The sequence below is a fragment of the Sus scrofa genome, chromosome 10 (genome assembly GCF_054392235.1).
Source record: "Sus scrofa isolate SSC_HxYL_T2T_F1_AM1 chromosome 10, Sscrofa_HxYL_maternal_Yorkshire_Landrace_v2.0, whole genome shotgun sequence".
Lineage (NCBI taxonomy): Eukaryota > Metazoa > Chordata > Mammalia > Artiodactyla > Suidae > Sus > Sus scrofa.
Genome location: NC_139392.1, coordinates 90798122 through 90942300, shown reverse-complemented (window position 1 = coordinate 90942300; position 144179 = coordinate 90798122). Strand labels below are relative to the sequence as shown.

Below are 144179 nucleotides of genomic sequence, written 5' to 3'. Positions count from 1 at the left end.
GCATTGGCACACTGCTATTTACCAACCTCCAGCAGCTGAAGCTGTACAGCCACGGCCACAGACACAGCAACACAGGGTCTGAGCTGCATCTGTGACCCATGCCCCAGCTTATGGCAACACCAGATCCTTGACCCACTGAGTGAGGCCGGGAATTGAACCTGCATCTTCATGGACACTGTGTCAGGCTCTTAACCCACTGAGCCACAACAGGAACTCCCAGGTTGTCTGCTTGGATATTGAGTAGTATGAGCACACTTTTTTGATTCAGTAAGTCCAGGGTGGCACCTAACTTTTCTGTTGAGTTCCCAAGTACTGCTGGTCTGCAGTCTACACTTAGAGAACCACTGCTATAAATCACCAAATGAGTCCGAGCACAGTTCATAATTTAAAGCTATTTTCCTGATGCAGGTCACCAGCACACTCATTATTTGAAAACTCAGCCACAGAGATGCAACATCAATTTTCCTTTTGACAATCAAACTAAAAGTTTATGGCTTTTAGTTACCCTCAAATTGAGGTGAATGCCATTTGGAGAGGATCTAAATTGGGGTAACACTGGAAAGTATTGTGATATATTTTTCTCTCTTTTCCCAAAATCTAAGAATTAGAATGATGTATTTTCTATTCTAACAGAACCAACCCTTGCATCACCATTTTCCTATCGAAAATGTTCTCGCTTTTCCTGAAAGACTCCACTGGAATTGGAAACGTGAACTACACAGCCTCAAGCCATCTATTTCCATGGGAACCCTGAATCCAGAGACGTCTTTTGTACCAAACTGTATTAAGGGCAGTGAGTAGGTAGCATAACCCAGTCAAGCGATGACATTGGCCTTATGAGCCCAAGACTTCAACAATCATCATTTATAAAACCTACAGAACAACAGAAAACACTTTGCTTTCAGTAGGCTCCTTATACCCAGGATGAATCGTGTGCTATTATGACTTTTGTTAGTTATAGAATTTAATGCTTAGGGTGGTTCTGCATATCTCATAAAAGCATTCTTCACACAACATTTCTACAGGAAATCTATCTTCTCAGTAGATACAACATTACATTACTCTAAATCTGATAGATTCAAATCAAAGCTGATTTTTTTTTTTTGATACTAGAACAGGGGGTGGGGCTTGGCACTTACTCCTCCCTCTGGAGTAAAATCATCCTGGGATTTTTCCCACTGAGGATGAAGTTCAATGGTGCACAGGAGAGCATTTTGTAAAGAGTGGAGAATGATATAAATATTAAGTACGCCAAGTACCCCTCACTTAAAACTAGATGGTCAACGAATAGAAGCCAATGGCCTATCAAGGGACCATTGTTCTTTTCTGATATTCCAAATCAATGGTGTGTTTGGTTGTTTCATTTTGTTTTTAACATCCATCTGTGAAGGATACACACAAAGATAAAACAGTCACATTATATTCTTTCTCGTCCTCAGAAAATAGATACTGTAGAGTCGAGGAAATGCAGGTGGACATTTTTATTGCTCTTCGATTTTGCTGTTGTGTTTTTCTACTTCTTTAAAATTCTCAGATATCACAAACATAATAAAAACGTGCTGCAATGAGAAGACCGAAACAGGGCTTTATACCAAATCACAGACATAGAGAATGGACTTGCTGGGGAGGGGGAGGGGAGGAGTGGGCTGGGAATTTGGGCTTAGCCGATGCCAACTATTATACACAGAGTGGATAAATAACAGGTCCTACTGTACAGCACAGGAGAATATATTCGACCACAGATAAGAATGGAAAAGAATATAAAAAATAATACACGTATAAATAAATCACTTGGCTGTACAGCAGAAATTACTACATTGTAAATCAACTCTACTTCAAGTTTTAAAAATGCAACCAGTAAAAACAAAACAAAACAAAATTCAGAGGTTTATAAAGAAATGGTTGGTTAATTCTTCCCACTCCTAAAATTCCATATCGAGGAAGATGCTAGCTTTTACTCAGTGCACCCCTGTATTTATTCGTCTATTCTTAGGTCTGTGCTCATGGGATCGGAGAGGTTACCCTTCTCTCTCCGCCTTCTTTCCCTCCTTCCTTCCCTTCTTCCCTCTGTCGTTCCTCTTCCCTTCCCTCTTGCCATTCTTTTTTCTTTCCTTCTTTCTTTTTTCTTCACTGTCAACAAAAATGGCATATACCGGGAGTTCCTGTGTGGCTTGGCAGGTTAAGGATCCAGCGTTGTCACTGCTGCGGTGTGATGCCATCCCTGGCCCAGGAGCTTCCATATGTCTCAGGTGCAGACAAAAAAAGGGGGGGATATATACCCCTCACCACTTACCGCGAAACTTGCTTATGATTTTCCTTATTAATACATTATCCTTTGCAGTAAATACATAGAGAGCTTATGCTTTTTAAAATTTCTTTTAAAAATAGATACACTTTGTAAAATAGGTTTATACCTCACCTCATGTCATTTATTCAACCTGTACTCTATTGATGAACATTTGTGTGTGCTTTCTTCTTCTTTTCTTTCCTTCATCATTCTTTTTCTTTCTTCTTTTCTACTGTAATTCAGTTCCAGTAAATTCCCCTGTATATGCATCTATATGAGTTAGGCACCCCAAATGAGATGTTACTTATTATTTTGAAAACAGGAAAATGTGCTTAGAATTTTGATAGAAGACAGAGCTAGAATCTTCATAGTCGACTATCTCTTGATTGGAGAAAATGGTGCATTACATGTTAATTGCATGAGGTGACTATTATTTGAGCAGCAGGCTATCCACTCCGTGGCATAATGACATCCTTTGAGGATTTTACTGTATTATTATCACTATTACTTGCCTCTTGAAGTCTAATCTTATCATATTTTATATTAGGTGTAAATGTGCGATGGGCAGTGATAAAACCAATTTAGTTATAATGGTAATTATTAATGGTAACTATTATTCATTGTGCATTAGAGTCACATATTATTTTATTATTCAGATAAATCTAACATCGTGCAGATTTTAGTGCCGTGCATTTTATATTGATATTAAAAAGATGTCTTTTAAATTCCAGGTGACTGGGCGTTCTGCTTTGAGACCTGTCACTGAACTCTGGCAGTTACTTGGTCAATTTCACTATGGGGACGTGCCCCCAGCAAGTCTGGAAATGGAGGTCACGTACTTTTTAGGATGCAGGAGACTCGGCCTTATTCGCAGGATGTGTGAAAGGTGGGTACTTCTCGCCTTTTCCCTGAGTGCGTTCTGTGGAATTTGGAAATGCAGGGAGTGAATTCATGTTTGTAAATCAAAGGCTATACTGAAAGCCCTGGTTTTGGGAAAGCAAATCCAGCGTGTTTTTGTGAAGCAAGCTTTTGAAACAAGGAGGCCCACTTGTAAAAAGACATGTCTTAAGAACGTGGAGGTAAACCAACTATAAAGGAAAAAATAAAAATCATTTAAAGTGCGAAAGAAGAAAAAAAAAAAAGAACTTGGAGTGTTTGTAAGATCATATTTCCTTAGAGGACCGAAAACACAGTAGGAAATCTTACCCCGCTTTATTTTACACTGGAAGCCTCATCCTGCAAGAAGAAGGCTGCTGCCCTCCCGCCAACAGACCTCCTCTCCTCACGTGAGCAGCTGAGCACCTGCCCAGCCTCACTTCCTGTCCTCTCATTCCTCACTTCCGGAGTGAGAGCTTTCTGGTCTACGGATTCCCTTTCGATGGATGCTGGGGTCAGACAGTCGGTCCACGGGGCTGTCCTACCAGGGTCCTCTAGAGCTGATGGAGCAGAGGCCTCCCACCAGCCCCCACGCTCCGAGGAAAGGGAAACGGGTCATGCCTGGGGTCTGCATCCTCTTTGGTTCCTGTTCTTACCAAAACTACAAATGGCACCAGGGCATCTTTGAGGGTGTTTAATGATGGGGTGAAATCTTAGAGTTCAAAGGGAGCACAGATAAAAGTGTCTGTTTTCATGGGATTCTGTGACTTGAGACAGGCCCCACGTGATGGGATTTGGTAATTGTCAGTCTTGTCAAAATGGCATTTCTTTTTCCTTTGCCCATTAGTACTGCATCTCTGAAATTTGTCACACCAGCTATCAAACAGAGCATCAGAGAGAGTGAGGAGACCAACAAAAGCATATGCACACTCTTCGTGTCGACACCTCTCTCACCCGTTATTAAATCAATTACTCGGGCTGGGCTTAGCGTGGGCTCCTCTGGGTGGAATCGTTCTTTTATCATCTGGCAACTATCCTCTGAGGCTTTAACTCTTTACTGGTGAAAACTTTTTAGCTTCCTGAAAAGAGACTGTAGCTATCAATGAAATAAAATGAAGTAAAATAGAATAAAATCAGTCCCCCAAATGAGGGAAGGTTGATGCCTGATGCAGAGGCAGCATTTGGTGATTTGTTTTGGAGTCAACAGCGAAAACACGGAAGGCCTGGGACAGAGGCTGCCTCAACGAGCACAAAGAAAGGAGGAGGCCACATTAAAAATGGTGCTAATTTACCTTCTTTACATTCCAGGCCAAATTCCTCCCCGGGAAAGTTGTTTGTGTCTAGTGAAAACGCTTTCCTGGAGTTCCCAATGTGGCTTGGGGGTTAAGAACCTGACTAGTATCCATTAGGATGCTGGTTTGATTCCTGGCCTCACTTAGAGGGGTAAGGATCCAGCATTGCCATGAACTGTGGTGTAGGTCGCAGATGCGGCTTGGATCCCTAGTTGCTATAGCTGTGGCGTAGACCAATGGCTACAGCTCTGATTTGATCTCTAGCCTGAGAACTTCCATATGCTGCCTTGAAGCCCTAAAAAGAAAAAAAGAAAAGAAAAAAGTAAATGCTTTCCTCCCTAGGATGTTCAGTAACACTTATTCAACATAAATTTCTTTAAAGGAGAATCAGTCAGGGGGCAATTCACATATTATCTTGGAAAATGGGTTGTGATATCAAATTGTTTGAGTCAAAACTACATTCTATTTTTTTTTTTTTTAATTTGAGTAGACAAGGTATGTAAACCTCTCCGCCCTTCAGTTTTCACTTTGTAACCTGGGGATGCTAATTCTATTTCTCTGGAAGGGTTTTATTTTTAATTTTTTTATTGACATGTAGTTGAGTGACAGGGTTGTGTTGGTTTCAGGTGTACAGCAAAAGGAAAAAAGAATATATATCCATTCTTTTTCAGATGCTCTTCCATCATAGGTTATTACAAAAATATTGAGTTTAGTTGCCTGTGCTATATAGTAGATTCTTATTGTTTATCTATTTTAAATACAGTAGTGTCTGTATATCTGTTAATCTCAAACTCTTAATTTATCCTCCCCCGCTCTGGTAACCATAAGTCTGTATTGTATATGAATCTGTTGGTATCATTTTGTAAGATTTCACACGCAAGTGATATCACGTGATCTTTGTCTCTGACTTACTTCACTTAGTATGATCGGCTCTAGGTCCATCCACGTTGCTGCAAGTGGCATTATTTTTTATGGCTGAGTAATAGTCCATTGTACATCTATGTACTCTTTAAGGGTTTGAGTGAAGACTGAACGTGTTAATATATGCAGGGGGCCCAGAACAACACCCAGTACATGAGAAAAACGTGGGAAATATTAACTGACATCATCACAGGCCAGAAACAGGGCAAGGCGCTGGCAGCATGGGGACAGAATGGACTGTATTCTCAGTTCTAAGAAAACCGGAATTAGCAGTGAAAATATAAACACACAAATAACACGAGGTAGAATATGCTCGGTCAGAAAAAGAAACAACTCTGCGGCAAGAGATTTTACCTAAAGAAGGCTGTCAGGATCTTCCTTGACACAGCGAGTTCAGTTGGAAATGTTTCAGGTGCGATTTTGAGTCATTATGCTGGAGAGATTTGTACCTCAGCATGTTGGCGGGAAGATTATTGCAGGCTTGTGCTTTCTGGAGCCACAGGAGTCGAAGCAATTAGGAATTGAGCACTACTGTTGCCAAAACTTGGCCTCTGTCCACTGGTGCCAAATAGAAATGCGGAGTTTGGGGCGAAGGAGGAAAAAAAAAAAAATCTTTATCGCTTTGCCAGGCAGAGGAGTTCCCAGCAGGCTGAGGCCCTGAAGACTGTGCCCCCACTTGGGAAAGATTAGGAAGTGGTTTTATAGTTTCCGAGGAGGAAATAGGGCCACAGAAAAGGATCGGGGTCACTCTTCTTCCAAGTTGGTGTTTAGTGGCCCCAGGACTGGTTCTGGGGTCCTCCTCTCTGGCTTTCATTTGTTGGGGGTTTTAGTTCTGCAGATAACATGTATAGTCCTTGAACAGGAATCCGGACCCTGCCCCAAGGCTGTCTTTTTGTTTCTTGATGGTTCCTCTCTGGTTTCTCTCTTTCTTTTTTTTTTTTTTTTTTTTTTTTTTTTGTCTTTTTGCTGTTTCTTGGGCCACTCCCGCGGGATATGGAGGTTCCCAGGCTAGGGGTCCAATCGGAGCTGTAGCCGCTGGCCTACACCACAGCCACAGCAACGCTGGATCCGAGCCGTGCCCGCGACCTAGACCACAGCTCACAGCAACACCAGATCCTTAACCCACTGAGCAAGGCCAGGGATCGAACACACAACCTCATAGTCCCTAGTCGGATTCGTTAACCACTGAACCACGACGGGAACTCTTCTTTCTTTTTTTTAATGATTTTTTTTTTTTTTTTCATCCTAGCTGGTTTATAGTTCCTCGCTGGGCTCTGCATCCCCTTCCTTCCCAATGAGCGACTGTTTGACCTTGCCCTTTGGAAGTCCGGGGAAGGCCTAGAGGCTGAAGCTCATTCCCTAACAATGAGAAATGGGGGACACAGAAAGTCCAGGGCCCTGGAGCCCCACAGCATCCTGCTCGCTTTCAGTGTTACTGCTAGGATATGGGAAATGTAATCAATAGGTCCTTAAAACCAGTGATCGTTTATCCATACATTTATTCAATGTATCAGTTAACCACTGATCAACAAGTTTATACTGAGAACCTGCTGTGTGCCATCACCAGGTATAAAATGGTGAATCCAAACATAGCATTTTTCCCCTAAAAGTTAAACATTTAGGCAGATGTCACATCTGTTTACAAGATGCTCATTCAATTATAATTTATCCTTATTCTAATGACTTTAAACAAAGTTAAATGGATGGGATTTATAATTAATCGAGGCTCAGAAAGATCATCTCAGCTGAGGCCACAAGTCACCTTGACACTGAAGCCTTGAAAGCTGGGCTGGGGCTGACTCTTCTTGAACGACCCTGGCCACCTACAGCAGCCCAGCGACAGGACAGAGCCCTGCAGAGCACCTGCCAAACCGTTCTAGGATGCTCTTAGCACTTCGAACTGCACTTCCTGTCATCTTCTTTAGCTCTTCCGCATAATACACTGTGTGGTGTTTGGCAACGTTACCAGCATTTTGAGATTAGACAAAAGCAAATCTTGGTACAAAAAAAGGATAAGGTGGGAATCAAATGAGAGAATTTCTTAAGTGACCCAAGGTCATATAAGCTCTCACAGCAGAGCTAAGATCAGAAGTCAAAATCATATAATCGAATTAAATTATGCTTTGTTAGGGCTCTTACAGTTGAACGGATAAGAAAAAGTTGTCAACCCTCTAAAAATAAAAAATAAAATAAATTGCTTTGTATAAGTAAAAGTCCAGAGTGGGGGTGGCTTTAAGCAGGGTGGACTCCAGAGCTTTTACTGTCCCCTGTTCTTGAAAAGATGGACACCAAGCCCTTTAGGTCATCTGTGCTGGCACTTAGCAATAGGAGAGGAATATTAGTCCGGCTCAGATCCTGTTTGCCTTCTCTTGAACCAATCATGAAAGTCAGGATCCAAGCCACATCTGCGACCTACACCGCAGCTCACGGCAATGCCAGATCCTTAGCCCACTGAGCGAGGCCAGGGATCAAAACTGCATCCTCATGGAGACAACAGGTTCTTAACCCGCTGAGCCACCACAGGAACTCCTGCTTCCCATTTTTATATTTAGTCTCTACTCTGTTGGCTCTCTGGAACCTACTTTGGGAAGCTCTTCTGTAAGATATCTTCTTGTCTGGCTTCCATGAAAAGGAAGGAAACTGATCACGAAGATGCTTTGGAGGAGGCTGTGATCGGTCTCATGTGGAGAGTGGGCTCTGCTTCCTGCTTCAAAGATGTTGCAAAGTGTAGGATGGTGGAGCAAGAGGCACCTGGGGATTCTTCCTGGACAGCAAACCGCTCTTACAAAACAACAATTTGATGAGCTCAGTGCAAATGAATCGGAAACATATGGATTCAATTTCCCTTGGAACCCACGCGGCTTTAACAATTAAACACCATGGCAATTGGTAGGGAAACGAATACACAACAGGGATTTGCTGGAGTCCAAGCATTGGAAAACGTGTCTGAGGTCTTTCCTGCGCCCCAAAGGGGTCATCCCCAAACAACACGCCAAGTTGCAGCTGCACTGGCAACGAAGACTCAAACATCCTTTTCCCACCGCATCCTTTTCCCACTGCAACCTGTTGGGGACCTGAAAAGTGGCTCCCCCAGCAGCTCAGTGGAAGGAAAATGGCTTTTTTTCTCAACGATAATGGGTGGAATAGATTTATGATTTCCTGCTTATTAGACTGATCATGTACATGAAGAGATAAAATGTATCAGTTTGTGTGTGCCTGTTTCACGGTCATGCTCTCCAAGGAACTCCACTCTCTCCAAACACATTATCTCATTTGTTTGCATTATTTGTGCCCAAGAGGCATCTGTCCAATTATTCTGGTTCCACAGTTAGGGACAGAAATCTGGACTAAGGTGTGACAAAGATCACACAGCTGGCCTGTGGACTGGCCAGGCAAGAGGGAACCTCTCCAGCCAGCAGTCTGCTGATTTCCGCCTCCATCCACCTGCCCCTGGATTAATAAAGCCATGTACAGCATGACTATATATTAACTTGAAATTGGGTCTCCTAAGGGGCATTCTGGCTTTTGCCAATGAAGCTGTAGCACTGAGCAACTGGCTGAGGAAGATGCAATTAATTTTTCCCTCGTGAGTAAAATCATTTTATAAACGATCTCAGCAGCCTCCGGGGCCAGATACAAGACACTGAATTATATATCACTGAAGCTGATCTTTCCATCAGACAGCTCGAGACCACAATGAAAACCCATGAGGTCATATTATTGCATGCCACCACCCTAACTTAATGGGCATGGCCGTTTCCTAATTGGTGCAGATACGGGGAAAAACTTGGCCCCCTTCCACTTCCTTTCAAAAGCAGAGCAAATGTATTCTTTTTGCACCCCAGGGGGCGAGTCATATGATCTCATATTTGGAGCTTTCTATCTCTAATTCATCTTCCTTGAACGGCTTCCCCCACAAGATGATCCTTCAGTATTTATTTCATACTGTAGTTTAAAGCTTGAGAAGAATTCACAGGTGGCCCCCACCAGCAGTTCTGAGTCCTGGCTGAGCCTTAAATTCAGGGGAGGGGGCTTTAATTTAAAAAGAAAGAAAATCCACACCAAGAGGTGCTGCTGTGTCTGCCCTAAGAAGGGGCACTTCCTCAACGCGCTCGTGTGGCTGTGATGGGCGGAGAGAGAGCAAGCGCTGACTTACAGTTGCTCCAAGCCAATTTCCCAGAAAGGTGAAGCATCGCCCAAACTCATAGCCGTGGTCCTTTCTGTCCTCTGGGTTTGTTCCTTTCCAAAAGTATCTGCGTGGGCCCCTGTTTTAAAAAGTGCCTGGGATTTGTTTGAGCCAATGGATTCAAACACACAGACATGGAACTGACGGTCATGAAGGAAGAAGTTCAGAGTCACAGACCCCTAGAAACGGGCACAGAGGCCAGGCAGGGCCAGGCAGGGCACCAGGGCCAGCCGGGAGGCAGGGAGGTGGGTGTGAGGGGGACACCTAGGCAAAAGCTTTTATCTCACAGGGAGGGATGACTGAGGCAAAGTAAGCAAGCTGCACAGGTCATAGGATTGGGTCATTTCCTAACTGCAACAACCTCTGGGGTATAGACGGGTGCTACTACCCCCGCCTGGCCCTGGGGTGATTTAAGGGGAATAAGGTCTTGCCTGCAGGAGTCTGATGAAAGCAGGTAGTCGGGGGTATGGACTGATGGCTGGCTGGTTTGCAAATCAAAGGCAGACATACAATGAGTCTCTTACTCTCTCCAGGAATTGGCTACAAGAGGGAGCAGGGAGGGGCAGCGCTTCCTCTGGTCCATGAGGCCCCAAGAAGCCACAGCCTCAAAAAAATACAGAAAAACTTAAACACATGATTGATACAGTATGACAGCAGCCATCATGACCCTGAGGATAAAATTGTCATAAAAAGATTTTGACGAGATGCTTTTAGTTTTCACATCCTTTTCAGACTGTCCTACTCTTCCTGGAAAGTCTTTTAGGTACATAATGATATCATCTCTAGATTTGGACACCACGGCAGAAAGGGAAAGTGGCATCATTTCCCTGTAGGGGAAGTTGCAGAAATGCCAGATCCTTTACCCACTGATCAAGGCCAGGGATCAAACCCACATCCTCAAAGAGACAACATCAGGTTCTTCACCCAAGAAGCCACGGTGGGAACTCCTGAAACCAGATCTTTTGACTCCGGGCACCCAGCTCTGCCTATGCCCATCACAGCTGATGCTTCCTCTAATAACTGCGCAGCACACTGGCTGTCAACTATTTACAAAAGCATGGCAATTTGTCTCCCACACCGAGGCAGGCGATGCTGGCCTGAATATGATCTGCTGGAAAACCAGAGCAAGCTTGCGCTCTCTCTGCTTTTCAGAGCAAGAGGAGAACATTTCTTCAGCAGTCAGACGTGTGAGTTTTTCTTGGAAGAACATCATTAAAATGGCATCTGTGAATCACATACAAATACCAATGGGCCGGCCACAGAGAACGTTGCAGGTGTTGACAGGCGAGACCGACCAGCAAGTGAGCACCGCGTCACGTCATCCCTAATGAAATGCACGCACTTCGATGAGAAGAAAACGTATCTTTGGCTGAGAGTCCTTTCTTACTGTCCTTCTAGAGCTATAAGGACATCAAACAAACACTGAGACAGGGAGCCCTTTAACGAGCTTCTCAGTGGCACTGAATCAAGTCAGAAACGTAATTCAACCCTCACTCCCCAGGTTCAGGGGAAGGGAAGGAAACTGTTTCTTTAGATTCCATCGTCCCCACGGAGCCATGTGTCAGCTTGCTCCCAGAGGCTGCATCAATCCCATCTGGACCACTTGCTAAAACGAACTCCAGGGGGAATGGAAGCGGCTGCTCGCTCTGCTTTTCTGTGCATCTTCCTTTCTTGGTGTAGCCGGGAGGTGACTATAGAGGCGTGACGTACAACAAACAGCCACCCGAGCACCTCCTGGCCCTTCTGTGCTGCTGGATGGGGCCTGAGCCCTCCCCTGCCTGGGCTACTTTTCTATCAGCCTGTAATACTCCTTCAAGAACTTGTTTACAGGTGTTAGCAGCTGTGGGATTCGTTTGGGGTCCTCGCTAAACGTGTAACAAGCTCACGTGGAAGCTTTGCTGAGCACACCAAAGAACTATATCTGAAATATGCAGATAATCCCTGCTTCCAAACGCAAAGGGCGAGGTGCTTGATGCTGAAGCTGGGCAGACCTCAGGAACTTCCCAGGAAGATGCAAATATTTTCCCTTGATAGTTCAAAAATAAAATAAAATAAGGCTGAGAGAGATGAAGTAACTCACCCAGGTTAAACCGTTGGGGAGAAAATCTACAGATCGTGAGTCAGGATGTGTCAGGGTTGGTTCAGAACAAGGACCCAGGACCCCTGACCTCCAGCCAGCGCCCTCCTCTCTGTACCACACACGGCAAGTCTGTGTTTTTCCACCAGCGAGGGATTTTTAGACAGTGTGTGTTTTGTGGGGTTTACTCATTTTAATCCAAGAAAGAAAGAAAGATCCCTTCCACGTTGTAAAGCCAGTCATGGAAGGGCTACACAGCAGATGTCTTATTATGAACCAGTATTCCCTGCAGAAAAGACTCCTTCTGATTCATCTCAGCTCTCACAGCTTCCGTTCTGACAATGAAGTTGTATCAGGCACAGCGTCCTGACCAGACCAGACCCACTCGTGTATGGAACACTGGACCATTTGAGGGATGCGTAGCAGGGCTTTCCTCTTCCCGTTCATGCTCCCAGGATGGACAGCGTCTTGGGACCACTGGGATGCAGGTTCGATCTCCAGCCCAGAACAATGGGTTAAGGATCTGGTGATGCCACAGCTGTGGCTGAGGTCACAACTACAGCTCTGATCTGATTCCTGGCCTGCGAACTCTGAATGTGAACTTCATGTGCTGAGGGGTGGCCAAACAAGGGGGAAAAAATTTTTTTTAAACCCAAAGATACCTTCGAGGAATCCTACATTCCTTAGAGTAGAATGACTCTCTCTTTAAAATTGCCACTCATGGGAGTTCCTGTCATGGCTCAGTGGTAATGAACCTAACTAGTATCTGTGAGAATGTGAGTTCAATCCCTGGCCTTGCTCAGTAGGTTAAGGATCTGGCATTGCAGTGAGCTGTGGTGTAGGTTGCAGACACGGCTCAGATCTGGCATGGCTGCGGCTATCACTGTGGCTGGCAGCTATAGCTCAGATTCGACCCCCAGCCTGAGAACTTCCATATGCCTAAAAAAAAGATAAAATAAAAATAAGCCACAGCCTTAGTGGCTTAAACAACAGACGTGGTTTTTTTTTTTTTTTTTTTTTTTTTTTAATTGTAGAAAAAGAAAAAGAAAAATGCCAAGTTTCCTTTCTTGTGAATAATTTGTTAATTAGGACAACAACCACAACAAAAAGGTGTTGATAGGTCACAGCCCGCCCAGAGAGGTCCACAAAACTTGAAAGACGTTATCGACAGGCAGGTACGAGGGAACGTTGCTGTCTTTCGCTACAGGGAGGGGAGTCGTGGGTTTGTTTTTTAACAAGAGCTGTATCCACTGGCCAGCCTATCTTGGTGGACAGCGCCCAGCAGTCTACCCCGCCTCCAAATTCACGATGAGTCCAGATTGTGATTTCTCGGGACTCCGTGGTCTGAGTCTTTTTTCCCTTTCCACACGTTGTCCTCTCCTTACACACACACGTGAAAAACAAACATGGCTTGCGGTGATGCAGTGAACAATCTTATATGGGTAACCGCACCCTTTTGCTGTGTGAAGGGAACAGAACACCCATATTCCTTTCTCTACTGCTGCTCCTTTGCAGCCTTGCATCGCCAAGTGGGATTCTGCAGTTGGGAATAGCACTTCTGGGAAAGGCTCACAAGTCGTGGTACAGGAGAGGCCGTAGATCAGTTCCTTTGTGCCATATGTTAGATTCCACATATAAGTGATATCATGTGGTATTCGTCTCTCTCTTTCTGACTTATTTCACTCAGTATGAGAATCTCTAGTTCTTTTTTCCCTTTCTTAAAGGAGGCAATCACTTCACTGTGAAAACTCATGCAGTATAAATAAATGCTGATATTGAGGCTGGTGTGTGAATATCTTGCTCATTTTTCTTCTAAAACCATCAGCTACAATGTTAGGCTTTGTCTCCTTTCCTCGTATTCTTTCGTTCCTTCGACAGATGATCTGAGCATCTCCTAGGCGCCTGACTAAACTTGGCTCCAGGATTACCAGACTGAACACTCTGGATCTCATCTGTGAATTGCCCTCAGGAAGCTGTGCTTGGAAAATGAATTTATCACAGTACCAGCAGAATTCACCACCCCCCACACCCTCACGGCAGCGTCATCATTAACATAATGTTAGCATTCGTATGTTCATATTTTATTGGTTCATTAGAAGCATAATTAGCAAAATCATCTTAGATAAAAATACTCTTACAAGTCCCATTACTGAACTGTTGAAAGGACACACAGATGTCTGGAAGTAAGTAGAGGTTTGGGAAAATGCAGGAAGATTGTGTCAAATGCCTGGCCCTGAAACTTGACAATTACTCAAAAGACAGATTTCTCTTTAGCGAACTGTTTTCTTTTGAAAAAGGGGGAAAATTGTATCAGCTGGAACGTGAAGTGTGCACAATATGAGAATAATACCGAATTTTATAGCCAGTCACAGCTGTGACTTAGATGTTTATCGGTCCCTGTTCCATTTTGATTACCGTTGGTCGATGGGTCATTCCTGGAGCATCTGAGGGATTTGCTCTGATGTCCAATCATTGTTCTTTCTTCCGCATCCTCCACTCATCCTCAGCACAGTGTCTCATTTTGGTCTAGTAATCTGTGTGATCTTTGCTCTAAGATTTCATTAGCATTTCTTCTGTAATTCCTCAGAGGTCTCACATCAGCTGTTTCTCACACCTCTGAAAACTTGAATAAGAAAATAAATGCACAGGGAGTTCCTGTTGTGGCTCAGCAGGTGCAGAAGCCGACTAGTATCTAACGTTTGATCCCTGGCTTTGCTCAGTGGGTTAAGGATCCAGCACTGACATGAGCTGTGGTGTAGGTCGGATCCCATCTTGCCATGGCTGTGGTGTAGGTTGGCAGCTGCAGGTTCTCATACTAGCCAGGGAACCTCCATACGCCACAAGTGTGCCCCCCACCAAAAAAAAAAAAAAAAAAAAAAGAAAGAAAGAAAGAAAAGAAAATAAATGCACAGAGACGGAAAGACTTGTAAACACTTCCCACCAACCTGTCATCTGCTCATACCAGCAATTTGCAAGGAACTTGGGGTGATTCTTCCATACTCGCTGCATGCTTGCTCTCACTGGACACATGGAATCATATAATCACATGAAAATTATACATAGCTCGACCTGAGCCAAACACATATTGCTGTTTCATAGGGAGAGATAGTAGCAAACCCAGAATCATGTCCAAGGAAGGACTCTATAGAATATTAGCAAGATTAGCATTTTCTGTTAAAAGTGTATCATTTCTGGACTTGCAAATTCTATAGTCAACTGAAACAGTATTTGCATGAGTTATAAAGAGAAGAAGAGAAGGCACTATGCTGAGGTGGGAAGGGGTGGGTTTTACAGACAGATAGGTGTGGATTGAAATTTCTGTTTTACTTCCTTTTAATATTAAGACCAGGCTCACTCAGCTTCACTTTTTAACCTGTAAAATGAGGCTGAGAAAACAAATATCATAAGACACCACGTGAATGCATGCTAGTTTCTATCCTTTTTCTTCCTTCGAGGAAAAAAAAAAATGTGTCTAAAATATGCACCACGCAACACCACCAGACAGGAATAATTTGCGGTACAAAGTTTGAGATCCACGTCCGGGGAGATGCAGATTGGTACATTTCCTTGTTGGGAAGAAATATAATTAACAGGATGAGTTTGGAATCTTTTTCATGCCAAATTCGCTTGCTCGCCCTGAAACAATGTTGGGCAAATTCTTGGCAAGTTGTTTCGTGTTCATGCTTAATAAAACGAGAAAAATCTTTTTTTCTTTCTTTTTTCTTTCTTTTTTTTTTTTTTTTTTTTTTTGTACTTTAATGCCTCTTTAATTCCCTGTGGGCCATTTCCTTTGAACTGAATGCGAATGAGCGAGGGTTACAGCTACGCTACCCACTGGCTGCCGGCTGATATACATCATCTTAACTTAATTCTGTGTTTCATTAAAGGATTTAGTATTTTCATGAACCAGAATATCTGGGTCGGTGCCATAGAAACTTGGATGAAATGGCAGGGCTCCTGGATTGAATGATCATTGCCTGGGATAAAGAGGGCACTCCTACCCAGCCCTCATGCTGGCCTCGTTAGTACACAGTTACCTTTCCAGAGTTCCAGGGTTTAGAAGAGGCGGGTGGGTCCCGGGCCCCGAACAAATCTCGATCTCATACGATGTCCTGGACATTCGAAGAGCATCCCGTCTGCTTTCTTTTTAGCCCCCACACCATTGAAATACTTCTATGATTCTTCTATTTGCCCTTTTTTTTCTCAACCATCCTAAAAGACAAAATTGGCAGTTAAAGAAAAGCACACTTAAGAATGCTTCCTGAGAGTTCCCGTCGTGACTCAGTGGGTTAAGAACCTGACTAGTATCCAAGAGGATGCTGGTTTGATCCCTGGCCTCACTCAGTGGGTTAAGGATTGGGAGTTGCTGTGCACCCTGGTGTAGGTCTCAGATGCAGCTTGGATACGTTGTTGCTGCGGCTGTGGTGCAGGCTGACAGACGCAGCTCTGATTCAACCCCTGGCCTGGGAACTTCCTTATGTGGAGGGTATAGCCCTAAAAAGAAAAATAAAGAACTATGTAACTAACTAACTAAATTTTTTTTTAAAAAAAGAATACTTTCTAGGAGTTTCCATCGTGGCTCAGTGGTTAATGAATCCGACTAGGAACCATGAGGTGGCAGGTTCGATCCCTGGCTTTGCTCAGTGGGTTAAGGATCCAGTGTTGCCGTGAGCTGTGGTGTAGGTTGCAGTGCGGCTCGGATCCCGCGTTGCTGTGGCTGTGGTGTAGGCCACCAGCTACAGCTCCGCTTCGACCCCTAGCCTGGGAACCTCCATACGCCTCGGGAACGGCCCAAGAAATGGCAAAAAGACAAAAAAAGAAAGAATACTTTCTAAAGGTCCCTTTTCACTTAATACCGTATACCCCAGGAGAATATTTTTTTCTTTTTAATTCCTATGAGACGAATAACCTAGGACAAGCCCAGCCTGAAAATGTCGCTATACTTCCACGCCCCAAGCACTTCTGTATCTCACCTGAATATTTTTATTTCCTTTTCAAACGGCAGGTCCAAGAAAGTTTCTGTAATGTTCATGAGAACATAGCGATCGTTGAGAGAAGACGCCTGGCCTCCCCAAGAAGGAAAGTGAGGAAATCTGGAAAGAGGATGGAGCGCAAAGCTAACGAAGGTGTCAAATTTCAGCTGGTGATGGTCCTGGGAGATTTTCCACTGGATTGTGTGCCGTTTATAAGAGCTTGGGCCCGGCAGTAATTTGTGGGGGTCACTTTTTGTTCTTTCTTGCTCTGTGTGGTTTGGAAATTCTAGATTTTTTTTCTTTGTCAATTTCTGCTCTTTTTTTCCTAAAGTTGATTTCATCGACTTATTAAACCATAGAGCCCTGGAGTGGGAAGTCATGGGAACTCTGGAGAGACTTTAGTTCAACTCCACATGTGGTTGTGGAAATACTGACGCCCTGAGTGGCGAGAAGACTAGCCCAGGCTCACGCCGCAGAGCTGGGACTGAAACAGGAAAATAGCAATGTCCACAGCTTCTCTCGAGAGTGAACCTTTCGCGTTCAAGTTAGCAAAGGCGCCTTCAGGTCCTTTCTGCTCATGCTCTTGTTGGCATCAGTATTAAGGCAAGTATCTGTTTAAATGTTAAGCCAAAACTAAGAATAGGACCGATTTAGGGTTCCCACTGTGGCACACATCTCTGGAGCCCTAGGACGCAAGTTTGAGCCCCAGCCTGGCACAGTGGGTTAAGGATCCAGCGTTGCTGCAGGTGGGGGATAGGTTGCAATTGTAACTTGGATCTGAAACTCCATATGCCATGTGGCAGCCAAGAAAGAAAGAAAGAAAGAAAGAAAGAAAGAAAGGAAGGAAGGAAGGAAGGAAGGAAGGAAAGAGGACCAGTTTTTGCTTTGGTTCATGTTGGCTCAACTTAATTTCAATCACCCACTAACATTTTAACTTTTATATTTTCTTTTTTTCTTCTTTATGTGAATTTTTTAAATTGACATTTTTGTGATAGGTGTAATTATTCACTGTTTTGCTCTCTTCCCCTTTCAATGACACCCTCTCAAAGTCAAAACATCATTTGGGGCTATGCCAGCTGTTTTCCTCCCAGGTCAGAAAAAGAAGCGTATGTAGGGCTTCTGGATTAACTGTAAAGAAGCTAATTTTACACACATATATAATTTAGTCTTAAAATATATGATCAACCATGATAACATCTGAATGCAGGGATAATAAGGGTTTGTAAGATTCATCAGCCGAGTGGTACTTAAAAGCTGCATCATTTGTAACCCAATATTTTTACACTAAGTGAATCAGTTCAATTCTTAGTAAATGCTCAAATTGGTGACTGGAATTTTTTAATCCAGATACCCAATGTTTTTTTTTTTTTTGTTTGTTTGTTTTTTTTTTTTTTGTCTTTTGTCTTTTTTTTTTTTGTCTTTGTTGTTGTTGTCATTGTTGCTATTTCTTGGGCCGCTCCCGCGGCATATGGAGGTTCCCAGGCTAGGGGTTGAATCAGAGCTGTAGCCACCGGCCTACGCCAGAGCCACAGCAACGCGGGATCCGAGCCGCGTCTGCAACCTACACCACAGCTCACGGCAACGCCGGATCGTTAACCCACTGAGCAAGGGCAGGGATCGAACCCGCAACCTCATGGTTCCTAGTTGGATTCGTTAACCACTGCGCCACGACGGGAACTCCCAGATACCCAATGTTAAGTGTTCGCTCCACTCCTTTCTAGCGCTCTGACTTAAGAAAAGTCATTCAGCAATACTGAGTCTCAGTTTCCTCAACTGTAAAATAACAGCAGTAATATAACACTCATCATCTTCTTGGGAGTTCCCTGGTGGCTCCGCAGGTTAGGGAGCCAGAGTTGTTACTGCTGTGGCTCGGGTCACAGCTGTGGCATGGGATCGACACCTGGTCTGGGAATTTCTGCTTGCCGAGGGCACAGCCAAAATAATAATAATAGTAATAATAACAACCTTCTCACATATTTCCCAGGGTTTCAGTATCACTCCTCTTTTAATCTATAAGGATAAGGTTGTTCCCTGGGGTACCCTGTCCACCTCCACTGCCCCACGGCCCAAAGAGGCATCAATTAACTAAAATACAGCAAAAGGTTCCCAGGACCTAAGCAAGTCATATACGGGTTTGAATTAAAACTCTTTTGCCACTTTCTCTATACCATTGCTCATACTTCTGTTTCCTCCTGGCTCAGCCGGTTAGGGATCCGGCACTACCACTGCAGCAGCTCAAGTTGATGCTGTGGTGTGGGTTCAATCCCTGGTCTGGGAACTTCATATGCCAGGGGTGTGCCCCACCCCCCCCAAAAAAAACAAGCAAACACAACAAAGCAAAAAAACAGAAGCAAAGGTGACAGGATACCAACAGTCTGGCTAAGGGCTGGAGACATGATATGAGAGTATGTGTGGGGGCCACGGACCTGCTGGTGAAGGAGATAGGTACTCGGCGGTAACCCCTGTCGAGGCAGAAAACCATGGCTCAAAAACAAATGAGAAAGAATGAGACTAAGGGAGAAAAAATCTGACCTGAAAAGATGATCAACCTGGAAATCCAGAAACGAGAAGACCCCAGGGAAGGGTTAAGGCTGCCACCCAGTCTCTTCTTCTTTTGGTTAATCAGACATTTGTCAGAACAGAACACTTTTTTGCAAATGTTGGGGAAAAAATCAGAGATTTCGAGTAGGGCCTGGGACACATCTGATTACTTTCATTATCACTGGGGAGCCATTTCTCAAGCTGACCCCCTAAAAGGCATTTGGGCTTCTGTCTCCTGTACAAAGATAATTATTTCTGTCATGATGAACAATTTAACCACTGTTCCCAACTGCCACCATCAGACCACTCAGGGCTTTCAGTGAAGGGGATTCGCCGCTTTGCAGCATAACAGCTTCTCTAGTTTATGGACCCAGCAGGAAACGGAATGAAAGCCAGCGTGTTCCCAAACCTTCATCCCCAAAGGGCTGGTTGGTGTCACCTGGTTTTTTCCAACGTAGAATCACAGAAGGTTAGCACTGAATGTTCCCTTAGACGGCTGCAGAAGCCTGATGAATTCTGTGCTGCCATCAGGGCCTGGAGAGTGGCGCTTTAGACCTGAATTTCTCTCCCGATGAAATAATTGGCTTTCATCTCCCAGCCCTCTAATTCCAGTGAAAGTGTTGCATAATCAAAGTCTGTGAAGCAAGGATCTTGGCCCACAGCCATCCCACACTGGCTGGGGAACCTCATGCCCTGCAGGACACTGTTTGATCACCTGTAAAATGGGTCTCATAACAAGAAACTCTTTTAATCTGAAACAGTCTCAAACTTGGGGAAAAAATGGCACCTCCCGTACAAAGAACTTTCTCTCCCTGAAACTTCTGAGAGAAGGTTGCCAACATGGCACCAACATGGCGCTCCATGGACCCAAACGCTTGACTTGGATGACAAAATCACCACCCAAATCAAAACACATTCCCGTTTCAGGAGTTCTTCCAAGAAGCTCCTTTCTAGCGCGGGGAATCTCTCCCTCACGGTACCTTGCTTTTGTTGTGTTGTTTTCATCATTGCGTCCATCATTTCCTTCAACCCAGAAGTTTCTAAGTCCTCCCTTGGGCTTCATGGCCTGGACAAGTTCCGTAATTTCAGGCCACTTACCTTCCAGGATACCCCGAGTTTGGGTTTTTCTGATGTTTCCTCGTGGTTAGACTCGGGTCTCTGATGGCAACGTGACACCACACCAGCGATGCTCTTCCCTGCTGACTGTGTCATCCCCTCACCTGTGTCATTACTGTAGCCACCTGATTAAGGGGACCCCTCCACAGACTCTTCACTCTAGGGATGTTTGCCTTTCGTAATTGTTAGGCGCCTTGTGAGGAGACACGTGGAGACAACCCAAATGTCCTCTTCCTTAAGAAGCTTCCAATTTATTCGTTTACTCATATCAATATGAACTCATGGAGTTCTCACTATGGCACAACGGGATCAGTGTTAGCTCTGCAGCATCAGGACACAGGTTTGATCCCCGGACCGCCACAGTGGATTAAAAGACCTGGTGTAGGTCACAACTGCAGCTCAGATCTGATCCCTGGCTCTGGGCAAAAGAGAAAAAAAAAAAATGAACTCATAGTAGCTTTTTTTTTTTTTTTTTTTTTTTTGCTTTTTAGGGCCTCACTTGCAGTTTATGGAAGTTCCCAGGCTAGGGGTCAAATCAGAGCTGCAGCTGCCGGCCTACAGCACAGCCACAGCAATGCCAGATCTGAACCACATCTGCGACCTACACCACAGCTCACAGCAATGCTGCTTCCTTAACCCACTGAGCAAAGCCAGGGATTGAACCTGCAACCTCATGAACACTAGTCAGCTTCATTCTCTGCTGAGCCACAACAGGGAACTCCATAGTAACCTATTTTTTTTATTGAATTATTAATTATTCACAATGTTGTGTTACTTTCAATTGTGCAACACAGTGATTCGGTTATGACACATACATGCGTCTGTCTATACGCATGTAGAGTCTTCAGATCTGAGCTCAGAGCCACAGGCCTGAGTCCTGGCACCCGTCCCCTCTCACGCCCAAGTCCCTCCCTCTGCCTCAAGCTCCCTTTTCGCCTTGTCTTCAGGAAGGTCCCCAGGGGGCTTAGGTGGGCTTTCTGGGAAGATCAAGGTGTCAGCTGAGTACATGATGCTGAGAGTGAGCGTCGGTGTCATCTCATCCCTTAGTGAGGACAAGGCTGACTCCTGTCACAAACGACCCAAAGTCGAACACTTACTTCTCACTTGTGTGACGTCCACCGTGAGTGCTCTTGTTAGGTGAGTGCTCCAAGTGAGCCGCTGTGGGCTACTTAAGCAAGCACCGCAAAGCGAGTGGCTTAAACAGAAATGCGGAGATGGCTTGTCTTCCAGTTCTGGATGTTAGAGACCAAAATGGAGGTGCCGGCGGGGTTGGTCCCCAGAGGGCACGGGGTGGGGGGCAGGGCAGGGCGGGGGGCTCTGTTGTCCCTTTTCGCCCTGTGTCTTCACCTCGTCTTCCCCTGTGCACGTGTCCAGCTTCTGCACTGGTAGACCCCAGTCGTGCTGCATTAGGCCCAACCCCAATGGCCTCTCTTTAACTTGATTATCCCCATAAAGACTCTGTCCCCAGGTGAAGTGACATTCTGAGCTACCAGGGGACTTCAGCATATAGATTTGGGGGGAACACAATTCATCCTCGAACAGTGGCTGTCGTCCTCCATGTACTGATTCAGAGACCGAAATTCGCTCAGTCTTATGGCTGGATCACACTGAACACAGGCTTCCGAGATCTCTGCATGGGGGGGCAGAGCTGGTGAGAGGACGAAGAGCAGAGACCATCGGACATTGGCAGGTTGGATGGGTCCAGGCTGGAAACAGCCTATCACTTGCTTTCCTTTGGCCAGAACTCAGTTTCATGAGGATAGGTTCCCAGGAGGATGGAGACAGACCCCCGCCCCCACCAAATGTGGCTCTTCGCCTTAGACACCTGCTGTGGACATGGGTACCACCCAGCTCGTGATTTACATCTTTTCCCAGAATGTGGATGCTCAAGACGGGCTGCAAGAAACCATGGCCTGTGGCAAACTACCTACAAGGATGAACTGCCCTCTGTCAAGGGGAACCCTCTCCCCAGACCTCCCCCTCCTCCTCTTCACTGTTCCCACCACAAGTCCACTCTATAAACTCCCACCCCAGATTCCTACCACAGATCCTCTATAAGCCTAAGGTCTCCCATCAGGTGGGGCTGGCATCATCTTGAGCTCAGCCCGAGCGCTGCAGATGCCGTCGTAAATCTCTCCTGCGTTACCAACTTGGCCTTGTGTATTCCTCCCCTGCACACCTGACCCATAGCAGACAGATGCGGAGGGGGGACACGATCTGTGCCTAGAGAGGAGAGGACTTGGCCTTGGTGGTCAGCTTCCACTTTCTTCTCTGGTCCAAATAACCCTTGTTACCCAGGAAAGACATCGTGATCAGGAAATTAGAATGCGTGTGCTGGTGCAAGATCTCCAAAGAGAAAACCAAAGAAAAGCTACCATTTCTCTGTACTTCTTAGGACACCCTCATTGGTTTAATTATCAGCGTGCGCTCAGCTGAAAAATGGTTGAAGAAATGGGAGGTCAGTGGTGGTTCCATACAGCCTGCACATTTTGAGCAGGTCAGAGATCCTGCTCGGGGTGAAAAATCACCTTAGGACCCTGGCACACTTGCTGCTCTTTTTTGTTTGGCTGAACAGATTAGTCAGACCTGGGTGAGAAAGTCTAGCCTTCTCTTGGGAGGTCATTCTTCTTTCCCTTGGGCTCCCGTTATCTTTATTTTATAACGCTAATGATAACAGTGGTTGCCACCAGCTGGGTCGTGCTAAAAAAGAGCCTTAGCTCGCAAAACTGAAATTCACTGCTGGGAATTTTTTCTAAACACCCGTATCCAGAACACTATTGTTCATGGGGGTGAGTCTTATCAAGTGGTTCACAAAAACTCTTGCCCCCACCCTTTGTTTTTTAAAGCAGAATTAAATAATGCCAGGCTGCAGAGTGTGGAAAGCATACATTACAGATGGCAGGAGGGCAAAGACATTGTTGGGCGAATAAATTAAAGTCCTCAATTGGGAGGCCAGTAAGAAACTATGAGGAGGGAAAAGGGAGGCCACTACAGAGAAATGTTTGCAGAGGACATTGAAATTGGGTCATGAGACCATGACTGCTAAGGCCCAAGGGCTAACAGTGCCCCTAAAAGAGATCTCTACTACAGAAAAGAAGGATTTTCCCAGGCATGAAAAATCACTAAAAAATGGAAGCCTTTCAGAAGAAAATCTTCCACTCGGTTGTAAAGATCTAAAAGTTTGGGTCATGTTTATGAGATGAGCTCAGAGCTCAAATATCTCAGGGGCGGTAATGAAATGTATAAAGGGTCAAACACTTTGGTCCCAAGAAGGTCTGAGCTTTACTGAAACCTCAAATTAAAATGAGGTCCTTTTGGAAGTCCAGAGACCAGATGGATGGATGGATGGATGGATGGATGGATGGATGGATGATAAGGGGAAATATTTGATTTCTTTGCAGCCCTCCCCTTTGTAGGGATTTAAGTATTGCCTCGTGAGCCTCAGAAATCTCTCCCAAAACTCTGCCTTTCTCCTGACGTGGATGGATTTGAATCCTCAGTATCACAGGCCCTGGCTCCTTACCACCTCTTCCAAATCCCACTGCCTCTGGTCTTGGGCTCTTGTCCCAGCCTCTTCCTGATGCCCTCCTCCTCCATGCTGCTGCCAGGGTCATGTTTTCCGAGGCAAAACTGATCGTGCAGATTCAGTTATAATTTTCTAGCATGAAAAGTTCATCTTACAGGATAGACTCCAAAATCTCTAACGTGCCCCGAGAGATTCTGATACCATCTCCCCAAGCACAGTTCTCTACGTCATCTGAGCTTAAGCTTCACTGGACAGCTCAGCCCTCCTCAAATAGGTCACAATCCTTCCCAGATTCTTGATTTACACAGACTCTTCTAGGGTGACTGACAACACATACCAAGCATCTGTGCAAATCAGAAAAAGGCCCCTTCCTCCAGCGTAGGGCATCCTGGTGCCCAGGGCACTCTGCTCATTGAGAAGCACTTGAGAATGTTTCAGCCCCTACTTGCCCATCTCCCTACCCCCACAATCGCTTTCCAAGCCCTGAGCTGTTGCCGTAACAACTCCGCAACTCCGAGCTTCCCCTTTTTCCTTTCTGAGTCAGAGCAAATGTCACTTACAAACCCTCCCGGGCAGGGGGCCATGTCTTCATCTTTGATCGTGCAGCATTTTGTTCATACAACTCTTACTTGCCCCCAGCTTTCTGAAAGACAGTAAACTCAGAGTTCCTGCTGTGGTGCAGTGGGTTAAGAATCCCGCTGCAGTGGCTTGGGACACAGAAGAGGCTCAGGTTTGATCCCCAACACAGTGGGCTAAAGGACCCAGCATGGCCTCAGCTGTGGCTCAGATTCAGTCGGTGGCCAAGGAACTTCCATATGCCACAGGTACAGGTACAGCCATAAAATAAAATAAAATGAAATAAAATGAAATGAAATGAAATGAAATAAAATAAAATAAAATAAAATAAAATAAAATAGCAAGACCTTAAGCTCAAAGACCATGTATGTGGTTTTTTCCCCAATCCCCAGTGTCAAGCAGACGACCTGGTGTGTAATAGCTGTCTAGTGTTTGATGGAAAAGGCCAGCAGGAGAAAGGAAAGTCATTATATATACGTCTGTCAAGAGAACTGGAAAGGAAGGTCCTTTGCGGTGCAGTGGGTTAAGGATCCAGTGTTGCTCCAGCTGTGGTGAAGGCTGAGACTGCAGTGTGGGTTTGGTCCTTGGCCCAGGAACTTCCACATGCTGCGGGTAGAGCCAAAGAAGAAGGGGGATGAGGACAGGGAAGGGGACGAGAGGGAGGGGGAGGAGAAGGAGGAAAGGAGAAGGAGAAAAGAAAGAAAAAAAAAAAAAAAAAACTGGGAAAAGACAGATTTCCGGCAATGCTGGAAAAATTAATGCTTAGTAAAAAGGGAAGTTAGATTATAATCACAAGCTATGTTCTGGGAGTTCCCATTGTGACTCAGCAGTATGGAACCCGACTAGGATCCTTGAGGACACAGGTTTGATCCCTGGCCCCTCTCGGTGGGTTAAGGATCTGGCATTGCTGTGAGTTGCCCTGTAGGTCGAAGATGCAGCTTGGATCCCATGTGGCTGTGGCTGTGGTGTAGGCCGGCAGGTGCAGCTCCAATTAGACTCCTAGCCTGGGATCTTCCATATGCTGCTGGTTTGGAAGACAAAATAAATAAAGACAAAAGACAAAATAAATAGTGAAATAAATAACCTATGTTCTGAAGGAGAAATTCCAAAAATCATTAAATATTTAAAAGTAAAAATTACATGGAGTTAAGAAGTATTTAAATTTCAAAAAGCTTAAATATTTAAAAGGAAAAAGTAAATGGAATTAAAAGATCTCTAGAGGAAAACACTACCCGTGATGGTAATTACATCGACGTTAGCAGGATAAGAAATTTTGTTCTCAGCACGATACCAAAACCAACAATCACAAAGGAAAGACCAACAATGATGACAAACACGCAAAGTGAAGCACGTAAAAAACTGGAACTATTTATGATATATGTGTACGAGTTAAATTGTTTTAACTTCCTTACAAAATCATAAGCATAAAGCTCTTATAAATCAGGCTAGGAAAAAAGATGAACAGTAAAGAGAAAAAAGTGATTCACCTATCTTTACTTTCTGTATAATCAGTATTTGCTTCATAGATTTGAAACATTTTTAAGGGCATGCCAAGTTATATTATTATATCTTGCTGATTGACTGACTGACTGGTCATGATAAAATATACCTCTTTCTTGCCAGTAAGCTTCTTTGTCTTTGAGTATATGTTGTCTGATGCTGATGGAGCAACTCCAGCTTTCTCAAGATCACTCTTTGTAACACATATCTTTTCTACACATTAAATTTTCACCGACAGGTATCTTTATGTGATGTGTATGGCCATGCCTTCAGCACTAACCTATAGATATCTTTATATTTAAAAGTGTATTTTTCACAGATAACCTATGTTGGATCTTGTTGTTTTATCTAATTTGAAAAATCTCTGCCTTTTAATTGAGGTGTTTAGACCATTTACCCTTAGGATGATTTTTTTCCTTCCCTTCTTTTAGTTTATCTGCATTGTCTCACTAATTTCTTTTCTTTTCTTTTCTTTCTTTTCTAGGGCCACACCTGCTGTATATGGAGGTTCCCAGGCTAGGGGTCTAATTGGAGCTGTAGCCACCAGCCTACGCCAGAGCCATAGCAACTCCAGATCCAAGCTGCATCTGCAACCTACACCACAACTCATGGCAATGCCAGATCCTTAACCCTCTGAGCGAGGCCAGGGATCGAACCTGCAACCTCATGGTTCCTGGTCGGATTCATTAACCACTGCGCCATGAGTGTGTCTCACTAATTTCAAATGCACACATAATGTGTGTATAATGATGAAAATAAAAGTTTATGGTGCTATTGCCATTGCTATGTTGTTCTCAAAAAGTCAGATAAAGAGGAGCCTGGAGTGGTCATGTGCTTTGTGGAACATTATCAAGCTAAGCATCATTGAGGTAGGTGACAGAGGCCCCATGTTTTTAGTCTGGGTTTGTGGACAGACACTAAACGCAGATGCTATGACCCCTTCCTACTTCAAGTTTTTCCTGGGTGAATTATTTTGTGGATTCCATCAACCAATGGATGCTTCTTGACAAATCGGTTTGGAGAGAGAGCTGCTTTCGGAAGAGCAAGCGGTGTTAATGAAGAGAGTATGGGGAGTTCCCGTTGTGGCTCAGCCGGGTATGAACCCAACTAATGCATAACTGTTGCCGTGAACTGCGGTGTAGGTCGCAGACACGGCTTGGATCGGGTGTTGCAGTGGCTGTGGTGTAGGCTGGCAGCTGCAGCTCCAAGTCGACCCCGAGTCTGGGAGCTTCTGTATGCCGCAGGTGCAGCCCTAAAAAACAAACAAATTTTAAAAACCCCCCAAAAGATGACAGTAGAGCGAGTGTAGGCTCAAATGACCTTATCGGCTGAGAATGTGAAGTCCTCCATTATATTCAGTCTATCAAGAGAAGTCCTGTCTCCAGGAAACAGAAGGTCCTGACCTCTTAACCTGACGCAGGAACACGTACAGATCTTGGCCCCGGGTTGCTAACATGGATGCGTTAAGCGACCACATTGGAGTACCCTTCGCTGGAATTCCTCGAGGCCCTCTGCATCATCTCATGGCCAAACACTTACCAAGTATCTCTGAAATAATTTGAGCCCTGGAACTGAAGAGCTGTCTAAATGAGACTTGGGGGCTCTGTGAAGTCCTACAAGGAAAGGTTCAAAGAACTGGGTTAATTAGCTTGGTGGGAAGAAAGCTGAAGACAAATGTCATAACTACCCCTAAGATTCTGAGAGATTATTATAAATAGGCAGCTTCCCCGCTGCTCTCAGGGTCCACAGGAAGCAAAGCTTTGGGTGAAGGAAGAGGAATTTGAATAAGAAATGGCTAAGAACGTCTGGATTTGACACTGAAAACAGGTGACCGACACATGAAATATTTGTCCCTGGAAACCTTTCAAAATAGGTCAGCCAACCCGCTGTTCAATTACCTGGATCGAGTTCTGGATCAAAGAATTAAACAAATACCCCCTGTATTTCCTCCACGAGGGATTTGTAATTCTGTTTTAACAAGCGAGCCCGTCTATCAGAAGAGGGTGGAGGACACTCATTGAAGTGGCCATTAAAGTGCTTAGTGTTAAGTTTTCTAAAGACTACATGTAAGAATGGTCATGATTACATGGGGAGCTCTGTATTTTGCAGAGGTTGTGCAATTTTTAGGATTTAAAAAAATGCAGCCCATCAAAACACTTCCAGTTGCAAAAAAAATAAAATAAAATAAAATAAAGCTAACATATACACTTTGCACCCTGGACAAATGTCTTTTTTTTTATTTTTTATTTTTTTTGGAAAAAAGTCTTGAGGCATGCCATGCCCAGACCACCATGCAAATATCTACACTTTTGTCCACTGTCGAGCAAGAAATCAGGTGAGTTTGTGTGCCCGTCAGTAAAATGCAGTCTTCAGTTCTGGTTACAAACAACAAAAAAGCGATGGAGGTTCATTTATTTCCCTGAACCATTTGCAAACATCGACTCTTTTTTGGAACTGTTCCAAGACCTACGGTGCCATTAGGTCCCAGTAGTCAAAATATTCAACAGCAGCAAAACCAGCAAATGGGGTATTAACCACACCCTGGTGAAATTCTTTGAAACAGACTGGTGGTGCATTCAATTAAAAAAACGACGTCAGTTTATTTAAGCCTCAGCCCATGAAAACATTCCCCAAAGCTTTAGCTCTGAATAGTTTTCTTGTGCATTTTTCCTGCAGCTTTCCAAAGCCTGCCCTCAGGGGCCCGAACATTCTACATAAAGCACAAGATCTTGGAAGTGAGACTCAAGGGTCTGTTTTGTTTTTTGGGTTTTTTTTTTTTTCCCCCTGCAAAGCCTTTAAGAATGCAAGCTGCTCGCCCACTTTTGTGCCCAGTCGGTTTCCAGGGTACCAGAGCAGTAATTAACAATTAGCATTGGCATCCAAATAAAACACCCATATCTTTTGGCAAAGAGGCAAACACAATACGTGCGTCATTAGGCATTAGTTAATGAACAACGATTAATTAATCACCTCCGAGATAAATAGCCATCTTCAGTTTGGCCAGAGATAATTTACTTCCAAATTATTCCCTCATTACCAGTAACAACCAATTTAGGGGCTATGCTACGGCCTCAGTTGTATTAATGCCACATTGGTGAGGCTATCCTAAGGGTAAAATGCTATACAGATGTTAAAAGAGTTTTTCCTTATGTATTTATAATGTATCTTGGTAGATTTGAATATTCTGTCTTAAGCTACAGTGCTTTCCATGTTCTATTGTTCTTACCTATTCTCACAAGAAAGACTAAAATAACATTGCCCAGCATTTCAAAAGACATTTATGTTTACAAACCATTGTTACCAAAATCTACTTCTTAAGGGATGTTTTTGCAGCAATCCCTCGGTATCCCCAGGACCTCAGCAGATGCCCAAAGGACGTTCAAATTCCTTGTATAAAAGGGCATTGGTATTTCATATAATCTATGCAATGCTCCCGTATATTTTAAATCATCTCTACATTAGTTATAATACCTCATACAATGTAAAGTCTATGTAAATAGTTGCATGGCACATTTAAGCTTTGCTTTTTAGAACTTTCTGGAATTTTCTTCCCCAGTATTTTTGATCTGTAGTCATGTGTGTCAGCAAATGCAGAACCCTCTGGTACAGAGATCTGATTGTTAATACAATTTGCAAAACCCCTCAGTTAAGAAGCTTCGTAGGCGTTCCCGTGTGACTCAGCAGGTTAAGGATCTGGCCTTGTCACTGCAGTCTCAAGTTGTTCCTGCGACTCCGGTTTGATCCCGGGCCGGGAACTTATGCATGCTTCTTCAGGTGCAGGAAAGAAAAGAAAAAAAAAAAGGAAGTTTTGGAATCGATTTCTGCCTGATTAATGGGTCTCTTTGAAAATGAGAGAGAACAGTACTTTTCTGCTTTTCCCCAGCTTGCTTCTGGGTAAAAGTGAGCAGTAAGCTCTTTCAACAGTGACTATGTCAGCTAATTAAGGATGATATAGGGCAGAAGCTTATTATTTTTGTTTTACTGGCCATAGGAGAAGACTTTAGGAAATAAGTGTCCAGCTAGAAAAAAAAATCAGAACAGAGAAAGCCACAAAGAGATTGGTTGCACATCTGTAAAATCACCATGGGAAAAGCTAGACGTATGTTAAAGATAAATTGAAAAAACAATGTTTTCTCAAAAAAAGAACTCTGCCAGAAATCCTTAAAATAACAGCTCCTCTTGGTGTTGTTAATTGTGCATCTGAAAGCTGATATACAATGCGCTTGGCAAGAATACACATTTTATAGAAGGAAGTGAGGAAAGAGACAGCAGAAAGTCTTTGCAACGGAAATGGACCTACATTGAATTCCAGTTCGGAGTGTAGGAAATTCATTTCTGGGAACCTCATTGCTCATCTATAAAATGGGTTCATACATTATCTTTGCAAAGCGATCATGAGGACAAAATCCCACAAGGTATGTGAAATGCAAGGTTTACCACAGGTACTCAGCTTCGGAGTACATTCCAGGAAGTGACAATAGGGGGAACTCCAGAAGAAAATCCTTCATCGAGCCACCCACTGGGCCAATTCTAATTTATTAAGAATCTTGCACTAAGTGTTCTACAGGGCTCTGCTGGGTGGGGACAAGGTTGCCATTGTCTTATGAATTAAAATAAAGAAAGAAGTAAGGAATAGTCTTTTTTCTTTTTCTTTTTTACACCTGCACCTGCATTATGCGGAAATTCCTAGGCTAGGGGTCGAATCGGAGCTGCAGCTGCCAACCTACACCACAGCCATGGCAACACTAGATCTGAGCCACATCTAGTGACCTATGCCACAGCTTGCAGCAATGCCAGATCCTTTACACCCTGAGTGAGGCCAGGGCTCGAATCCATATCCACATGGACACTATGTCAGGTTCTTAACCTGCTAAGCCACAATGGGAACTCCAGGTTGTTGGCTTTATTTCTTTTTTAAGGAAAAAGGATGAAGTTATTTTAAGCTAACAATGATGGGAGTTTCCTGGTGGCATGGTGGGTTAAGGATCTGGCACTGTCACTGCACCACTCTGGATGCTGCTGTGATGCAGGTTCACTCCCTGGCCTGGGGACATTCACATGCTGAAGGTGTGACCCAACAAACAAACAAATGAAAATTTCCTTTACTGAATCAAGTGCTGGGTCAGATTTGATCCCATCCAGGGTTTTGTTCATTTCAGTCATCCTGACAGATCAGCTCACCCCAAACCCTTAATACATTACAATCTTCTGACAGTGATTTGAAATATTTAAAAAAATCAATCTCAGTTACTGTTTTAGTTTTGTTTTTTTTTTCTGAATTACAAGTGACTTTGAATCATTTTTTTGAAATAAGAAACGTGTAAGCTCTTTCAAAGCACAACATAATTGGAGTTCCCATCGTGGCTCAGTGGTAACAAACCCCACTAGTATCCATGAGGACGCAGGTTCGATCCCTGGCCTCGCTCAGTGGGTTAAGGATTCGGCATTGCCGTGAGCTGTAGTGTGGGTTGCAGATGTGGCTGGGATCTGGTGTTGCTGTGGCTGTGGTGTAGGCTGGCAGCTGTAGCTCTTCCAGCTGCCCGGAGTGGGGCCCTAAAAAGCAAAAAAAAAAAAAAAAAAAAAAAAAAGAGAGAGAGAGAGAGAATTGGGGCAAAGGTCGAGAGTCCAAGCAGATTGAAGTTGGGAAGGTCAACATCATCCCTTCGTCCTTCTGTCCTCCACCTGGATGGGGGCCTTCGTTCCTGCAAAGCCCAGCCTGCAACAGATGGTGACCTTGGGGGAGGAACTAGGACTCTGTTTTATTGCTGAACTATTGTTCCTTGACGGCTCTTCCTTTGTTCCTGCTTTCCCTTACTGTTGCCAAAACTTGGCCTCTGTCTGCCAGCGCCAAATAGAAACACTGGAGGGAGCATTTGGGGTGAAGGAGAAAGGAGTAGCTCTTACTGCCCTGCCAGGCAAAGGAGGCCACAGCCGGCTAATGCCCTAGACACTGTGCCCTCCTTTGGGACAGACTCGCAGGGGGTCTTGCAATTTAGGAGTGGAAAAATAGGGCCACAGATAAGGATCAGGATAGATGCAAGGCTTGCATTCTTTTTCTTTTGCTTTTTTGTCTTTTTAGGGCCACACCCACAGCACATGGAGGTTCCCAGGCTAGGGGCTGAAATCAGAGCTACAGCTGCCATCCTATGCCACAGCCACAGCCACAGCCACGCCAGATCCAAGCCTTGTCTGTGACTTACACCACAGCTCAGGGCACCACTGGATCCTTAACCTGCCAAGCAAGGCCAGGCATCGAACCTGCATCCTCATGGATGCTAGTCACATTCATTTCTGCTGAGCCACGTGGGGAACTCGGCATTCTTTTTCAAAGCTGGTGTTTAGCAGCCCCAGGACTGGTTCTGGTGGTTCTTGAGATTATTTTACCCACGCCCTTCTTTCTGGAATGAAGAAGGCTTCATCAAGTGGTTAACATTTTCCATTTGTTGGAGGGTTTAGTTCTGCAGAAGAGCTCAAAGATATTGTTCCCTTGAGGAAGAACCAGGACCTGCCCCAAGCCTGTGCTATTGTCCCTTGACCGCTCCTCCCTGGCCTCTGCCTCCCATCCCTTCCTTGATTAGCAAAGGTTTGAACTTGCCCTCAGGGAAGGGAATGGAGGCTGCCGCTTATTCACCTACAGGCAAGAAATGGGAGACCCAGAAAAGCTTCTGTGCCCAGGGGTCCCACGGGGTCCTGCTCGGTTTCATTTCTTCCTTTAAAATCATTGATTATTGGAGACTTGCTCAAGGGCGAAGCCTTGTAGCCAGGCTTGGACCAAAGGACATCTCTTATGTCAAGAAAGCCATTCCTGGAGTTCCCGTCGTGGCGCAGTGGTTAACAAATCCGACTAGGAACCATGAGGTTGCGGGTTCGGTCCCTGCCCTTGCTCAGTGGATTGATGATCCGGCGTTGCCGTGAGCTGTGGTGTAGGTTGCAGACACGGCTCGGATCCCGAGTTGCTGTGGCTCTGGCGTAGGCCGGTGGCTACAGCTCTGATTCAACCCCTAGCCTGGGAACCTCCATATGCCGCGGGAGCGGCCCAAGAAATAGCAACAACAACAACAACAACAAAAGACAAAAGACAAAAAAAAAAAAAAAAAAAAGAAAGCCATTCCTGGTTCTCTTTCTCCGGGAGACCCCCTAACCTACACAAAGACCTTACAAAGATGGTCCTCAGTATTTTCAGAGCAACACCGACCCTTTAGTGTAATACGGTGATTCTGCTTTTGTCCAAGCGCCGTGAGAGCTGGGTGATTGGGATGCTTGGGTTGACCTCCAGGTGGTGAAGAGGGAGCCACAGGTGTCACTCTTCCTGACAGTGACCCATCCAACCCTTCGCCCTAAGCATCGTCCACCTGTTCGTCCACACCCAAAGGGAAGAACCCGTTCAATGTATTGCTGAAAAGATGGATGAGTCATAGCTGGTGACCTCTTGTCAAAGGCGTCCTCGAAATCACCAGGCAGGAAGGTCCCAGCGTATGTTAGAGAGAGCAATAATTCTTTGCAGAAAGGAGGTGAAATGATTAAAAAGACAGGTCAAGGGATAAAGCAGAGTAAGTAGAGGAGTGATGATTGGCGATTGGCGGGTGAAAAGTCGTGCTCAGGCTTCCCTTTTCCCACCACTGCTAACAGGAAACAACTGCTCCTTTTATCATTTAAATGACAGGCTTTTAAGAAGCGACCTCAGCCATTAATTTTAAACAAAAGCCCCTCTTTAGTTCTGTCCCTGGGGGACCAAACTGCTTCCATGAAATAGCAATGAATTGATGTGCTTTCCTTGGAGAAGAGATGGCCTCTCCCCTCCCACTTGGGCTTGGGAGGTAAAGGTGTTGGCTTTTTTTAAGAAAAAAAGTTGATGAATCTCATTTATACAGTCTTCAAAAAGTATAATAAGGAATGATATGGAATCTACGGTATCTATTTTCGGTTCCTTATTTTGCTCTTTTCTCCAGAATCCATCAACCTCCCCAGCTCTTCAGCCCTCTCCTGGACACACACTCCCAGCTTTTTCAACCTCCAGTTCCATTTATACCCAACATCATTTGCTGGCACATCTGAGTCCCCCAGGTGTTTGGTTCTGTTGCAGGAAGGGGGACGCTTTCCAGGGCCCGAGCGTGGGCTCTTGTCTAACACTTGGAAATGAATTGTCTGAGGAGACACACGAGGTGACAACGCAAGAGACTTTATTGGGAAGGGTTCTTCAGGCAGAGAGCAGCAGGTGAGGGAACCCAGGAGAACAGCTCTGCCACGGGGCTCCCAGTCTCGGGCTTTATGGGAAGGGGGTTAGTTCCTGGGTTGTTTCTGGCCAGTCATCTTGCTCGCCCTGTAGGTGGTCTGGCTCAGGATCCTTTCGGGTGGCACATGCATCTCTGAGCCAAGATGGAGTCCAGCACCAGGGTTCCTGGGAAATTGGTCTTCTCCCTCCTTATGGCCCCTCCTGAATTTTCCCCGTTAGTCTTCAGGGCAACGCCATGTTCCTTAGTGTGGGACTTCAAGGCCTGTCCAAGGACATAAAACTCAACAAGCCTCTGGCTAAGATTAGAATTACCAGACCCTCATCATGCCACCTGTCTCACTGCAATTGTTACAATGTTACAACGTTCCAAGGACCTCCCCCCACCCCTAGCCACTTGTCCCCCTCCTTCCTGCCATCTACTAGGAAAGGCGTGTGGCCCACTCCTTACTCTGGCCCTATAGGGGTATATATGCCCCCAACAAACCAACAAGTGTATCCTAAGACCCCATCCTTTCCCCAGCAATTGGCAGGTCCGCAGGGATGTGGCAAGACCTCGTTTCTCTCTCCTTGGTCTCCGGGCTCTAAAAACAGACCTAACCCTGTACCGGGGGTCAGCTCTCCCTGATGATCAGGGAGTTGGCCCCTGTGTTAACAGTGTCTCTTGCCTCCATAAACTAGTCTTTTCTTCACCTTGCTTTGAATCTGGAAAATTCTTTTTCCATTTGCGTGCAGAGACCACAGCGCTCATCAGGGCCTCCTGTTGGGAGACCACTCATGCAAGTGGCTCATATGGTGCCTGGCCAAGGTGGACGGTTCCCCTCAATGGTCCCCTAACTGTTCCTGGGGTCATTCTCTCTGCTTCAAAGTCACAGTGTGATGATTTTCAGTGGTCCCCAGGGGACAAACTAAGGCCAATGACTATTATTTAATTAATATGTGCCTCTGTCTTCTGACCTGGCGTTTCCCATATCTGGACTTCACATCCTTCTATACAGGTACCCAGGTCTCAGATCACGGTCCTCAGCAGGGACCTACCTGAGCCAGGAAAGCTCAGCTTGATTTTGGGCCGGCAGCAGAAGGGGAGCCTGGGCCTTGTTTTCCACATTTGTAAAAAAGGAAGATGACACACATCCAATGTGCCAGGAAAGGCCCTCAGGACCAACTGCCACGCAGAGCAAACCGGCAACAATAGCAAAGGTGCTCCATTCTACAAGGAGAAATGGTTCCCAGAGGTGGCTCTGAAATCCTCAAATGGCTAAGAGCAACTCTCCTTTAGCTTACAGGTGATCCAATAAAGCATCCTTAGAAAGTCAGCCTCTTGGACAAGATGCTCACACTTGGAGTCTTCAGAAGATCTAATAAATGACAGGGTGGTGCTCTTAAATATTTATACGAGAAGGTGAGAACCTGCCAGTTTCCTCAGCTAGAGGCAGTGCATTTTATGCCAAATATGAATCATCCTACAGTATTCTTTCTCAAAAGGACTATGCTACTGGTCATAAATCAGTAAGCTGGAGTTATCTGGACACTTTTATTTGTTTATAATCTCTCCTCCCCCCACCCAGTTGCTGCAAAATCATTTTCATTTTACTTGCGAGAAGCTCTGCTTGGCTCAGCAGAGCTGCGACTCCCCCTTCAGCCACATGCCTTCTTAAAAAAAAAAAAAAAAAAAAGTGTTTATCAGACCAATATGATGAAAAAAAAACTGCAACGAAACTAGAACCTTAAAGAGCAATATAGGAAGTCCTTTTTTGGCTCAGTGCATTAAAAACCCAATGCTGTCTGTCTGAGGATGCAGGTTTGATCCCTGGGCCTGCTCAGTGGGTTAAAGAGCCAGCACTGCTATGGCCATGGTATAGCTGCAGCTCCAACTGGACCCCTGGACTAGGAACTTCCATATGCTACAGGTGTGGCCCTTACAAAAAAGAAAAGAAGAGAAGAGAAGAGAAGAGAAGAGAAGAGAAGAGAAGAGAAGAGAAAAGAAAAGAAAAGAAAAGAAAAGAAAAGAAAAGAAAAGAAAAGAAAAGAAAAGAAAAGAAAAGAAAAGAAAAAAGACCAACATGACATGATGGTTAAGAATCGAGACCCGGATGTTAAACTGGCTTACGTTTCCGCTCTGTCATTTACTAAATGTGTCCGTTGAGTAAATCAAACCACAAGCCTCAGTTTCGTCCACGGTAAGATGGGGATGGTAATAAGGGAGTGGTCCCCTCTCACACAGCTGCTGGGAGGAGTACACACAGAAACCCATCCATTTACCCAAATTTTACATGTGGGGCGATCGGGGTTTCTCAATCTTGGTAGGATATTGATATTTTGGACCAGATCATTCTTTCCCGTGGTGACTGTTCTGTGCATTTGCAGCATTCCCGGCCTCAGATGCCAGCAGCACCGTCCTCCACGTGAAAAGTTGTGATAACCATGCCTCCAGATTGCTACGGCCAAATATTTCTGGGGGACAAAATTGCCCCCAGCTGAAAACATTTTTAGATAGATAGATAGATAGATAGATAGACAGACAGACAGATAGATATAAATACAGATAGGGATCTACCTACCTATCGCCTTGGTGGGAGTTTCAAAAATTAAACAAATAACCCATATAAAACACTTCACATGGTACACACCATGATTAGGACTCAATCAACAGATGCCATGATTATTATTACGATTTATGATTTGCTTGGTCTCATGTGAATGAAGCTTGCCTAGGGCTTTGACTAGCCCTGTCCTGATAAAGGATCCTTCAGCTCAAACCCATGGCCTGTGCTGACTGTAGTTACGGAGTCCTTTGATCAGTTGAGAGAGAAAGAGAGAGAGAGAAACTGGGGCGTCACTGCTCCCCTCCCCATAGCCAAGTGCCCTCCAGAAGCTGTGGCCACAGGAAATGGGTCTCCCGACCTGGAGGCTCAGTGAGTCGAGACGTGGTTTCTTCTGATGAGGCTGGAGGCAGTGGGCAGTGACACAGGCTTGGGTGCAGGGTGGAGGAGACACGGTCAAGGCGCAGAAGAACCTGGGAGGCCTGTGGCTGCTGAGGCTGAGCAGCACCTTCCCCTTTGCTCTCCAGAAAATGGGCCTGGTCATCGCAGTCCTGCCTCCATGGGCGGCATTTAAGAGGCTCCCTCCAGGTACAGTAGAAGTGCTTTTTAAGCCCTGCAGGATTAGAGAAGTTTGAATTGTCGTGTCTGGCATATTGTGCATTCTAAATAAATATTTAAGAGTAAATACAAAATTATTCAGCATTTCAATGCTGTGCGCTTTCGCAGAATGTAGTTTCTCTCCTATAAATAAAAATGTAGATCGGGTTTGAGAGCAGAAGGAAGACACTGTCCCTGCATTTTAATACCTGAAGCCTTATTTACCATAACAAAGCTTCAACAGAGTAGAGCTGGAAAGACCTGCAAGATGAATTCACCCAAGATCCTAATTTTCAAGGTGAAGATGCTACGCCTGGTCAAGGTCAGCCCCAGGCACAAGGCCTCCTGGCCCAGCGAGATATCAGCCACACCACAGGGTCATGTTTCCAGATGTCCTATTTTAGGTAAAAGAAAACAAGAACACACCACTTCCCTTTGGTCTTTACGGATTCCCCAGTGCATTTCCATGCGGTATTATTTCCGTAGGTCCTTTACAAGGTGGAGATGTCACGACCCAGGCTTTTCCGTCAGCCAGGAAAGTCAAGTTCAGGTGTGCAAGATCACCTGTTCAGGAAATGACGAACTGCACGTAAGGCTCCTCTCCCAGGGCTCACCCTGTACAGAAAATGTCTGCAATTTCTGCAGCGGGAGAAGAAGACAAGCGCTGTGTCACGGACACATCCAACAAGGCATCCCACCACGGCATCCCAACAAGGCAATTCAGCAAGATTTCTGGGTCCGAAAAAAAAAAGTGAGACTTTCTTGGGTTTGGGGGGAACAGATCTGAAGGGGATTAAAGCCCCAAGGAGGTGCTGACTTCAGTTTAGAGGCACTGATGCTCTGTAGGTTCATTTAGAGAATGTATAGGACTCGGGTCGCCAACAAACCAAATCGTGTGACTAGATTTGGTCTTTATTGTCCCTTGGAGTGAAATGATACTAAACGGACTGTGTGAGGCGATTTCACCCTAATTTAACAGGAAGGGCTGATTTGTACCTTTGGAAAGCAAATTTCTCTCTTTCATCCTAGGATGGACAGAAACCTAAATGAAAGGACGATCCACGGCCCTGGAAAGATGACAGGCATCGGAGGAGCTTGGCGAGAGGTGGAGTTCACGGTACACGGTTCCAGATTTTCCTTCTTTCGTTACCAGTTTCTAGGAACATGGAAAAGGAGTGTTTCCATATTTTTCAATCACTGTTGAGAGGGAGTCTTTTATTACCCATTCAGTGAATTTGTTGAGCATGTATTTTGTTTTATGAACTAATCGGAAACAAGATGAGCTTAGATTCTAGTGGAGCGGCAGGTGCTAGTAAATAAGGAAAGACAAAAGTGAAGGAAATACATCAGCCGATTTGATTGACACTGACAAGGAGCTTGGAAGGGCTTCTCTCTGGAATAACAACGAAAGTGAACCTGAAGTGTGAGAAGCAGCCTCGGGGCGCGCTGAGACCAGAACCTTCTAAGTAGAGGGCTCAGAAGGTAAAGACCTCGAGGCAGAAACACTGAGTGAGCCGGAAGAACACCAAGACGCCAGTGTGGCCAGCGCGTGACGAGGAGGCAGCAAGGGTTCAAAACGAATTTGGAAAGATGGGCGGGGCTGTGATCATGAAGAGACACCTTCAGGACACAGACTTTATCTCAGATCTAACGAGAAAGGACTGGAACAGGGCAGGAGGGCTGGTGGATCAAAGGAGAAGCGAGATCTGCTTTAGAGGGAGGATACTTTATGTTCCCAGGTGGCTGTGTTGAGGTTGGATTGTGGAGTGGATGTGGCCAGCCGAGGAACCACGTAGGAGGCTCCCCGTTCATGTGGGAGACGAGAGGCGCTCAGCACAAGGCCGGTGCAGGGTTTATGGAGAGACTTCTGTGCCGGGGGACTTACTCTGAAGATGAGAGAGAGGAGAAACGGGGATGGCACAGGACATTTCAGCGTAAGCTAAGAGGACGAGGACTGTGGTTCCAGGTTGAGAGAGGGAACACTGGAGATGGAGCCGACTGGAGGTGGAAGGCGGGAGTCCAGAGCGCCCTTTCAAACGTGTTAAAGTTGCTTAACCACTGACAAGGCAGGAGACAGACTTAATATAGGACTCTGGAGCATGGGGTGCGTCTAGGGTCAGAAATAAAATCTGGGAGTCAAACATATGGAAGGTATTTCCAGCCGAGAGATGCTAACGCTTAGGTGCAAGTGCACAGGGCGAAAGGGAGGGGGCGAAACCTGGTGTCTACTCGCCAGTGTGTGTCTCACCTGCATGAGAAAGATCCCCTAGAGAACAGAGAGGGCAGTTAATGTGGGAGGGAGAGAAACAGCAGGCACAACGTCTTAGAAGACAGGGCTGTATTGTGTCTGGTTGAAATTTTGAGTATGATCAGCTTGCAGTGGAGGCCATTGCAAAATATTTCTCTCAAGTACAATGTTCAAGAACCTAAAATAATGGTGGTTCAGTGAGTGGCTGAATTAAAAGATGGACAGGTGTCTACAAAGGAAGCAAAAATTCTGAGTCCAGCCTGGGTTCTGCCGGGGAATTGCTTGATCTGGGTTTCATGTAGGATGTGAGCTCACATGGAATGTGAGTTCTTGCAGGTCCCAAGATCTGCAGGGTGAGTTAGCAAGTTGGAGACCCAGGAAGGCTAATGGTGTAGTTTCTGTTCAACACCCAGCAGTCTAGAGACCCAGCAAGAACGGATGTTTTCGTTTGTGACTCAAGCAGGGGAAAAAGCTGGTGGTCCAGTTTGGAGGCCATTAAGGCAGGAAGACTACTCTCGGACTCGGGATAGGGTCAGCCTTCACCTGATTGGATGAGGCCCACCCATACTTGGGAGGGCAGTCTGCTTTAGTTGGTCTGCCAATTCACATGTGACTGTCATCCAGAAACGCCTGGAATAATTTTGGACCAAACACCTGGACACCCCATGACCCAGGCAAGTTGACCGATAAAATTAACCATAGCACAAAACTTGATAACTCCTTGTCAGGGTAGCTTCTTCGGGTTAAAGTGTAGACTGGATTGCTTTAAAAATTCCCCTCCACCTCAGAGCGTTCATAACTCTAAGATTTGCAGGATAGATGCAAGGGAAACGGACGCTTTTAAAGAACAAATTGAAAAATAATATGTTTGAATATAAATACACCACAGACAGAGGCTAAGCCAAGAAGCCCAGGGTGGTGTCTACACGTTTGCTATTGTAAAGTCAGACGTTTTAGAGCCCTGGGATTCTAACTGGTGTCCAAGTTTATTTTTCTTTTCTTTTGGTTTCTCTTTTTGACATCACGGTTCCTTTAAAGTGGATTATTTATATCACCTCAAGGCCCTCGGGTACCCTAAGCATCCTACCTGGCGGAGGTGAAGATTGGAAAGGGCTGTGTCACGGGCAAGAAGATGCTCTCTTTGGCTCTTAACTTCCACGTATTCACCTTACAAGCCTCTTTATTCTCTCGGTCCCTCTGATTGGGATTCCTCTCCCTCCCACCCTTAGGCATCACTTACTGCAGATGCTCTCAGACAGCGACCGATAGGTGGCAGCAACCTTCTGAAACTTGCAGAGGAAGATGAACTTCTACCTTCACACTCTTACTTCGGAGCCCTGCGCAGGGCATGGATCAGGTGAATGTTCACACAGACTGTGTATATTCTTTTCCAAAGCAAGGACGGGACACTGTCCTGGTACTTGCTAAAATATTTGTCATTCCAATTTTTTTTTCTTCTACTACTTCATCGCAGATATTTCTAAATTTTATTTATTTGTTTGTTTATTTATTTTAGGGTCACACCTGCAGCACATGGAAGTTCCCAGGCTAGGGGTGGAATCAGAGCTTCACCTGCCAGCCTACACCGCAGCCACAGCAACTCGAGATCCGAACCACGTCTGCGACCTACACCACAACTCGCTGGATTCTTAACCCACTGAGCGAGGCCTGGAATTGAACCCTGATCCTCATGGATCCTAGTTGGGTTCATTGCTGCTGAGCCATGACGGGAACTCCTTGATATTCTATATTAAACGGATGCTCAGGGTGGAGAGAAGGGTGGTTTCAATTCTCAGGCTTTTAAACTTCCGGTTCCCGTACTTGAAAAGAACAGGTTTTACCTTGTGTGTGACTGTTGTTTCTAACATGAGTCAAGCGCTTATCATTTCTCAGCAGCTGCCAGAAGGAGGCCAGGGCTAACCGGTCCACTCTTGTCTGCATCAGTTACGTGCAGATGTCCTAAGAGATGAATCTTCCCTGCACCCTAAAGATACTGCTTGTGGGGTAAACAGAACAGGAAGCACATTGTCCCAATACAGTTGACTTTTTGTTGTTGTTGTCAAGGGTGAATTTAAATTTACTAATAATAGTTTATATTTTAAAACGCTGAACAAAAATTTTTAAAACATTACGTTTCATTATTATCACAATAGTTGTACATACAATTGCTGAATTGTTTATTCCTTCTTTCAATTGCATCTTTGGATTCCAGGTACCAGAGGTTTATTGTCGGATACATGTTAATTTTCTTTCTTTCTTTTTTTTTTTTTTTTGTAAATTAACCAATACAGTTGACTTTGCCTGACAGAAGTTTGTCACAGAGGTCATTCAACTTGACGCTTCAGTAATGTCGCATCAAAGTATGTCCTTTATGAGAAAAATCACTGATTTTTCTATGGAGTTTGTCTTTCCACTTTCAGCGTTGCCATATCTGAGGAGCTCTGCAGGCTGCAGGAAGCAGTGGAACAACCCAGAAAAACTGTCCACCTCCTGGGGACACCCAGCAGTGTTTGGGACATTCATTTAGGCCTTTCACTGACTTGAGTGATTTTTCTAACCGGAAAACTAGAGCAAGTGTTTTTCATCGACAGCCAGGTTCCAGGAAAACCTCTCCATAGCCTCATGGTGGTGTATCAGCAGCTCTGCAAGGTCATTTACCCCGCAACACTCACGGTCAGGCTCCAAATTTGAGTTAAGGCGGTGGTGGACACGTGACCTTAGCTGACATGCACCGTTCTCTAAATGATTTGCAAGAATATTTCTTCTAAATATTTTATATTTGCTTTTGAATAGCTAATTCGCATGCAGCGTTTAAACAATTAAAAATACATTAAAAGGAATGTAGTAAAAAGATGCCTCCAAATGCCTGCTCCCCATCGACAGGTTATCATTGCCAAGGATTGTTTTCTTTAATTAGAGTAGAGTTGATGAGCTGTGTTGGCGTGGATGTTTGATGTCTCCCTCCAAAGTAGGAATGCGGACAAAGAAAGGCAAGCAGGTGGCCTTACTTTCTCCACTGTTAGCACCAAAAGGGAAGCTCTTATTTACATTGTTCCTCATCTCGCTACTTCAAATAATGCCATAGCTTGGGCATCCTTCCATGTCAATGCATAGAAAGTTCCCTTATTTGCAAATGCCGCCCCGCTTCTCCACATGAGGGCTCAGGGAGAAGATGGGGTCTATGAACCAGAAAGTGGGTCCTCACCAGCCACCACCAAGTCTACTTGCTGGTACCTTGATCTTGGATTTCCAGCCTCTCCAGACCTGTGAGAAATAAATGTCTGTTGATAAGCCACCCATTCTGTGGTGTCCTGTTACAGCAGCCCAGATGGAATAAAGCCATCTTTTATATTCATGTTTTAAAGTTTTCTCTACCTGAATCTTGCACATGCGGTGTTCATTCCTATTTTTTTCCTTGTGTTGCTATTATAAAAGGGGACTTTGTGAGTTTTTGTCGTGGCTCCGTGGTAACGAACCCGACTAGTACCCATGAGGTTGTGGGTTTGATCCCTGGCCCCGCTGAGTGGGTTAAAGATCTGGTGAGGCTGTGAGCTGGGGTGTAGGTCCCAGATGAGGCTCTGCTGTGGCTGTGGCGGAGGCCAGCGGCTGCACCTCCAGTTCGGTCTCTAGCCTGGAAACTTTCATCTGCTGTGGGTGTGGCCCTAAAAAAATTAAAAGAGCATGTTGCTTCCATGATATCTTTCTTCTAACTGGATACTATTCATAGTTATGAACCATTGCGTACTTTCTTACTTGAGTAATTCACTTATATTTTGAAAAATTAATTAATTGATTCACTTTAGTTCTTCAAATATTCGGGGTTATGGTCTTCCGCATAGAAGGGTGGTTGTATGTTTTCTGTTCCGTTTTTAAATCTCAGTTCTTTCTTTTGTCAAATTTCATACTTACTCCCTCAGCGAAATAGTAAATAGTAATGATATTGGTGGGCATCTTTGATTTGATTCTGATATTTAATGGGAAGACGCTAGTGCTGGCTTTTGAACCAGATATGAGTATTTTACCACATCGAAGTAGTATTCCTGCATCCCAACTTTACCGATGATTTCCACCAAGAATGGTTATTGAATTTTTAAAAATGCTATTTGAGAGACTATGTAAATAACTGTAAGATTTTTCTACTAATACGATAAATTGTATTAGCCTTCCTCCTATTTAATCACCCTTGAATTCTAGGCTAGGCCTAACGTGACTGTAATTCTTTTAATGTGTTGCTGAATTCCATTAGTTAGTATTTTATTTATGGTTTTGGAATTACTATTTATAAAGAAGGTTTGTTGATAGGGTTTTTACATTTTTTTGGTCACATTTTGGTATTAATATTACCTTTGCTTTAAAAATAATTTGGAGAGGTTTTTTTTGATGTTCTGCAATAATTTCTAGAACATTGAAATTCTCTGCTCTTTAGTTTTGGTAGAACTTCCCTGTGAACCTGTCTCGCTCTTCGTCATCTCTCTGATTTTTCTATGAAAGCAAGTCTTTTTAGATATTCTCTGTCTCATCTGGTGTCAACTTTGGTGAATTACGTTTTCCTGGGAAATTATCCATTTTTTCCCAGCACTGAAATCCTTTTCAGAGTTGAGCTAAGTGGTCTCGTATTGTTCTTTCATTTTCTCTGCTCCTTATCTTCCGTATTGAATGTTTACCCTTTGTAAAATGTAGCTTTTCCAGGAGTGCATATTTTTTATAGTTTTTAAAATTTATTTATTGACACGACAGCTTTTCTGTTTTTTAACTCACTAAATTCTTTATAAGCCTTTAATAGACTTTATTAAAACCTAGCATGGTAGGTCTCTTTCTAATGTTTTGAGTGTTTTTCATCATTTTGACATATGTTCTTAATGTTATGAAGACTTTATTGTGCACTGCTTTAGCTATTCTTCATACAGTCTCATAGGCAGTGTTTTTGTTATCATATTTTAGACTAGTACTCGCCACTAGAAAGTTCGGTGACAGTGGGAATTTTCTACATCTGCAATGTCCAGGGTGATAACGATTAGCCTTCTGGAGCTGTTGAGGGGTTAAGATGCGGCTTGAGTGTGTGAGGAAGACTCAATTTTTTAAATTCATTTTTTATTAAAGTATAGTTGACTTACAAATGTTGTGCCCATTTCCTTTCTTATATTATCTTCCATCATGGTCTTTCTCAAGAGAGTTGATAGAATTCCCTGTGCTATACAGTAGGACCTCACTGCTTATCCATTCTAAATGTCATAGTTTGCCCCAAAACTCCAAACTCCCAGTCTATCCCACTCCCTCCCCCTCCTCCTTGGCAACCACAAGTCTGTTCTCCATGTGTGTGAATCTGTTTCTATTTTGGGTGGATAGGTTCATTTGTGCCATATTTTCTATTCCACATATATGTGATATCATACGGTGTTTGTCTTTCTCGTTCTGACTTCCTTCGCTTAGTATGATAATCTCTAGTTGCATCCATGTTGCTGCAAATGCCATTATTTCATTCTTTTTTATGGCCAAGTAGTATTCCCTTGTACAGATGTACTACATCTTCTTAATCCATTCCTCTGTCAATGGACATTTAGGTTATTTCTGTGTATTGGCTCTTGTGACTACTGCTGCTGCAAACATAGGGAGGCACGCCACTTTTTGAATTATAGTTTTGTCTGAGAAACTCAGTGTTTAATTTAATTTAATTTTCAGCAGCCACCTATAGGTGGTGTCAACCATAGGCAGAACCTCTCTAGACATTTTATCATTTTCATTTGTATTTCTTCTTTGATGCAATAATTATAGGGTTTATAGAATTATTCAAGACATAAGTGTTTTAAAAATTATGTTCAGATTTAAAGACTATTTTGTTATCAACCCCTGGTTTTGCTGCGTCGTGAGCAGAAAACATTACTTGTACTATGTACGCTAGAGGACTTATTTAGGATTTCTTCGAGGCCCTTGTATAGTCTACTTTTACGAGAGGCCAGGGCCATTTTACAAAGGTGTGAATTCTCTCTTCTCAGGATAGAAGGTTAGGTAAATATCCACCTGCCACATAACATTTAAAACGTCCATATTCACAGTTTTTGGCGCTTAACTGAGACAAATGAAAGAGAAGAACTGAGATTTCTTATGATTTGTTTGTTTCTGTTTTCCTCTCCCTGTGTCTCCTTTCATCTGCCTCGTGCACGCCACGATGTACAGTTGGCACAGGAGGATACGTTTTCACTGTGAGGTTACAAGCTAGTGTTGCGAAGTGTCTTTCTCTGTTTTATTCTGGCCTGACTTCTTCCTGGTCTGATATTAAAGTTTGTGATCCTGCTTCCTATTCGATTACATTGGCCAAGTCTCTCTCTACCCATTCTTTGACTTTCATTCTTTCTGAATAAACAGTTGCTTGTATCTAGTATAGCATTGTGTTGGTTTTATATCCAACCTGAAGCCTTTTTTTTTTTAGGGCCACAGGTGTGGCACATGGAAGTTTGCAGGTTGGGGGTCAAATCGGAACAACAGATGCCAGCCACAGCCACAGCCACACAGGATCTGAGCCTTGTCTGAGACCTACGCTAGTTCTTGGCAACCCCGGCTCCCTAACCCACTGAGTGGGACCAAGGATCCTCATCGATACTGTCAGGTTTTTTCCCCTGAGCCACAGTGGGAACTCCCGAAGTCTTTTATCTTAATAGACAGGTTGAACTTAGTCATGTTTATGAATGTAATAGAGACGTACAACCTGAGGTCCACTTGTTATTTTCTGTTTATGCGTTTATATATATTTTTAAAGGTCTTTTCCTGTTCCTCTCTCTGTGAGTACTGCTTTCAACATGTACAGAGATTTAAACATTGTTTCATGTCGATGGTTGGTTGCTGGTGTCATTGAACTTGGTTACTTAATCAGGGGACCTTTCTGATCTTGAGTTTCATCTCCTCTTCACTTTCAAGGACCCAACTTCGGTGAGTATTACCTTTCTTAGTACTTGACTATACTTTTCAATATTCTAACGCTTATATTTCCTCGTTCGTGAATTGTAAATTATATTTTTTTTCTTTTTGTCTTTTTTTTTTTTTTTACGGTCGCACCTGCAGGGTATGGAAGTTCCCAGGCTAGGGGTGGAATTGGAGCTGTAGCCGCCAGCCTACTCCACAGCCACAGCAATGCCAGATCCGAGCCACATCTGTGACCTACACCACAGCTCACAGCAATGCCAGATCCTTAACCCACTGAGCAAGGCCAGGGATCAAACCTGCGTCCTCATGGATACTAGTCAGATTTGTTTCCGCTGAGCCACAGCAGGAACTCCCTAAATGATATCTTTGACTACTGGCTAACACAGATGAGGCAACCTCCAAACCCACCACCCGGCATTCTTGCCCTCTTCCTGTCCCGTTTTTGTTAGTCATCAGATTTATACCTTGTCTGGGCGTGTAATATTCGCATTTTATTCTGTCCCACTGATTCACCATTGTAAACTTCTACGGTTAAATACATTCCTCATGACCACGAGTCCTTTTGCAGCAGTTTTCTCTTTTCTCAATTATCTCTCAGTTGGAGAGAGATGAAATGAATCCGACTGGGAACCATGAGGTTGTAGGTTCGATCCCGGGCCTCCCTCAGGGAATTGAGCATCCGGGATTGCCGTGAGCACACGCAGCTCGGATCCTACGTGTTGTGGCTGTGGTGTAGGCCAACAGCTGTAGTTCTGATTGGACCCCTAGCCTGGGAACTTCCATATGCCGTGGGTGCGGCCCCCCAAAAATAATAATAAATAATTATCATCATCATCTCTTAGTTGAATAAAGTTCATCCTTTAGTTACCCCAATACAGGTTCATGGGAACAATGTTATCTGGGTTTTTGTATGTTTTGTTTATTTATTTACTTATTTGGCCACACCCATGGCATGGTTCTGGGCCAGGAATGGAACCCAAGTCACGGCTGCAGCTACGCTGCATCCTTAACCCGCTGCACCATAGCAGGAACTCCCAGGTTCCTGTATGTTTAAAAGACCGGTTTTCTATATTCATTATAAGGGAAGAAGAGCTTGGCCCAATGTAAATCCTTGGCTCACACTTTATTTTCTGTATCTCTCTTAAGTCTTCTGAAGGTACCGGAATAATATCACTTGAAACACCATAGTCTCCGGATAATAAATGTGACACTGGGGCTCTCTGAAGCGGCCAGCCCTATTTTCTCCCTTTTTAGTGACAATATTTTTGCCTAGCTACTCAAAATTTTCTTTGTTTATTCCCTTTATTGTTTCAAAATCATTTTAAATAATTTGACTATATATATATTTGCCACATCCATGGCATGCAGAAGCTCTCAGGCCAGGAATCAAATCCGCACGACAACATTGATCAGAGCCACGACAGTGACAATGCCAGATCTCCAGCCCACTGAGCCACGCAGGAGCTCCTCCAAGTTTTTAATGGAAACTGATTTCCTTGTCCTATCTTCTCCCTGTTTCTACTCATCAATCACCAACTTTTTTTTTTTTTTTTTTTTTTTTTTGCTGCAACTGTGGCACATGGAAGTTCTGAGCGATCGAACCCGTGCTGCCGTTGTGACCTACACCGTAGCTATGGCAATGCCAGAACCCTACAACTTGCAAGAACCTTAACCCACTTCCAACATGCAATGTCTTTAACTGATAGTGGACTGTCATGGCTAAGTTATTTTCCCATGAAAACTTTCCTTCTGAAAACAATACGTCTCACTGTCAATTTTTGCATGTTAATTTATTCTCAAACTTGAAAATTTCTCTCTCCCGGAGTTCCCATCATGGCACAGTGGAAACGAATCTGACTAGGAACCATGAGGTTGTGGGTTCGATCCCTGTCCTCGCTCAGTGGGTTAAGGATCCAGTGTTGCCATGAGCTGTGGTGTAGGCCAGCAGCTGTAGCTCCGATTCCACCCCTAGCCTGGGAACCTCCACATGCCACATGTACAGCCCTAAAAAGCAAAAAAAGAAACAGAAAATTTCTCTCCCATTTCCTCACTTAGTTTCAAAAAACGTGGAAATATATATGTGTCCGCATATAGTACGTAGCTGTACAGTCACTTCGCTATCATCATTTTTATTGCACATGGAAACCTAATATTGACCATTGGTCCACTGATTATTTTTCGACAGAGCGATGCAGGGTGCTGCCTATATCCATAAGGGTTCCTTGATTTCAAGGAAGTTTGTGATCTGCTGAAATCACCTGCCGTTCAATCATCACTTAATTTAATTCAAACAACGAAAGAGAAAAAAGATAAGAGGCAGGCTTGACTGAAGTTGAGAACAATGCCCCAGTCGGTAGCTATTTTTATCCAAAGAGCCAAGAGGACGGCAGTCACCTCGAGCTGCGGTTTCGCGCTCTCTGTTTCCTGTGCAGCCTGAGTTCCCCGCCTGCTCTGCCTCCCTGCCTCCACTTCTATAAAAGGAAAGGTTCCGTGTCCTCTGATCCCCGGGTGTTTTCAACACATCCCTCACCCACGGGCTGAGGCTCAGGCACTGTGTTAAAAACGTGCACGAAGGCCGCCTCTCTGCTTCCAGCGTGGCCCCTTTTCCTGGGTTTTGCCTGATGCTACACGACGCAGCTCCCCACAGCCCCTCTCATTTCGAGCCCCACCTTGCAGAACAGGAGTCCAGACGAGGACTCTGCACCCCTCTGCTCCCTGGCTTAGGCGGCCGCTCACCAAGAGCCTGTAAATCCACAGTGTTCCCCAGCTGCGTCTCATCACCCACCTGTCGTTTCATGTGGTGTGGGTATTGTGGGCCAGGAATGAGGGTTTGGGTTTTCTTTGGATTCACATTCATTCCTGCTGAAAGACTTTTGTTCTGCAGACAAACCCATTTTTTTCCTTTCAGTGGTTTGCCTCTGTTTTATGCTTACTTCTACAGACTGGCACGTCAAAGAGGTTCGAGAGAAATTTCTGTCTCCCCTCCACCCCACCCTCTCTCTGTCTCTTGCTTTCTCTCCCTCTCTCTCTCTCTCTCCTTCTCTCTCTCTCTCTCCTTCTCTCTCTCTGACACACACACACACACACACACACACACACACACACACACACACACACACACACCGTGGACCCACCTCACAGGAAACGCAGAAACTCGCCTCCATCCTGGGTCCTGAAATGTCCAGCTCTGAGATTTTACTCCGATTTTCTACCTCAGGAAATAATGCTAAACCTCCCCCCCACCCCAATTTTTCTTTTCTTCCAGAAACAGATTGTGAACAAGGCAAGGAAGTTGAAACTCTCCTTGAATACAATTCTTGGAAGTTAAAAAAACCTCAATTATCACAGTTCTCCCACGAAAGGCTTTGTGCTACTAAATTGTTTATCTCCCTGACAGCCGAGGGAGCTGGACTTTTTTCTTTTCTTTTCTTTTCTTTTTTTTTTTTTTTACTTCACATCTAAAATAATCGAAGTTAAACAATGTATATCCCAACACCCCACAACTAGTCATTTCCTGGGTCAGAATTAGGACACAGGCTCTCCCCCATTTGGGGGGCTCAATTGCTGTTATGATGTTGGCTGTCGGTTATTTTAAAACCCAGTTTCCCCCTTGCTAGTCCTATGACTTTAGGGAGGTTAATTTCTCACCTCCCATGTATTTGAGTTTCTTCACATGGAAAACTGTGAGAGAATTTGACCTCAAGAAGATTCGAGAGAAAAATACCAAATCGCCTAACAGTGCTGAACACATAGACCCCCACAAAGCCCCTCCATAAAATGCCTTGACACCTCCGCCCCCTAAAAAAGAGAAGGAGTTCCCGTCATTGTCAACAGCATAGAGGGAAATGGAGGGCATCGTGCTAAGTGAAATAAGCCAGACAGAGACAAGTATTGCATGATATCAACTCTACGTGGGTTGAAAACAGCTGCAGCAGAGAGTTGAATGGTGGTTGTGGGGGCTGAGGAAGGAGAAATAGGACCAGGCTGGTCAAGGCGTACGAACTTCCACTTGCAAGAAGGAAAACGGTGGCTGCCGTTGCGGGTACCGTACCGGTCACCGAGATGGGCTGAGTAGAGCGTGTGTCTTCTCACCGCCCCCCCAAAGGTACCCATGTGAAATGATGGGTGGTGAGAATCCTTTTTCCCTGTCGGCACACGTCCAATCCTCCCACCGCAGACTTTCGCTCATCCCCGGTGACCATGATATTTGTCACTTATACTCTGTGAGGCCGGGGAAAGGACCCATCTAGAGTCTCCATCACACACCTGCCAAGCCTCTGCCAAGTCCCTGTCCCCTGACGCCTTTTAGTTCCTCTTCCAAGAACCTTTGCTGAGAACCTCTTTTCCCTTCCTCATCCTTCCAGCAGCCAGAAAAAAAAAATACACCTTTATGGCTGAGAGCTGGATATAAAGACTGGATCCTGGCACGAGACACGTGGGTGCCAGTGAGACCACCGTATTTCACTCATATTCATTCTGGGCGCCAGTTAGCATCAAATTTAAGGTTCATTTGTATCTCGAAAGCTGTTAAGTTGGATTCCTATGTTTCTTTTCCACCTCTCTGTAAAATTTCCATCAAGCATGTTGAAGCTGCTTCATAGAAATGCTAAAACCAAATTAATTAGCTACAAGGGGACATAGGCTGAGTTCCCGAGAGTATCTCTGGATCCAGACAGAGGTCCACCCTGTCCCTTCCCGGCAGGTTAGAAAGCCCTTTAAATCTGATAGGTTTTTTGGTTTGTTTGTTTTGAGTTCTCCTTGCAGCTCAGGGGGTTACAAACACAATGAGTATCCATGAGGACCTGGGTTCAGTCCGTGGCCCCGCTCAGTGGGTTAAGGATCCAGTGTTGCTATGAGCTGCCGTGTAGGTGGCAGACATGGCTTGGATCCTGCATTGCTGTTGCCGGGGCTGTGGTGCAGGCCGGCAGCTGCAGCTCCTATTCAACCCCTAGCCGGAGCTTCCATATGCCACAGGTGCCACCCTAAAAAAAAAGACCTCCCCCAAAAAATCTAACACTTTTTTGTAATTGAAGTTTAGTTTATTTGCAATGTTGTGTTAGTTTCTGGTGTATAGCTAAGTGGTTCAGTTGCCTTCTTTAAAAAAATGCATAACCTAAAATTTGAGGGTTCAGTTTTATTTGGGGCAAAAAGAGGACCGTAGCATGGAAAGCAGCATTTTTCAGAGAGCTCTGAAGAAACTGCTCCAAAGAGGCAGGGGGAAGGTTGGTACGTATGTGATTTTGGTGAAAGGGGAGGTCCCTGCTACCAAGCATGCATTTTACAGAAGGTCACCGCTGGTCACGAGGAGCAGATGTCACCATGAAGGATTTTAGTGCTTTTCCAGATACAAGGAGAGGCAAGAATTGGGCTCATAAAATCTTCTGAAACTATCTAACTATCTGAAGACCTATTCTGCCAGTTTTCCCAGACCTCAGAGTGCCCTCACCCCTGGTCTCCACGCTGAGCTCCTTTCGGGGGTGCTGAGCATCGGGCACCTGCCGTGGCTCACGATTCAGTCCCTGTAGAGCAGAGGGCACGTGCCAAACTCCAGTTCACACAGTGATATTTTCTTACACATGGATATATTCTTTTCCATAGTCTCTTCCATTATGCTTCATTACAGGATTCAATCTGATACATTATCTATAAACCAGAAATAAGGAAAAATGTTTATTGCGGATTGGCTAAGATAAGGCACAGGCAAATTGCTTGGCACGGGCCTGGCACCTAGAATGCGATTTACCTGTTAGCTGTAATTGTTATTTGTCTTAGCCATCTTCGTGACAAACAAGTGGGGGAGGGAAGTAGCGTAGCAGAGGCAGACACCCAGAGAGAATTAAAACGAGCTCGCGTGTAAAAAGATCTTTTCTAGCTGTAAACCACTAATGCATGTTTTTTTTAAAAGGATGAAATCACCTCACCTCACCCTTGGCTGGGTTATCATAAAAGATCAGCATTGGAAAACATTGCCCATTTGAGGACCTGCAATTTCTAAAGCACTTTTAATTTCCGAGTGTGCGCACTTTTCTGGGAGAACTCTCAAAGCACCTGCGGTATTATGCCTTTCTCTTTCAAGAGAGCAGCGAGGTTCCTTTAAGGCGTCATCTTTTGCATCCTGCATTGCCACGGTGATTTTTCGGCCTGATCCCAACATGTGTTCTTACACCGTGTGTAATTTAGGAAGATTATAACCCGTGATCAGCCGTGGCTCCCACCTGGGTTCCTCATCATCTGTATTGTTGTAGAAAAAGCTTTTGAGGTTTTTGTGCTTTTGATTTTCAAAAGTATTTCTGATTACCATTTATGGCTCACAAAAGCCAAGGATCGCTCACGTTCCTCATCTTCCTCTTTCCTAAATGTCCCTCAGGTCCCATGAATGGCTTTTTTAATGTCTGTTTCCCTGAAAGACCCAAGACTTATGCAGGCAAGTTCTAAGTGTGTGTTATTCACCACTGAGCCCCCAGGGGCAGCTAACACAATGCCTCCTTCCGGGGGGCGGGGGCGGGGGGGGCACATGCTAATCACTTGCTAATTGTTTTGAGCTACATGGCTTTTCCTCCTCTGCTGATGAAAAGCAATGCTATAAGCCACGGGGGTAAGAACCAAGAAAGAGGGGCCACGACATTTCCAGTCCTATACCTGTAATATTTTGCATCCTGGAAGATACTACTTATAAAGCCCACTGCTTTGTGTACACACACACTCACACTCACACTCACACACACACACACCCAGCGACGATGGGGAATGAAACCAGTATCTTCAAGGAAAGCAGCTGGTGTCTTAGCTCTCAGGCTGAGACCAAAGAGTGAAGCAACTAGGCTGAGTCCCTTCATGAAGACTCTGCCCACGACCCCCTTTCTCCAAGTTCTACCAACTCCTTGAAAAATGGAGAACAGGAAAGGTGGAGGCAGTTTCCCAAGAATCAAACAGGACCGGAAGCCTTGTATCCACTTAAAATATCAGCAAAAGCCCATGGAGAAAGGAAGGGAAGGCTTGTGCTCTCCCTAAGCTCTGACCTACAGAAAAAGCACCGGGAGGATGGGAGCGGCCATGAACTAGGAGGATGCATTAGTTGCCTGTATCTCTCTCCTGGGTCGAGGAGGCTTTGTGGATGGCAGTGACGGTAATGCAGCAACATACATGTATTTAATGCCACGGATTTGAACAGTTAAGACGTGGGGCTCCCTGGTGGCCTCGCAGTGAAGGATCCAGCATTGTTATTGCTGTGGCTCAGGTTCGATCCCTGGCTGGGGAACTTCTGGATGCTGCTGGTATGGGGGAAAAGGTTGAGATGTTCAATTTTATGCTGTGTATCTTTTACCACAATTTTTAAAATGTTCTTTCCCTCCTTTCTGGTGTTCCTGTTTATAAAGGGCGTCGCCGTTGCTCTCAGTCTTCGTTGAATCTCAGTAACATTATCACGGTGCGACGTCTTTTCGCCAATGCTCCTCTTCTCATCTGGACTCTTGCTCTGCCCTTGGGGACGTCAACCTAGAACTGAGGCAACCAAGCTGGGTACTTGGGCTGCGTTAGTCAGCGTGGGCCACTATGACTAATGCCACAGACTGGGGGGCTTAAACAACAGATATTTCTTTCTTTTTCCTTTTTTAGGGTCACACCTGCAGCAAATGGAAGTTCCCAGGATAGGGGTAAATCAGAGCTGCAGCTCTGGCCCACACCACAGCTCAAGGCAAGGCCAGATCCCTAACCTGCTGAGCAAGGCCAGAGAGCAAAGCGCACCCTCTTGGGTGCTAGTCAGGTTTGTTACCAGTGAGCCACAGTGGGAACTCCCTTTTTTTTTTAACAGTATTTTTTTTAATTGAAGTATAGTTGATTTACAGTGTTGTGGCAATTTCTGCTGTACAACAAAGTGACCCAGTCATATATACATATATGTATAGATAGATATGTGTGTATAATTTACGCACACACATGCCTTTTTTTAATTTTATCTTCCATCATGGTTTATCCCAGGAGACTGGTTATAGTTCCCCGTAGGACCTCAGTCGTAGGACTTCATTGCCCACCCACTCTAAGAGTTTGCATCTCCTAGCCCCAAACTCCCAGTCCATCCCAGTCCTGCCCCCCTCTTCCCGGTTCCCTTGGCAACCACAATCTGTTCTTTATGTCAACAGCAGGTATTTCTCTCCCACCATTCTGAAGGCTGGAAGTCCAAGATCAAGTGCAGACAATTTTAGTTCCTGGTGAGGGTTCTCTTCCTGGCTTGCAGACGGCAACTTCTCGCTGTGTCATCACATGATGGAGCGAAGGTGGCTAGTCTTTCTTCCTCGCCTTATAAGGACACGCATCCCCTTGTGAGGGCCCCACCCTCATGACCTCATCTAAACCTAATTACATCCCAAGGCTCCGCTTCCAATACCATCACATTGGGGTTCAAGCTTCAGTGGGTGAATTTCTGAGGGACCCAAACATTTTGTCCACAATATGGGCCAATTTTGCATTTTAGGTCATAGAGGGAGTGAGACTCTGGAACTTGGAAACATGGAAAGAAAATATGTTGAAGAATCCCCCAATTCTAAAATCAAAGTTGGCCCTCCCCTCCGGAAACTAACTCACCACGTTAAGTTAGAAAGCATAACCAACAATGTCAACAGCAGCCTTTCTGGATTATTAAGAGAAATCCCTCCGCTAACTGAGCTAATCACTCAACACCGTGGGTGTGGTCCAAAATCCCACAAAGAAAGCTTTCTTTCTTTTTTTCACTTTTTCAATTTTATGTTTTATGGCTTCATGCTTTTGCTTGAGGATTTCCTTTCTCCCTTCTTTGGGTTTAACTCGGGCTTTTAATTTCTCGAGACAGTTGGATTGCTCCCTAATATTTGGATTTTCTTCTTTTTACATAGTTGTGGCTCAAGCGAAAGACTTTTCTCTGAGAACTGACTTAACGCCACCCCATTAGCTAAGATATTTACTATTTTTTAAAAAAATTTTATTAAAGTATAATTGATTTACAATGTTGTGCCAATTTCTGCCGTATGGTGTAGTAACACACACACACACACACACATTCTTTTTCTCACACTGTCTTCCATCGTGTTCTATCCCAAGAGATGGGATATGAATCCTTCTGCTGTACAGTAGGACATCCCTGAGCTTTATTTCTCAGATTTATGTGTTGAGCCCTAAAAAGCTGGAAATATCATTGGTCTCTAAAAGAGGAGGAGTCCCTGGCATTTCTTTCTCCTTCCTCCTGCTGGGAGCTCGTGACAGGAATAAGTGGAAGAATGTGTGAGAAGATTCCAGTCTGAGAGGCAGAGAGGGAACCAAACACACAAACTCAGAGCGGCTTCCCACACCGAACCAGGACTGGCCCGATGACAAGCACTTGTGGGATCTGCCTCGAAACCATAAGATGGTCTCAGAATCAGTACAGTTGAAATGTATTTCACTAAGCATCGGAGAATTTCCTTTTTTTTTTTTTTTTCTTTGTCTTTTTAGGGCCGCACCCACAGCTTATGGAGGTTCCCAGGCTAGGGGTCGAATCAGAGCTGCAGCTGCCGGCCTGCCCCACAGCCACAGCCACGTGGGATCTGAGCTGCCTCTTCAACCTACACGACAGCTCACGGCAACACCGGATCCTTAACCCAGGGAGGGAGACCAGGGGTCCAACCTGCGTCCTCATGGATACCAGTCAGATTCATTTCCGCTGGGCCAGGACGGGAACTCCAGGGGAATTTCTTTAAACACTGAAGCTCAACATGAGTCCGTGAGTGAGCGCCAGGCACTCAGAATGTTAACTTCCTCTCCACGGCATTGTCACCTTTTGGTGCCTTTCACACACACACACACACACACACACACACACACACACACACACACAGAGTTAATTTTGCTGTTCGAGCGATGCTTGTTGAGTCCTCTGCATTTCTATGCTAACATATGATATTATTGGGAACCTAATAAAATAAGTGTTCAATGGAAACCTCCAGGCTTGAAGAGGTGCGTGTTTCCTGAAGACAGGCAGAACGTCTAACAAAAGTGAGCTTGAGCACGGTGACACCTGGACCCATGGAATCAGAGCAAGTCACCCTTTTATCCTGGAACCCACGGCTCTGGATGTCGAAGCATCCTCAGAAGGCAAAGTTTTCATAGGCTCACAGTCTCTGCAATCAAACTTGGAAGTTGCGCATGGCTCTTTCAGTCCGGGGTTTGGCACCTGCACTTGCCTCTTGCAGAGACGGTCTGGAGCTGTCAGATGAGAGCAAATCTCGTCATCGTCCTGTGTTTCATCCTGGAGTCAAGGCCACAGTTCTGAGGATGCTGGGCTCTGGGGCAGAGGCGGCACAGCTTCGATTGCTTGTGGGGGCACTGCGGACACAGAATTTCATTTATTAGAAGCAGACAGCTTATGAAATTGTGCAAAACAACAGGTGCCAGGAGCAAAGCTGGAGGCTCTAGAGGAGGCGCTCGGATGCTCGCTCTGGAGAAAGTGGGGGTACGACCGACGCCGTTTGCATGTCTCTTTAGACCCAAATCAGTCAGAGCCTTCCAACTGGATTATCGCAGCATGCTCCTGCAAGCAGTTTTCATCTGAAGTTATTGATGGTTTTGCTTTTAACCAAGAAAAAGGATGAAACGGAGGGAAAAAATGGTGTGCGGTGCAAAGACCCAGAACAGGCAGGAATAGAAGACACAGTTTTAAAGGAAAAATAAATAATCCGAATATACCTAGTGACACTCCATTTGGCATCTTGGAAAGTAAAGTGTTATACATAATGAAATTTTCAAGGGCAGTTCATCCATTTCAGGAGCCAAACTTTTAAATGGAAACCATATTTGAGAGAAGGAGAAACATAATAAACATGATATACACCCTGCTCTCTACCCTGAAATCTTTGGAAAGTTTTCTTAAGCACATGCATACCTATTACAGCACGTGTGCTCACGCATTAGCTCCAATAAGTCTTTGTGTTCCCCACAGGCTGTATCTACGTTAAACAGAATGTTCTTTTGTGGATATGAGAGCCAGCTTGGTAAGAATTTGTTGTAAGTTATAGTGGATAGCTGTGTTTAAAAAGCATAGGTGTAGGAGTTCCTGTGGTGGCTCAGTGGAATAAGGATCCAACATTGCCTCTCTGTGGGTGCAGGTTCGATCCCCAGCCTTCCTCAGTGGGTTAAGGAGCCGGTGTCTCTACAAGCTGTGGCATAAGTCACAGATGTGGCTCTGATTTGGCATGGTGGTGGCTGTGGCTGTGGCTGTGGCATGGTCCCTAGCCTGGGACCTTCCAAATCCCCTGGGTGTGGCTGTAAAAAGAAAACAAAAACCGGAGTTCCCGTCGTGGCGCAGTGGTTAACGAATCCGACTAGGAACCATGAGGTTGCGGGTTCGATCCCTGGACTTGCTCAGTGGGTTCACAATCTGGTGTTGCCGTGAGCTGTGGTGTAGGTTGCAGACGCGGCTTGGATCCCTCGTTGCTGTGGCTCTGGCGTAGGCTGGCGGCTACAGCTCTGATTCGACCCCTAGCCTGGGAACCATATGCTATATGGGAACCATATCCATATGCTTTGGGAAGCGGTCCTAGAAAAGGCAAAAAGACAAAAAAAATTTTTTTTAATTTTAAAAATTAAAAAAAAAGTAAAGAAAACCCAAAAAACCTAAAAACTTAGTTGCAAAGCTGATGGTGTCCGAGCATGGGTTTTATTTCCTGACTTTAGGTCTGGAGCTCTGTCCCAGAGAGTTGAAATCCGGGGAGCTCAAACCTGGGATACATAGTAAAGTGTGACTTGGCTGTGCGTGTGGCTGTCCTTGGAAATCTCTGTGCGTCGCTCGAGTGGGCCGGCAAGACCACGACCGTCATTTCTCGGACTGGACTTGCCCAAAATGCAGCAAAGCCCCAGGCGCCGGCTGGGAGTGGTGGGGAAGGGAAAATGAGGCCTATGCCTCCCATAAACTGGGCCTCGTGGGCCAGCATGCGGGGACTCTCCAGGCTGGACTGACCCAACCCTGGCCTGAACACCAAAGCCTGCGGTCTGGGGAGATGGTGCATGTATGACCAGGACGTGGGGCAGCGACCTCGGTCAGCACCCGGGTTCGGGAGGCCGCGGGGCATGGAGGGAGCGGGGGGTCTACCCTGATGCTCTCTGAGGGGTCTTATGTTGGGGACGCAGGGATGGCTGACCTATCGCTTTTGGATCCTTTTATCCAAACAAAGATGTAGTCATTCTGTCTCCTGAAGGATGCCAGGAAGCCTCAGGCCTTTCTGGCCTGTGCCCAAGCAGCTCTCATAGGCCCACCTGCCAACACCAACCTCAGAACCGCCCGGCTGACCGGACCCCAAAGCCATGATTTCCTTGCGGATCAGCAACCTTCCAACAACAGGGACAGAGATGGAGACAATGACTTCTTGGGATCCTTGACCTTGGCTTCAACCACTTTCCTCTGTCTCTGCCAGCCCCGAGGCCCTGAAATTGAATAAGGCCACGTTTGGACTCCCTGTTCCCTCCCCCGCCATCCTTGTCCCTGAGTGCCAGCTTGGTCTTGCTCAGAGTCCCCCCAGCAAACCTAACGGAGCTGGAGGACCCTCCACGGGACTTCTGCTGAAAGTCACGAGTCTTCGCCCTGCAGCCAGAGCCAGGCCCCCGACACCTACAACCCGGCCACAGGGTGCCCCAAGGTGAATTTCACTGGCCCACCTCTAAGTCTAGAAGTCAGAGGCCTTCTTCCCTCCTGGGTTCCTGCAAGCCACCTTCCCAAACTCAGGTGTGGCCTCGGGCACCGCTGCCTTAAAAAGACCTCCAGCCCAGCAGCTTTCCCATAGCCACAGTCGTCTGCTTTCTCTGCCCTGATGCTGTCGCCGAAATCTCAGCTGCCTCTGTGCACCAATGCCGAATAGAAACATGGAGACGGAGTTGGAGGAGACAGGAGAAGGAGCTTTAATTGCCAGGCCAAGAGGCCACACAGCAGGCTAGTGCCTCAGGGACTGTGTCCCCCCAGAGGGGGTGGTGAGGAGTCTGAGAGTGTCGAGGAGTGGGGTGTGGTCAGCTCGTGGACGTTTCCTGATTGGCTGGTGGTAAGGTCATTGGGATTCCTTGTCATCACCCTTCTGGTTCCAACAGATCTGGGGTCAACAGGTGCTTGTGGGCAGAACACAGTCGACTTCTTCCACCTGTGGGGGTTTCAGCACCTGCAAAACAGCCCCAAGGACATGGCTCAGAATACTATCTATAATTTTTGAAGAAAAACTCACTGAAAATCCTTGACTTTGTAGAATGGCTGGACTATCATTATTTGTCTTGCTTGACTGTTTTCCTTTTTTTTTTTTTCCTGCATTTTCTCACTTCTCTGATTAAATGGATTCTTTTACTAAAGGTTTTCTTCCATTTCCTATACCAGCTCTGATTGCTCCAAACTCCTCTGTTCATTTCTACTCTGTCTTTTATGTTAAATACTTTCATAAATGGTGATTCGCGAATGTCTGTTCATGTTTAAGAGGGAGGCACTGAAGAACTCACTGGAACCTCTGTGCGAAGGGGGTGCTCGATCACTGACAGATGGCACTGCAGGGTCATTTACCAGAAAGCTTCACTGAGAGACCACCGTCTAGAGGTCACTTCTTTTAGATTGAATTTGGGGATAATTTAGAGTAAATATTATTCTAGGGGTATATTGCTAGGCTGAAGAATTAGCACGTACTTGATCCCTCAGCTAGGAGACACAGTAGAAAGTCTTCTACGAGTTCCCGTTGTGGCTCAGGGGGTCAAGGACCGGATGTTGTCTCTGTGAGGACGTGGGTCGGATCTCTGGCCTCACTCAGTGGGTCAAGGATCTGGGGGTGTTGCAAGCCTCAGCATAGGTCACAGATGTAGTTTGGATCTGGTGTTGCCGTGGTGAAGGTGTAGGCCCCAGTTGCATTGGGCCCCTGGCCTGGGAAATTCCATGTGCTGCAGGTGCAGCCATTAAAAAAAAGAGAGAAGGACAGAAGGACAGAAGGAAGGAAGGAAGGAAGGATGGAAGGAAGGAAAGAAAGAAGATGGAAGGAAAAGAAAAAAAGGAAAGTCTTCTAGAGCAAAAAGATCAAAGTTCATGCTACTTGCTTTCCTCCTTCCATCTTTCCCTTCTTTTTTCCTTTCTTTTTTATTTTTCTTTTTTATTTTTACAGCCACACCTGTGGAGTATGGAAGTTCCCAGGCTAGGGGTCGAATCAGAGCTATAGCTGCCGGCCTTCACCACAGCCACAAGCAATGCCAGATCCAAGCTGTGTCTGTGACCTACACCACAGCTCAGGGCAACACCAGATCCCACTGAGCCGGTTAAGGACAGCAGACCCAAGAGCGTTTTATTATTTTATATTTTATAATGTGATATTATCCACATGTGATGTGTCAATCTCTTACATCTTCATTAGTAAAGCTGTGGAAATTTCCAGACTAATATCATATCAAAGTTTTTCAAGGGAGCAGCGAGGGGAAAGTGATTTCATACCAAGAGCACTGGAAGTGGCGCCCTCATCAAAGTTTTGAGTCGGTTAAATTACATCCAAAAAGGTTCATATTTATCTTGTCTTTACTGACACCCTATCAGATGCCATCAGCTTTCAAGTCAAAACATTCTGTTTCTAATTACACGACAAATGGCCTGGGATCTGGGGCTCAGCATGCTTCCTTTGAGCTCTGTACCTCCTTCCCTGAGACAGAGTGGCCTCCGCCAGAATTCAGCTGGCAGGCCGGAGGATGACTCATCAGAGAGAGCAGGATTCGACTGGGCTTTTCCGAGGGCTGCACAGAGCCAGCAAGAAGCCAAAATGTGTTTGTTTCCACAAAACAAGCAGCTTTCACAAAGTCCCACTTTGGGGGGCAAAGGCAAGGAAGAAGACAGTTTGAGATTTTTCTCTGCAATATGGCCTGTTGACTCAGTCAGAGGACGTATCTTTATGCAACATGTGAACCACCCAAGGTCAGGAAGGTTCCCCACTGAAGCCTGGCAAACAGACCCCGTCCCCATCTACGGATGTGTAAAGGCTGAGAATTGAGACAGGTTTTTGTTTTGCTTGTTTGTTTGTTTTGCTTTTTAGGGCCGCACCGGAGGCATATGGAAGGTCCCAGGCTAGGGGTCGAATCAGAGCCACAGGTGCTGGCCTACACCCCAGCCACAGCAACACCAGATCGGAGCCGCGTCTGCGACCCACACCACAGTTCACAGCAATGCCGGATCCCTCACTCGCTAAGCAAGGCCAGGGATCGAACCTGAGTCCTCATGAGTATTAGTCAGGCTCGTTACTGCTGAGCCACAACAGGAACTTCTGAGGCAATTTTTGATAAAACTCATCAGAGACTCTGGTTTTTTAAATTATTATTTGTTATGGATGCCCCCATGGCATATAGGGAAGCTCCCAGGTCAGAGGCTGAATCTGAGCCACAGCTGCAACCTATGCCACTGTGGCAATGCGTATCCTTTGACCCACTGCACCTGGCTGGGTATCGAACCCGAGCCTCTGCAGAGACCTGAGCCGCTGCAGTCGGATTCTTAATCCGACCATGCCACAGTGGGAACTCCCAGAATCTGCTTTTAGGAGGGAGGTACTCGGCTCTGCCTGTGGGGTTGATCAAAATTCCTCAGATATTATACTTGCCTTTCTCAAAACCACAGGAACGAGCAGCATTGACGCCCCTGCCCATCAGGCTCCCCCGCTGCCCGAGGCGAGCTTTCCCGTCGCGCCCTGATGTGCAGGCACCTGCCGCGCTGCAGAGACCCCCACGGAAGCCAGTCCGTGGCCGCTACCAGGCTCTCGGATGCTCACAGACACAATACGCTGTCCTTACAGGGAACGGCAACTTCTCCCGAGGCGTCTTGTTCCCTTCATCGCCATGGACGACAGGCGGGCCTTTCCCACCACACCTTGCAGTTAAAAGTCTTCCTTCCACCATTCCCTTTTCCAGGTTAAGCAGTCCAGACCAAATAAACCCTTTCTCGGTAGCACTTTTTCTCCCTTCCTAGACCATGAGCTTCGGGCAGGCAGGTGGGTGTGTGTGTGGGGGGGGCACATTCTTAGCCCTTCTACAATCCTGGGTTCAGTATAGGGTCTGGCTCAGCCGTAGCTGCTCGGTGAACATGTGCTGAATTAAATACCTTCAGTTCTCCAATTACTGGCATTGCTCTTTTCTGGCTCCGTTACGCTTTTGCACACATTCTATAATCACGGTTACCTGTCAATGCAGCCGTGATAACTGTTAAAATATGGAAACGCCTCCTGATCCCCCAAATGCCCTCTTCCCAGGCATCTGGGTCACTGTAGCTTCTCACACATGACTCCCTGGTCCTTCCAGAAGTTTCCATAATCCAGCAACTAAAAGGTTAACGCCAGCTGCAGCAGGGAGCTTCCAGGACTTTGCTGACGGGCCAGTGCCCAGCATGGTGCCTTGAACCCGTTTTGCAGTATTTTGCATACATTGCTGGCTCCGATGACATCAAAAGCAAGATATGAGCAGTAATAATACTTATTCTTGTCATCAAAAACTCGTACATTTCATTTGTCGTATCTGCGTCGCGCATTGACCTGCTGTGGCTGGAGGTGGCACTTGAGGACAAATGCTTAGGACATCAGGGAACCAGAAGAGAATGAAGCCACAACCAGGGACGTGATGAAGGAGCTTTAAATACCAAGATTCTGTCCCTTCTGCAAAGGATCCCTCGAGAATATGGTCAAACTTTTAACATCTCCTTAAAGCACGACATTTATAGAAATAAAATTTGACAGCGTCTTCAAAACTTTGAGAAGAAACACACTTGCTGAATAATTTACTAAGTTTGGGGGGTTTTTTTAGATCTGAGTTGACTTGGGTGTTTTTATTGTTGTGTTCTGTTCTATTTTATCTTTACTTTTAATGTACGTTATGGGACAGTAGGGAAGCACCAGAAAAGGAGCTGGGGTTGGAAGAAGAAAATATATTCCCAATCAGTTGCTTCCTTTTTATCCTCTCCTTGGAAGCAAAGAGGAAAACAAGTCCTTTGTGCTTTACAGGCACCAAGAGAGACATTTGTTTTGCGGTTGGGAAGGGAAAGTTCTGAATTACTGCTTAAGGGACAAAATGTCTAACAATAACCCGGTTCAATAACCCGGTACATGGCCCCCCAACCAGAGGTGTCGAGCATCTTTTTGGCAAGAGAGTAATAGGGGAAGTGTGTGTGTTTCCCATTTCCTGCCTTAGAAACTTTAAATAAAGGATAAAAAACAACAAAACAAAAGGCATCCTCCCAATGCCAGCACATATGTAATTCTTTTCATGCTGCATGGTAAACCATTTTAGGGAATGCAATGAATTCAACAAATCTTTAGTGGGAGTTCCTGTTGTGACTCAGTGGGAATGAATCTAACTAGTATCCATGAGGATGTGCGTTCGATCCCTGGCCTTACTCGGTGGGTTAAGGATCCAGCGTTGCCGTGAGCTGTGGTGTAGGTCACAGAGGCGGCTAGGATCCCAAGTTGCTGTGGCTGTGGTGGAGGCCAGTGGCTACAGTTCCAATTTGACCCCTAGCCTGGGAATGTCCATATGTCATGGGTGAGGCCCTAAAAAGGGAAAAAAAAAAAAAGTTCAGCTTTGCAAAGGCGTCAAGCACAGAGATGAAGCTTTCAGGAGTCAGAGTCTGATCTCCTGGGTTTGAAACCTCCCACCCCATTAAGTGGCCTTGAAATGTCAAGTTCCCCGTCTTTCTTGACCTCCGTTTCCTTATGGAAAAATGGGGGGAATTGTACAGTACTTTTTCATTCATTAAATAATTGAGAGAGTTAATGAGGTAATACATGCAGCACACAGCACAAGGCCTGAGGGGAGCACTCAGTGGATGTTAATTATGTTTATATTTCTATCATTATTCTACAGAGCGAGCAGCGCATCTAAAGAAATACCAATTTATAGTATCACTTTGATTGCACTAAGGTAAACACCAGAGTCAACTAAAATTTCTTCAATGGGAGAAAAAATCAAATATTAATAGTTGTACCAATAGTTGAGCTTCCTGGCCTGACATCTTCTCTTTAAACAAGTGCGAAGACAAGTCACCGGTCATAGCAAGTTAATTTTGGTGAGTCAAGAAACTGTCTTTCAGTGTTAGGGGCCAGAGTCTCCCCAGTTTGGCACTGTTGATTTGCATGCAAGGAGGTAAACACATCCGTTTCAAAAGAAAACACGAGAACCTGCTCCAAGGGAGATGTTTCCTCCACCTGCCCTTCGTTGCTTCTGCCTCTGGCTTGACCTGTCCAGGTTCTGGATGGGGCTTCAGAACCACTCTAGTCCTGAGCCCGCCCCCGGAAGGTCTTCCCCAGGGTCTGCTCACAAACCCACCTCATTGGACTTCGGCCCCCAGGACCTACCGCTTCCTTCCTGATCTGTCCCTTTTGTCCCCAAGATTCACGGTGAATGCTTCTTCATGGATAAGGTCATAGCCTTTGGTTTGAGCAAAGCATTGCATCACCTTGGCTCTGCAGTGTGCAGTCTCCTTTATAACCAACCACTGGCTCCCAGCAGCCCTGGAGGTCACGCCCGTCGCTACATAACCAGGCTTCCATTCACACCCAAGAAACCTCCAGGATGGGCTCAGATATTTGGTTAAACTTCTTTCTAGGCGTGCCTGTGAAGGGGCCTCTGGATGAGATTAACATTTAAATCAATGGACCCAGTAGAGCAGACGGCCCTTCTGAATGAGGGGGCCTCAACGATCCATTGAAGATTGACTAGGACGAAAGGCTGAGTGGGGGGAACGTGCTTTCTCTGTCTCTCTGTCTTTAAGCTGTGATGCTGGTCTTTTGCCCTCAGTCTCAGATGGGAACTAGACCTTTGGCTCTGGCACTCCAGCTTGCCAACTGCAGACGTTTGGACTTCCCCAAAATTCACAACTGCGTGAGCCAACCGCTTATTCCATAGATAGATAGATAGATAGATAGATAGATAGATAGATAGATAGATAGAAAGGAAGGATAGGTAAATAGACACATACATAGGATGGATGGATGGATGGATGGATGAATTGATGGATGGATGGATGGATGGTTAGATGTATGGAAAGGATAGATAAATAGGATAGAATAGATAGGTAAATACATACATACATACATAGGATGCATGGTTGTTGGATGGACAGATGGATGAATGGATGGATGGTTGGAGGAATTGAATGGATAGATAGATAGATAGATAGATAGATAGATAGATAGATAGATAGATAGATCGATCAATCTGCAGATGCATATCTCTATTCATTCTGTTTCCCTATGGAACCTAGACTAATGCAGTGGGTATTCAGAAAGGAGCTTTTAAAAGACACAGAAGAATCAAACAAAAACTAGTAGGTGTGGCGTATGCATGACTAATTCTACTTGCTTTGATCAGAGAAATAGACATGGAGACCGGTTCCCACACTGCCGTCCTGCAGGAAAAGTGAGCGTGACGAGGAAACTCCAGGGACAACATAGCTACAGAACCCAACTGAATCGTCTCAGTGCAGATGCTGCTGTCATCTTTCGTATGCAGAAATACTGCATCTTTACATCCTGGGTACCCCTCAAAATGGTTGATGGTGGAGGCTGGGACTGAAGATAAAGACTCCCCAGGAGAGAAAGAGGAAAACCCGGGGTCCGGGAACGGGATTTCATACCGGACTCCACACAGCCACAACTAACTCCCCTTCTCTTTTGGGCTCCCCTGCAGACTGAATCTGGAAAACAGTCTATTCGAGGGTGACCTCTAGCATGGGAGGCACCCCTGCTAAGGATGAGGATTTTATCCTTGTTATCACTATCACGCTGTTTTTTCCTTTTTCTCTGTTTTTAATTACTTTTCATCAAAGTATACTTGATTTACAATGATTCAGGTGTACAGAAATGTGATTCAGTTATGCAGACATATATTTTTTCAGATTTTTTCCATTATAGGTTATCCTAAGATATTCCATATGGTTCCCTGTGCCATACAGTCCTTGCGGGTTTTCTATTTTATGAAGAATGGCGTGTATCTGCTCATCTCAAATTCCCAGTTTATCCCTTTATTGGTGACCTTAATTATTTTACCGAGATGGTTTTATTTTATTGCTCTGGCACTGTGCTGTGCACTTTTGGAGCTTATTTCAGGTAATTATCCTAACGGCTCTGGGAGGTTGACGTTATTGTCCCCACCTGATAAGTGATGAGACTGAGATTCTGAGACATTCAGGGAATTCTCCAGGGAGTGACAGGGTCAGCAGGAGTCAAAGCCGCACCTGCTGGACACGTGTGCCTCTCCCCCTTTGCCGCCCCAAAGTTGTGGCTTTCTTCTAATTCCGAGGTAGGTGCAGAAGCTGGAAGGGCCTAAGTCTGCAGCAGAGATTAGCAAACTTTTTCTGGAAACAGCCAGAGAGTAACTATTTTAGACTCTTGGGGCTAGAGAGTTGCATGGTTATGTTTTGCATGATAGCATGAAAGCAGCCTGAGACAATACAGAGGCGAGTAAACATGGTGCTGTTCCAATAAAACTTTATTTATAAGAACAAATGGAGGGCCCAATGTAGCCTTTGGCCATGGTCAGTCCAACTCAGTATGCAAGAACAACTCGTGGGAGAAATAGTTGTGGGAGATGGAAGAACTTTGCAGCAAGAAATTAAAGACCTTGTCTTTAATCTCATGATGCATTAAAATCCAGCAAGGAATGTCAGGCAACCCTGATTTTTTGTTTGTTTGTTTGTTTAAAGAGGACTAGAGATTCAGGGAGAGAGAACAGTAAAATGAATATAATGCAAAATATGAAAGTAATTTCTAGAAGCAAAAAAAAAAAAAAACCAAAAAGCAAAAAATAAATGATGCTTGTCAGACAAAGTAGGTGCAAAGATGGGTGTGAGAGACTGAGTAGGGAGTGAGTAGGAACAGAGAAGAGTTTAAATCCTTCTCAACTCAGATTTCTGAAATTTACATAACGCAGAAGGAATAAAGGAACTTGAGACCCACCATGCTCTTATAGATAAATAAGCAAAGGCATTTGTGTGCTCAAAAAGAAAAAAAAAAAAACACACAAGCACACCATAAATTTTATACTCCCCTTCCAAGAGCATCTATTAAAATAAATGTCATCTGCCCAGACTAACAAACTGATAAGACTGAATTATTGATCGTGCAATGAAAGTTTTCATTTGAAATGTTCTCTGGGTTAATGCAATAATCCAAGTCATTTCCCTAGGCTGCCTCTGCTCCTCCTCTCAGCTCCAATTTCAGCTCTGAATTGTAAAAGAGGACACGGCTTTATCTGGAGCTCTCTCGCTCTCCATAACCCGGTGCTCTCCGGCCTCCTCAGAAACCAAGGCCTGAAAGCCCAGAGAATCAGCTGGCAAACAGGAGGACGGGCTCCGTGCCATTTTCCTGCAAAGTCATTTCCAAATGGAAATTGGATGTGATTGCGTGATGGGGTTTGACTTCCCTCTGCTTGAAGCACGGACTCAGCAGGCTCCAAGTCCCCAGCCCCCTGCCTGGCAAACACCCTCCCGGTGCCCCGGTCCCCTTGTGCTGTCAAATTTCTACTGCAGGAATATTGGCATCTGGGGGCAGGGCTTTGGGGGCACCACACAACCCCCATCCCCAGCTCAGAGATGAGCAGGTGGGAGAGCCAGACAAATATCTTAGCAAAGTTAGGCCAAACAGATGATAAAAGTACTGTACAGAAAGCGTGTCCTCACCCCGCCAAAGAAAATCTGACTGATTCAACTCCCAAGTCCACGAGGCAGAAACGGTCTGCCCGCCTGCGTTTATTGCACCTCTTCTTATCTTCAGACTCATCTGGGGTTCCTTGCTTTGGCCCCACGATGTAACGGAGGTGCCTGTGTTCTGCTGGCATCCTGTTCTTTTTTTTTTTTCTTTTAATCTTTCTGCCTTTTCTAGGGCCGCTCCCTTGGCATATGGAGGTTGCCAGGCTAGGGGTCTAATCAGAGGTGTAGCCACCAGCCTACACCACAGCCACAGCAATGCAGGATCCGAGTTGTGTCTATAACCGACACCACAGCTCACAGCAATGCTGGATCCTTAACCCACTGAGCAAGGCCAGGGATCGAACCCGCAACCGCACGGTTCCCAGTCGGATTCATTAGACGCTGTGCCACGACAGGAACGCCAAGCATTCTGTTCTTCAGTCTCATTGATCCCATTGTCTTGCTCAATCCAATTTTGCCTTATTCACCTCTAAGCTCTCAGCCTAATTGAATCAAAATTGAGTTTTGGGGCATATTGGCCCAGAATCTTGGCTTCCATTTCTCTCCGTCCAGGAGCCACAGGGTGGCTCGCTCAGCTCAGACACATGAGCTAAGACACTGAATGCATCTCTGCCCATTATGCTACCTGCTGGCTGTGGATGGTTTCTGAGCATCTGGAATAGGTCGGTCTGAACAGAGATGTGCTCTCAGTGTAAAATACACACCGATACAAAGACTTAGGACAAATGTAGAATGCAGAAGAAGGTACCGAACGCACCCGTATTTTTTTATATTGAGTACAATTGAAAAGATATTTAGGATACACTGGTTTAAATAAAATGTTTCTGCAATGTTCACCTGTTTCCCTCAACTTTTTAACTGTGGCTTGTAGAAAAAAATTAAAATTACATATGTGGTTCTTCTATTTCTATTGGGTGGTACTGACCTAAGGTTATGGAATAACAAGGAGCTGGCAAACACAGCAAGCTCTAGTGTGCAGAATCGTTGCACTACACCAAGAATACGTTCTGAGGGAAACAGTCTCAACACGGGGCAAGAATTCTTAAGCTGTTGTCAAAACTACCTTCTTTTCTGTCCCTGATCAACCTGGAATTGCTCTTTTTCAATTAGTGATATAACATTTGCTGTCATTTATTTATGAGGTGGTTTCGCCATGTCTGTCTTTAAGAGGAGGGTTTTCCTGGTTCAAATCATTCCCTCCTCGAGATTGTAAGAGCCACAGAGGAAGACCTGGGGACCTTCGTCCTTGAGTGCATAAAACAGCGCCTGGAACTCAGGACTTCTGAACAACCATCATCAAATGATAAATGTCAGGAGAGAAATGAAGTTTGCTACTCTAGCGCGTCGGTAGATGCTTTGGCTGTGGCACCAAAACGTGATCACGACTATAATTTTTCCACTTGAACATAGATAATAAAATGTGAGTCCTATAGCTGAACTTAAATAATAGGAGTTCCTGGTGAGATGCAAACGGATTGGCAGCATCTCTGCAGAGCTGGGACGCAGGTTCAATCCCCCATCCGGCAGGGGGAAGGATCCAGTGCTGCCCCCACTGTGGCATAAGTCGAGACCGAGGCTTGGGTCTGATCCCCGACTCAGGAGCTCCAAATGCTGTAGAGTAACAAAAAAAAAAAAAAAAAGAGAGAGAGAGAGAGAGAGACAATAATAATAAATAAAGTCAAGCAATTTTTCAGCACAGTGGTTCTTGTGATGGGATAAGACAGGATGGAGTCTTTCCGAACAAGACAGGCGACCCCATGGATCACTCTTCCTTGTCATTTGGCGGGATTGCTTCTTCAGCCTCAGGCGTAACAAGTTGGAAGAAAAGACTAAGAAGAAGCCTAAGAGTTTGATTCACTAAGCGCTACTTAGGGTCTCTTTCCTTACCCTTGACTCCGTTCCTTTAACTCCACTCCCAGCAGGGCCAGCTTCAGGAGCATACAACTTGGGCTCGCTCTAACCATCTGCCACCTTGCGCTTTGTCATTGAACTTGCAGTTTATAAATGAAGTCAGATGGGACCATGGAGCCTGCACGTGAGCAGAAGCGCTCCATTGGCCTGTTCCCCATTGCGGTTGCCCTGGACAAATAGCATGCATGATGCCCCAGCGGAATCCTGGCTGATTCATAACTTGCAGGGATTTAAAGTGGGTGCACGGTAGGTGTGTTTCATCTACGAATGAGTAAGCCGGGATGCTGACAGCCCCAGAGGCCCTCCTTGTGGTGTGGAAAAAAGCTTGCTTCTCCTGAGGAAAGCAAGCCATGACAGTGTAAGAAATAAAACCAACTAAGGACCCTATTGTATCCTTTCTGCTCATGTTAGTTCCCCGTGGTAGGAGCTACCCATACTAAAAATGATGACAAGGGAGTTCCCGTTGTGGTTCAGCAGGTTAAGGACTCAACGTTGTCCCTCTGAGGATGCGGGTTTGAGCCCTGGCCTCGATCAGTGTGTTAAGGACCCGGCGTTGCCGCAAGCCGTGTCGTCTATCGAAGATGCAGCTCAGATCTGGTGTGGCTGTGGCGAAGGCCTCAGCTGCAGCTCCAATTCCCCCCCTAGCCTGGGAACTTCTATATGCTGCAGGTGCAGCCCTAAAAAGAGAGAAAAAAGACCTGATAACAGGGAGGGGAGGGAAAGAGGAGACCCCAGCATCCCTTTCCCTTCTTGCTTGTTTACTCATCTATAAGCCAAAGATGGAGAGTGCTGGCAGAATGTGCCCAGGTTGGAGGGGAGGAAAAAACATCCTCCTTCCCTTCAAGATGCTCTGGCTGGTCTAATAATTAAATTGACATGAGGCAAATGAACGGGGGAAAAATAAATTAAATTTTGTACGTGCCGGAGCTCATAAATATATGAGACACTCTGCAGTGACCAAAGCACGCAGCCTTTACACCGTTTTGACAAGGAAACAATAGACTGCAAGGAGTTGACAAAACCAAAGGGTTTGGGCTCGGACTAGCAAATGAGTAAAGAAGTTGCAAGGCTGGTTTATACTGCCTTCTCGGCTTTGAATTCCCTCTCCAGCGCCACAAGGATGCCTTCCGCCCTCCTGGTACCAGGTGGGGTCCTTCGCCTGGGAGACTGATTTCCTGCTTTCAAAAGGATGAAGAGGGTTGGTGTGTCCTTGTACCTGCTCTTTGTTAAGTAACTTTAATTTAAAAGAATCCAGGAGTTCCCGCTGTGGCACAGTGGGTTAAGAACCTGATTGCAGCGGCTTGGGTTGCTGGGGAAGAGGGGTTCAATCACTGGCCCAGGGCCGTGGGTTAGAGGATCCCGCCTTGTAGCAGCTACTGCTCCAATTCAATCCCTGGCCCATATGCCTCTGGTGCAGCCATAAAAATTTTAAAAAAGAATAATTAAAAAAATAATCCACATGCCAGAATGGCATCTTCGGGACGGCAGGGTTCGCCCCCCTCAATATCAAGACATAAAATACAAACGGTTGCGCTAGTTTTGTGCTAAGGCCCTCCAGGATCACGCCTGTAATTTAACAAGTTGGGTTCACTGGTCATTGAAGCATCACTGCAGCGAAGCGTTCCCCTCCTTGTGGTGAAAACCTCGGCCTGTCTTAGGAGGGTGTTCGAACCTATCCTGGGGCTGGGGCTCTGGTTGGGGGAGCGTCTAAGGAAGGAGAGAGTTGTGCTAGATCCGCTGCTGTCAGAAAACAGGGCGAGACTGAGAGGATAACGCAATGCTTTTAATCTGCGGGGAAGAGCAGAGGCGAGGGAGCCGCAGCTGGGATTGGTGGGCATGGCTGTCACTCAGCAAGGGGGGCGGTGTTCGCTGTCTCGGGCTGTGCAGTGACCCGGGGAGGGTCTCTGAGAAGGTTTTGTCCCACAGGGGAACGTTCAGCTTAACTGTTAAGGGCCACACCCGTTTGCAATAACACGGAGACCAAGCTGTGAGGTCAACGGCTGCTTTTCTCTTTTCTCACATACTTCTGTTAAGGGAAAAAACCCCACCAAAACCAAAACCAAAAAACCAGACATGAATGGATAAACTATGAAATCTGAGCCGCATAATCGTATTCCTTTGGCATGTCTTTCCAAAGACACTGATATTTACATTTAAAATGCAGAACTGCACAGTATAAAGATGAACCTAGTGCTCAAAGTTAAAATTTTTAAATGGTCTTTATTTAGATCAATGTTAAACGGAAAATTGAAAAAAAAAAACACAACTCATGAGAAGTCAAGAGAGAGACGAGGGGGGAAAAAAGCTTTACATGTCAGTGCCTCTAGTGACACTTTTTCTACTTTTTGAACAAAGGGCCCTGCTTTTTTATTTCGCATGAGGTCCCGCACATTCGGCAGCTGGCCCTCTTCCCTGGTTCGGTTCTTTATTTCTTTCACCCCTTGACAGTGTCCTAAAAAGAAATGCTTAAATGTCCTGCTTGTCCCTTGCCCTTTAGGGATCTCTAGAGGCTGCGTGTCTCCCTACGAAGGCAAACGTTACCGGGGTTCAAATCCCCGTGGCTTCCTCGGACGTGTGCGCTGCGGTTGACGGAGCAGAGGCCCTGGCCTCCTCTGCTCCGTCCAGGTCCCCAGACTGAAGTCCTTCCTGTCGTGGGGTGGGGGCGGGAGAAGCAGGGAGACGCCGGAAACCGTGCCCCACCCCCACCCCCTGTCTTCCATCCTCTCGTCGGGGGGGAGAAGCGTGCCCTACGGTGACCCTGCCTTTCTGGTTGGGGGCGTCTTTTTATTTTTCCCGGGCCAAAGATGTCCAAGTTCCCTTTCACTCCTCTGATCAATATCTTACTGATAAACAATTTTCTAGTCCTGATCTCCAGGTGCCCTCAGAACACCAGGCCGCAGCCTCTGATGGCATAAATTTGTCTCGGATACACATTTAGAATGTGTCTTAGAAAGGCCTTTCCCTACCCCTCCCACAGAATGCAGCTTTGCGAAGTAATTTAGAGAAAGACCTTTCAGCCGAGGGTTCAAGTGGCTTCAGGCCACTCCAGATGAGACCAAACAAAATAGTCCGGAGCTGGCGGATGAACCCTCTGTTCTGTTCCGAGACGGGAAGGTCTGACCGGTTTTCCTCTGGTCACCTGAAGGAAGCCCTTTGCCCCAGACGCAAAGGGACCGTGGAGATGGGCAGAGACCTTGTCTACTGTTCTGCTCCCATCCGTCCAAACGGCTCCGACCCGTCCTTACAGGCCAATACAATTACACACGGCAAAGCAGGCGCTTCACGTTAAGTGGGGATCATATTCATTTTGGGTGAAGCAGGTAAAGGAGGAAGTAGAGGTACCCGTCCCCCCCCCCCCATGTCCATCCCTTTCCCGGGACAAGAGTCTCTCGCCGCCTGGACACCCTCTCTGGGAGCACGAGCCTGAGAGCGTAGGCGTCTCCAGGACGTTGGCCTTCCTCCCCTCCCCATGACCAGGGCTTCTGTCTCCTGCACAGCATCCCTCGGTTTCCCCCACGCCCAGCCCTTTCCAGCCTTTTCCAGCCCTCTATCAACCCTCCGAAGATGGGGCTGCCCTCAGGCAGCCACACAGCTCTCATCTGTTAGCGCCCAAGCTCCATGTTACTTCTCTCGGATTGACCTCGAAGAGAAACACCTTAGGGCCTCTTGGCTCCACTGCCTTAGCCTAGACAGCGAGGAAAAGGTTGGCAGCTGTAGAAAATCAAACATCACCGACTTTCTCATCGTAGCACTTGCAGTGTATAAAATCTGACCCTAATCTCGTACAGAGAGTCCTTATGATAATGGCATCTTACATTTTGGGGGCGCTACCAAGAGGCTTCTTACTTTACAGGCAGTATCTCCTTTAATCTTAGAATACCTAGGAGGAAGCACTGCTCTTATAAATGTTTACAGAGAAAGAAACAGGTTCAGGAACATTAAATAGGTAGCTGCTATAGTTTGAATGCTTTGAGTCCCTCTGAAATGCCTATCTCAAGACCTAAACTCCAAAGTGATGGTATTTGGAGGTGGGGCTTTGGGGAGGTGATGAGGTCGGGAAGGTGGAGCCTTCAAAATGAGATTAGTGTCCTTATAAAGGAGACCCCGGAGAGCCCCCCGCCCCCTTCCCATGCCAGGGCGATTCTGTGAACCAGGAAGTGGGATCTGACCTGACACCAAAACTGCTGGTGCCTCGGTCTTGCACTTTCCAATCTCTGGAATGATGAGAAATAAACTAAGCCCCATAGCTTATGGCATTTCAATATAACAATCCAGAGGGGAGGCAGCTATGCTTACCACTCTGCTGCCAACACACCCTAACAACCCAAACGGAATAAGACTCTGGCCAAGGTAAAACAGCTAGTAAGGGGTGAAGCCAGAATTCAAACCCAGGGGTGTCCCACTCCAAAGTCTAAGTTCTTAGCAATTAGGATCTGAATTACCCATGTACACATGCACATCTCTTTTATTACCCAAACTTATTCGTTACCAAACCATAGCCTGCATGGACTGCCCTGGAAATACTGGAGTTAGCATTTGGAAGTTTGATTATTTGCAATAAGCTGCCAAGTTCTGTGACAGGTAGTTGTCCTTCCGCGGCAGCCTGATTGGAATCTTGATGGCCAGTGCGGACGTTGTGGGAAGTATTCACAAGACGAAAAAGAACAAGAGGCTGCGGAGGAAATAATCGAGAAAGACTTTGAAGCCCTTGAAATCAACCATAAAAAAGAAAACATGCAAGCATGTCTTAGAAGGGGGAGCCCAGGAGCCCTAGTCATGTGCTTCCACCCACTGCTTCCTACACAACCCACTGCAGAGACCTCACGACATGCGTGTAGAGTCTCCTCATTTTTCGAGGCTCCAGAGATCATTCAGAACAAATTTCCATCCCTTCCTGAGGACTTATCCCCAGAGGCAAGTCAGATCTTAACAGCACCTGTCACTTCTCTGTTCAGCGAATGTCAACAGCACCCACTAAAGAAACTTCTAGGTTGTTTCCAGGTTTCCTGCTGGATGAATGGGGCCCTAATGGGGTCATCTCTCCTTGGCTGAAAAAAAAAGGAGAAAAGCAACATGTCTCTGAGTTGAAACATGAACTCTGTCAGTTCCTCCTTAGTCAGAAGCATGTTCCTGAGAGTGCTGAAGACTTTGGCTTTTATTACCTGAGTGAGAGAGAATTCTCGAGACAGATGCGGAGAGAGGAGAAAAATCAGCTTTGGAGATATCTGGGTTCCAGCAGAGTGTGGCAGTCAGTGACAACTCTGCTAATCAAATTGTGTTTGGGATTCTGTTTGTCTGCACCTGCCGTTGTCCATTCTATCAGCAGGAGAAATAAGTTACCTCCTCTCTAATCCCATTGGCTATATCTTCTTCTTGGATAAAATCTACAGAAGAAAAACCAATTCTCCTACTACTAGCGGTAGTCCTTTTAAGAGAATATGCAGGAGTTCCCGTCGTGGCGCAGTGGTTAACAAATCCGACTAGGAACCATGAGGTTGCGGGTTCGATCCCTGGCCTTGCTCAGTGGGTTGACGATCCGGCGTTTGCCATGAGCTGTGGTGTAGGTCGCAGACGCGGTTCGGATCCTGCGTTGCTCTGGCTCTGGCATAGGCTGGCAGTTACATTCCAATTAGACCCCTAGCCTGGGAATCTTCACATGCCGTGGGAGCGGCCCAAGAAATGGCAAAAAGACAAAAAAAAAAAAAAAAAAAAAGAGAGAGAGAGAGAGAGAGAGAGAGAGAATATGCAACGAAAGTCAAAGAAGACTTCCATTTCCGGCACTAGATCTATTACAGACACGTGTGCAGTCTGGAAGGGAGTCTTAAGCTCTCTGAGCCTCAGCTTCCCCATCTGTAAGATGAGGACGACAGAGAATTCCCCGCACCGTCGTTCTTCAAGTGATTTCCCAGTTTCCCAAGCAATGCTTTTAGCCCTGTACCCATGTTTGTTTGCCGCTGTATTGTCCTTGGATTTATGGGTGACCCTGGTGCATTTCTCATCTCAATTTCCCCACCGGACACTGTGCTAAAATAAACCCTGGGGACAGAGGCGGGACACAGTCACCGTCCCTGCGTTCAAGGGGTTAGCTGTCCAGACAGGCGAATGGTTCTCCTGGGCCAGCTCTCAGGTGTGCTTCAGCTCTCATGCTTCTAGGCTGGAAGCATTTCTCGGCCCAGCATCTTCCAGAGCTCAGACTAAGAGAGGACAGCCTTGCCATTCTGATTCTCTGCAGAACGCTTCCCGCTGCAGGAGCGGCTCCCTCTGCGTTCCCAGGAGGAGACTCTGATGTACAGACTCTGGCAGCAGGATCTTGGCGCCCCGGGAGGGGAGCAGAGAAATGAGGTCAGGTGCTGGATGCCAGTGGCCCCATCTTCAAAGAAATGGTCCGGGCGGGGCTCCTTTCCGAGAAGAGACCGCCAGCTCTGAGAACTGCATCACAGTCCTCCGGGTGGTCTCCAGGCTCCCCCGAAGGGTAGCGCCTTGGTCTTGGTGTTTGGAAACGAGGCCCCCTGGCCCGTTCTGGGAGGGACAGGGCGTCCACACAGGATTCCTCACTGTGGTAACCAGCGGCCCTGGGGACATGCGTTCCTTCCTCCGGTCAGCACCAGGCGTCGTGAGGGGCAGCCCAGGGAAGCCAGTGGGACCAACAGCTGAGGGAAGCTTAGACCGGCACTGCGACTGAGTCGGCACCAGGGTCTCAGTCACAGCGGCAGTAGGTCACACGCAGAGATGAGGATCTCAGGCAGATGTGTCACCATGCTTCTCAACATTGTCACCCAGGAGTGACAGTGAGGGAGGTCTCCTCCCCTCCCCCCCCCGACACACACACACGTGCATACACTCACACAAGAGACATATACACACATACACATGCATATACGTGCACACACAAACATGCATGCACAGGCGTACAGACAGGCACAGACACAAAACAGAGATGTGCACACACACAGGAGCATATGCACACCCAAGCATGCACATTTCCAGACTAATACACACTTTTACACACATATATATGCACACAAGACACACACACACACACACACTGCCTATCAGTAACGGTCAGATCGGAATCGTTCCAGAGCTCCCAGAGCGAGCGTGCTCATGGCTCCCTTCAATGGTAAAACTCTTGCCCAGTGGAGAGGCCATCCTGGCGAGTGCTTAAGGCTTCGGGCTCCGTGGTCAGGCAGGACTCAGGGCACCCCAGCCCCAACAGCTCCCCCTGAGGCACAGCCCATCCCGCTGCAGCACCTTGACTCCCATCTAGACCAGGAGCCTCTTGTGGGCTCAGAGGGGGACCGTGAGGGGTGATGGAGGAGCAGAGAGGGCTGCGTGGCCGCCGTCAATCAGCTCACTGCTCAGGCAGCCCTGCCTGGGATTGGGTTTTCAGAACACCCTGGCCTCCCAATTTCTTGGGAGTTAAACTTTCTCTGAAATGTTTATATTAAATTTGGGGGCGGGTACAGCATGCAGCGGCTCGATGTGGGATCTCAGTTCCCAGACCAGGGATTGAACCAGGGCTGCTGCAGTGAAAATGCCGAATCCTAACCTCTAGACCATTAGGGAACTCCCAGTATTAATTTTTAATTATTAAAAGACTATGTATAAATAAGTCACTGTTGTCCGGCAGAAATTAGCAGAACATTGTAAATCAACTATATATAATATATATATTTATATTTATGGCCACCCCCATGGCATATGGGAGTTCCTGGGCCAGGGACTGAATCTGAGCTACAGCTGTGACCTACCCCACAGCTGTGGCCACGCTGGATCCTTTAACCCACTGTGCTGAGCTGCAAATTGAGCCTGAGCTTCCAAAGAGCTCTAGGCTCCTGCAGTCGGATTCTTAACCCACCGCACCACAGCAGGAACACCTCAACTATGATTTTTTAAATGTTTTAAATAAATAAAACCACAGCCTTTAACAAACAAAGATTAACTCACAAAACATCTAGAGGTCTTTGGAAGGAGATGCATAGGTGAAAATCTTAGATAGCAGAACTCAATGCTATATAAATTGTCGCATCATAAAAAGCCTTTAATTAAAAATACATCGTCCTCCAGAAGACTATGTGTTTGTGGTAGAAACTTCAAACACAGGGTGTGTACAGGAGTAAAAAATGATTGTCCTCCTGGCCCCATTCCCTGTTGGCACATTTTAGTTGAAACTTTTCAATGTGCGGACACACACACACACACACAAACACACTTATGAGAGAAAAACACACACCCACAGAGAACACACCACTTTTAACAAAGCGTGGGCACATACTGTACTGGCTCTTTTCATGGCTTTTTCATAGAGAGGAGAGAACCCTGAAGAATTACAGGATGCTTTTCTGCACACCAAAATGCAGGTGGTGCTGCCATTACTGGAGTCCTCTTCCCACGAGCCTAGAAGATGCTGCAGATATTAATATATCTCCCACAGTTGTTTTTATTTCCATTGGTAATAACAATGTACAAGACATCCTGGAAGACTCAAGATAACCATCGCCCTTTCAAGGTCAAATAACTTGGGAGCCTAAGTGGATGCGATGATAGAGCAGAAGGGGCTTGTGTGCAGCTAGTTAAATCTGTCCTCATCCAGAAAAACAGCCTAGATGACTGGTTTTGACTCCCTGCTTGTGCCGCCCCGACATTGCTCCCCATTCAGCCACGGCCTTTTCCTGGACCCTGCTCCTTGAGAAATCCAGACAGCACGATACGCAGAGACCAGGATCCCATGCACTGCCAGGCGTGCCATGAACTCCCCTGTCTGCTAGCTTTTCTGCGAACATAGCTGTGCCCCGCCAGCTCCCAGGAGAAAATACCAGCTAACAAAAACAAATGCTTCTATCTACTCCTTTAAACACAGGGGAAAGACTCTGGCATCCTCCAGAATGAAAGGATACTATTCTGAAGGGAGAAAAAAGTCCCTTTTAAGGACCATTAAGTATAAATTGCCTGATTAGCTGCTAGTGAAAGGTTTCAATTAACACCTAGACTTGCCATCAGCTTTGCGGGAGCCTCTCCCCGAATCAGGACTCCTCCTTGTTGGACTGTTTGGTCACACTCCGGGCAAGTCAGCAGCAATTTATTAGCATAATCCCATCTAATATGGTGACTCCTCCTTCGGGCTGGTGGAGGCGAATTGGATGTGTCAGGCTGGTACTTTGCCAGCAGGAAACACCAGGATCCCAGCTCCTCTTAGTGTGGCTAACGTCACGTCTACTCCCAGGCTCTGGAGTCAGATCTTTCTCTAAGAAAACCTTCTGGGACTCTGTTCCCTGTGGGTTAATCAAGAATAAACATCCTGGAGTTCCCGGTGTGACTCAGGGGTAATGAACCTGACTAGTGTCTATGAAGATGTGGATTCGATCCCTGGCCTCGCTCAGTGCTCAGTCCGTTAAGAATCTGGATTTGCAGCAAGCTGCTGCAGCTCCAATTCAACTCCTAGCCCAGGAAGTTCCATATGCCACCAGGTAGGCTCTAAAAAGGAAAATAAATAAACAAATAAACAAACAAACATCCCATTGGAGTTCTTGCTGTGGTACAGTGGGTTAACAGTCCAACTGCAGCGGCTCAGGTTGCTGCCAAGGTGCAGGTTCAATCCCCAGCCCGGCACCGTGGCTTAAGGGATCCAGCATCGCCACAGCTGTGGTGAAGGTCACAGCTGTAGCTCAGATTCAGTCCCTGGCCCAGGAACTTCTATATGTCGCGGGGGGCGACCAAGAGAGAAAAAAAAAGAATAGACATCCCATGTCCCCAGGATTTCTTTGATCTAGCAAACGCTCTTTGTGACACTGGGGCTGGGAGGAGGGTGATACTGCTACACGACATGCGGTTCTTCTCACTTATGTTGTGTATACAGGGAACTAATTTCTGTGAAAAAGAAGACCGATTTGGGGAGTTCCTGATGTGGCTCAGCCGAAACAAACCCAATTAGTATCCATGAGAATGTGGGTTTGATCTTTGGCCTCACGCAGTGGGTTAAGGATCCAGCATGGCCACAAGCTGTGGCTCAGATCACAGATGGGGCTCAGATCCCGAGCTGCTGTGGCTGGGGTGTCAGCTGGCAGCTGTAGCTCTGATTGGACCCCTAACCTGGGGACCTCCACATGAGGCAGGTTTGGCCCCCCCCAAAAAAAGAAAAAAAGAAAAAAGAAAAAGACTGATTCTGAGAGAGCTGTCTGCTGCGTGTCCCCACAAAAAAATAAAAGTAAAAAAAATAAATCCTGGTAAAATCTACGGCTGCCCACCCACCCCCAGTTCTAAGAGAGCAGAGGCGGTTTCTTCCTTCTTACCTCTCTTGTCTTGCCCCCAGCGCCAAGCCCTGCCTGGCACAGGGTACCCAGATGAGTGAATGACAGGTTCCTGGCTGTGATGGGAGGCAGCGGACATAGAAGGTGGCAGGTGGATGGAACACGACTGGTTCTTCCAAATAAAATGCTTGTCTCTGTTTCTTTTTTTTATTGAAGTACAGTTATTTACAATGTGTTCATTTCAGGTATACAGAAAAGGTGATTCTGTTATTTGCTGCAGAGACCGATGTATTTTCTTTCTCAGATCCTTTTCCATCTCTTATGACAAGATGCCGAAGATAGTTCCCTGGGCTATACAGTAGTAGGTCCTTGCTGAGTGTCTCTTTAATGAACAGTATTTTGTATCTGTGAATCCCAGACTCCTAATTTATCCTTCCCTTCACTTTGGTAAGTTTGTGTCTATGTCTGTGAATCTGCTTCTGTTTTGTAAATCATTTCATTCACATCATTTTTTAGATTCCACATATAAGTGACACCACATGACACCAAATAAAACTTTTTTTTTTTTTTTTTTTGGCTGTGCCCACATGCAGAAGTTCCTGGGTCAGGGACTGAACCCTCGCCAAAACTGTAAGCAGACCCATAGCAGTGACAACACCAGGTCCTTTACCTGCTGAGCCACGAGGGAACTCCCAAAGAAAACCTTTTGGGGGGTTGCCCTTGCAGCATATGAAATTTCCCAGGCCAGGGATCAAATCCAAGCCACAGCTGTGGCAACACCAGATCCTTAACCCACCACACCACAGCAGGAACTCCCCACAGAAAATATTTTTTAAATTGTGTCTGTCCATGCTGGATTTGGGCTTCCTGGCTCTTAATCTTTTCGTTGGCACAATCTGTGGTTGAGATTGGTCCCTGGAAACCAATTTTTTTTAACCTTGTTATTTTATATATGAGGCATCTGATGCCTCAAGAGGTCAAGTTACTTCTTTGGGAAATCATGCTAGTCGGTTTTCACAATATTATACAACGTTATAAATCTATAAATTGGATTTTGTGCAAAGGCACAAAGTCCTGCCGTGAACTTGAGCTTCTCTGTCTCTAATGACCAGAACATTTAAATTATCAGAAAACAACGCTCCCTCCCTATGGTGGCTTGTAGAGGATTTATAGCCTGTGGATCCATCAAATCTTAGACACCAATTGATTATAAGACCCACATATTGATTGTCTTGTTACTGCTAAGAAAAGAACACACTGCAAACACAGGGTTTTCTTACTACCCAGAAGTTTCAGATTTTACTTACGATGTGAGTTCTTTTAGAGATACTTATGCGTTTTTAAAACGTCTTTGTCTTTGTTTATACCTTAAAAGGAAAATACAAGCAAGGTAATTTGGTTATGGAACTTCCAAAAATTTTTCCCATTCAGGAAATCTGCTTTTATGTTACTTTGAAACTCGTTCGCTGATGGGCAGCCTTATCCATGGCACTGCCATCTGTGCCATCAAAAGTATTGATGGGAGTTCCCATTGTGGCTCAGCGGTGACAAACCTGACAATATCCATGAGGATGCAGGTTCCGTCCCTGGTCTCGCTCAGTGGCTTAAGGATCCAGCGTGGCCGTGAGCTGTGGTGTAGGTTGGAGATGCGGCTCAGATCTGCCGTGGCTGTGGCTGTGGTGTAGGCCAGCAGCTGCAGCTCCAGTTTGACCCCTAGCCTGGGAACCTCCATATCCCACAGGTGCAGCCCTAAAAAGACCCCCCCCCAAAGTTGATGCAACAGCTTTTCTCGAAACAAAAGAAAAGGAGACCTCTGTTATTGTCTCATATGGTCTTTCTAACCACGGCTCACCTTTCTGTGAGGTTGTGTTTGCTTGCTTTTTTGGTTTGTTTTGCTGCACCCACAGCATCTGGAACTTCCTGGGCCAGGGGTTGAATCTGAGCCACAGCTCTAATCTACACCACAGCTGCAGCAACACTGGATCCTTAACCAGCTGCCCCATGGCGGGAGCTCCCCCTCTCCATGAGTTTTGATGTCAGCGCCTTCTTGCTTGGCTGGTGTGGCAAGAAGTCCTCCCGCGTGGTCGCAGAGGGAGGCCCACACTCTCCAGCTGCAGGTGTCAGACTCCAGAAAGCATCAGGTCGCTGTTTTGCAAGGACATAGGAACTTAGGTCATTCCTTTAATGACACATAATTGTTTTCCTCACACCACATCTGGGCCCTGTCTCCGCTTGCCTGCCTTTCTTGCTACTCCAGAACTTTTCGTTCAAACGCCAAATCATCGTGTCATCTTCTTGGAAAAGTTGCAAGCACCCGGTCAACCATTAAACACATGCAATTGCTACAATTCACACGACACAATGAAAGCGCTCAAAGTAGGAAGGACTCTGACCAAGGGTCCCGTGTGAAGCAACCAGAGCTTCCCTGGGACCACGACTTGGTCCAGCAGAGATCGAACCCTCCCAGTGATTGTAAGATGCTTCCTGGTTTCCGCCGCATGAAAACGGGGGTGGGGAGGCGGCCAGCGGAAATGCGAACTTGGAGATGATGAAACAGAACTGGTTTCAGCCTGTGTCAGAATCTCTGCTTGGGAAACCCGTTGGTCCAGCTCATGAAGCTGGGCTCGTACATTGCACTTACAACTGGAAAGTGCCCACAACATCTGCCAAAGAGAAGGTATCCAAGGCAGTTGTTAAAAAGATGTTGGCGAGTCAATAATAGCAGCGCTTCTCAACACTGACTGCACATGAGACTCGACAGAGGAATTTTAAAAGAAGAAGGATGAAAAACAAACCCAGGGCTCGCCCCAAGCAGATCCAATCAGAGTTGTGGGTGAGCCTTGGCAGCGCAGAGACTAACACTGACACTGGGCAGAAATTCACGTGGCCCCTGCACAAGGATGACTGGCAAATTCGTGAAACATTCCATATTTTTAACAGTAGTCTTCTTTATAAAAAATCAGAATCTCTAGGAGTTCCCATTGTAGCTCAGTGGGTTAAGAGCCCGACATTGTGTCCATGAGGATGCAGGTTTGATCCCTGGCCTTGCTCACTGGGTTAAGGATCCAGTGTTGTTGTGGCTGTGGTGTAGGCCAGCAGCTGTAGCTCGGATTTGGACCCCTAGCCTGGGAACTTCCATATGCTGTGGGTGTGGCCATTAGAAGAACAAAACAAAACAAAACAGAATCTCTAGGGACGGTCCCAGGCATCAGGTCCTTTTGAAGGACCTTCAGGGGTGCTGGTGTATAGTCCAGGTAGGGAACCACTGACAGGAGAGAAGAAAACTCCTGGATTTCCAGAAAGCCAAATTCCTAGCACGTTCCAGGCACAGCTAAGAGCTGCTCACCCTCCTTGAAAACATCTGGATGAAGCAGCAGCACCCCCTGGGGTGGGGGAGTCTAGGGTTTACTTCCTCTGGCCCTCCTGCTCCTGCTCTGGGCACTTTTTCCCCTCCTCTTTCTTTCCTCTGTTGTTTTTTTTTTTTTTTTTTTTTTTTCTCTTCTCCTCCCTCTTTTGAATGTCAGCCTGGCAATCTTTCTGCACGGCTCTTTTTTAGCACAATGACAACCTGAGGTCTGAAACCTTTCAAACCGTGTCCTTCACAACCACGCATGCCCCACCATGCAGAGAAAATAGACTCGCGGAGGTGGTGGTGGGGGGTCCTCTGACCTCAACTCCTGCCCACGCGTCCTCCCCCGCCCCTCTGTCGGGCTGATCCGTCTCCTCCGTGACTTCCGTCTGCCCCTCAGGTGTCCCCAGCCTCCGCTGGCTCCACGGAGGGCCAGGGACGGGCAGGCAGGGCAGCTCCTGGAATCTGCAGGATTCCAGGATCTCATTCAGGAGACCTCGTCTTGGCTGCAGACAACACCGGGGATGGATCAGAGCGGAAAGCTGCAGCCTTCCGCCCCAGGGATGGCAGGTCAGAGGAAACCCTTCCCGTTCCTCCGCCATCACATCGTGGCCTCCGCGAGCCCACATTGTGTGCATACTGGCATCTGTCTAACAAGGGTTTTGGGTTTTGCCATCACGAAAGGGAAGATCTGCTTTTTTTTGGGGGGGGGTCTTTTGTCTTTTTAGGGCCATGCCCACGGCATATGGAGGGTCCCAGGCTAGGAGTCCAATCAGAGCTGGAACCGCCAGCCTACCCCACGGCCATGGCAACACTGGATCCAAGCGCCATCTGCGACCTACACCACAGCTTACGGCAAGGCCGGATCCTTAACCCATGGAGCGAGGCCAGGGATCGAACCCGAAACCTCATGGTTCCTAGTCGGATTCGTTTCCACTGCGCCACGATGGGAACTCCAGATCTGCTTTTTTATAGAGATTCCCACAGCCTCCTGGTCCCCAACCTTCCTCCGGCTCCCATTTCATCTCTGGTTTTGGGGGTTTTTTTGGGGGGGGGGGCGTGTAGGTTTGTTTTTAAGTATACAAACCCTGCCTAATTGGAGGGAAAGCACTCTCGTGGGGAGGCTTTGGCCAGAGAGGGGAGCTCCAACCTGGGTGTGGGGGGCATTGCTTAAAATTCATCCTCTGCATCCATCACATGTTTTCAAGAAAATAGATCCTGACGGGCTCTGTTTTTTCAACTTCCATGAGATTTTTATGGAGGAGGCGCTCTTGGCGCCTCTGCACATTGTATTCAGAGTTTGATGGTATAATTTAAATAATGATCTAAGGTTCCCTGGTGGCTCAGCAGGTTAAGGATCTGGCGTTGTCACTGCTGTGGTGGGGGTTCAATCCCTGGCCTGGGAACGTCCGCGTGCCACGGGCACAGCAAAAACTAAAATTAGATTTAAACAAATAATGACCTATTGAGAATGAAGCCCTCACATCCCTGGGGGGTGGTGCATTTCCGCAACTTCACGAGGGGCTTGGTCAGCAGAGACTTTTCTTTTCTCTTAACAGACACAGGACACATTTTTCTTCGTGTAAGTTTTTCGCAAGACAAATAAACCAGACAAGGTAAGATGTGTCATGATCAGAAAAGAAAAAAACTCTATTACCTGAAACCTCTGCTCCCTACTCTTCTTCACACTCGGGTGCATCTTCTTAACAACCCGTGGCTTTTAGGAGAGACCAGAGTTCATGTGAGCGACACACAGTGAGATATATTTTTGCAATGGACTCTTAACAATCCATAGAGTTATACCCAATGGACACTTTAAATTTTTTCAAAGAGTCGTGTTAGAATATAGATGTCGCTACCACTTGTTAGGCGGCAGTGTCTTCATTTATAACAAGAGGTATTAATAGGATCTGCTTCGTAGGGTTTTTGGAAGAATACAATGAAAATCAATTATGGGACTAATTGCTGGGCATTCGGTGAAGCTACACAATAGCGGTTGTTCCTGTTTCTTTTGTTTTTAGCAGCCAAGCTGTTCCTCGCTCTCCATCCATTTTCCTCCTCTCGTGTGATAGGTAAAAAGAAAGCACAAAGCAGGGATTTTTCCAGAATGAAATTCTGCCATTTGCGGCAACATGGGTGGACCCGGAGAGTATTATGCTTTGTGGAATGTCAGGCAAAGACAATCACTGTATGATATCATTTAGACATGGAGTCTAAACATAAAACAAGTGGATGTGTGTAGCAAAACGAAACGGACTCGCAGATAAAGAGGACAAACCCATGGTCACCAGTGGAGAGCGGGAAGAGGGAGGGGAAAGATGCGGGGAGGGGGGAGTAAGGGGCACAGACTATTAGGCGTAAAGTAGATAAGCAACAAGGGTGTATCGTACAACACAGGGAACTGCAGCTATTGTCTTGTGATCACTTTTCACCAGGTATAATCCGTAAAAATACTGGATCGCTAGGCTGTATACCTGCAATTCATATAACACTGTACATCGGCTATACTTCAGTTAAGGAAATGAATGAATTTTTAAAACAATAGATTTTTCCATAACTTAAAATTTACCAGCTCACCCTTTGTGTGGCATTCTAAAGGGAGAGAGAGAAGTCCTGGACCACGATTAATGTGTCTTGGAAGCTGGATTCTTTCCTGCCCGCAGATTGTCTCACCGATACGGCGCCCCAAGAGCCGTGAAGACTGCGAGCTTTCCCTCTGATGAGCTCACTAGCCTTGCCCACAGCTGCATCTCCAGAACTCCCTGACAGTCGTTCACTTTGCATTCACATAGTAATTTGGGGTTTCCAAGCGTTATTACGGTACCTGTCCACTTGACAACATCCCAGCAATAGAGCATCAATTCATTACTATACCATTCATTAAATTAGCATCTCAGGAATGGTCTTTGTCATAGAAAGTTAAAAAAAAAAACAAGAATTTAGGTGACCTGACCCTTGACCCTCAGTTCACGTGAAAAGTAGGGAACTCATATCTCTGTGTTTTCTCCAGTACGTGCTCGTCAGTGCATTCAGAGACTTCGCCAACGTGAAGGGGGCACACAGCTGAGGACCCCCAGATTACTTTTCTAACCTTGAAGTGACTGACCGTTGCCATGGGGACACAGCTGCTCCTGGGGGGCTCGTGAGCTGGCCAGGTAGGGGTGAGTGTGCTGCATCCTAACCCCTAGACCCCAAGGGCCAGCGGGTAAGATGGGGCCCTGGCTTTTGGGGTTCTTTAAAGGAATTCAGCAAAGAGGTGGAAGGTAGCAAAACAAGCGAAATGTTTATCAGGAGGACAAAAATACATGTGGGTAAACCCACCAGCGGGCTCAGAGAAAGGGTCCCACCCCTTTGGGGCGGGTTAAAGCATTTACATGGCCGATCATCTTGCTTTGTCTGGCTTCAAATCCGTATTTGTTCTGACTCAGGGCCCTCCCCTGTGCGCGCACATGCATCTTTAGCCAAGATAGACCCCAGCACCGGAGGGTCTCTGGGAGTTGACGGAACTTATTATGGTCTGGCGCCCCCTCCCTCCTCTGACCCCTGAGGAGCCTTTCTGGGCATGCGTCATGCACAAGGTCTCCTTGACCTGAGCGACAAGAGACACGTGGTCTCTTTGTCTTTCATCCACGTGGGGCCGGTTCCCCCTGGTCCCACCATTTCCGTTACCTCGAAGACTCTGTCCACAGGGGACAGGTTCCAGATGCTCCCCTGCCTCCCAGCCACCTGGCAACACACATCCTTTTGCTGCCGGGCAGAGCTGACAACATAAAATCCACAAAGCATCCCGATGCCGGAGGGTTTCCGAGTGGAGTTGAAACCTCTTCCTGGTCGCACCTGTCGGCGTTGACCTGCCAACGAAGAGCAAAATGGACTTTCTTTTTTGTTTTGCCTCTTCTTGTCCTCCTTAAGGTTTCTCGAAGGGACAAAACGCCAGGGGCAACAAAGGCCAAGAGAAGAAGGCGCGGAATGTGTGAAGGAGGAAGGGAGAAAATAGGAGACCTGGCTTGTTCACCCCAAGGCCAAAAACACCCCCACAACTGCGGTCCTGGATTTGACACCGAGCCAGTCAAATGCATAGTTGATGATGCAGGAGCCTTGGGGTGGACACCCCTTCTTGGGAGAAAATCCCTGCGGTTTACAGGGGCCCAAGGGGTCTCCAGCCTGATGGCACCTGTGTTCTTATTTAAAACTCAAGGGTATCCCCCCTTTTTCCATCTGAGCTGTTAGCTTTTCAAAATACTTAAAAACCAATCAGCAGCTAAATTGCATCTGAAGAGCTATTTCAATTATAGAATGGAGGCAGCTCCTCGGCAACGGAGTATTTAAGAGCTTGCAAAAATTAATGTGCATTTTAATGCTGATTTTCCGAGTATAATACACTTTGTAATTCATTTAAATGTATTCTGTGTGTTTTCTCCTAGCTGAAGGCACAGCGGCAGTCCTTGAATCATCATAAAACTGCATTTTTCAAGTTTTTCTTCTTAAATAGAAAAGTATTTAAAACCTAAGAAAATAAACTGAGTGAAAACATAATTGGTCAGGAAAGGAATGTAGATTGGGTTCTTTTCCTTGAATAGCATGACTTAAAAGCACTCCCGTGGAATCATTTGTGCTCCCGAGAAAGACTGCCTGGAGTGTGGATCGGATCAAATGAAAGTCTCATCTCCAATTGCTTTGTCCCTGTTGCTGGACTAGACAGCAGCTGTACGATTCATCCAAAGCTACAGACTTGGCAGAGAAGCACAGGAGTATCAGTGCCTCCATGCACGATGTGTTATTTTATTTTATTTTAATTATTTTTTTTGTCTTTTCGCCTTTTCTAGGGCTGCTCCCGCGGCATATGGAGTCGAATCGGAGCTATAGCCTCCAGCCTACGCCACAGCCACAGCAACGCAGGATCTGAGCCGCATCTGTGACCTACACCACGGCTCACGGCAACACTGGATCCTTAACCCACTGAGCAAGGCCAGGGATCGAACCCACGACCTCACAGTTCCTAGTCGGATTCGTTAAGCACTGAGCCACGATGGGAACTCCCCTGGACGATGTGTTTTAAAACTGAGTTAATCATGGAGTTCCCTTCGTGGCTCAGTGGGTTACAAATCCGACTAGGAACCATGAGGATGCGGGTTCCATCCCTGGCCTCGCTCTGTAGGTTAAGGATCCGGGGTTGCCATGAGCTGTGGTGTAGGTTGCAGAGGTGCCTCAGATCCCGCATTGCAGTGGCTGTGGTGTAGGCATGCAGTGGTAGCTCCGATTCAACCCCTGACCTGGAAACCTCCATAGGCCACAGGTGCGGCCCTTAAAGAAAAAAAAAAAAAGAAAGAAAGAAAGAAAGAAAGAAAAGAAAATCTGAGTTAATCAAACATAAGTGTTTTGCCCCAGAGCCACAGCAAGCTGTACTCCTGTCTACAGCCCGGAGACCAGAGAGTCAGCAGAACCGACAGCAGCTTTGGCTCAGCAGTGGCCACAACCAAGATTAAACGGTTGCGTGAGGGAGAGAACGTGGCTCCAGGCAGGAAAAAGCAGCTTGGGGTGGACGCAGCGGGCTTGGGTCACCCCTCCGTGGTCTTTGAGGAGGAACCCAGGAGGCTGGATTGCAGCCAGGCAGAGGATGGTGTGCTGACCTCATTCAAGGCCGTTCCCCCTCCCTCCACACATCAGGAGGCCTAACACCCAGAAACGGAGTTACTGCGGCTTCACCGAAAGAGCCGGGCCCCCCAGCAGCCCGCAGCGGAGGTGGGAGCTTCCTCTGCCCTCTGCTCCGTAGTCACCTGGAAACAGAAGGGCACCCGCTTCCTCTGGGTGCTGTCCGGGGCAGGATGGGATTGTCTGCAGCTTTGATCAGCCCTGGATTCAGTGTTATTGGTGTTGGCGTTGCTGGGGTCGCATTTGAACCCTTGACTTGCACAGAAATCTGACCTTCCCTGCCCTCCCCTGACTCCTCTCTCCTGAAGTTTATTCTTCCCCCAAAGTCAAGGTGGTTAGAAACCAAGCCAATCAATGCTGCAGAGAGAGAGGTGCTTGCAGAGCCTGCCCCGGGGGGCGGCGGGCGCTGCCCTCTGCCGAGATGTCGCTGCCTTTCGAGGTCCTGGGCAGAGACGTGAAAGGGCCATTTATGTATCCAGCAAGGGTTCACTGGGCTCTTACTCCAACTGTGTTTGGCAAGAGGTCCTAGGAGAAGTCGGGGAGCTGAATCGCAGCCTCGCTCATCAAAGAGAACCAAGACCGAGGTTCGGAAATGTGGGGGCCTCCCTGCTGCTTAGTGAAAAATAAAGATGCCCCGATGCTGAGCACTGGGGTGTAGCTGAACGCAGACATCACCCACCATTAGGAAAGCAGTTTGGAAGAGGCTATGAACACCCACCTGGTGTTGCCTCTCCGGACCGTCCAGGCTGAGGAAGCAGTATGTCAGGATTGCAGCCTGGCTGGCTCTCGGGCTGAGCATCCGGCGGGGCTGAGCTCTCCGCTACCTTTGGGCCCCTCTGGTGGGTAACTGATGGCTGGACCATTTTCATGCTGCACCATTAACCCCTGGAGCCCCTGCCCCAGGCAAACGGGACATTGTCCCTGTGCCTCCTGCCCTTGGGACTTGCATGCCTCAGCCTTCTCTAAGGAAACCATAGAGTCTGCCCAGAGCTGTACACAGTGGTGGCTTTCATTTCAATTCCCACCGCTGTTCCCGTCGGTACCAGGAAACAGGGGGCACTATTTATACGCTTCCTGGTGTCAATTTCCACAGTGAGGAGGTGAGGCTGGTTTCTGATTTACGCCTTTCGAGCCAGCTGTCCCCCGTCATTTTGCACATGCTGGGATGACATTTCCCTCCAGCCAATTTCGTCCTGAAGAGTTTTGTTTCTTTCACACGTGCGGGAAGAAAGAAGTCTTTGGCGTGAAGTTTCCCCCACCCCTCGTAAAACTGTCGTTTCATGGGCCCTGTCTAATTCGTGCTCGTATAACTTACTAAACTGTCCGGAGACAAGATCGACTCTCTTGATAAAGGCGCTGATGACTTATTCTGGGGACTCGCTTCTGTAGGGAAGAATTTAGGGGCATCACTCGAATCTGAATAATTTTTTTTTAAAAAAACCGAAATGTTCTTTTTATGTCCTTTTCTATGTATTTATTTTAAAGTTGAAGATACCCTGTACTAGCAGCTGGTTGGAAACTAAGCAGACTGGAAAAAAAATGTAGGAGAAGAATAACATTGAATGATGTTAGCGGTTTAAGTCAAAGGGGTGATGGCAACACGAAAGGGAAGTTATCGTTAAGTCAAAACCTGGAGAGCAGCACAGACAAATGGCAGATGGGGGGACATGCTCTGGGTCCTCGAGAAACCTGAACTGTGATAAATCGCAGCAAATCTCTAAGCTTCTCTGGAGATTCAATACAGCCAGAGCTTTGGCTTTGGAGCAGAAATAACTGCCAGCAACCCCGTCCCCATCAGTCTGCACGAGCCCTGTATCTCTCTGGGGCGATGGTTTGATGGTTTTATTAGTGAACTTAGCTCCGGAGGCGGGGCTTTAAGGAACTTAAACCACGTATCATGAAATGGGTGAGACTATAAAAATGAAGGCTCTTCTAACCATGACATTCCTCGAGTTCTTTGAAACACACCTGCCGCACACCCATCAAACGTAATGATTCAATTTTAGACGCAAAGGCAGAAAACGAGGCTGAGGACAGCCTAGGAAAAGTGTGTCCTAAAACAAAACCCTACCCACATCCTCACTCCGTAAGCGTATTCAACAAATACTCGCTGAATACATAAGCAGCGGGATGAAGGGATGAGTCTTGAGCACAGGGATGAAAGCAGTATCGAGCGCTTTTCTGAGAATGGACGAATTGAGGTAGCATCCAACACGGTGCGGGAAAAAGGTCTTTATCACAGCGCTCGGGGGACCCAGGAGGCTCACAGGTTTTCTTCGTGGTCTTAGTTACAGAGAGAGTGTTGGAAGCGGTTTAAGACAATCGTTTGCCATGAAGGACCAGAGAATTAGCCAAAAAAAAAAAGAAAGAAAAAGAAAGAAAGAAACCGATCATGCAATTCTATTGATAGCTCCTCCCAAAACACTGTAACATATCATCTCTTTTTCATGACGAAAGATTTCAAGGACACAGAAATATATGGCGAATGAGCTCTGCTAGATGGAACATTTAAATAAAGCTTTAAGAAAGTGAGGTTTCACTGTCTTTTTTTTCCCTGTTCCTCCCACTTTTTGTGAAAGAACCACACTCATGAAACTGACATTAATCACCTTAGGACTTTTTTAGAAATTAAATTTACTTGCAGTTGTATGTATCCGTAAATTACGCATTGTTTTGCATCTTTTTTTTTTTTTTTTTTTTTTTAGCTTTTTAAATAAACACGACTGTATCCTGCCTAGCTTTCATACTGTGTTTGGGGGATTTACCCATGTTGATTTAGGGAGCTGGAGGAAATTTATTTTTCCTGATGTATAGCATTTCGCGTACCTTATGAATAGGCCATAACTTATATCTCCATTTTCCTGCTACTGTAGATTTTAGTCCTTTTTTTTTTTCTCTGCTTCCTTTATGTTTCCTTGAGCATCAACCAAGGGAAGCCTCCTTGGGTATTTTTCAGCCTCACCCAAATATTAGAGAGCTTTATGGATCCCACCTATTGCTGTGGCTGTGGTGTAGGCCAGCAGCTACAGCTCTGATTTGACCCCTAGCCTGGGAACTTCCATATGCTCTGGGTATGGCACTAAAAAGACAAAAAAAAAAAAGAAGAAGAAGAAGAAAAAAAAAAAGACAGAAAAGAAAATTATGCAGCCATGGAGTTCCCTTTGTACCTCAGTGGAAACGGACCCAACACGTATCCATGAGGATGAGGGTTTGATCCCTGGCCCCACTTAGTGGGTTAAGGACCCTGCATTGCCTTGGCTGTGGTGTAGGCTGGCAGCTGCCACTCCAATTTGACCCCTTGCCTGTAAACTGTGGCCCTAAAAAAGAAAAGAAAAAACAAATATGCACCCTGAACTCTGCATCAGAGATTCTGATATAATTCATCTAGGGTATAAATTCTAGCGATAGAAGGCAGCAAATGAACAAAGTCCTAGCTTGGGAAGCATCCAGGCAGGACAGGACATAAAACAGGATGACCCTATGGAGCCTGGATTTCGGGGGAAGCCTCACACGGGGGTGACATTGAGGCTCAGATGAGTGACCCAGGGGCCTCCATGAGAAGACCTCGGATAAAGAGGGTTCCTGGAGAGGACGTGGCTGGAGGAGGCTTGTTATCTAGAGAAGCAGAGAGAAAGCCAGTATGTCCACTAGCTGCTCCCGACTGTTGTGGGCCCATGTCAGGGTGCCACATAGGCCCAAGCACCTCAACAGTTAAACGCCATAAACTAAGTAAAATATTAAGGGGTATCATTTTACAGATATACATTCTGTCACAATGACAAAACTTAAGATAGGGGTAAAGCTATGGTCTCGATCTGATGCAAAGTCCAGATACGCGTGACAGTTAAATGTGACTCCCGTTGTCCACCTGTGGGAACTGGGGCCGGACCATGGGTGCTCCGAGAAGTAAGAAAGAGGTAAATCATCCATAAATTGTAGTTACTCCACTAAGCTTGCTTTGTTGGCTTTATGTCAGTGAAACCATCATTTATGCAGTTACAACAGTCGCCGCATAACGTGTTCTTGACAGTAATGACCTAGAGGATTGAAAAGAAAAGCTATGTCTGCTGAAGAGTTACACACTTTGTTTTATTTATTTTTTTTCTTATTTTCTTATTTAATTTTTTTCCACAGCACAGCAAGGGGACCAAGTTCCTCTTACATGTATACATTTTTCCCCCACCCTTTGTTCTGTTGCAATGTAAGTATCAAGACATAGTTCTCAGTGCTACTCAGCAGGATCTCCTTGTAAATCCATTCCAAGTTGTATCCAATAACCCTAAGCTCCCAATCCCTTCCACTCCCTCCCTCTCCCCCAGGGCAGCCACAGGTCTATTCTCCAAGTCCATGATTTTCTTTTCTGTGGAAAGGTTCATTTGTGCTGTATGTTAGATTCCAGTTATAAGTGATATCACATGGTATTTGTCTTTGTCTTTCTGACTCATTTCACTCAGGATGAGAGTCTCTAGTTCCATCCATGTTGCTGCAAATGGCATTATGTCATTCTTTTTATGGCTGAGTAGTATTCCATTGTGTATATATACCACATCTTCTGAATCCAATCATCTGTCGATGGACATTTGGGTTGTTTCCATGTCCTGGCTATTGTGAATAGTGCTGCAATGAACATGCGGGTGCACGTGTCTCTTTTAAGTAGAGCTTTGTCCGGATAGATGCCCAAGAGTGGGATTGCGGCGTCATATGGAAGTTCTATGTATAGATTTCTAAGGTATCTCCAAACTGTTCTCCATAGTGGCTGTACCAGTTTACATTCCCACCAACAGTGCAGGAGGGTTCCCCTTTCTCCACAGCCCCTCCAGCACTTGTTATTTGTAGATTTCTTAATGATGGCCATTCTGACTGGTGTGAGGTGGTATCTCATGGTAGTTTTGATTTGCATTTCTCTTATAATCAGCGATGTTGAGCATTTTTTCATGTGTTTGCTGGCCATCTGTATATCTTCCTTGGAGAACAGTCTATTCAGGTCTTTTGCCCATTTTTCCATTGGGTGATTGGCCTTTTTACTGTTGAGTTGTAAGAGTTACACAGTTTAAATGTATTTTCATTAAAGCACGAATTAAGTGTGAAAGAGATTTATTTATTTACTTATTTGATTTTTTTTTTTTTTTTTTTTTTGTCTTTTTAGGGCCACACCCACAGCATATGGAAGTTCCCAGGCTAGGGGTCACACTGGAGTTGTAGCCGCCGGCCCACGCCGTATCTGAGCTGAGTCTGCAACCTACACCACAGCTCATGGCAATGCCGGATCTTGAATCCACTGAGTGAGGCCTGGGACCGAACCTGCATCCGCATGGTTACTGGTCCGATTTGTTTCCACTGAGCCATGAGGGGAGCTCCTCCAGAAACTTTTCTAAAATGAACATTTGTCTCATGTATTTTCCAAAAGGTGACTTTTCCTCTAAAGTAGAAGTTATAATTAATCAATAGCAAAATGTGTATCCAAAATTATTTAAGATGAAATTTTAAATTTTAGGAATTTGAATCCATCTTATTAAATACAGTTGGCCCTTGAACTATGCGGGTTGGGGCACTGACCCCCAGCACGGCTGAGAACCCATGTGTAAGTTTTTTTGTCAGCCCTCCATACCCAAAGTTCTGCATCCGTGGATTCCCGGGCTAGGGTTTGAATCAGAGCTGCAACTGCCGGCCTACGCCACAGCCATAGCAATGCTGGATTTGAGCCTCATCTAGGACCTGCACCACAGCTTGTGGCAATGCCAGATACTTAACCCCCTGAGTGAGGCCAGGGAAAACCTACATCCTCACAGAGACAACAACGGGTCCTTAACCCGCTGAGCCACAGTGGGAACTCCCCATATGGAATTTTGATGGGACCAATGTTTGATAGAAATTTTGGCCATCATGCCTAGTATAGCCACACACATCAGGGCCTGACCTACTGTGTTGTATTGAGAAGAGTTGGGAGCATATTAAAATGGACCATACAAATCAGAAAGCTGGGGTATAGATACAGCTTCGGAATGGTCACGGTCCATGTTTTAGCACTTGCTGTCACACTAAAATCCAAGATGGTAACAGATGGCAAAGGCTTCATATTTAGCTACTGGTTGACTCATTCACCCAAGGAATAATTTTGTACTAAACCCTTAAAATCCAGAATTCCCATCGTGGTGCAGCGGAAGCGAATCCAACTAGGAACCATGAAGTTGTGGGTTCAATCCCTGGCCTTGCTCAGTGGGTTAAGGATCCAGCGTCACCCTGAGCTGTGGTGTAGGTTGCAGATGTGGCTCGGATCTGACGTTGCTGTGGCTGTGGTGTAGGCTGGCAGCTGTAGCTCCGATTGGACCCCTTGCCTGGGAACCTCCATCTGTTGCAGGTGCAGCTCTAAAAAGACAAAAGACAAAAAGAAACAAATAAACCCTTCAAATCCATAACACCATGAATGCTCTCGCCCCTAGCCTAAAACTACAGACCGTTCCTAGTTATTGGGCCCGAAGCTGGCAGGACCCCACAGCATTGAGGTCAAGGGATTTGGTTTGGCCCTCTCGACCAGGGATTTTCATTAACTTCTGGGAAAAAAGCAGACACGTTAATGTAATTCAAAGAAAAACGCCACCACGTTTCACCAGCCTATACCCCAGGCTCCCTCCCTGAAAATCTCCTGAAATGAAAGTGAAACATTTCCAAAATTATGGATTTGAGGAATGAAGGGCAGAAAAATTCTCAGATTTGAAACCTTACAAAGTGAACTAACGTTGTTCAAGTCACACCTTGAGTTAACATTTGTAATTTGAGCAAAAGCTGCTAATAAAAATCATTGTCCTTCATGCCAGTGAAAAGTAAACACCACGATGCGAGGTGGAAAAGCAGACGGTTGCAAATAGCTCGAGAGTCGAGAGTCGTGACTTTCAAAAAAAAAAAAAGAAAAAAAGAAAAATCGCTGTGCAAGAACCTTGCAGCATTTAGAACCTCTACATTTGTGAACAGCTGCTTTGCGTTATAAAACTGAATAAAACTAAATGTCACGGCCCGTTAAAGGATTTAAGGTTGAACACGAAACACAAGACTTGACATTGGCATCTTAGGACCAAAGGAAAAAACAAACCACCCAACAGGAACAGTGGTCAGGTTTCCATGTCCTAATCCAAAGCGTGACGAGTTGCAAAATACAAACACATAAAATACAGATTGAAATATGTGATGGATTTCATCTTCAAGTGGATATTTACATCAATTGTCAATTTCAAATTGATAATATTCCACGGCTGCACGTATTTCTGTTAGGCCCTTACAACACAACTGGAAAAACGGAGAAAGAGTAAATATACTTCTGGCCATTGATTGTTCTTATCGTCCATCCATCTCATTGGCTTATTTCTACCCTCTGGAGCCTGTAGACACCTAAGTACATAACCTCTGTTCTAGGCTATGAGCTTTTCATGAACAGAAACACTGGCCGCATATTGTTCAGCCAGGTTCCCTCATTTGTCCAACACTGTCCATCAGTGACTTAACAAATATTCCTTGGTCACCTGCTATGTACCTGGCAGTGTAGGTCATGCTGCAGTTGCAAAAATGGATGAGACAGGAGTTTCCCGGTGGTTCAGTGGGTTAAGGATCTGGCATTGTCACTGCTGTGGCTCTGGTTTCAGCTGTGACGAAGCGTCACCCTTGGCCTGGGAATTTCCACATGCCACAGGCATGGCTGGAAAAAAAAAAAAAAAAAAGGCTAAGACAATTCTTGCCTGTAGGACCTCAGATTCCCGTATTCAGTAAATGTTTGAATTGAATCAATTGGCTGTCTTAGTCCCATCATGACCCAAAGAGTTCCGAGTAACATAATATGCGGCCCCCCGAGACTGTTTGTTGCAAGCAGCAATATAACAGCTTATAAAAGTCATCCCCCCAGAGAAAAATTATTCCTATCTGCAGGGTTTGATTTGTGAAAACATCTGGCCCAGTGGGAAGCCTCCAGTTTTGCATCCAGGGTGACAAAAATGTAAGTCCCTGAAGCTAATTAGTAAATTAGCATATACACTCACGCACCTGAGTCCCCGGGTCCAACCCCGTTCCAGCTGTGCTGCAGGAAAGTCAGCTTTTTCCAGGAGACGCAGCAAAAATGTGGGTCTGAACAAACACGGCTTTGTCTTGGTTGCATCTACGTTTGTCTGTGATCACGGAAATCCAGACGTGGCGCATCCAAGCCTGAAGCGCCTCCCGTCCCCCCAGGGATGAAGGTACCTTCCCTCCACATCGCTTCCCTTTAGGGTGACCGTCTTTTAAGACACAGCTGGGCTGATGTCACAGCACACAGAAGGGAGGCTCTTGGCTGAGCAAGGGGGTGGCGCTAGCTTGAAAGGCAGGGAAGAGAATTAGCAGTCAAGGAGGTGTTGAGGTTGAAATGGCAAATGTGCAAAATCATCCTACAGTCTTAAATAGTCTTCACTCTTCTTAAATATGTCCATAGCTAACATCTTATGGTCTCAGCTATTTTAGGAGATATTTCATTTCTCATCTTCAATTCGCCCAGGAGGATAGAGGTGTTTGGGGGTCTGCTATAACTTTTAGTTATTTGCTGCCATGGTCTCTCTTTCTCCAGGCTCATCAGCTTAACCTGGCTGAATTCCCATATAATTCAATGTTTTGCCAACAGCGTCTCATCAGATGCCCAGTCCACACCAGGTCCTGTCGGCAGGCAGCATAGGAGGCGGGAGAGCAACTAGAAAGTCTTTTGATCAAAGACGGAAAGAAGAATAAACAGAATTTATTACGGGGGAAAAAAGTGAAAGATGAAAGACTGGCAACTCAATCAGCAGGTTCAAAAGTGCAAAGAGTGAAACATCAGGAACTCCTGTTGTGGCTCAGCAGTAACGAACCTGAGTAGTATCCATGAGGACGCAGGTTCGATCCCTGGCCTCGCTCAGTGGGTTAAGGATCTGGCTTTGCTGTGAGCTGTGGTGTAGGTCAGTAGCTACACCTCCGATTCGACGCCTAGCCTGAGAACTTCCGTATGCCTCACCTGCAGCCCGAAAAGAAAAGAAAAGAAAAGAAAAGAAAAGAAAGAAACGTCATGATGGATGGAAAAGGAAATATAAATTGTTCGAATGGCAGGGATGCATTAAAAACAACAGACCTGGGGTTGGGTGGGAGCTGGGGGAAGCTTGCATTGGAGCAGGTCTGTCTGAGCTCCAACCATTGTTCCAGGTAGGACTTGCTTCCAAATCACCAAGGGAGATTTTTTTTTTCTTTTTAGGGCCACACATGTGGCATATGGAACTTCCCAGGCTAGGGGTCGAATCAGAGCTGCAGCTGCCAGCCTACACCACAGCCACAGCAAACGTGCAGGGTCCAAGCCGCGTCTTCGACCTGCTCCACAGCTCATGGCAACGCCGGATCCTTAACTCACTGAGTGAGGCCAGGGATTGAACCTTCGTCCTCATGGATACTAGTCAGATTTGTTTCTGCTGAGGCATGACAGAAACTCCCTTTTTTTTGGGGGGGGGTCCTAAACAAAGAAACAAATTTTTTCTCCCCTGGGCCAAATATCTGGTCATTCAGAAGCAGAAGGTGTGGGATGGGGGTCCAGAAATGTTTATTTTTTGAAATACTTTCCAAGTTCCGATTCAAGATGGCAGCTGAGCATAAGCCTGTGCCAGCTTCTTCCTTCCCAAACCCCACTGAAATTGGAGTAAGAAGGACCCATTGGAGAGAACAGAAATATTGCAAAGGGCCAGAGCTCAAGATCTATTACTTAAGGCTGGAAAGAAGATGGAAGCGTGTTGAAATCTAAAACCCCACGTTGGCAGCTAAGGCCTCCCCCAAGGGAAAAGGCTTCCATGGAAGCCCCAGTCTCTGGCAGAGCTACAGAGAAGCTTCAAAGTGGAGTGAGTCGGAGTGGGTGATCCATAATGGCATACAAATGAAATAAAATGATGAGAAGAGTGTCTAGGGAAGAGCTGAACCCTCCCCTTCCAACTCAGCATGATGAACTGGCAGCCGAGCCCCTAAGGATGTGAGAAGGATGCTGTTTGAGAGAAGGTACCTGAGAAGCCCAGGCCATCCGATTTCTAGCCCGATTACCTGCTCCCCGGTAGGGAGAATGAGATGAACAGGGGCGAGCAGCCTCCCTGCATGTTTCCCGGGAGCTTGGAAGTGAGAGGAGCCCCACCCGCTATGAATCCCCCGACCCGTGGTCCCTAACACGCCAAGCTCTTCATGCTCTTTTCTGCTCATGGATTAGGGAGACGCAAGAACCTCAGCGCCAAGCCCCAGGCAGCCCAGCCTGTCTGCAGGCGCCCCTTCTCTGCTCCTGCCAACAGCAGCTGCAGGAATGAAAATTTCCCTTGAAATTCGCTCCCTCCGAAAGGGAGGGATTCTCTGATGAGTGGAGGGATCCAAAAAGGACTGGAATTCCCACATGCGACTTTTTTTTTATTATTATTAGTATCCTTGTTGGTTCACTGGAGAAAGGAAAAAAGCAACCTTTGCTAGAAGCATCCAGCACCTGATCGAGTCCCAAAGGGTGGCCCCAGGAGTCCAGCCCTCAGTCTTGTCAGGGGGTCTAGTCCTTTGTGTGAAGCTCTGCATCCAGACCAGGCCGAGGGACGTTCCGGAAACATGTGTGAAACCGTCCCCGGTCCCTGGCCAGAGGGCATGTCCTTTCCTCTGGAGACCCGGCTGCCAAGGACATGGGGTGTTTCAGAGCTCCATCCACACGGGCTGGGATCCCCCATCCCAGCAGGGTCCTTAAAGCAGTGGACAAGGCAGAGGCCCGTCACCAGAACGGACCACAGTAACACACACGATGCAGGAGCTCCCAAGAACAAGCCACAGATCTAACACACAGGCCGAGGGTGACTTCCACCCGTTCAGATGCCCTTCCTGCTTTGGGTTCCAGTCTGGAAACAGCCCCACTTTGGACACAAACGGTCAGGTGTCCTAGGAGAGAGCTCTCATTGATTGTCTTATTGAGAAATTAAGTAGCTTTGGGGCTATAGGCACCCGGGTCCCTAATTTTGGTGGGGGGGAGGGGCAGTTTTAAAAAATGTTGAATGTGGAATTTTCCTTGTGATTCAGTGGGTTAAACACCCAACTAGGACTAGGAGGAGGCGGGTTCAATCCCTGGCCTTGCTCGGTGGGTTAAGCATCCAGGGTTGCTGTAGGCTGTGGTGTAGGTCACAGATGCAGCTCAGATCCTGCATTGCTGTGGCTGTGGTGTAGACCGGCAGCTGTTGCTCCGATGTGACCCCTAGCCTAGGAACTTCAATATGCTACGAGTGCACCCCACCCCCCCAAAAAAGAAAAGAAAAGCTGTGTTCAATGCCCTTGGCTCTGCCGGGGGTGGGGAGGTGGGGGTTTCAGCCCACGGCGGTCTGTTCTTTCTTCTCCACAGTCACGCTCCCGCCAGCCTTTGCCCAAGTGTCGTGGGTGTTCTCGCATTTGGTGGGAATGAGGAGGGCTTTTGGGTGGGGGCCGAGTTGAACCCCCCCCCATGGGTCTCTCGTGAGTGTAATTCTGGTACATTCCTACCTCTTCTCTAGCTGTTTCAGAATCATCTCCTGCTCACAAACTTGGCTTTGTGTCTCAATGAATAAGCCACTTTTCAAGCTTACAGTCTGAGTAGGAAACCAAAACAGCTCGGGGCCCAGGGCGGACTGGTGGCTACGAGGACGTTTGCACAACCTTCAGCCACCCTGGTCCCTGCACAATGGACCACTGAACGCACGGCCCGGGGCACCGGCTCCAGTCCTGGGTCCTCCAATACGGAGAGCTGGCTGTTTTAAGGATTCCTTTCTCCATTTTGGTCTGCGTGGCATCCCGCGTGGATGAGGTTTTTTGTTTTGTTTTGTTTTGACATCTAAATATCTATTTTCTCCCTCTGGGGAGACGCCCCCAGGGCACAGCCCAGATCCTGCCTCCATAACCCCTTTGCTTTCCAACCACCAGGGCACTGGCGTATGTTTTAATGTCTGTTTGTTTAAAAGCCCGCCCTCGAGATTCAAAATACAATAGAACGCCCCACCTGGGGAGATGACACCTGTAAAGTGGCTTTTTTATGGATATTGCAGAAGGGACAGAAGTTCCTTTCTGAGGCCGCTGCAGCCGCTGCCACTACCTTGGTAACGGCTGCCTTGGGTTCTTAACAAGCTCTTCCTTTCAATGGGCTGTTTATGTTCTGTTTACAGGAGAAGCGATGCCCTTTGACCCCAAGAGAGCTGGACTCAGTGAGGCCGGGTCTTTGCGCTCCGTGAGCTTTGCTGCGAGTGGTTCTCTGTCCCCTTTACAGTACCAAAAGGTGAGGATAAGGGCTGGTGTCGCTCTGCAATAATTGGACGCTGGGTGTCTCCATCATCTCAAGCAGAGATAGTAGCCAATTCTGTAGGTAGAACCCCCCCCTCTAAGCTCGGGATGGGGGCCTGGGTGTCAGAGGTGCCGCCCAGTGCCAGCACTTGCCAAGGGCGCTCTCGGATCTCCACTGTCGTCTTCCCCCATCAGATGCTCCACGTCCATGGCCCAAATCCGTGGGGTCAGGAGCTTCCTGATGATCTGAGAACCTCTCATGGGGTTGCTAGTCATATTCGCCCCCCCTCGACCGTTCACCCTTGAGAGCTCGGAGGGGAGGACAGCTCACAAGCCGAGTTGGTCTAAATTTCCACGCCGCACCTCTACGGCTTACCTGTCCATCCCTTGGTCACTGGTTTTCTACCCAGGCCTTAGGCGCTGTGGCCTCTGGGAGTCCAAAACCCAGCATTCCAACTACACAGCAGGCCCAGACGAGGCACCGAGACATTGACCCAGGAACTCTGTTTCAAGGGGGGGAGCCACACACACACCGGTCTGCTCCCGAGACCTCCCTGCCCCTGTCCCAGGACATTCTTCCTTGAAGAAGGATAGACGGCACGCTGCATCATCAAATCTGTGATCGGGCAACAAGCCAGGAGGGCTCAGTAATGTGCCCAGTGGAAGACTCAAAATGTGAAGGCTTTGGCCACTGTAGGTACAGCGTATGCATGTTGATACCTAAACTGGGCCAAAACGAAGTTTAGTGGAGATAAGAGCATGATGGGAAGGAGCTGTATTTTTTAATTTTTTTTTCTTTTTGGGGCTGCTCCTGTGGTATATGGAGGTTCCCAGGCTAGGGGTCGAATGGGAGCTGCCGCTGCCAGCCTGCACCACAGCCACAGCAACTCGGGATCCGAGCCATGTCTGAGACCTACACCACAGCTCATGGCAACGCTGGATTCTTAACCCACTGAGCAAGGCCAGGGATCGAACCCGCAACCTCATGGTTCCTAGTCGGATTCGTTACACTGAGCCACAAGGGGAACTCCCTAAATTTTTTTTATTATAGTTAATTTACATGGTTCTGTCAATTTCTGCGGTACAGCAAAGTGATCCATCATACATCTGTACACACTCTCTTTCTCGAATTATCTTTCATTATGTCCCATCACACACAAGTCATTAGACACAGTTCCCTGTGCTGCACAGCAGGACCTCATTGTCTACCCAATCTGAAAGTAAAAAAGAGCTATTTTCGCAGATAAGAAAAGATCTAGTTGTTTGAATCATAAATGCAATATAAGTCCAAAGTTAGGAGTTCCTGTCATGGCTCAGTGAAAACAAATCTGACTAGTATCCATGAGGTTGCAGGTTCGATCCCTGGCCTTGCTCAGTGGGTAAGGATCTGGCATTGCCGTGAGCTGTGGTGTAGGCCGGTGGCTACAGCTCCAATTTAGCCCCCTAGCCTGGGAACCTCCATATGCCATGGGTGTGGCCCTAAAAAGACCAAAAAAACAAAAAAACAAAAAAAGGCCAAAGTTAGCTGGGTCTCCCCAAAGCTTAATGAACACATTCTCGGGGAACAGGCACAGCCAGCTGGGGGCCCGGAACTGGAGGCGAGGAGCAGACTCCCTTTCGCTGTGATAATATCCTCTCTGCTATATTATGTGACTTTCTGAACATTGTGTTTTAAGAGATGCCTTTAAGAGAAACCATAGCCGCTTGGACTCCGCATTCAGAGAAAAGTTCTGAGGAAAGATCAGAGTCAGAAAACCACACGGTGTAGCATGAACTCCAGGAAACAAGATCCTCTGGGCAAAAACACGGAGACCCAGGGAAGAAATGCATTTCATGAAGTTTTCCTGGGAAAGTTTTCCTTTTGTCCTAAATGCTCTGAAAGCATCAGGAAACTCCTCCTTGCTTGCCTGCATCTGTAGCACCGGATTTGGAGCTTGGGTCGGCTGTGGGGACCCTGAGTCCGTCTCAAGGTGGCCACGGAGTGAAAGGGATGCTCCTTCATAGTTATAGGACCCACAGAAGAGGGCTTTGGGCTGGTAGACGGAAAACCAAAAAAAAAAAAAACAATGGAGTGAGACAGAATTCCAATCCAACTGGAGAAAGAGAAGGAGCTAGAAAAAGACAATGGATACACAGGGATGGTCTCTCTCTCTCTCTCTCTCTCTCTCTCTTTCTGTGATCATCTGTGAAATAGCTTTGAACAAAGGTTCAAGTGTCACAGCCCCCTGTGGGAGAGGCATGGTTCCCGGGTCCAGCATGCAGATGACTTAGGAAAAAGTGGAAGGAGGCTTGCTGGGGAGAGGAGGGGAGAGCCGATGGATTATGTCAGTGAAACTGACCCCCTCAGCCAGCGGTTCAGTGGACGCGCACACATCAACGCCCCATCGGCTGAGATAATCCGCCAGGCTTTCAGAGGTTCCGGTGATGAGGGGAGGACTCACGTTTTCACCTCCTCCAGCTGCAGGAAGGGGCCCCACTCCTAAGAGAAAAGCCAATGGCCCCCCTTGGCTGCCTGGTGGTCCCACGCTATGGCTCTAAGAGCTGAGGTTAAACTCGCACCTCTGAGCCTCCGAGCACACACCTTGCACGGAACGGCCCCCTCCACGGGGCATCATCCTGGGATCTCTGCTCTGGGCCCTCCCTGCCCCATCCTGGACAGAACCGCTTCCTCTCCTGCGGGAGCGCTTTCTCCAGGCTTCACCCCGGGAGGCCCACCTCCCTCCCTCCCTTCTTGGCAGAAGACCTGCCGGCTTCTTCAAGGTTAACCCTTTCACGTCTTCCCTAGACACCTTCCTTATCTTCAAACCTCGTGACCCATTTCATTTCTTGGTTCTCAGTCTCCAGAAACTCAGTTTCGTGTGTGGCTCTGAGATGCTCTTTACATTTTTTTTTTTTTTCTCTTTTCTTTGTAGGTCTGCAGGTGCAGCATATGGAAGTTTCCAGGCTAGGGGTCGAATTGAAGCTGCAACTGCCCGCCTAACCCACAGCCACAGCCACAGCCACACCAGATCTGAGCCGCGTCTGCAACCTACACCACAGCTCACAGCAGCGCCGGATCCTTAACCCACTGAGCAGGGCCAGGGATCAAACCCACATCCTCGGAGATACTAGTTGTAACCCGCTGAGCCACAACGGGAACTCCATGAAGTGCTCTTCACTTTATTTCTAACAGCCGGTCTTGTCTTTGCCCCACCCGTTGGGCTGCCGAGGTCTCTGTTGTCTTTGCTGGTTCCTTTCCCTCCTCTTGACCTCACAGCTTCACCCTTGACATCTCACTTCTTTCCCCTGGATTCTTACCCTTCCTGCTCCTACTGTTGCTCCAACCACCACCTCTTGCAGGAAAGCCTTCGCTTCTTGTCATCACCGTGAGCACACGAAGCTGCCGAGGGTTTTTCATTCAATGGTTTCACAGTCACGTGGGACTCGGTGTGTCCCCTAATTAATCCACAGATGCCCACAAACTGCATATGGATCACCCCCCCTTCTCCATCCCCCCAATTACATCTCCTTTCCCCTTCTATTCTTAGGAGCCAGAAGTCACCAAACTCTGTACGTTCATCGTTTGCCTTGGCCACCTCTCCAGGCATCCGTTCTTCCCTGCCCACCGCCACCTCAGCCCTCTGCTCCATCCCCCTGTCAGATAACTCACCCTAAAAGGGTCTCCTTGAAACAGCAGGTCCAAAGGAGAAAGGACTCTGGTTAAAGTGGGTGTGCCAGGAATGGGCGTGCCAGTGGCGGGGAGCATCTTTGAGGAGGAGGAAGGAGGCATAATCCCCATGGCTCACGGCAAGAATGCTGAAGATACAGGGGTGGCTGTATCTTTACGACCCATCCAGGTGGAAGAAGGTCCCCCTCCAAGCTCTTTCCAACTATTGAAACTCTGTCTGTACCTTAGACCCCGAGGCAGATCTTACTCCCTCGAGTGGGTTCTTTCCCTGGGACTCCAGCCCCTTTTCTGAAGTCCTTTGGTATGTCTCGAAGTGATCAAATACCACCTGCCTTTGACATTTGGTGATTTCCGTTGACTAGTTCTCTGTTCACTTTCCCTCCAGTCACGGAGAAGCAACTTCCTCTGCTGTGTTCCCAAAAAATACTAAGGTGGCATGACCACCCCATAGATGATGGGCAGATAGGAATCGTGTCTTATAATAGGGCTCTGGGGGTCCCAATGCCTGAGTAAGGAACCATGCATACTCCAGGTAACCGAAGACAGGTATTCAACAGTTACTAACTGAACAGCTACTTTGTTCTAGATACTAGAACAAAGGTAGTAGGATAACAGAAACCAAACCCTTGCCCTGATGGAGTTAATTTTCCAGTGAGATCTGGGGGATTGAACAGAGGTGGCCGAAATAGATACAATACATTGTAAAATAGGACATTATTATTATCAGTATTCTAATGTTTATTTGTAATTATCATCAATGATGGTAAAACAATGCCAAGGGCAAGTGTACAGAATAAGCACAGGAGTTAATTACATAGCATATTAGAGGCTGATAAATGCCACAGAGGAACATAGAGCATGGAGGGGGGATGGGAAATGTGCAGGGTGGGAGCAGTTTTAAATCAGGTTGTCAGGAAATTTGTCTTTGAAAAAGTAAGGTCTGAGCAATTTCTTGAAGGATGGACGGTGGCTCTTTGGGTAAGAGGCCTTCTCATCCGTGGGAAGAGCAAGTGCAAAGGCCCTGGGGTAGACCCTGTCTGGAACAGTCTAGAAAGTGCCAAGAAGTCACTTAGACTGGGGCAGAGTTGGGGTGGGGGGCAAGGTTCAGAACGTGTAGACCCGTGCTGGGTGTTATAAGGACATTGGCTTTTATTCTGAGTAAGATGAGAAATTACTGGGAGGTTTTCATGGATGTCGCAGTTTGTTTTGGTCACTCTGGCTGTTGTGGGATAGACAGTCTGGAGGCAAGGGCAGAAGCAGGAAGACTAGTTAAAAGACAAAGTGATTCACAAGAAAATGAAAGTGACTTTGACTGGGTGGTTATAGTAAAGTCGAGAAGGGGCCAGATTCTGGATATACTTTCAGGGTAAAGCCAATAGGTTTTGTGGATTGACTGTGGCAGCAGGAGAAAAAGAACAGTTTCAAGAATCGCTCCAGGAGTTCCTGTCGTGGCGCAGTGGTTATCGAATCCGACTAGGAACCATGAGGTTGCGGGTTTGGTCCCTGCCCTTGCTCAGTGGGTTAATGATCCGGCGTTGCCGTGAGCTGTGGTGTAGGTTGCAGACGCGGCTCAGATCCCGCGTTGCTGTGGCTCTGGCGTAGGCCGGTGGCTACAGCTCCGATTCAACTCCTAGCCTAGGAACCTCCATATGCCGCGGGAGCAGCCCAAGAAATAGCAACAACAACAACAACAACAACAACGACAAAAGACAAAAGACAAGACAAAAAAAAAAAAAGAATCGCTCCAGAGCATGTGGAAGAAAAGACCTGCTCTGAACTGGGTCAAGGGAGACTGGGGGATATTGAAGGCAAGACGGGTGCATCAGGATTCTCCTGAGAAAGAGAACCGACCAATAGGATATCTCCCTATCTGTGTATCTCTCTCTATATCTATCGAGATTAAAGAACTGGCTCACACAATTACAGACGCCGGAGAGTCCACAATCTTCAGGGCAGGTTGGTGGGCTGGAGACCCAGAGAAGACCCCGTGTGACAGCTCAAGTTTGGCTGCATCAGTGGCAGAATTCCCTCTTGCTTAGGCCTGGTTAGTCTTGTGGTCTAGTGGGGCCTTCAACTGATTGGGCAAGGCCCACCCACATGCGGGTGGGCAATCTGCTTGACTCAAATTCTGCCACTTTCAATGTTCATCTCATCCCCAAACGCACTCACAGACTATCCGGAAGGATGTTAGACCACCTCTCTGGGCTTGATGGCCCAGCCAGGTTGATTTTTTAAAAATTAACCATTGCCATTGTGACTCCAGCTTCAGAAGTGTTAAGTGTGAGATACCTATTGACAATGGGTGGCGGTGGTGAATAGTAAGGTGGTGGATGGGGGAGTGCTGAGGGCAAAGAGGGGGTGGAAGACTGTGAGTCTTAACAATGATTTTTAAAATAGACCTGGGTGAGATCATCAAAGGAGCAGGTAATAGAGAAGAAGCCCACGGACTTGGCCTGGAGTCTTTCAACATTAAGAAGACTGAAGATGAAGAGTAACTAGCAAAAGAGATCCAGAAGAAATGACCTTATGGTCTCCGGAGGAGACAGTTTGGGGGGCGGGGGGATGTGCTTGGGCTGTGGGATGGAAATCTTGTGAAATTAGATTGTTATGATCATTATACAACTACAGATGTGATCAATTCATTCGAGTAATAAAAAAATTAAAAAAAGAAAGGACCGTGAGATAAAAGGAATAAATGCATATGATAATCACATGCATCCCATCATGAGTGAATGTCGGAGAACCAAACACAATGGCTGAGTCAATAAATGAAACGGCCGTGTAGTAAATTAGTATCCAACGATATGTTTAATGGAGAGCATCACATTAAACCATGTGAGGGAGAAACCAACAGAGGGAGATCCACGTGGAAAGTAACAGTCACGGTTTTATCTGGAAGGCTATGGCCCACGGGCCGTGGTGCTCGTTTAATACAACTCTTGGAGGGAAAAATCATTGCCCTTTACAAAAGAAAGAAAATAAAATCGCAGAAGATCCAGTCACTTATGTGGAAAGCAAGTACGGCGAAATCATTTAAATGAACTTTATTTTCTTAGCAGAATCGGCTTGCTTCATAAAGAACCTCTAAATGTCATTTTTCCCTCCTGGCAAATGTGTCTTTAAATCCCCATTTCTGTGCTGCCTGAGCCTTTTCTGTGATAAAGCAGCTGTAGCCATACGCTCTGTTCTAAATCTCGCACCTCCTCTGCGAAGCTTCCCTCCTTTCTTTGGCATCAGTGAAGGGCAATAAAGCTCTGGGAAGATGCTACTAAGAGCCGCCCACCGCTTGGCTCCTAACTTTTATGGGAAATCAGAAACTGTCTTACGTCGGTAATTTTGATAACATAAAGCCGATCTCAGCAAACATTTTCTGTAAAGGGTCAGATCGTAAATATTTGGGGCTTCCCAGGCCCCATCGTCTCGTTCATTGGTGACTACCCATCTCTGCCGTCACAGAGCTTACAAGGCGAGATACCATGTAAAGGACCGAGACGGCTGAGGGGCTGTAGCTTTGTTTACAAAAGCCAGCTGCAGGTCAGATTCCACTCCGGGCCTGTGCAGTTTGCTGGATCCCGTTTCAGACCACAGAGTGACCTGTCTGTGCTTCAGTCCCCGTTTGTCTGTGGGGACCCGGTTCCGGTACCGCGATGAGCCCCACACCCGGGAGGAGAAGCAAAATGAACCTTGAGCTGTTGCTGCTGCCGCTTTCTTCATCAGCAAACAAAGCAGCTGTGCTGGGAAAGGTTTGTGGTACCAACCCGTGCCTCAATGTCCCCCCAGGGTTCCTCTGAGTTACTGCAGAACAGGACTATGAACTGATAAAATGAGAAATGACATTCCCTGCTAGGTGGGATTCGAACCACTTGTTCCGACACGTGGGTATTTCCTTCCAGGACGATGTATTCTCTTGGCCTCGATCTGAAAAGGCTCGAGGAGAAGGAACTGGGAGTTTGTGATCTCCTGTTTGCCTGTGTCATGACGTTGCTAAGTAAGGATCAGACTCTTGGAAAGTGCCCCCCATTTAATCGAGTCGCCGTTTAACGCAACCTCCTCCTGAAACAGGACCTGCGCAGGATTTCACGGGTTTCTTTCCACGTCTCTTTCAAGACGAGGATTCCAAGAAACGTTTCCCGTCTCTGGTCGTTTTGATAGAAAGAGCCCACTAGCAAACTGGAAATGTGTAAATTACACCGCAGGCTCTAAGGTGGGGCTGAAATCGTCAGGGCAGCGGACCTTGTCCTCCAAGGTTAAGTGCACGGTGGCAGTGCTCCTTTTCCCCAAGGCTGAAGAGAAGACCCAGGAAATCAGCCTCATGATGAAAAGCTGGATTGCCTGTAGTGCAGATGTGCATTACATACGGAGGGTTCAAAACCAGTGTGACTCTTCCTCGACAGCGTTTGCTTGGCGCAGGTAGAATTAGTCCAGCAGGACCGGTCTCTGTGCTAACTCATCTGCTCTGACTCAGGATGGAAAGGGTGACACCTATCGCTATCACGCCTGCGGGGTGATTTATTCATATTTAAAATAAAATCATCATCAGCTTATACAACATACACTCTGTCATGGGTTTAAAAAAAATGGGACCGGGCATTCACAGATAAAGAGGAAGCAATAGTTCAACTTAAAACACCATTTGGGAGTTTCCTGGTGGGTAAGTGAGTTGAGGATCTGGTGTGGTCCCTACCGTGGTGCGGGTTTGATCCCTCGCCTGGGAACTTCCACATACCACAGGTGCAGCCAAAACAAATGAACAAAAAAAAACACATTGTTGTGGATTTCAGCTTTCCTTTTTTTCTCCATAAAAAAAAAAAAAAAAAAGCCAACCACAGCTTTACCAGAATCGTAGACGCCATGGCCTTGAAATCCTCTATTACCCTGATTCTCCATCTGATGAATCTTAGGGCTAAACATCCCCACCCCACACAAGGCGACCTCCAGCTATTTGTATTCTGGGTCTTGGGTCAGACCAGCTCCTCTCATCTATGGAATTTAATGGAATAATGTTTTCCTGTTGCTAGAAAATTAACACAGGGACTCAACAAGATTGTTCTTCCTTCGAAGGCAAGGAAAGCACTTGATTCAAACACTTTTTAAGAGGACTTTGGCCACGTCTAAGGGGGTGACCTGACCCGGCTTTGACCGAAGGGATAAATGAAGGGAAAAATAGGTGCTACTTCTCAGTAGAACTTCAAAGGCTTTCCCTCATTGGTCATCTCACATAACCCTCAACCCACTGTGGGAGATGCTGTTATCCCATTTCGCAGAGCGGGACAGGTGGGTCTCAGCAATGCTAACTTGAGTACAGCCACACATTTTTTAAGTGGATAATTGAGCCCGTGTTCCTCCAATTTCAAATGACATGGGATAAGGTAGGTGCATAAAGTTAATTTTTTTTAAATAAGTTTGACACCATCGAACTACAAGAATAAGGTCTTCCTTTTTTTTTAAAGAATACACATGCGTGTGCACACGCGTGCACACACACACACACACACACCCTCTTCCGACAGCACAGGTTTAGCCTCCTTCTAGAATTTTCCCTAATCATTGACCTGTGAGCCTCCAGGGACCAAGGAGCCTTCTGGCTCAGGCTGCTATTCTGCTACCTACTGCCCAGGTTGAAGCAGGTGGACAGTTGAAAGATGGACTTCTTAGCCAGAACTGGAGGCTCCAGAACAATCCTACTGGCTGACCATCCCTCTGCTCCTGAAACCTTGTGTGAAGGACCCATTGACCTCGGAGATAATGGAATAGTCTCCAACTCAAAGGCTGTGAGCCCCATAGAAGATGCTCTTGTAATCATCATGGAATTCGTTAACTTTGACTCAGACGTGGAGTGGTCTGCACGCTGCCCTTTGGAAGCCCATGCCAAGCTATGCCACCTGTGTCTTCCCCAAAGGCGATCTGCACAAGACGCAATCATTCACACGACAGCTAACGAGTATTGGGTACTTGCCGTGTGCCAGGCACTGTGTTGGGTGCTCCCTGCATGGTGATGACTCGATGAATCTCACAGAACCATCTGCACAGCTCCTGTGACCCTGCTTAGCACCTTCTACCTGAGAAGGGGGGGCCTGAGGTGTTATTTGTTTGAAGACCCAACAGTTGGGAGTCTGTGATTTAAATGATGACACTGGGGGTCCCCCCAGCTCCAGAACTCTCAGGGGATTTCATGCCCCCAAAGGGTAGAAACCCCAAAACTTTTCCCTGATAACAGCCTTGTCCATTTCTAACTTTTATATCTGAGCCTTGCACACTTTACGGGCTGGCATTTTTCCCCCCAAATAGGATTTGCTTTTGGTGTTTTGGTGCTAGGTTTTGGACAAGATTAATAAAGCATGGAGCATTCAACGCTGAAAATTTTTCTCAGGATTCATTTCAGGGAGGGAGCACACTTTTGAAAAAAGCCCCTTTCTAAATCATAACACAGGAAGGGTGCCAGGCTGCTATTTAAACGGAATGTTCCTTCTCCCTCTCCCTCTCCCCCCCCCTCTCTCTCCCCCCATCTCTCTCTCCCCCCTCTCCCTCTCTCTCTGTCTGTCTCTCTCCCCACCACCTGACTAGGGTGGTTTAAGGCAAGGAGAACTATGAAGATGAAGTAACCTCGGTGATGGGACACGGAAAGCCCTCTGTTGTGTCACATTTGCCAACTTCCACGGAACAAGCGCTCCCACGGCTGATGATTACAAGTCACCGCCACAATGTCCCCGAGCACGATGAAGGAGAAATGCACACGCTCAGCTCTCCCAGGCCAGTGCAAAGTGGCTGCAGCGCCAGGCGGGTCCAGACCCTTTCCTGGGATGACAAGTCACCAAGTAATGTCACAGTACCCCCAGTCCCATTAACCAAGCAAATTCTGTTCTTCCTCCGAAGCTCCGTCTCATAGCAACGTCCTAAATCAGGTACCGACGGTCTGGGGGACAACCACGGAATGGGCATGTTTTTCTCCTCCTCAGCCCTTCAGAGACGCTTCATAACAACGAATTCATAAGTCTTGGCTACAAAGAATCCAACTTCTATTTCTCTCTGGAGCCTCCACCTTCTTATCAACTAGAGATGCTTTTTTTTCTCTTTATAGCCAAGACGCCTCTGAGGGGACCGTTACACTGTAATATTATTTGGTATCTTTGGGATGTCTTCAACCCAGCTAAGTCAGGAGGTTGAAGCCTCAGAGGGAGGTTCTTCAGGCAACGTGCAAACTTGAGGAAAAACCCTTTCCTCCTACGACCTCCCTACATGGTGCAGATGCATCTGTAGGATCTAGAGCTCGCCAGGGTTTGAGAATATTGATGACATATATGTTCAGGCTGATTTTTTTTCTTCTGACCAGAGGCAATACTCAATCTCCTATTCGAAATCAGAGAATCTGGGCTAAGCCCATCCAACGACTAACTAGCCAGAGGACCTTCAGCACGTTGGAAAGTCCTTGGGGCGGGGTTATCATATGTGGATGAAAGAGTTGGACAGGCATTAAAAATTACTGATAGGTTGGCTGTCGTTGTTGGAGGACTCAGGGCATCCCAGGTAGATATTTATATTTGCTACCTTATTCTATCACCTCTGGAACCCCATAAGGTAGAATCTACAATTAACCCCTCTTTTTTACATGGGGAGATGGAGCCTTAGAGTTTAAGCAACATGTTCTAGGTTATACTCATCATAATCAGCAGAGATGGGGCTTGACACCAGAGCATCTAACTTTAAAATGCATTTCTTCAGCCCTTACGCTTTGTCTCCTGTCTCCCCATCAAGACAACCACAGCGACCCCATCTGTGTCGCAACGTCTGTCGCACTAGGGTGTTTACAGAAACATGGACCATGCAAAAATGTGCTTGTGATACACAGAGAACCAGAACTGGAAATATCTGGAATTTAGATGTTTCTAGATGATGTTGGAGGTCAAGGAACTTTCTTTACATTCCCATTTGGGAGATTAAAAACATCGCTAAAAGTGGTGCTTCCTCAGAGCCAATGTTTTGGAAAGATGTTTTCTTATCGTCTGAGAGTCTCCGCAAATTCCAGCTTTCAAAAAAAAAATCAGATATTCCAGGCACCATGTTAGGCATACATAAAACCCTTTAAAACTCCCCAAATTCATCTTACAGATAAAAAGTGAAGTCTAAAGAGTTCAAGTCGTTCCAAGTCACAGAGCAAAGTAGTGACGGAGGCCAAAACTGGAACGCAGCTCACCCAACCCCAGAGCCCCAGGTCCTGTGCCCACCACCCAGCAGAGGCGCATGCCTGCATAAATGTGCATACATTCGTAAAATACCATAAAGTCGATAAACATGCTGGACGAAGAGTCAACTAGTCGAGTAGACAACAAGTCAAAGATTCTAATTATTTCTCCAGGTTTTCTCACTAACTTACGAAATGGCCTTGGAAAGTTTGCCAACTTCATGGGTCTCAGCCCTCCATCTACAAAGGAACTGACCTCTGAAACTCGATCCAACTTTAACTTTGTCAGTGCTCTGGGGCTTAGTTTCTCACTGGGATGGTCTGTCCCCTTTACAAGACAGACTGTTAATGTGTAACCATTATGGAATCCATGATCCCATTTTGCCAAGACTTTTGGCAAAACTCTTTCGTCTGCAGTCATATTAGTTCCGGGGGAGGTGGGGGCTGGTGCACCCCCACTGCCTTTGCTCCATTCCGCACTGCAGGAGATAGAAAGGAAGAGCGGGTAGAAAATTTCTGCAAAAATTCTCACGATGGGACAACCATCCACTCGGACTCCTGCTCAGAGTTGCTTGGGTCAACCAGTTCACCAGTGAGAAGGCAGGCGCGGAGCCATGACTTTTGTTTGTTCGCGCATCTCACATCCTCTGAAGCTATATCATTTCTCTTCCGAATCTTCCAAAGTCTATTAGCTCACGTACCCAAACAGAGCTCATTTCAAGATCCCAATGCGCGTATGGCACCGTTGTCTTTAGAGATCAGCGTTTTGTTTGTTTGTTTGTTTTTTGTGTTTGTCTTTTTAGGGCCACACCCACGGCATACGGAAGTTCCCAGGCTAGGGGTCCAATTGGCCTACACCACAGCCATGGCCACTCAGGATCCCAGCTGCATCTGTGACCTATACCACAGCTCAAGGCAACGCCGGATCCCCAACCCACTGAGCGAGGCCAGGGATCGAACCTGCATCCTCATGGATGCCAGTCGGATTCATTACCACTGAGCCATGATGGGAACTCCCTCTCTAGAGCGACTCTTAAATCGCTGTGGCAGACATAAGCCACATGGATTATAAATAGGCAGGGGGAAGTTTTGCTGAGGGAGCAAATTAGGGAAGGACCAGGTTAAGGCAGCAGAGCTGTGAATTGAAACGCTGAGCACACAGAGGATGCCTCTGTCGAAAACAACACGACCACATTAGCATCACTGTTGCTAAGGCAACGCGGAGTGATCACCCATCATGGGAAATAATGACTTAGGACAAAAAGGAAATTGATCCGAAGTTGCATGAATTGACCCCAAACAGAGGTGAGAACAATACGACACTTAGAGCGTGAAAAATGGATGCTGGCCTCTCAGGTACCAGGTGACACAAGCTCTTTTTCTGTGACATTTGGGGTCTCCTGGGAAAGATTCGGGGAGACTCCCTAGGGACAAAGGTACCCAGCGTCCTGTGCATCAGGGGCTACACAGGCGATGACGCTGAGTGAAGCTGCAAACAGAGTAGTTAATTATAGAAACAACACAGCCTGTTTTGCTGTGGCTGCGGTGTAGGCCAGCAGGTACAGCTCCTATTGGACCCTTAGCCTGGGGAACCTCCATAAGCTGCAGGTGTAGCCCTAAAAACCAAAAAAAAAAAAAAAAGACTATTAACCTCGGCATAAAAGTCGAAATAGAAACCGCATGTCGTGAACGTAGTCACTGCTCTTTCCTCCTCCCCGCGGACGTGTATTGGCCTTAAAACCCTCTTCGGATTCCTAGGCTTTAAGAGCTCATCACCTCTCAGGTACTGAGAAGAGACAAACAGCATAGTTCAGTGTCACCACTCAGAGTGGCCGCATCACGTCCCCTGCCTTCTTTTTCTTCCAGTCTGACTGGGATCTAATTGACATCAGGTGCTGTGTAAGTTTCAGGGGTGGAGCATGATGCTGTGATTTGCATATATCATGAAATGGTCATCACGATACGTTTAGTGACCATCCATCATCTCATATAGACATCAAATTAAAGAAATCGAAAAAATGTTTCTTGTGATGGGGACTCTTAGGGTTCACGCTGAACAACTTTGAGCTACAACATACAAGTGTGTTAATTCTATTTATCTTGTCATGCCCCGCATTCTCAGCACTCATCCATCTTATTATTGAAAGTTTTTACCTTTTGACTGCTGACATCCAGTTTGCCCTTCCTCAACCCCCACGTCTGATTAACACAAATCTGATCTCTTTTTCTGTGTTTGCTGGCTTGATTTTTTTTTTTTCTTCCAGCAGTAACTAAATTTAGTGATTCCAAATGTTCAATAGGTACGGTACTAGGTAGTCTCTGTCTTCCTTTTTAAGTGAAGTTTGATTGAGGTCGCATTGATTTACTGTGTTATGTTCGTTTCAGGTGTACCGAAACATGGGTCAGTTATACACGCATCTATACATTCTTTTCTGGATTCTTCCTCCCTGTAGGTCGTTATGGAATAGCGAGTAGCGTTCTCTGTGCTCTAGAGCAGGTCCTTGTTAGTTCCTCTTCTCGCACAGCACAGCGTCTTTTCAGCTGATTAATTCATCCCTGATGGTAACTCAGGGTGAGGACAGCACTCAGCATGCTGCAGCTCCTCTGAGCACTGGGTGAATATTCACTGATTTAATTCTCAAAACACCCCCACGGGGCAAACTGTTTTTTCCCCTCTTTGCAAACAAGGAGCCACGTGAAGTGCTGGCTCCACTTGCAGCAAGTGGCCGGGCTGGGATTTGAACCTAGGCAGCTGGCTCAGGGCCCACTCTCCACGCTTCTCCCAGCAGGTGCTGACAGGGGTCTTCGGCTGGGGCCTCTCTCTCCGGTTTTCCCAGAGGCTCATCTGCCCGTGTGTACCGGGCCTTTTCATGCGTGTCTAGCTTTTAAAGAAACCCGAAGATGAAAGAAGCCTCTTTCCCTTCGTCCTCTGGTTTGAAATTTCAGACAGAATATGCATCTTGAGGGGGAAAAAATGGGATCGGAGTGACAAAGCCCCTGAAATATTGTTGGGACCGTTCAGGCCGTACGCACAGCCCTTTGGCACCATCGAGGTGGGTTTTATTTGCCATCAACCGGGCTTTAATCCTTCACCTCTAAGGCAAAATGAAAACACCAGAAAAGTCACGTGCCGTGCTGATATCAGAACCACCTGACCCCAGACTTGGCGTGTGCTCAGATTTTCCTTGAGTTCCCTGTGAGGGGCTAGCAGGGGGCGGTCTGAAGTCACCCAGAATGGCTCCATGGCGCACAGGCTTGACTGACAACTCCTTACTGAAATAACCTCCTCCATTGCCTGGATTACGTGTCACCTGTTATCCCTCCTGTCTAGCAGTTTATTCCACCTTGATTTTATCTAAGCGTCCACAACTCTATGCAGGAGTATTTTATGAGATGAGTTTCTCGTTCATTAAAGGTGATATGAACCAAGAGTAGGCACATCAAGTGAAGCAAAAAGAAAGCTACAGACTGTGTCTCCAGTCCTTGAGCAGAAGATGATGCTGGTACCCAGACTGGCCAGGAAAACATTTGCGCAGGGGAGCGCCAGACCATCACAGAAGTAATCGCAAAAATAAGGACCCAGGGCCACCTTCGTTTCTGGTCATGACTCTGCCTCGGATTGGTTATGGGGTGTTTTGCTTCATTTCGCTTTTCTTTTTCTCTTTTTTCCTTTTTTGTCTCCAAAATGTAGCACCTACTAAAATACTTTAACAACTCAGTGCAGGAGTCCCCACTGTGGCTCGGTGGGTTAAGAACCTGACATAGTGTCTGTGAGGTTGCAGGTTCGATCCCTGGCCTTGCTCAGTGGGTTAAGGATCTGGCATTTCTGTGAGCTGTGGTGTAGGTCGCAGATGCAGCTCGGATCCCGCTTGTGTTGCTGAGGCCGTGGTATAGGCCAGCAGCTGTAGCTCTGATTCATCTCTAGCCTGGGAACTTCCATATGCCAAGGGTGCACCTGTAAAAAGAAAAGGAAAAGAAAGAAAGAAAAGGAGACGAGACAGAGAGACACACAAGGAAGAAGGCCACTGCGGAGGGAGGCAGAGGGGAAATTGACGCTGTCACCGTCCAAGGAAGGCCTGCGGCCCCCAGAGCTGGAGGACTGAGGAAGGATGTCCCCTCGAGCCCTCCTGCCACCAGAGTGCGGCCCCACAGACACCTTGACCCAAGCGGTGAAGACCGAGCTTTCTGCTGCACTGAGCCCCCGGGAACGCGGATGCAGTGGGCTTGCCTTCGTGTTTGAATTCCAGAATAAATGACTCAGCAAAGCAAGTTCACGGGCTGGAGTCTTTCTGGGAGCAGAACTAGTCTGCGATCTCACAGCTCATGGGAATCCAAAATCAGGAAGGACCCTGAACGCCCGGCCGGAAAGTCTCACCTTCAGAGTGTCCTTGACGCTGTCCCTGAGACTGTCGGCCCGAGTGCTGACACCCCAGGCTTCTCCCAGCACCGCAGACAAGTAGAGACGGAGGGGCTAGCATCGAAGTCCCTTAAAATGGCATTTCTCAAGCCCAGGACACTTTATATAACGGAAACAAGATTTTGCTAGAAATGCTCTCAGGATTTGTAAGGCACTCTGATGTTTTCTCCTCTGTTTTTTATTTTTCTATTAAAGTAAAGGTGATTTACTGTGTTATGCCAATTTCTGCGGTACAGCAAAGTGACCCAGCTACACACGTGTAGACACAGATATAAACACACACACACACATTCTTTTTCTCATGGTATCTTCCAGCATGTTCTATCCCAAGAGACTGGATATACAGATGCAAACGATGACATTTAGGAAGGCTAAGCAGTGAGGTAGCACCGCCCAGGGAACTACCCCCAATCACTCGTGGGACCCTGATGTCGACGCACTGCATTCATTTCCTGCCCCACAAATGAATCACACTTCTTCCCTACAAGAAATTCCTAAATGGGGGGACTTTGATTACAGACTGGGCATTAGGTGGTACCCAAGATAACAATACGGGGACTGTCGTTTGGTGTCAGGTGCAGGGATGGGCTGGGGGTTCTCCAGGAAGACGTCCTCATCTTTTTAGAGGCAGAATGAGAAGCAGGTCTGGATGGTTCTGCAGACTCGCCTCACGCCCTTCTTAGTGGCGTACCTAGCCTGAGCCAATCTGCAGCGAAACAGCCTGAGGCCGAAGCGGGCACTCCTGCCAAGATGGGCTGGTCCCTGGCCCTTGGCAGCCCTCTCCAGTATTGTTCCTGGACCTGGAGATTCCTTAATCTATTTCTTTCCCTTTTTTTCCTTTTTACAGCCCCACCTGCAGTATATAGAAGTTCCCAGGTTAGGGGAGGCATCAAAGCAGCAGCTGCCGGCCTACACCACAGCCACAGCAACACTGGATCCGAGCCACATCTGTGACCTAGGCCACAGCTTGCGGCCACGCTGGATCCTTGAGCCACTGAGCGAGGCCAGGGATCAAACCTGCATCCTCTTGGACACTAGTCGGGTTGTACTAGTCCACTGAGCCACGACGGGAACTCCTCTCAATCTATTTCTTATTTAAAGAAACTAGGTGTGCCCTGGTGACACCAGAAGGGACAGGTCTCTGTCCTCCCCCTCGAGCACGCTCTCGCTGCCCGACCAGCCTGCTGCCCCTGTCCGCTGTGACTCTGCCTGCCGTGTGCACTGAGCATCATTGCCTGGCCGGGGGCGGTGGGGAGTGGCGAGTAGGGGCAAAGCCTGCACCTGCTGCTTCTCCTGTGTCGGATTTGCTTCATTGACACTAGTGACCCCCTTGCTGGAAAGGCGCATCTGGACATGCATACAAAGGTCTGGTTCTTATACTCTCTCTCTTTTTTTTTTGGTCTTTCTCTCTTTTTAGGGCCACACCCATGGCATAGGGAGGTTCCCAGGCTAGGGGACCAATCGGAGCTGTAGCCACCAGCCTACACCACAGCCACAGCAACTCGGGATCCGAGCCACATCTGCGACCTACACCACAGCTCACGGCAATGCCGGATCCTTAACCCACTGAGCCAGGAATTGAACTTGCGTCCTCACGGTTGCCAGTCAGATTTGTTAACCACTGAGCCATGACGGGAACTCTGCCTTTCTATTTTAAGCATCATATGGATGTGTTGAATCGATTCCACGACCCATGGTTGAGTCACATATCTCAGTATTAAAAGCTCCCAATGGGAGGAAATTTGACCACGGACTGAGAGGACGCCAGGGAAAATTTGCTTTAAAAAACTTTGGCAAAGGGAAGAAAATTGAGGAGGCAAACGCGGCTCAGTCTTGATAATGGTTGGATCTGAGTGGTGGACACAGGAGAATTCACTTTATGATTCCACTTGGTATATGATCGAATATTTTCATCATAAAAGGTTTTAAAAAACAAAACACCGTATCAGAATATCGCTTGTCCCTTAGCTTGCATAATATATCATAACTTGGAGGTTCTTGGAGAAGGCTGTCAGCTGATCCTCAAAATATTACTTATTGGACAAACAGAGTTGGGGGGACAGAAAAATATATAGAGTAAAAAAGTTTTATGCTGAAGACTTTATTACTTCTGCATTTATACAGCAATACAGCATAAAAAAGCCAAGAATCTGGCCCTGTTCCTTCTTCTGCTTGGGGTTGTTTCTTATAGTTTTCATCTTGGTTTATTTCCCCACGTACAGGGAAAACAGCTTAAAAGCAGGGCTATGGGCCCTTTAAGTTTTCCAGAAAACTGTCACTTGCATTTTGTAGACATTTAATAAATATTTTTTCATTGCTTTGAGCTAAGTATTTGCGGTTCTTTTCGTTTTAATGGAAGGCACATTTCCCTGCATTCCTCTGTTTCCTTGCGGGAGAAAAGCTCATTTGCACAGGGCGAGAAACAAAACTCACTAGTAACCAGCGTGTTCAACCCGACTGCCAGCGCCCTGCTTGTGAGATGCTAAGAGTTAAAACATACCGGGCGTGGAATGGGCGGGTCACTTCGCAAAGTACTTTATGTAAATCATCCCAATGAATCGTCAAAGGAACCCAGCCCAGCAGTTACTCTGAGAACCTACAAATAGGGAAACTGAGGCACCGAGAGTTTTTTTTTTTTTTTTTTTTTTTTTAAGGAAGTTCCTCAAAGTCACAAGGCAATGGAGTGACAGAGCCAGACTGAGAAACTGGGAAGACAGACCCCCCCCCCCGCTCCGGGTTACAGCCCCTCCTCCCGGTTCAGAGATGCCCGGGAGCAAAGCTTCCTGGGTAGCATCTCCAAGCCAACCTGGCGTTTCTCTTTAGCCTCTTGGACCCTGAAAGTCGGCTGCACAGAAGATGTTATGCAAGATGTTATTCAGGACAAGCATCTCCTGGGTACCAGGTTAGCGGGCCCTGTGCTGGTGGCTTTGCACTTGCTGTTTAATTTAACCTGTGTTAAAATCCTATGTGTGCAGAGAGGGCTTTGGGACTAAGTTTACGCAGAAAGATGGGGTGTGACACAAGGATCTGAGGAGGAATTCAAAATCCCGGCCAGGTGGCCGCGTCCGTGAATAAAAGCATGAGGAGACCTTCTGAGCTGATGACCAGACGGCCCGGGACAGAGCAGAGTCCCTGCGAAAAGCCGTGGGGTTTGGAGAACCGAGGACGAGCGATGAGCAAAGGGAGACAATTCAGGAGGAAAATCAAAAACACAGGAGGAGCCCGAGGTGCAAACTGTGTGGAGACATGAAGGCAAACCAGACGATGGGAGAATGAAAGTCCAAAAAGGCTTGGGTATTTGAGATTTACAATTTCTGTAAATTAAGAAAAAGAAGCCCTTCAGGATAGACGGGAAATCCCTATTCCAGAGAAATAATCAAGTACCATGACCAAATGACGGAGGGAAGAAGCTTATACACAGTTGTTCTTGCCAGGTGTATTACCAGCTTCCCACATTTGATAGCAATACATTTTTTCTCTGAGTTCCCTGGTGGCCGACCAGTGAAGGACTTGGTGTTATCACTGCTGCGGCTTGGGGCACTGCTGTGACTTGGGTTCTATCCCCAGCCTGGGGTCTTCTGCACATCGTGGGTGCAGCCAAATAAATAAATTTTTTTTTCAAATCTAAGGATCAAAACAAAATGAAAACTCAAACAACAGACCCCGGGAAGATATTTTTTCATCCGTGCGGTTTTTGTTGGCAGGATGAAATAGAGCGCAGGGAAGCTATTTCCTTACCTGCTACCTTGAGAGCAAAAATTGCATCTATTTGGGCAGTCAGCTCAGGACCCAGTGTGGTGCCTGGCGCACACTAGGTCACAATGAATGGTTGTGTTTGCACAATTAAAGCTGGTCAAGGCAAAATAATACAGAGCTCACAGACGTCTCGTCGAAGCAGAACGCTGAATAGTCGTGTTTATCCGTAATGATCAGCAGCTCGCGGGAGAGCAGGGTGGATGGTTTTGAGATCTTGGAAGTTTCTCACGTGCTGGAGTAAATTTTGCTGAACGTTACGCATCTCTGTACAATATTTCTACAAGAATGCCTGTCAGTCTCCACCAGCTTCCCTTTTCCACGGCAAAAGGCATGTCAACCACACACACACACACACACACACACACACACACACACACACACGCACGCACACATGTCCACACATCATGCGGTGAATATTATTCTTCCTACCTACAAAGAGGGACCCAGTTCTGGGACCTAAGTGACTTGCCCGGGGAGTCCGAGTGGTCAGCAAGAGGACCCGAATCCCAGCCAGGTGGGGACAGCTCTCTCCACCTGCTCAGGCCACCTCTGGAAATTCCACCAGCCAGTTAGTATCAGAAAATGCCATCTACGTCACCCTCGTCCCTGACCCTTGCACCCACCTGGCTTTCCTGAGCCCCCTACTCTGATTGGCAGCATTTTATCTATAGCACAAAGAATTTTAAGGGGTGTGTGTGTGTGTGTGTGTGTGTGTGTGTATACACCATTTTATATATTTGTTTTTGTTTTGTTTTTTTTGTCTTTTTGCCATTTCTTAGGCCACTCCCATGGCATATGGAGGTTCCCAGGCTAGGGGTCGAACTGGAGCTGTAGCCGCCAGCCTACGCCACAGCCACAGCCACACAGGATCCGAGCCACGCGTCTGCGAGCTACACCACAGCTCATGGCAACGCCGGATCCTTAACCCACTGAGCAAGGCCAGGGATCGAACCCGCAACCTCGTGGTTCCTAGTCGGATTCGTCAACCACTGCGCCACGACGGGAACTCCACACCATGTTATATATTGAATACCATGGTGTGTGTGTGTGTGCGTGTGTGTGTGTGTGCGTGTGTGTGTGTGTGTGTGTGTGTACACAACGCCATTTTTCTCTTTAGGGCGCTTGTAAATTTAGATTTCTTTCTCCTCCCGGTTTCCTGGAGACCATAGGTGCAGCATCACTCTGGCAGACACAGGGCCGCTGCTCCCTGAATGAGGCTCAGTCTTGGAAGGTGGGCAAGGCCAGCTGGGGCATGTCCAAAGAGGACATGGGGGCGGATTTTGGCTGGTCACCCCCAGGGCATAGCATAATAGCCGTAATTTTGAAAAACCCAGCCTCCTGCAAATCGATGCACTCTGTTTTTCTTCTGGGAACTTTTCAGAGCATTTATCTTGTAGGTCTCAGGACATTTCTGGTAAGCTGAAGTCTCAGCAAGAAGAAATATGGAGCCGAGAGACAGAATAGAGATGTGCAGACAGCGCCGAGGAATTCTCTCCAAGACACCACCCACGGAGGCTCGGAGGCTCTCGGTTCTAACCCTCAACTTCTGGTCTCCCCACAGCTCCTACCACAGTGAACGGCTCCTGCACTGATGCTCCCATTATCTTAAATCCCAAAGGCAATTCCTTGACCTTTCTCAATAATATGCACACAGCCTCGTTCCCAATTCCTAGCAATTGCTCAGGAAATCCTGTCCCGCAATTATTTCTTTATTGTTCGTCATTGTTTACTTGGTCTTTTTTTTTCTTTTCTTTTCTTTTCCTTTTTTTTCCTTTTAGAGCCACACCTGCAGCATAGGGAAGTTCCCAGGCTGGGGGTTGAATCAGAGCTGTATCTGAAGCCACAGATCTGAGCCACATCTGTGACCTATGCTGCAGCTTGCAGCCACGCCAGATCCTTAACCCGGTGAGCAAGGCCAGGGATCGAACCCGCATCCTCACAGAGATAACAATGAGCCAGTTCCTTAACCCACTGAGCCACAATGATAACCCCTAATTGGCCTTTTCACTGCTGAATTTGTGATTTTGGCTTCTTCAGGACAGGTCTAATCTATAGATTAGATTAGATATGCAGATGGATTATAGATCTAATCTATAAAGGTGACAGTGCCCAGGGCTGGCTATTAGAAGCAGAGATGTAAAAGCCTAAGGCCAAACAAAACTACAACAAAAACCCTAAAGTCCTCTTGGGATGATGCGCGCTAGCCCAACTCATACTACATAAAACTATAAACCCTAACATTCGTTAATAAATTGAAAATGAGATCCAAAGATTGAAAAATTATTTGATGCTGGTTATGTTGTAAGACCAAAGCGTCTCTCCTCTCGATAATGTCAAGTCACCAGTAACACTTTCAGGGAGGCAGTGACCTTCAAGAAAAGGGTAAAGAGGCTTAAGGAACCTTCATTCACCACCTTCCAAACCACATAGAGTTTGCCTCTTGTGGTCACTTTGCCTTCCCCCAAAGACACATCATTTTCCTCTGCATCAGCCAGTCAGCTCTTACATTATCCTGTTTTTCTGAGGAACAAATATTGATTTTTAATGCATGTGCAGGAAAAATATTAAATACACATCTACCCGTGCTGTGACTTTGGGCCATTTTTGCTGTCTCTCAAAAAGAAACAAAATAATAAATGATTCATTAGATATAAACACATCACTAAGTGTTCTGGTTTGCCAATTCAACAACGCTGGGATTTGGGGTGATGATGAATTATTAAGGGGCCTCGGTCTGGAAGAGGTCAGCGCCTCTTTCCTGAAGGGACATTATTTCTGTTCAGAATAGGATTGTCCAAAGACACGGGCAGAAGAGTGAGCGTGAAGGAAAACATTCTTTACTTTTGTTAAAGTCAAAAGTTACCTAAAGTTCAAGGGGTCCGTTTCTAAACGGGCGCTCACGCAGAAGTGTCCCGATATTGGTGAGGATAAAAGAATTATCATCACCACAATAGCAATTGCAAAGGCAGCGCAGACGGACAGGAGAGGAAACCAAAGGTTTGTTTCCATAACAACTTGCTTCTCCAAGTATGGACCAATGAAACATGAAACACGGCAAACCACAGGCCAGAAACGCTGCAACGCAGCCTCAGGGATGGTTGCAAATTTACTCTCTCTGCAAATCACAAGGGATCATCACCCGGGACTGAGTCGATCCACCACAGCGTTGTCTGGTTCGTGTATACATGGCTCAGACCCCAAAAAGTGTGGCCGGAGCCGGGTGGGGGAGGCTGGATATGAAGGGTCAAAGGGTTGTGAGGCCACGGCAAGGCTTTGCTTCTACTCCGTGTGAGCTGGGAAGACCCCGGAGGGTTTAAACACCACGGTGGCACTTTGGAAGGACCCTTCCAGCCTCCAGCTGCTTCCAGCTGTGTGGAGCAGGGACCCCAAGGCAGCAGGTACAGAATCAGAGCGTCTGGTCAGGAGGCGGCGACAGCCCAGGTACCAGGAGCTGCTGGGACCATGGGGCGATCTGCCGGGAGAGAAGTGGTTCCTTCTGTGCTGATAAAGGGTCCTGGCTGTGTCAATAAGAAGAGTGGACAGTGTTTATCGACAGAGTTGGAAGGCGAGAGAAAGGGGAATCTCACAGGATTTCAAAGTCTTTATTCTGAGCGACTGAAAGTTTGGCATTGCAGTTTAGTGAAAGGGTGAGAAACTGGGGGCGAAGCAAGGAATGTCTTGGGGGGTAGCAGGTATTTCCTAAAAACCGGATCTGCAGAAGCAGGCGTTCAGACGGGAGCCTGGACTGTGCGATTACTGCCCGGACCCCTTTGAGATGTGATGGAGTCAAGGTGATGGAATGAACAGGGCTCCAGGGGATGGATTTCTCTAAGGTTAGTCGACAGCACCTGTTGCTGGAACAAAACTAACAAACCAAGAAAACGTCCGAGGCTCCAGGCTGGAGAAAGGAAGATGTGCCGAATGATGCAACTGATGTCTTGGTAACTTGCAGAAGAGGGAGTGTTCCCGCGGTGGCTCAGCGGCTTATGAATCTGACTAGTGTCCATGAGGACACAGGTTCAGTCTCTGTCCTTGCTCAGTGGTTTGAGGATCCGGTGTTGCCATGAGCTTTGGTGTAGGTCACAGACTCGTGTAGGTGGCAGGCTCCGCTTGGATCCTGAGTTGCTGTGGCTCTGGCGTAGGCCGGTGGCTACATCTCCGATTTGACGCCTAGCCTGGGAACTTCCTTATGCCACAGGTGCAAGCCTACAAAGCCAAAAAAATAATAATAATAATAATTTAAATTCAGAAGAGAGCAGAGGAGAGCTGCACCTTTTAACGTCCGATTAATGCACGACCCTAGGACTCCTGTTTCTAAAATACACCCCTCCCTCTGTAACGGCTCCCGTGAGGTTTCCAGGCACAAACAAGCAAGCCTCAGGGACAAGATTTCGGTAGAAGCCCTTAGAAGCGAAGACCAGATGTATTGGACACTCTCATTTCCCCGAAAGTGCTCGAAAAGTGCAGGGTTTCACGTGCAAGTTTTGAAGCACCCTTGACCTTTCTATTCCAGCGTTTCCACCAGTACAAAAGACTCAACGTCCAGATGCCTGTCTCAAGGTTGAGGGGAGCAGGGCCCCCTCTTGGAAGGAGTACTATTTGGACAAGGTATCAGTTACATGGGTATAAACATTTGTCAAACCTCACTGCGTTGCGTTCTTAGGATCTACACACTTCTCTGTACATGAGTTCCATCCCACTTAGGCAATGAAACCTCCATCCCAGGTCAAGTGTATTGGCCGGAGGGCAGGAGGCTTGAGGGAAACAGACAAAGCTATGGCTCTAGTGGCAATGATGCCAGTAATCAAGCCTCCGATCAGGATATGCCACTGCCCGCTCACCCAGTCCAGCTCGCTGCCAGTGCAAAGACCCCTGGGCATCCGGGCTAAGAAAAGAGAGGAAATGGCACAGCTTTGCAAGGGCAGAGCAACAATTGTGTTACATAGTAGATCAAATCAGAAGCTCCTGCTTTACAAAATCCAAGTAAAATGGAATCAGGTCTGAGTCTACATGAAACAAAGCTTGCAAGATACAAGGTCAAAGCCCACCCAGGCAGAACCACCCCAGTGGCTGATGTGATGCAGCAGAAATCACATGGACCCAAGAAGAACTGGCCCAAAGTAGAGCAGACAGGCATGCTGCCCTCTCCTAGACACTCGCAGACCAGCTGCCTGGCGCCCTGAATGGGTCCCCTTGTCCCCTTGTCCCCTTGTCCCCTTGAGGGAGAAGCAGCCTCACCTGGGCACTGGGCATCCTAACCACGCCAGGCAACTTACATGGTATACTGTCCTAAGGCACCATCATATTCTAACAGCCATTTCCATCTCCTTATTAAACTGTCCCAGAAAAAGGTAATATCTTTCTTTTTTTTCTTTTTGGTCTTTTTGTCTTTTACGGCCGCACTGGCAGCATGTGGAGGTTCCCAGGCTAGGGGTCGAATTAGAGCTGTAGTTGCTGGCCTAACACCACAGCCATAGCAACGCGGGACCTAAGCCGTGTCTGTGACCTACACCACAGCTCATGGCAACATGAAATCCTTAACCCACGGGGCGAGGCCAGGGATTGAACCCGAGTCCTCATGGATGCTTGTCGGGTTCCTTAACGGGAGCCATGACAGGAACTCCTCTTTCTTGCCTTTTGATTCATTAGCTCAAAATAACTCGCCACACCATCTACCTATCCATGGCTGCAGCCACCCAAAAAACAGGACAGTGGTCTCAGATTCAGACCTTTCCTGGAGGCACCTGAAGAGTCTGTGGGAACACACAGGACTAATCACACCTGTTTTTCTCTTTACCCAGCCTGCTTCTATTCAAATGGAAGACAAGCCATCACAATGGCATTCATTCATTCGAAGGAAAGGGAGATTATAAACTGGCATCACAGGGAGCAAGAAAGAGTGACATGCGTTTTTTGGAAAACACAGAGCAGGTGGGAGTGGCACAGGGCTTGGCAGATCAGACGGGCAAGTGCCTGCAAGAGGGAGAGATTTATGAGAAGAGACACACTTCTCCCAGGAGTGCTGAGCGGGGAAGTGTTCTAACGGGGAAGATGAGGGTTAAACACAGGCTGAAAAGAGTGAGACCTGTTTCCAGTCTGCACGTGGTGCCCTTGGAATGTCCTCGGTGTTGCCCACCCCGCCCCCCACAGCCAGGGAGCCACCTCTCCTCTCTCCCCCGCAGGAGGCAAGAGGGGCTCTGTCTGCCTAAATTCAGTGTAAGATGCTCTGGACTTGGGGCCACTGAGCAGAGCAGGCAGCAGCACCAGGCAGGCTGGACACGGAAGGATTAAGTGAAAAGTCCCCCTTGAACTTGAACTCCAGCCCAGGTCACTCATTTTGCTCCCAGTCACCTGCAGCCCGACAGAAACTGTCCCTAGCAGGTGGCTGCAGGGAACACACCAGCCCTGCACCCTTTCTCAGCAAGAACATCGCCGCCTCGGTGAGGGACTGAGTGATGGAAGAGAACAGCGGGGGATGGAGGAAGCAGGACCCACTGGTCCAGGCTTCGAGAACCAACCAGAGCAGAAGGATGCGGCGATTGGGCGATGCCCCCCCACGGGGCAGATGGAGGGGGCAGACGGCAGGACAGAGCTGATGGGTTGTTTGGAACTGTGTTTCAGCATTTGGCAAGAGTATTAGTGGGCATTTGCCAGATGTGTTAGAGCATCTGGAAAGAGTTTGTGATAAATATACCAAAAAAACTAAGCGAATGGAAAAATGAGGCAGTAATTCCAAGAATAACACACAAGTGGGGTGAGATAAGAAACGTCATTTAAATTATGCTGCTTGACTTGTTGGTGAAAATCCTTATGTAAGGGTGTTTAATTGACTGATATAACCAACATTTGTGTGTGTGTGTGTGTGTGTGTGTGTGTGTGTGTATACACACATGTAGGTACGTATGTATGCATATAAAACACCAATGAGAAGGGAGAGGAAGAGAAAGGAAAGTGAGTCTGGCGATGGTGTGAGCTAAAGCTGCAAATGTTATTTTAAAAAGTCAAAAGAGGAGGTTCTGTTGGGCCTCACCTGGTTAAGAACCCAACATAGTGTCTGTGAGGATGCGGGTTCCATCCCTGGCCTCGCTCAGTGGGTTAAGGATCCAGCGTTGCTGCGGCTGTGGTGGAGGCTGGCAGCTGCAGCTCCGAGTCCACCCCTAGCCTTGGGACACCAGCCTCCTGACCTTGAGGCTACGCTGCAGGATTCTTGACACGGACTCTTCCTCTGGGACCCCTCTGTCTTTAGCAGCTCTGCCAACAGGGGAGAAAAGGCCCCTGGACTCTCCCCAGGCACCAGCTTTCTCCTGCATTTGAAAGCTCGAGACTACAGCTTTCCCTTTGGTACCCAAGAAATTGGTGGAAGCTTCTGGAATCACCCAGATTGCTTTGCTCTTATCAATCACCACAGAAGGGTGGGGCCACCCTCACCCCTGCGAGGGTACAGGGAGGGGACTCTCACCGGGGAGATGAATGCCACTTGAGCGGGAAAGGGAAGGAGAGGACATCTGATGAGACCCCCTCTTAGAACTGGGACCCTGACTACTCGGTGGCTGCTGGTGAAGAGGTGTTGTGTGTTATGAGTCCTGTGACCGCTGCTATTGCCATCATCACATTCTCCTTCCCTTGCCTGTCCCAGGGCACCCCTCCCAGAGCTGCTGGGGGACCATTGACCAAAACTGCCCATCTTGGTCGAGCACAACAATAGCCACTTGCATAGCCGGAGGCCCTGATAAGGACCACGGGGCTGCCCTCAAGACTAACTGGGAGGATGCGGGAGGGGCCCGTAGGAGGGAGATGACCAACCTCCCAGGATCCTCAGCGCTGGAATCCATCTTGGCCAGAGGTGTGCACGCCATCAAGAAGGATCCTGAGCCAGACCAAGTACAGGGGACTGGCCAGAGACAACCCGGGAACTAACCCTCTTCCCATAAGGCCTGAGACGGGGAGCCCCATGGCAGAGTCCTTCTCCTGGGTTCCCTCACCTGCTGCAGGCGCCCCTTCCCAACAAAGTCTTTGATTTGTCAGCACGTGTGTCTCCTTGGACAATTCATTTCCAAGTGTTAGGGTCCCCCTTCCTGCAACAAAACGTCCCAAATCCAAGATGCAAACGAAGCCAGCATTTCCAGGAAGGATACCAGGAGCCAAGATCAATTCTATTTTTCTTAATTAAAAAAAATTTTTTTTTCTTTTTGGGGCTGCACCAGCAGCATATGGAAGTTCCCAGGCTAAGGGTCAAATCAGAGCTGCAGGTGCAGGCCTACACCACAGCCACAGCAACACCAGACCTGAGCCGCGTCTTCGACCCACACCATAGCTCTCGGCAATGCTAGATCTTTAACCCACTGATCGAGGCCAGGGATCGAACCTGCATCCTCAGGGATAATAGTTGGGTTGGTAGTATGCACAAGGTCAACTCCCCAAGGTCAGTGCTAGACGTCTCTCTATCACTTCTGCCTCCACCAGGATAAACCCAAGGTCCCCCGAGCTTAGAAGACAGCAGGGAGGCTGGACTCAAATCTGGGGTGAATGAAAACGCCGCGGGAAGAGGTCCAGATCCCTCCCCACACGGCCACTTAAAAGCATGCAGGTGGGACAAGACAGGGAAGACAAGAAAGGAAAAAACAGACAAATTGGGAACCAATCGCGGGCCACCCGCTCCCTTAGGTTGCGGAGTCTGCCCTCCTGTCTCTTTGACTCGGTTCTCGGGGCAGGGCCGCAGCCACGTGGGTGGACAAGGAGGAAGTGAGATTCGAATCTGTCCACCTTCCCCAGGGAGGAGCCCAGCCCCAGCGGAGCTGCACGCAGGAGCCTGGTTTCCCGGGGCGAGGCCCACGCCTCCTCCTCCTCCCTCCCCGGGCCTGTGAAATGGACACGGTACCGGCAAGTCCGGAGCCCGCGTCTGAAGCCGTCACTGTTCAGACGGTGTGTGCGGCGGCTCTCGGGGAGACGGGCCCTGGCCATCCCCGCAGGACCGGCCGCTGCCATCGCCCCCGCAGTCTTTGCCGGTCTCGCTGCAGGTGACCGGAGCACACGTCCCCCTCCGCCCCCGTCCTCCCCAAAACCTGTTCTCGGGGGAGAAATGAGTTATCGGTCACGTCTGCGGAATATGTATTTGTCACCTGGTGGTTGTTTTTTAAAGCCATAGCGGCGATCGTGAAAGAGCTGGTTTGGCTACCTGCCCAGGACACCAGTGGCCACACAGGAAATGGTTTTAAAGAAGACGCGATGGCTTCTCAGAGCCTGGGAAGGCTCTCTGGGCAACGTGGGCTTCTGCCACCTACGGCAGCTACTGTCTGCGCGGAGGCCCTGGTCCTGACGCAGCCCCGGGCAGAGCGCGTCCACATCGGGCGCTGACATCCGACCTCAAGAGCATCTGAAGCGTCGCGCTCTCCAGAAGAGCGATGACACGCAATTTATAGGAAACCGTGGGCTTCGGGGAAGGTTCCTTTTTAACAAACTCCCTTTGATATCACTCTTTAGTCTCTGGCTTAATAATTAATCAGGAGAAGGAAAGCTACACTTAAAGGAAGTGGTTGAAGAATCGATGCGAAATGAGCATCAGCGCTGGTGAAATAAAACGGGCTCCTGCAGCCGGAGCCCCGAAAGGCTCCCTCGCAGACACGAATCCCCTCCGAGCCAGCCCCTCCTGCCTCTCCTGCGCATTCTGTATTTGTCACATGGAAAAGGGACGTCCTAGCCCATGATTTTTTTAATTTAAAAATTAAAATGAAAAGACCAACATGTTTCTGATGAGCCAGTATCTTTGTCTTTCCCCAAATAAAAAAGTAGCAACGCTATTTCCCTGACCTCTCTGTGCTTCTCCTCTTTAAACCGTGAGTGTAAGGAGGAAACAGCGAAGCTAAGAGAACGTAACCATTAGAGAAATATTTCCAGCTGCTTCTGGGGAGCTTACTTAAGATGCATCTGACGCCACCCTCAAAATATTGACTTCATGTTTCGGTGGATATCAGGATTTATTGTCCCTTGAGGTAAATATCGACCTCCTCCTTGCCACGGTCAATATTTACGGTGCTGCTCGCTCCCATACATCTTGCTATCAGTGCCTGCGATGACTCAAGCAGCTAAAGGGAAAGAAAAGTTGGGGAGGAGAGATCACGGGAATGTCTTAACTTGGTTCTGCCTTTTCTGGAAGCGGCGAGCTGGCCAGCATCCCCCCACCCGACCCCAGAGAGACGTGTTTAGTGGGTGGGTTGCACTCCCCGTGGCCCCTTCTCCATTTTCAAGTCCTTGCTTCTTCTGCCTGCTGTGCATTTAACCTAATTCCCTCTTCCATCAACCAGAACCATCTCTGTTCTGAGTTGCGCTCTCCACCCCCTCAAGACAACCATTCAGCATCCTCCGGCTCCCTACACTGGGAAAAACTCCATCTGCTTAGTTGTAGCCAAGGACCGACTCGGGTTCATGGAACTCCCCTCGATATAACTCACCCCCAGAGGAATGCATTTTTTTTAAAATTTTTATTAGAGTTGATTTACATGGTTCTGTCCATTTCTGCTGTACAGCAAAGTGACCCATCACACATCTGTGCACATTCTCTTTCTCACATTCTCTTCTACCGTGTTCCATCACGGGGGGTTGGACATAGTTCTCTGTTCTATACAGCAGGACTTCATTGTCTGTCCTTTCAAAAGGTGAGGAATGCTTTTTTTATTCTTTCGCTTTTTAGGGCTACACCCATGGCATATGGAAGTTCCCAGGCTAGGGGTTGAATCAGACCTACAGATGCCAGCCGACACCACAGCCATGCAACACGGGATCCAAGAAATGTCTGTGACCTACACCACAGCTCGTGGCAACGCTGGATCCTTAACCCACTGAGTGAGGCCAGGGATCCAACCCACATCCTCATGGATGCTGGTTGGGTTTGTTAACCGCTGAGCCATGATGGGAACTCTGAAGAATGCATTTTTAACTAGAGAATTCTGCGGCCATAGTCACAAGGAGCTCTTGTGAGAAGGAGGTGTACAGGGCTGCCCATTCTGCAGACGGAGCTCCAAAGAGTGCCAGGTCTTTCTTCAGACTTAGCTCGTCCTCCCACCTCTGCTGAAGGCAGAAGAGACATTACGTTCTGAATACATCCGTAAGATTCTGCAAGCATCTTCCTCTCTTAGGATGCGGAGGGGTACCCCTTCACCGGTGGTTCTCCTCTTCCACGTTCAGAATTAGGAAGTGGGTGAGGAAGAGCTGGGCAGAGTGAGCAGAAGAACCGCGGGAACCAAGCCAGAGGATAAGATCTGGGGTGTGGAACATGCAACAGACTTTAGAAAATGCTGGTGAGATGCATGAAACACACAAGCACTCGTGGGCTTAGGGACTGTTTGCAGTTTCCCAGAAGGAGATTGCTGCCGTCTTGGTATAGTGGCCTCTTATAAAGACCCCACTGGAGGGCCACAGAATTTTCCTGGCCTGTACTTGGTGAATGAGAATTAAGTTATCATGAATTTTCCTGGCCTGTAATAATTAATGAGAATTAAGTTATCATGGACCTTGGCTACGAAGAATTAATTTCATGTCCCCAGAGCTTTGCTTGGGAAATTTTCTAAAAGTAGCTTCATTCAGGCGTTTCCATTGTGGCTCAGTGGGTTCAAGATCCAGTATTGCCACAAGTTGTGGTGTAGGTCACAGATGCAGCTCAGATCTGGCATTGCTGTAGCTGTGGTGTAGGTCGGCAGCTGCAGCTCTGATTTGACCCCCTAGCCTGGGAACTTCCATGTGCCACAGGTGCAGCCCTACAAAATAAAATAAAATAAAATAAAATAAAATAAAATAAAATAAAATAAAATAAAATAAAATAAAATAAAATAAAATAAAATAAAACAAAACAAAACTTCATTCAAAGTTTGGTTTTCAGTCTGCCTATTTACACTTGTCTGTTGAAGAAGTCCCTAGACCTCTTTTTTCTTACTTATTGCTTTCCTGATACTGATTTCTCTTCCCTAAACCTACATATATATTATGAAAAATTTTCAGAGTTCAGTAATTTGCTAAATCCTCGGTTGCCAAAGAGAAAACACAAAGATGGTCCATTCACTTTGGTCTTTACAGGTGAAATCGGAGCCTCTGAAGCCAACAAGTGTGGATGCATTTGTGTTTTAATCCCTTCATCTTCAGCTGGCCAGAAAGAGGCCAAATGCTAAAACTCTGCGATTTCAGCCGAGAGCTTCCTAGAGCCGCATTCAGAAGAGGCAAACAGTGACTGGGTTTCTACACTTGGCACTTCCCTGGACATGGCCAACCATGTACGTGTCCACCACTCTTCGCTTCCTCTCTTGCACATTTCCCTCCACTCTTAATTTTTTTAAAATACTCAATTTTTGGATACAAGAGTCAATAGGTGATCTTTGAAGGCCAGCAGTATTGATCTATGATGCACTCATGACGTGGTGCCGTCGGAGGGAACAACCATGAATCCGTCTCGGATGCGGAGTCCCTGGAAGGAAGCCCATCTGTCTCTGCCCAGTTTCCCCCCACATCCGCATGGCACTGAAGCTCACATCATTTACCAGTGTATTTAAAAATACGCTTCATTAGCCTCTGATACAGCAGGTCCCGGAAATCCGGAGCTGAGTTTTGAATCCTCCTGTAAAACATCTCAAGCCACCTCCAAACAACCCCAGCGGCGGCAGGGATAAGGATTATGCTCTTGTGTTCACTGCCCTAAAAGGCAAGACACAGCCTGTGTGTGCTGTGTTTCCAATAGCCTACCACCGTTTAAAGAAGGAGCTGGAAAACAGAGATTTTTTATTTATTTATTTATTTAACTTACGAAGTTACCAAGAAATACAAAGACATGGGCCAAAGAGAGTAGCTGGCTGGCTTTCTTTGAAAACCTGGCACGCTGCGCCGGGCTGATTCATCCCACGCTCTTCAACCGTCTCAGGTTGATAAACACGAGAAAACATCGATTCGCCCTTTTAGTTTTGACTGTGCTTTCTGGGTAAACGGTGGTCTGTTCCGGAAAGCTGAGGAGTGGCTCTTTGATGGCGTTTCACATTTGATTAAGAAACCCCGTGCATGGCAGACCCACATACACCCAACGGTTAATTGCTTTTTAAAGGAGAATTATGGCACTTTTAACAAGCCGCACATCTCACTGAGCATTGTTAGGGTAGATGCTCTCATTCTGCTGAACTGTCTTATTTGGAGATTTGGGTCCCTAATTGCTTATAAACCATACTGTTTATTAACTCTGGTGTGGTTGTTTATTATGGGAGTTTATTGCTTAATGCCTATAAAAAGCGGCATAAACGAGCTACTTTGGGCTGGGGGTGGCGCCCCTCCCCCATACACACACCCGCACACGCACACACACTCACACACTCACAGAGCTGCACTTAAGTCCATCAGCTGAGAGAAGCAGGAGTCGGGGCCGAATCGCGTGGAGGCAACGCTTAAGGAGGAGCCCGTTGCCTGGTAACCAGAAAGCCCTCTGTTGGCTCAACCGTACATCTTCCTCTGTCCATTACCGACAGTGAAAAGGTTGGTGACCCAGTGAAATATCAGATGAAGTCGCACTATTAACTGGACAAAGGCATTTCGAGGGCTCTTGTACCCTGGTTCCGTGTGATTACTATACACTACGTTCTGCCAGGGCGGGCATGAATCATCACACGATCCGAGTCGGCCCCACGCTGCCCTGAAACGCAGTCGCCCAGCGCTGAGTAATGCAGGGCTGTGTTGAGAAGATGCGGCGACTTGGGTTACTGTGATCTACGGTGTTGTTATTTTGTGGTGAGGACACAAGCTCCTTTTATTTTTCCCCTTTCATAAATGGTGTTTGTCATCCCCTTAAAAAGACAGGCACCCACTGGTTTCTGCAGGACTGTGTCCGTGGGGGAGGGAGGATAATTTGATCCGTGAAGAGGGTGCCGTGTTTTCTCACCCCCTCCAGTTGAACGTCCCTCCGAAGGGACCCGGGCTGGAAGGATCTGAATATTTAAAATTCAACAGAGGCAAAGGATCTGGAGGCCAGACTCCAGGGACTTCGTTTGGGCCCTGACCTCGCTCTCTCTCACCCCTTGCCTGTGGTCGGGTTCCAGGAGCCAGTTTGGATTTAATAAGAAAAAACACCAGCTGGGCATGAGTCCAGCCCTGTTTTGTTCCCCATGCCAAGAACCAGAAATCTAAGATTCCAGCAGCTCAGTCATTTATAATTCGACCTCTGTTTGCAGGAGGTCACATTTGCATAAATTAAGCTGGAGGGGCAAACGCGTTGGCAGTGAGGTGGAACTTGGGCTGGGTGACTGCCTCTGCCTCTAATTAGCCTCTTTAATCCCCGAGGGAAATATTTTGTGGTGGGAAGGAGAAGGCAGTGGGGGAGGGGGAGGGCACATGGTTCACAACAGCCCCCCAACTTGGTCTAAGAGTGTCCATGGCACTTCCTCCCACCATCAACTGGGAGGACTCTCCTTCCGCCCATCCATCCTCTCTGGGTAAACTGAGAAGGTCAGTTCAGCAGATGTATGGGGACCACCTACTGTGTGCTGGGCATGCGCTGAGACGCAAGGTGACAGCAGCCCTCCAAGCCCGCCCATCAAACCCCAGCCCAGGCGTGGGAGCTGGTGTGGGGGTACAGCCACTGGAGCATTCTTTGTTGAACAGCAGCCACCTGGCCCTGTTATCAATCTCTGAAGAGTGAATTCCACCCATGATTCTACCAAAAATATTTATTTTTCTGTGGCGGTTAGGAAAGAAAAACACCCCATCAGCTGGAATTGGATAATTTATAGAGAACGTTTCTGCTGGCTGATCCAATCGAGCATTCTAAAACCCAGAGATCTGGAGCCCCTATTCTCTGCTTTACTGTCTCTTTTTGCCTTTCCTTTTCCTGCTCACCTCTGCTCCCTTTCATCGGATCCACAGCATCAGGGACCAAAGATGCTGACTGCCTCTCTGAGCCATCACGAGTACACTCCAGGTATTTGAAGCTGGATCCATGGCAGCTCCAGAACTCAATGTTCTCCCCATTCTCTCTGGCTCGACAGTACTAACAGCCACCAGTAGGAGGTGCCACTGAAAAAAGTATGTACACAAGGTCCCAAATCTCTTAAATTCCAAAGTGCTGGCTATGTAAATCCAATGCTTTCCCTGCATTAGCAGTGTAGGAGGTTTAAGAATCCATGTTGAAATTGTCTCCATGAAAGCTCCCTTTATTTCTAAGATTGCAGCTGCCAGAGGTGTTGATGCCATTGGTGCAGCGAGGTTTCTAAGCATCTGATCATGCCGCATCATTTATGCACTTCTCCTCCCCTTTCAAAACTTTCCCAAACCTTGTGAGTCTCTGGGTAAACAAGCACCAGCTCCATCATTATGAGCTGAATTGCATCCCCCTCAAAATTCATATGTTGAAGTCTTAACCCCCACACCTGGAATATGGCTGTGTTTAGAGAAAGGGTCTTTAAAGTAAAAATGAGGGCAATGAGGGGACCTCATCCATATAAAGATATTAGGACACAGACACACGCAGAGGAAGGACCATGTGAAGCTGGCCATCTACAAGCCCAGGAGAGACGCTTTGGAAGAAACCAACCCCGCCAACACCACCATCTCGGACTTCTGGTCACCAGAACACCAAGATAATAAATGTCTGAGGTTTAAGCCACCCAGTCTGGGATGCTCTGTCATGGCCGCCGGAGATGACCGATACACTCCTGTGTACAACTGCTTCAGATCTCAGAGAAGGAAAATGAAAGCATCAAGTCAGGTCTTAGCCTAAACTCACCATGCTTCAGGGTGAGTGTCACCCCTGGGCCAACATCAATATACTGAAACGATTACTGCGCAGAGGCATCCACGGTCTTTACTGCCCATCTTGGCTGCTAAGTGGGTACGTGAGGGACCTTGCCTCGCCTTTTGTCTTGTTTCCCTTGTGTTGACATCAAGGGCACTCATTTGGAAGAGAATGCTGGTTTGCTCCTTCAGGGCATAAACATATGAACATGGGATTCATTCTGAACATAAAAGGGAATGGAGAGCGCCAGAGAAAGGGATTGGGGCTGAGAATGGGAGCAAGAACTGGCATTAATCCAGCTAGAAGACTTACATGATGGTAGGAAAACATAATCTCCAGCAAGTCCTTCATTCCGTCCTGTCTTTGTATAATAGGGACCATAATAACTCTCTGAGTTAATACAACAGAGGTCATAAAACAATACAGCATATTTATTAGGGCAAAAGATGGAGCAGAGGCTGATGAATGTAGCAGGAAAGAACCATTAGCAAAATGATGAATTAAAGTTCTGTTTGCATTTCTATTGTGATGGATCATCACTTGTTAGTTTAAGTAATCCCCATGCTTTGATTATAGCTATCAGCCTATAAAAATATTGTCTGAGCCTCAAAGGTGTAATGTCTAAGTGTGCTTATGGAAATTCAAGCACATTATCATTCACTGAACTACCGAGGATGCCAAGAGAATGAAGAAGATATTAGTTTAAACAGGTAATTAGGGTTGTCAAGAAAGGTACAAATTATGAATAGGTCATTTTCCATTTTCTGCTCACATAGATCTGTTCCCCTCCTTCAAGTCTGTCAAATAATATCGTATCCTTTGGTAAGCGCCCCTCCAGCAGTTTTTAAGTCCAGGAAGATGGACGGAGAGTTGAGTTAAGCCCAGATGATGATGGTGATGATGATGGTGGTGGTGGTGATGATGGTGTTGATAGTGGTGATGGCAGCGATGATGGTGTTGGTGATGATAGCGGTGGTGGTGATGATGGTGATGATGGGATGGTGATGGTGGTGGTGTTGCTGATGGTGATGATGTTGATGGTGATGATGTTGGTGGTGATGGTGGTGTTGGTGATGGTGATGGTGTTGATGGTGGTGGTGGTGATGGTGGTGATGATAGTAGTGATGGCAGCGATGATGGTGTTGGTGATGATAGTGGTGGTGGTGATGACTGTGATGATGGTAATGGTGGTGATGGTGGGGGTGATGATGGGATGGTGGTGGTGGTGATGATGGTGGTGGTGGTGGTGATGATGATGGTGTTGCTGATGGTGGTGGTGATGATGGGATGGTGGTGGTGGTGTTGCTGATGGTGGTGATGATGATGGTGGTGATGATGGGATGGTGATGGTGGTCATGATGATGGTGGTGGTGATGATGGTGATGATGGTGATGGTGATGGTGGTGATGGTGGTGGTGATGGTGATGATGGTGGTGGTGATGGTGGTGATGATGATGGTGGTCATGATGGTGGTGGTGATGATGGTGATGATGGTGGTGGTGGTGGTGGTGATGGTGGTGGTGATGGTGGTGATGATGGTGATGATGGGATGGTGGTGGTGGTGATGATGGTGGTGATGATGATGGTGTTGCTGATGGTGGTGGTGATGATGGGATGGTGGTGGTGGTCATGATGATGTTGATGGTGATGATGGTAATGATGGTGATGATGGGATGGTGATGGTGGTATTGCTGATGGTGGTGGTGATGATGGGATGGTGGTGGTGGTCATGATGATGCTGATGGTGATGGTGGTAATGATGGTGATGATGGGATGGTGATGGTGGTGGTGCTGATGGTGGTGGTGATGATGGGATGGTGGTGGTGGTCATGATGATGTTGATGGTGATGATGGTAATGATGGTGATGATGGGATGGTGATGGTGGTGGTGCTGATGGTGGTGGTGATGATGGGATGGTGATGGTGGTGATGATGATGCTGATGATGGTGACAATCACGACAGGTCTATGCGATGATTAATTTTAATGTCAACTCGACTGGCCAGGGGGTGCCCAGATTAAATGCTATTTCTGGAAACAGCTGTGAGGGTATTTCCAGATAAGTTTAGCATCCGAATCATTGGACTCAGGTGGGGTCCTTGTCTTTTCCTCTGTTCCCCAGAGTTAAGCACGCACTAAATGTGCTTCGACAAATAATGCAATTGCTGCAATTTCAAAAGTCCAAATTGTTTCCCAGGGTGATACTTCCGGTCTTATTTTTGGAAGGAGGGTTCTATTTTCTCCTTTCTTGATATTATAGCTGATGTTCAAAGGAGCCAGTTTCAAGTCCAAGTGGGAACCCAAATCCAATGCTAATTCTGGGAAGCTACCCCTGCAGCCTGACACCCACAACACTGTGGGGGAGCCTCCCTTTGTGACCATTTGTCCCAGGGGCTAATCCTGAGGATGTAACAATAGAGCATCAGGACTTCATGATCCTCGAGGAGCCCCAAACCGAAGGATCTCAGAACAAACAGGAGGGACAAGGCGACCCACAGAAAGGGAGAAAATATTTGCATATCATAGATCTGAGAAGGGTCAAGTGTCCAGAAAATATAAAGGACTCTTACAGCATAACCACAAGAAGACAAACAACCCAGTTTAAAATGGCAGGGGATTTGAATGGCTAAAACCAACAGAAAAGGAAGGTTCTGGCTCATTAACACCAAATACTGTCCACATCCATCTTAACTAAACCACAAAGGGACTAAGTCCTATGGAGACAGCTATTCAAATACTGCAGGCTTTAGCCTCCTACCTTTTTGTGGACTAAGAATTACCCCACAGGGGGCCAAACCCTTCTCTTGCGTTTATTTTTATCATTTTTACAATGCCACACCATGAATTGTTGGAAAACAAAAATACCACTAACATCTTCTCTCCCATTTTTTTTTCTGGGGATAATTCTGATATTAAAAGCATTGAGCACATGGTAAGTATTCAATAAATGTCACCAATCCGGAATAAATGTCACCTGTCAAGAATAATCAGGAAGGAAAAACAAGAGAGTAGAACCCTTGACGTGGCTCTGGGACAGGGAGGGGAGAAAACGCAAGAGTTTTGCTTCTTGTAGCGTGTTAGTTTCCTTTAAGGAGGCAAAGCTTCTTTGAAAAGATGCAAATAACCCATCACATGTTTGTGATGAATTCCCTGTTTCATGTTCCCAACTGCCCTCAAGAGTTATTGTTTCACGGGTACAGTGTTTCAATTTTACAAGATGAAAAAAGAGTTATGGGAAAGTGGGTGATGGCAGCCCAGTGATATGATTGCATTAATACCACTGCGTTGTGTACTTCAGATGGCTAAGATGATACGGTTTATGCTATGTGCTCGTAGCCACAACAGAAAAAGTTGGGAAGACAAGACCTCTGTCCAGCGTTCCAATTACACAAGATAAATACGTTCCTGGCATCTAACGTACAACCGAGTGTCTGTAGTTTGTAATTGTGTAAGGTACACGTGAACTTTGTTAGAGAGGAGACCTTGTGGTAATAACGACGTGAGGTGATGGATATGGCAGGTGGCTTAATTGTGATGCATATTTTGTAATGTATATACATAGCAAAGCATTAAGTGGTACCCTTAAACATATATAATTTGAACTGTTCCTTTTTTCATTTGATATTAAAGCATAGCTGATTTACAATGTTTGGTCGGCTTCTGCTGTACCTAGTGTCGTGACCCAGTCATATATACATGAACACACATTCTTCTTATGTTATCCCCCATCGTGTTCTTCTTTTTCTTTTTTTCTTTTTAAGGCCGTACCCACGGCATATGGAGATTCCCAGGCTAGGGGGCAAATCTCGGTTAGAGCCACCAGTCTACACCACAGCTCACAGTAACACCAGATCCCCAACCCACTGAGCAAGGCCAGGGATCGAACCTGCGTCCTTATGGAAGCTAGTCAGATTTGTTTCCACTGAGCCGGGATGGGAACTCCAAAACTACTTATTTTTTCTTAATTAATCCAAAGCACTTTCCTATGATGGCAGTGCCAGCCCTCCGATTAACCTCCGAACAACAGGGCAGAGAAATAGAAGTGAAAGCGTGCTTTAGATGCTCCCAAGAAAACACCAACGGAGCCGGCAGAGGTTGGGGTCTCTGCTGGCAGAGGCAGGTGAGACCAAAGAGGCTTTCCATCTTCCCCCCGAGAGCAGAGGGAACATGGAGATACCCTGATGCTGTTCAAATGGCCCCGCGCCCCGAGGGGTTTCTCACTGTCCTTTGGGACACAGAGAAGGTGATGGAATTTGGCCTGTGGACCCAGATGGTCCCTTGTTTGAGTCTCAGAAAGTGCCCGCCAAGCTGAGGAGGTGATTTAAACCAGGCACCCACACCCCCCGCCACCGCACCCCTACACTGACAAATGCACACACCATGGAGTTCCTGTTGTGGCGCAGCAGAAAGGAACAGCACTAGCATCCGTGAGGACACAGGTTCGATCCCTGGCGGCCTTAAATAAGAAGAAAAAAAAAAGGACTATTTTCTTCAGCAGCCTTGTCAGTTGTTGAGGAAATTAAGGGAGGTTCGCAGTCAGCAAGCTGCAAAAAGCAACATCTCAGCCCAGGCCGTGCTTTGCGAAGCTGCGGAGGGGAGCTGGAGGGGTGGATCTTCGTAACATCTTTATGGGAATGTGTGGCGTGTTCTCTAACGTGTGAAAGATGGGGTCCTAGGATCATAAATTCCAAGCTGAATGCAAAAAGCAGAGGCTTTTTAAGAGAAAGACAAAAAAAAAAAGAAAAAAAATGAGGACCAAGAGGCATCTAGGTGAGAGGCTGAGCGTGAGCAGAGAGGGCAAAGGACCACGTGTTTTCTTGGGGGTTTTCACTCTCTGTTGAGGGTCCAGCTTGCCTTCCACCTGGCTCCCCTCACGGCTCCTCCCAGGATTTGGGGGCTTACCTTTTCCACTGCACCTGCCCCCCGCCAGCCTAGGCAGGGCTGACCGGTCTACTGGCCATGGAAGGCCTTTCTCCAGCTTCTTGCCAGTGGCTCAGACCCTGGCTCAAGAGACCGGCAACCACCCAGGGACCCACCGAGTTCTAGAGCTGCCCCTGAACCTGCCACAATTCACGCCCTTCTGTGCACAGAGGGTGGGGCCGTGCTGGTTTCTGTCACCACCGAATCCTTCAACAGCACTCATCTACTTCCCCTGCGTGTTTTCCCTGGGGTTAAATGCCTACTTTCCTAAATTCCCAGGTCAAGGCTGTGCATGTTTTAAATTTCGAAATATGCTGTTCCTTGTCCTCCAAACCCATGACACTCTCACCCCCAACACTTGAACAAAACTCTCTTGCCTACCGTGCTAGCGGAAGAGAGCTAAGAAACCTGCAGCAGCATAGAATTCCATCCTTTGACCCGCTGATGCTTTCTGACTCTCCTTGACAAAAGCAAAACAAAACGAAAACACACACATTCTACAGAGTTTTTAACTCCATGGAAACCTTTAGAAATGACAAATCTGGCAATAATTAAAGCTGTTATTCTTTTAGGATAGAAAGCTCTTTACCCCTGAGAGCAGACGCAGAAACAAACAAAAGAGAATTTCTTTTTGTCCTCGGGGTTCCCAGAGCAGCCTCACCTTTAATTAGCAGCGGCATCTTCTGGAATCATCCATGTCTTCCGGCACAGGCTGGATGGTCAGTTTTCCTCGGACCCAATCCGCAGCTGCCACAGGAGACGTGCAGAGGAAAGGTCCATTAGCATAATGATTTATTTCCACACTTCTCCAAGCCCAACAGGAAATCCTCATAATTTTAAATGCAAGAGACTGAGAACAAAATATGCTTTGAAATAACAGCGTTCATATTAATCAGAGGTTGTATTAAAAACCACAGGGCACACAGCTGATGGGATTGAGAGCGGCTTTGAACAGTGAGTGTGATAATGCGCTATGGTATTTGCATTTTCAAGGTCATGTCTAGTCAGCTACGGAGATCCTCCTCCTCTGCCTGGAGACACTTGAAACTTTACCTTAACCTGCGTGTTCTATTCCCAAGGTTCATAAGCAGAGAAATAAATGCAAATAAACACATAATTTTTTAATTCATAATGAAAGGACTAATACGCACCAACGTAAGTGTGAAATGAAGACATGTGTACTGCTCAAACCATCATGTTTTCACGCAGCTTTGTTGGCCGACGACAGAGCAGCTCTACAGGTTTCGTGCTGTGGGTACCCCCGGGAAGAGCACACAGCCTCCGAAGTTTGCAGATGAGCTGGGGGACCCTCCTCTACGTGAGTTTTCACACGGATGTCCATCTCTGGATTTGGAGCAGGAATGACTTTTCCACCACCTGCTCTGAGAGCTGGCTCCAGTTAGACTTTCCTGGAGCTGCAAACCTGGCTCCTGTGAAGCACATCACAGCTGAAACTTCAGTCGAAGGGGAGGGACTGGAGAAAAACTTTGCCCACGAATAAGGGAAACGCGGATCTATTTCAGGGTCATGGTGTGGCCACAGTCAAAACCTCTGCCCGCTACTCACTCATCCGCGTAAATACACAAAGTCCGAGGCAGACGGACACAATTCGCAGCTGGAGAATCACAAAGAGAAGGATCAGTCACGTGTTGGAAGTCCCACACGGAGAGGGGTAATTCAGGAACTGAAATATGAATCTGAGCATCAGATTCCCTCCTTACTCAAATTCTCCCAGCTTTGACGTCTTGTCTGTAAAAGAGAAGCAGTAACATCGAACCGAACAGTAACATTATGAGAAACAATGATGAGATTCAATAGATGTTCCGGAGTTCCCGTCGTGGCGCAGTGGTTAACGAATCCGACTAGGAACCATGAGGTTGCGGGTTCGATCCCTGCCCTTGCTCCGTAGGTTAAGGATCTGGCGTTGCCGTGAGCTGTGGTGTAGGTCACAGATGCG

At 46.8% G+C, this 144179-nt stretch overlaps 2 long non-coding RNA genes and 1 pseudogene across 7 annotated transcripts; 1 reads left to right on the top strand and 2 right to left on the bottom strand.

Moving 5' to 3' along the window:
• Positions 1–34034: 34034 nt before the first annotated feature.
• On the bottom strand, positions 34035–49635 carry LOC146399600 (uncharacterized). 3 transcript variants are annotated; one of them, XR_014818374.1, is made up of 4 exons: positions 49542–49635; positions 38238–38397; positions 37467–37880; positions 34035–37257 (listed from the first exon to the last, which is right to left on the bottom strand). It is a non-coding gene; the product is annotated as an uncharacterized LOC146399600 (long non-coding RNA). The 3 variants fall into 3 exon arrangements; XR_014818375.1 differs by having other exon boundaries at positions 37668–37880; XR_014818373.1 differs by having other exon boundaries at positions 37671–37880.
• Positions 49636–72203: 22568 nt separating this feature from the next.
• On the bottom strand, positions 72204–143646 carry LOC146399598 (uncharacterized). Of its 4 annotated transcripts, none has more exons than XR_014818372.1 (5): positions 97280–97536; positions 87269–87450; positions 85257–85316; positions 82103–82395; positions 72204–74675 (listed from the first exon to the last, which is right to left on the bottom strand). It is a non-coding gene; the product is annotated as an uncharacterized LOC146399598 (long non-coding RNA). The 4 variants fall into 4 exon arrangements; XR_014818369.1 differs by lacking the exons at positions 72204–74675; positions 97280–97536 and adding exons at positions 142884–142969; positions 143374–143646; XR_014818370.1 differs by lacking the exons at positions 72204–74675; positions 97280–97536 and adding an exon at positions 89970–90286 and having other exon boundaries at positions 80442–82395.
• On the top strand, positions 83086–83185 carry LOC146399599 (U6 spliceosomal RNA; annotated as a pseudogene).
• Positions 143647–144179: the final 533 nt, after the last annotated feature.